This window comes from Sceloporus occidentalis, unplaced genomic scaffold (assembly GCF_023333645.1).
Source record: "Sceloporus occidentalis isolate IW3139 unplaced genomic scaffold, rSceOcc1.0.p SCAF_18, whole genome shotgun sequence".
NCBI lineage: Eukaryota > Metazoa > Chordata > Lepidosauria > Squamata > Phrynosomatidae > Sceloporus > Sceloporus occidentalis.
The window spans coordinates 10,523,601-10,667,779 of NW_028316998.1; the positions used below are offsets into that span (position 1 = coordinate 10,523,601).

Below are 144,179 nucleotides of genomic sequence, written 5' to 3' on the forward strand. Positions count from 1 at the left end.
ATATATCCCAGGCCAAGTTGCTCAGAGTGGTTGTCCGAGTCTGGATATCAAGCTTGAAGCAATGACAACAGCAATGGCAATGTAGCAATTGAACATGTCCCCCTTGCTAGCCCTCCCCTGATCACCACCTCTCCCATGTATGATATAAATAAGAAATACTTGTTAATGTATGCTAACACCAGTTGCAAGTGAACTTATCCAAGTCAGGCTTTTATCTATGAAGTGCATCATAAGGACAATGTGTTGACGTATTAAAGCAACTAGCATGTTCCATATAATCAAAGCTATAAAAAGATATTTGATATACATGTAAACTGATGATGCCCCTCGTGCATTCTGTGGTTTTGTTACATTTTAAAGCTTCAAATTACATTGTATTTCAGGTTCAATGAGATTTGAAGATTTAATATATTTCATTTCCTTTTGTTTATTAAAAAGAGATTATAGTGCACGCTATATGAACGTTACTTCCAAATTTTATAGATGTGGTTTGGATATATGGAAACATTTTTTGACATCAGGACCAGACAGAAACAAATTGTTAAAATAATAATTTCTAATATAACTACAGTTGGCAAAAAAAAAATTACACCGTCTATGCCCTGTCTGAAAAATACTATTAAAGGTTTCTTGTAGCATGCTGAAAAATGTTTTAATACAATTCTTCTTAGCTTTACTAAAGTGATACCAAAACCTTCTCCACTTTGCAAAACCATCAGCAGTTCTACTACTCTATCTCTACTTTGATCAATACTAACACCTCTGGATCTTACTAGCATATAAACTCAGCACTCTGTTTTTACATATTCAATATCACCATAATATCCTTCAAACCCATCTCTTCAAAGAGATCCATTCAACCAGCCACAACGACTATACTTTCCTCATGTGAACTGCCTACTTGTTGTTTGCATGGACCTCTTTATCATTTTTACTGCACATTTTCTGACTTTTATTTAAAAGACCTTTTCCTCATCTTCAAAAACTAATGAAAAAACCTGCTAAATAGATTCTAATATTTGTCCTGAGTATAGAAATATCCAATGTTTAAGTTACAGGACAATAAGTACAACTACCGTATTGCTATTTTATAGGGGTGTAAAATGCCCCTTACATTCTATACTATTTATTCTTATTTTGGGGGGTAGCAAAGGGTTTTTATGTATATTTCTTTCAGGAGGGGGCAAGTTGTTTGGGCACTTACCGTATTTGCTCGATTATATATGACCCTAATTATAAGACGACTCCCCAAAATTTGAATATTAATTTAGGGAAAAAATAAAAAGCCTGAATATAAGACTACCCTATTAGAAAAAAAGTTTTACTAGTAAATATTAAATCACATGTAAACTATTTTTTCATATTTAATAAAAACTATGAGAAAAATGCATTTTTTTGTTTTTATTTCCCTTTATTTGGCAACCTGTCCCCCACTTATGCACATCTGCCCCCCAGATATGCCACTCTTACCTGACTTACCAGTGCTTCCCTAAACTTGTCCCCCGTGCTTCAGATTCCTTGGTGTCTAGTGGGGCAGCCGGTGGAGGTCTGCGCGATGCACGCAGACAACCTCCGCTGCTGCTGCTGGCATTTCCTCTGGGGCTTCTATGAATGAGCACCGGAAGGTCATGTGATGCCGGCGCTCCATCATAGAAGCCCCAGAAGAAGTGCCAGCAGCAGCAGAGGTTGTCTGCAAGCATCACACAGACGGCCACTGGCTGCCAGAGAGGAGGATCCGGGTCCCCTGCAGCGCTGCGGGGGATCTGGATCTTAGTCTTGTAGTCAGACCTCTATTTGAGGTCTGATTAGAAGACGACCTCGAATATAAGATGAGGGGTATTTTTCAGAGCATTTGCTCTAAAAAAACCCAAAACCTTGTCTTATAATTAAGCAAATATGGTAGTTTTACTTATTTATTCGTTTAAATCTTTATTATTTTTCACATTTTGTTTTTTACATTTTCTGGAACTGGATGATTCCCTGTATAATGTAATGGTGACATCACTGGATTATTTATTGTTTTTATTTTTTATCATATTTTCATATATATATAGTATGTTTTTTATCTTTCATTGATTAAAAGCAGAGCTCTATTGCCCTGCATTGTTGATCGCAGTACCTGTGATTAGCCTACAAGGGGAGCTCAGAGGTCTGAAGAGGATATGGACAGACCCTCTTGGATCTTTTCTACCTTCGTTGTTGTTTCAACCTCTCTACTTTTATTGTTTCTGGACTGCAGAAGCGCTCCGCCGTCTTGTTAGAGTTATGTTATCTGGAGAGTGATCACACAACGCCCTGACTAGTACTCATGCACACTAACATGTCATGTCATCCTAACATGTACACACTCTTATACTATACACTTACACAAAAACATACTAATACCATACACTGACACATACACTCTTACTTGCATTAACACTTGAACAATTCTTGGGGTGGTAGTAGGACCAAAACAAATAGATTTTTTTTAAAAAATCAGAAAATTACAAGCAGCCACCATTTACAGAACAGATAATTGTCTGCATCAACCCTAGTGGCAATATTCTAGAGAGTCAGACTCTCTTGCTCATGTGATACTAGTGGCTTTGGTGTCATACATTGCACACCAGCACTCTGGCATACAGCAATGAAAAATGGCACTGATTATAGTACTCTTACTTGAGACTGCGTCCTCTTACATGCCTTGTCCCGTGTCCTGTGTTATGGGAGAAAAGTGGAAAGACAGAAATAATTTTAATTATTAAATGTTGCACGTTTCTTGTGATATTTCATGCAGGGTGTGCTTCTTCCTGTACTTGTGAGTGAATGTTTTCAATGAGTAATAATCTCAAATTACTGTGTTTTGAGCTATTTAATGTGGGTTGCAATAAGAAATCATATAGTAAACATTAACATGTCAAACATGTTCATTTACTTTTACTTCAACCTGAAAATACTTCCAGCTTTTAATTAACCTTTAGCCTCTAAATTAAAGTGCCTTAAACTGTAACAGACACAGAATATTAGTTAAAGATAACAGGCTTGATTCGATTACCTGTCTAAACCTTGGATGGATCAAGTGGAGATAAAAAATAAATGGTTAGTGGTTCAAAAATTGCCCATAAAATTGCTTTGGTCTGCTTACGCAAACAGTGATATTAACATAGCTTTGAGCAGCGCCGTCTTTAATATTGATTGGACCCTGGCAAGAATTTGCTGGGGGCCTTTCTCCCCCCACTCCCTGGCATACAATCACATCATCCACTCCAACACCAAAAACACCCCACATCATCCCCTTACCTCAACTGCAGATTTCTCCGTGGCGTTACCCAGTCTTCCGTACGGACTGGCAGCTTACCTCTGGGTTTCTCCCACTCTGTACGAACTTCTCTTTTTTTACGCCCAGAGGAAACAGGAACGCAGCAGAGTCCCGTGATCTCACATAATGCAATATCCTCCTGCTGCGTCTCTGCTTCTCCTGGGCGGTACAGAGAGAATGCTTGTAACGCATAGGTAAGCAGCGCCCTTAGAGTGGCGGGCCCATTAGCAGTTGCAACCTCTGAGACTGCGGTTGCTGTGGGCTCAGTCATTCCTGGGGGCAGGGCCGGCCCAAGGCAAAATGCCGCCTGGGGCGAATTTTAAAATGCTGCCCCCCCCTTATCTACCCTTCCTCTCCCTCCGTCCTTGCCGCCGCCCCCCTTATCTACCCTTCCTCTCCCTCCGTCCCTGCCGCCCCCCCCCTTCTTGTACTTACCTTTCAGCAGTCCTGCGGCGAGTCTCCCTGTTCGGTCTCGGTGCCGGCTTGTAATGCTGAGCGCCGGAAATATTCCGGCACTCAGCATTACAAGCCAGCACCGAGACCGAACAGGGAGACTCGCCGCAGAGGAGAGAGTGAGGGGCGCCGAGCGGTACTGACAGCGGCGCCCCTTTCTCTCTCTTTTCGCTTTTAAAAAAAAAAAAAAAGGGCTTGGGGCGGCAAAGTGCCGCCCCTTCAAAAGTGCCGCCTGGAGCGGTTGCCCCACTCGGCTCCATTGTCGGGCCGGCCCTGCCTGGGGGGCCGTAGCAGCTGGCCCTTTTGCCCCACATTAAAGATGGCCCTGACTTTGGTATAAATAAATTCTGTTTTAAGTTTTTGTAGGCGAGGTTGGTTAACACTTGTTGCTAGTAACCATAAGCAAGTTAAAAAGAAAAGTCTGTGTCTTTTAATGTGCCTTAGATATGAAAAGGGCAAGTGTCATGCAGAGGGTTTTGCATAGAAACAATTTGTAAGGCATAACAAAGCGGCTGACTAAGGAGCTTCAATTATTATAGTCAAGGAGCATTACAAATGAAACAAGACCGTGCATAGAACTTTGTACTACTGATACCCTGTCCAAGGTTACTTTGGGGCCCTTACGTAAAAGTGACAGCAATATAAATAACACAATTATGTCTTCTGTATACTGCTAAATCCGAATGTCTTCTGTTAGTGAGTTAGTGATTATTCATGACTTGGTGGCCAGACGACAGTGTTGCTTGGGTTACCTGATTTCAGCATATAGTCATAATGTTGTCTTACTTATTCTCTTAAACCCCAAATTGCTGTTTGTTTCATTCTTCCTGGTGGCTGCTGGTGTGTTGAGATATTGTGCATTATTCAGATATAAAAGATCTATATATGCCAATGTTGACAGAGCCACAGATATATCAAAAAGATGCACTGTAAAAAATATATATATTCAATTATTTTTAATGGAATTTCAGATATAGGGGAAATGGAACACTTATCATACTTAGATTAAAGTTCAGTAGAGAGGTCAGTAGCAGTAGTTGAGTTTGACCCACAATGGGATTGATTTCTTCATCCTCAGACCTCAAATCAAAAACCCAGATATATTCACCTCAATTACTTCTACTTGCTGTATGTATTGAAAGGTAAGATTTAGAAGATTTAGTGAAGATCTCAATGCCGTTCACACGTCTCTGCTTTTTATGTAGTTTACAACATCTCCAGATGTATAATTAGGTGTGAGATTTTGCAAGCTCTTCGCACATTATTACAAATATAAAACATCCTCTTGTGTCTTTGTCTAAAACATGATAGCAAAACTGAATGCACTCTTCCCCAGGATCAGTTGGCTGACACATTTGCAGTTCAATTAAAGCAATACAGGCTTCCATTGTTTTCAATGGGTTTAGGGACCGTCCATTGTCCTTAAGGGGTTAAAAAATGTGAAATATCTGTTGAAGCAATTGCTTAGATTCAGACATAGTAGAAAGAATATACAGTATCTCTGTATAACCTATGGCAATGGATGAGATCAAAGGCTAAAATTGGTATCAAGCCAGATGCTACATCGAAATGAGTTTGATGAAAGGAGAGAGTAAGCAGTTCCCAATTGGGAATTTGAGTTTGGCTTGTTCTCCAGAGCTGTGATGCAACCTCTGAAACTGATTATTATTACACTGATAAATGCTTGGGGAATACACTAACAACATGCAATAGAAAGTAATACAGCAATAAACATGCAAAGTTTATCATGTTGCATATATGTAGGTAGGACTTGTTAAGCATTATGGACTTTTTTCTAATGGGTAAACTTTCACATTTGCTTAAATACTTAGTTATCCAGGGTAACCTTGCTTGGTTACACCGTTTGTGAGAAAACACACATTGTTCTTTTACCACAAACTTTGAAAGATATTGGTGATGAAATGGATACATGAAGAGTGACATGACTCTACCTTTTTAAAATATCACAAACATGAATATATGGGGGACTAGATATGTTGTCGAGCACAAATTGTTTGGGATTTTTTTTTTTGCCACAAACTTTGAAACAAGATTGGTGGATAAATAAATACATGAAATATGACAAAATGACCTCAATAAAATACTCTGTACTGTTTACTTTTCAGAGGCCTATACTTTTGAAGTTAAAATGCCAGTCTATGAAATAATATGCAGCCTAAAAAGGCACCTTATGATGTTTGCCCTGTTATAGGTGAAAATGATATGCATATGAAGTATTTTTCAAGTCAGGACAAGCAAAGAAATGTACTTTTGGTTAATTTTCATCAACTACTTTAGTTGTGTGAACATTTTTTAGGCACAACTGTAAAAATTTAGATTTCTCAAATTTCTTAATTTTTTATGTTTTATTCAGTGTAAACGAGGAGTTACATATATTCATATGACATCAGAAGATAGCTGTACTTGTCTTGAAAACACCATATAATGCATACCTTCGAACAGTCCTTGATTTTGCTGGACAGTCTCGATTTTTGCGGTTCGGTAAATCCGATGATCGGTAGATCATCCCTGACTAGCCCAGAAAAGTGAAAAGGCTTGCATGAACACACCTTCCACCATTCCCACTTCTGGTGCAGACCCATACACTTCATTTGCTGGCCCTGCCACACTGCCAACATACTGTAGGTCTCTCAACTTGGACACCTGAAATCTCGGTAGGAGGTTGGTTGAATATTAAAGGTAAGAAAATCATGCTAGGTACAAAAAATGAGAATTGGGAAGAAAACAAAAAAACAACGAAGCTAAACTTTCAATATAGGGTTTATTCACTAAAGAGTCTGGCAGGTGAGCTGCTGTTTCAGCTCCCTCACTTTATTATTCATTATGAACAGCCAACGCTGGCAAATATCTCCGGTTAAAGGGATGAACTGGCCTTGTATAATGTGTAATTGAATGGGTAAGGAGATTTCAAAGAAATCTCACTTATTTTATTATACATTATACAGGGCTAGTCAGGCTCTTCCTGCAGCAGAAGTTCACTAGGGTTGGCCCTTTATAATCTACAGTAAAGTCAGGGATCTGTAACACAACTTTTCTGAAAAGTCTCCTGACTTTTCTCCTTTTACTGAATAAACCTCAGACAGAGCATTTCTATCATGTAAGTGTTGTTGTACAAGTTACTAAATTACCTATAGGTGATATATATTTCAGCCACACCCATCGCTAACAGGTGTATAAAATTGTAGATTACCAATTATTAAGGAGTTACACGAAAACTGTATGTCTGCTCATTTCCTCATATGGGATAGGCCAAATAACGACAACACATCATGGTTGGAGATTGAGAAGGTGGCAATTAACGTTCTCCGGCCTCATGATATTATCTGGACAAACTACGAAATAACAAACTATATTAAAAGTGACGATGTAGTTGTAAATGACATTTTAAAGACATTGGCTAGGCTAAAGAAGAGTATGAAATTGGATAGGAAGCTTCTTTTCTCATCACCAATTGAAATACTGAAGGATATGGATTTTAGTAAATTCAAAGATGTCGCAAATAAGACATGGGCACCAGATGCCAGAATTCCAAGTTAAAAAATGTGTCCTTTTAGCCCCAAAACAACCAACATTAGCTGTTGTGGAGGAGTAAAATATTTTTCAAATAAAATCAGAAAGTGTTTTTTTCCCAATTTTTCACCATATTTTATTTATTTTTTTTATAGTAAATTAGATGACATTATCAAAATAACGGTATATAAAGAAAGCTATTGTTGTCCTATATAGAAAAACATAATTGTTATGTGGGTTTACTAAATGAAAAAGAAGAAAATGACAGCTAAACAAGAGATGTTAAAACAGCCTCGGTCACGAAAGGCAAAAAAAAAAACCAGTCAAGTCCTTAAGGGGTTAAACCCAGTACTTTGTGTGCAATGTAATGAATACTCCTTGTCTCCTCACACCAGCTACACAGTGTGATTAATTAACAAAGTACACGGAATATAGCAGCGGGGGCATGAATAACCTGCGACAGTAACGAGGGCCAGGTATGACGTAAGCAGCGGTGATCCCCGGATCCAAGATCAAAATGCAACACCCTCTGATACGTCACAAGCGCCACTCCCCATCTGTTAGGGTTCGGTAGCAATGACGACGCACGCAGGACGCTGGCCCCGCCCAGGGGAGGAACGTAAGCGCCTGTGTCTGTAATTATGCGTGTGTGACGCGTTGCTAGGTCGGGTGGAGGTAGTTTGTTCTGTGGGGCTCTCCGTACGGGGGGGTTTACGGGAAGGAGCGGGGAGAACTCAGGAGGCTCAGTAACACGAAAGAGCCGGTGGTGTGTGTAAATATATATAACGTTATATATGTGTGTATTTTCCGTTCGTATGGACTTATTAATCTTCCCGTGTGGGTACTCGCATTGAGGAGATATAAATACTATGGCGAAACAGCGATGATAAAGTGACAGGTGAATTGGAGCGCGAAAACAAGGGCTACGGGGGTTACTGAAGTGACGTGTGCGAAGTAAGGGTAACAGTTCGGTAACGGACCATCGCAGCTTTCTATTGGTGCAGGTATGTCTCTCTTGTCACTATGTGCGTGTATGTGTTGTGTATACACACATGTGTTGTCTGTGTGTCCACAGCCGGTATAGACTTAACAGCGCAGAGCATGGGGGGCAAGAGACGTGCGTCCAGGGCTACTACATAAAGGCAGCTCTGTTACGGGCTATGCCTGCTGGTATTGCCCCACTAGCTGGTCTTACTGGTGAGGCTGTTGCCCCAGTAGTGCCTTGTGCCCAGATCCCAGTAATGCCTCTAGTAATTGTTGAGCCTGCCTACCCACGGTTCTCTTATTGCCCTAAAGATCCATTCCAGATGGCTGAGGGATGGATAATTCGTAGTCTATCAATCTTTGTGTTGGGTTGTGAGATTGGGTATCAGTTCTTTGCAGCAGAGCCTTGTGGATAATAGAAACTCAAAGAAAAACATTTATTAGTTAAAAAGTATATGTGATGATCTATCTTAATGGCGTGTTATGTTTGTATAGAGCGTTTTGAAAAGACTAACTAACACACGATAAACAAGCTTTTAGACTTATTTCTACATCCTGATGTGGCTTTATTAGGACATCTGGTGGTATCCTATAGTGACCTTTAGCTAAACTGACAGATCCTCAGTGTTCACTTACTCCCTGGATCCAACGGCTGCTGGGTCATAATGCATATTTCTGCTCTTCGTACAGAAGCAATATGAAATAATAGGTCACTTGAAAGTTATTGTCTTCTCCTAGCGGCCAGAACGAGGTCATTCTTGGAATTTATACTACAGCTCAGCATCGCTATTTACGTATCGCTTCAGAAAACATAAATTTTCATGGTATTTTCTGTCACATCTATTGAGGCCGACGATCAGAATAGCTAAGGAAAATGCACTCTGATTGCCCAGTTTTCATATGTATCGATGTTTAGGAACCCTGACACACATGCTATATAATGTTATTTCCTAGCAATAACAAATACTTATTTTATATTGGGCCATCAATAATATATTATTTAAAGAAAGCCAATTGTAAGAGAGGATTCGTTCCTGTGATACCCAGGCAATAAACAAGTATTTGGTTATTCAATCTTAATTATTTGATGCACACTTATCCTCATGTCTGTTGACCTAGGTCTGTGTAATATTAAGAAGACAAAGCAGTTTAATTTCATTAGGGTGTGGAATCAAGTTTAACTGCATTTCCCCTTCTATCTGAAATGTGTGATCACAGCTCATCACGACTCAGATAGCAATTATAAGATTTAAAAGAATATTGAATTGGCAAGGTTCCTAGGGTTTTGTTAATATTTATATTAATAGTTGAGATATTATATATATATATATATATGTGTGTGTGTGTGTGTGTTTGTATTGAGGATTGACTGACGTATTTGCTTTCTTGGTCCAAGTGTCACTAAAACAATGCAAAGAATGCATGTCTTGTTTTCTCATAGCAGCTTTCTTCTTCCTCTTGAAATGATTACGCTCGGTTGTAGAAGGAAGTTCTTTTGAGATGACTTTAATGTTTCGCAACCTTTAATAATTTCCTCTTTGCTAGTTTCTTCTGTGCAGCTCAAGAACCTGGCCTCTCGCCGGCACTTGATTTAGTCCCTATCGTTGTGCCGTGACAACCGACATAGAGCTTTCATAAAACTTTTTCTTTTTTTAAAAAGAAAAATTAATGATTTTCAAAGAGGGTGCCTTATTGCCCTGTAATGAACAGCAATCCATCATGAGTTATTCTAAGTATTGAAGTACCCTAAATTGTTTTTATAACCACCGATCTGAAAATTAACTCTTAAGGCCATGTTTTGGTGGATGTTGCTCTGAGAGACAAAAAAAAAATACTGTCCAGTTATGCTTATTGAATGTTGTGTAGTTGTATGGCAGATTTCCTCTTTGGAGACCATGTGAAATCTGGTGTATTTTCATCCTCTCCATGGAGGGTCTACAGAAACATTCTGATCGTTTTTTCTGAAGACGATACAACAAGTCTGCCCATAACTTCTGCTATAAAGACTCGAACGTTAATCAGTCCTTGGTCTGGTCCTGTATTTGGGATAACCAAATGTCTGCTCCATTCATGTTAATATTTTCTCACTATAATAAAGTCTGCCACTTATGCTGGGATTCTTTCCCAGTTTTCTACCACCCTCTCAGTAACGTAAAACTTATTTACATTACATCTAAGCTTCTGACCTTCTAGTTTTTGACCTCTTGTCCCTATGTTTCTTCCTGTATGTACGTACATGCTATCTGATGTCTTCCTTTGAAAGCTGGGACACACACACACACACACACACTATACTGAATAAGCCCACGTGTCGTTATTATGCTTAAATTGGAAGCATAGATAACATGGGAAGTGCTGTGTTAGTTGAGTAGCTGGGGTCAGCACACTTTTCCAAGCAGGAAATGTAAAGATCTGTTGTTCCCTGCCCCCAACTTCATGTTGCCATGGTATACATGCAAAGCTGCTGCTTTTCATCTGGACAGAAATTCCTTTGGTCCTGAGGTTCACACACATTTGATATAGAATGAAGGGCTTTACTGTGTTGGTGGGGGGTTGATGCGTAGGGTTTAAAACAAGTACAGAGCAGAACTCACTAGACCAACTTGCATTATTCGTTATGCATTTACCTTGTTACACGTCCATCAACATGCTGCTTTATAGAGGACTGCAGTACAGGGAAGACTTGGATGCCGTGTGTGAAACTACTGCAGCATAAAGACAAAGCTGCTTGGTTAAATATTCTGAAATGGTGCAGAGATCAGGACAAGACCAGGCTGGGCGATCTATTCATTTATTTTACTGCCAGAACCTAACTTTGCGTGCTATGAAATATTGATCTCCATAAACGCATCCTGCCCTGTCTCACAAAAGAAGCAGACATCAAACTTGGCTTCTGAGATCCACCTGGGTTTGTCTAGCCCTGAATTAGACCTCCCCTCATAACATACAGTGGGGGTTTCTTTGTATTGGATTTATTTTTTTCACAATAAATCAAGCACTTTTTCACACGCTGGAAGAGGTGCCTATGCCCTCTAGCTGCTGACACTGTTGCGGTTGAAATCAACGATTGCACAGTGTGATGTTAGGGAGTAATTGTTGGCTATGTGGACTGAATATGTCTACTGGAACAATTGTGGCAAAAAATATTTCTTTATTAATAAAAATACCAAGCCCCTCCATTCATACTGCAGTCCAGAGTTTGTATTGTGAGAGGCACAGTGGGGAGCTTCTAAGCCCCTTTATTCTCAGCGTTTCGTAGCAGCCTATATAACGATGGCAAGTTTAGACTCTGTTGGGATCAATCCTGAGTCCATCCCGGTGTGGGAATCACTGGGGCAAAAGACTTTGTGCTGCTTACAGTCTATGGAAAGGCTGCCGTGGAGTGAGCGATTAAGCAATGTTTCTCACTGAAAGACCGCTGTCATATCCGAGAGACAAGCATCAATGTGGCAGTCTTAAGAGGGGCTGTCACATTAATGCTTTTACCATAACTCAATTTAATTATCAACATACCTGTTACATGTCTATATGATATACAGTCTATATAATTGTTTTGCAGGTTTATAGTGTTTTCTAAAAGTGAACAAGAGGTCTGTGGCAAAACTAGGATATTTTTTTTCCTGTTCTCTTTTCTGACCTCTCACATAAACTCACAAGTGTGTGTGTGTGTATATATGTGTGTGTGTGTGTGTATATATATATATATATATATATATATATTATATTATATTATATTACACACGCAATGTGTGTGTGCATAGATAGTAATGTAGGAGCTGGGAATAACCATGACAATCCTGTGGCTCAAAAGTTAAGGCTGCCCTCAACTTCTAATCACGATTACCTAGCTTCGTCTCTTTTACAGAGCCATGACATGTAATATTTTAGAAAAGTGACAGATTTTCTTCATTAGAGCCACTGACGTCCGAAACATACAACTGACTACCTCTTCCCCTATTTCTTTTCTGCACCAGTTGTGAAGCAGGTACAAATAACTAAACACATCCAAACGAATTAGAGGTTTTTAATATACCGGGTTCTCTTTAAAATGTGTATATGTATGTAATACATGCATTCCTTTAATCACATTTATATAAATGGACCAACACTATGCTTGAAGGACAATGGCAGGGATTATGTTGCTTAATACGTGTCACATTGTATGTTTTACTTCTTCTAATGTTGTTTGCACTGCAAATATCCGTTTATATTGTCTTGAGGAAGTATTCGCCTTATGTTAGGCTGTACAATAACCTGGTTTGTGCTTTCCTCGATAGGAAGACCGTCCCCGTTCCCTTGTCTCCACCGAGAATATTTTGGGTCTTTACTATAGCACGTCTCCAAATCTGTGAACCATTTGCTCTGTGAATTTTATCATGAACAAAAATGTAAAACAACTGTACATCTGTTAACAATTTTCCCTAACCAGATGTACAGATACATTTTTATAGTCTACAGAAAAGGGGTAGTCCACACATTATTAGTTGATAGTGATGCAGCTTTTTTTGTGAAATGAATGAGTTAAGAATATATTGTTATGATTATATTAGAGGTTTGCCCCAAATTTGCCAAGTGTCATCGGAGTAACCTTTTTATTTATTTATTAGAAGCCCCAAGTTATCCATAATTATTGTTTAGATAAACAACCTTTAGGATGAAGGCTGAAAATTCTCTTTCCACGGATTGAATTCAAATGCTTTTTTCAGTGTTTTTTCCGGAAACTTGAGAGCAGTGCAGTAGCCACGATTTACTGATGAGCTCAACTGATCATTGCCAGGAGCCATCTACTCAATGATACGATTTGAGCAAACCCAATACCACTGCTAGATCCACCAATAACAAATTTACAGATTTCTGCATGGCATTCTTCTAATTTACTACTGATATTCTTTATAGTTTCATGCTTACAGACTATGAATGCACTATAAGATTATATTTTTTGTTCTCTGTTTTTGGCTGTCTAGACACAGATGTTAGTTGTTCCAGGATCAGTAACAGAGATGAGTCCTGCTTGTTCTCAGAGATCCTCTGGGATCTACTAAAGAGTTTAAAACGTTCCTTTGACAAGGGAGAGATGCTGTCTGTGTATGTTAGGTTAAATTGGCATGGTACAAATTTTTGCTGCACACACAATCTTGTGGTTACGGCAGACAAAAGGCTTCAGTTGGGTTTTTAATTAAAAGTGTCTGTACAGCGTAAAGTATGCTATGCAGACATGTAGTTATGTCACTAATCATTTTATGTGTAGATACGTAAATGGTGATTTCATTGCTTTACTCACTTTTATCTTATTTAAAGATTCCATAATTTTATGCATATTGTCATTTTATTTTTTTCTTCAGAAAAGTACATTATATGAAGTTATCTCGTCCCTATTTTTTATTATTTAACTATCCAATGAGGGTTGATGACGTGTAGTTAGAAAGGGGGGGGAGAGGACTTCAGGGCAGGAATTTCAGAAGTTTAGATCATTACGTTTAAATTTGGCAAAAGAAAACCGTGATGTGTGTCCACATTCCCACCATCAGTAGACTAGAATTTAACAAAAGAGAAGACACACTTGTCCATCTTCCCTAGCTTCTGTTGGTGTCTACACACTTGTGTTCATTCATGTAAATTCAGTGGAGAGGTAGAAAAGGTTAGTATGCTAATACAAAGGTAGACATGTTCATTCTTTAAAACCTAAACTTTTTATACTGGAGTGTGCACCTGCATCTCATGGAGGAATACATATCCCATGTGGAAGCTGCTTACATACAGTATCTCTTAATGGGAGCTTAACAAGGTGTGTAGCAAAATAATGTTCCAATAAAAATAGCATCAGTAGATTTATTAGTGGCTATTTTTTTCACTGTAACATAAACTATGACTTAAGTGTCCCTTTAATAACATTCCGTACAATTTGTATTCTGTGTATATGCTGCTTCCAAATACTCACTCTTTACATCTCTCTCAAGTAATCTGAATGTGCTGGCTGCGGTTTACCAATTTAAAGGGTGCGTTCCGTGGAAAAACTGTTTCTCGTTAAGCATTAAATTCAGTTCTTTATACAGCAAAGTAGTTAATCATTGGAGGGGGGGGGGCAGTTTTTATTTCATTTAGTTCCAATAAACTTTCTCTGCTCAACCATCACACTGAGGTGATCCTTTGTGGCAATGCTAATGAAGTCCGTTTCTACGTAGTATGGGTGATGGAGCCAAGCATGGGATGTCTGCGTTGTAGATTGGGCTAAGATAGCAGCTAAAACAAATGAATGACTAATATGCAGCTGTCTAAAAAAAAAAAAAAAAAAAATGACACTATGCAAAACAAGAACTTTTAAGAAAAGGAAACTGCACAATATTTTCCAACCTTATATTAATGTGGGTACTAGTAATAAAAACTAATTGTGGGAATTCCCTTTCAAGAATTAAAATAACTTATTGAACAATCTCAACATGAATAATTTTCATTTGCTTTGGTTTCAATGCATTTCCACACATACAGAAGAATACAAATAAATAATAAATCTAGTGTGAAATACTCACTTTCACTTACGCTTACAAAATTGTTTCATACTTTTTGGAACATTCCCGAGGTTTACCCCCATGCTCATGTTATATTGTTTACCGTTTATGACTGAATAAAGTATAGAATATGATACGATTGTGGTATCTTCATATTATATATAGTGTACGTTTTTTTTTTTTAACTTTTTCTTGATGTAATGGGTTTCTTGTGAAATCTTTCTTTCTTTCAATGACTGACAAGTTTTCCTGGGTGTTCAGAACACAGTTTTGCATGTAAATAATAATGAAATGTTCCAAAGGCACTTCTGCAAAGTGGTGAAAGCGGAGCAGTCAGCACGTAAAGAATTACTCTTTATCCAAAGCTCCCCATGTGTCATAGTATTTAAATCCTTCAAATTTTGGCAATTCTATTTCTATGATTTTTCTAGATTAGTGTATATAATTTGCTTTTGATTTAGTGCCCACTTTTAATTGTTTCTTTTCTCTTTACAGGACTTCAACTACTCGTAAAAGTGGATTACTGCTGCATTTCTGGTTTCTTTTTATTTTTATGACTTTTTAAAAATATTTTTCCTAAAATATTTTTTTTGCTGCCCTCCTATAGTTTTTTTTTTTTTGTTTGTTTTTAATTACTGCCATGAAGAAATTTGCGTACTGTAAGGTGGTCTTGGCCACCTCGTTGGTTTGGGTCTTTTTGGATATGTTTCTGCTGCTGTACTTCAGTGAGTGCAACAAATGTGATGACAAGAAGGAGCGAGGCTTGCCTGCTGGGGGTGGTGAGTTACGCCCCTTATGTTTTTTTTTTGCACACCCTTAATAACTCAGTGCTTTTATTTGTTTAGATTGCGTTGCTTTTTCATTTATTCGTTTGAATGTGCCAGTGAGTTTCCAGATGTGCCTGAAATGACTGCAGAATTAATCACTCCAGCACTTTTCCTAAAACTTGTTAAGCTATAATATTTCTTTGGGTTTAAAGACATGAAAGTAAGCAAATTCCATTCCCCTCTTACCTCAAGGCTCAGTGTATGCGCTTTATCATTTTGAGCCATTGCTTAGCTGTGAAATACAACATTATGCATCTTGTCTTGAAAAACTTGATTTTCCTTTTCTACTTTGAGGCAATTAGAGTACCTATGACACACTTTGATTACTCGGTACAGTTTCTGAGTACCCATGACGCTCTTAGAAACGTCCAGTCCACAGACTAGTTAAATAATGTTCTTGAACGGGGATTTGGAGGTTTCAAGTAAATTGTCCAAGCAAATACTAAGCTGTGTGTGTGTGTTTACATATCTATCTATCTATCTATCAGCCAGTTCAACTGATGGTCTTAAAAGAAACATATATATATATATATATATATATATATATATATATATATATATATATATTAGTGTGTGTGTGTGTAATACAAACCCCCCCCTTTGATATTTTTTTTTCTTTTGATTTATGTTCTTTGTATGCCTTTTTTTCCCCCATATGCCATAATATATGTTGTATACTAAAAGGAACCGTATTTAAATTTGGTAGACTTTAGATCCTGTTTTAACTTCCTATACTTTGTGTTAGGGAAGGTTAAAATGAATGTGTCCCAAGAGCTTGGTGCATTCTTGGAAGACCTTGTGTCCTAGACATTAGAAATTATGTCATAGGAAAATGAACACAGGGTGGATGTAGAACTTTCTCTTTCTACATTGTTATTGTACTCTTTGTGGACTGTACGCAATTTTTTTAATGTAGCTGATGAAGGTCTCAATATACCATATGGCAAAGGCCAGTGTACCGAATAAAGGATTTACAGCAGTATGTGATGATCCAAAATCAAACGGTTCTGAAGCCAGAAATTTGTGTGGTTTCTAGCCATGGAAGCCTACTGGCCACAGAAAATCTGAGTATTAAAAGTATTCCGTAATTTAAGATTCTAATCCGCTTTTACCTTTAGTAAAACATAATCTGGTTTATTATGGTTTATGACCCATGTATATAAGCTTATGTTTAACTATATTTATATTCTAAAGCACTTTGAACCTGTCATTCAGTTGAAAAACCTGTATCTCCAAAAAAAAATCAACACGGTGTTATTACTGTAGGGAGCAGCTGGTGTTCCATCCTTTGAAATGTGTTGAACAGCAGGTAGACAGGTATGCCACAACGTCTAATCAATTCAATTTCATATATATCTTACAAAAAAGATATTTTAGCAATATATTTTTTTTTTACCTATTCATCTTCCTTGTAAGAAATTGGTGGACGCTTCAGCCTTTTGTTGAAATAAAAGCATGACAAGTCTATGCATTGGTATCGGTGGCCAAAGTGGGTTTCTGTTGGCCACATCCACTCCAGTGTGTTATACCAGTGCCGCGGACTTCACCCCTGCCATCGGTGGCACAAATCTCCAGGAGTTACTTTAATGTTCAGTATCTTGTGGCTATGTAGGCTGTACTTAAGAAGATACCATCATACATGAAATAGCCGTCTGTCTTATTAACCGCTCTTTCATTAGCTACACTTACAGGAGGCATAATGCAAATGGTGTTCATTTTACTAAAACACCTCTAGTTAAAGGGGGGTTCCCACTGTTTTTTATTGGGTAGCTTTGAAAGTAGGGTGCACGCTTTGCTGCTTGTGTGGGCCGTTAGATGCTCAACATGCAAACACATTGCAGCCTACACTCTGGGTGGCATAATCAATGGCGTGTGCCAGTCGCCGAGACGTTTCACGTCGTGAGGGCTAACTTATCAAGTACTAGAGGATATTTTTAGGCATTTTACATTCTAGTAAAAGATTTGTGTGTATATTGCTTACAAAGTTATATATGAAACAAAAATGCTGGGAGTTCCCCCTCCTTAAAGTCTTGTTGCCCCCTAATCTGTAGCGTATTCTTTTTCCATCAATAGTAACATACCACTCTTTAATAATAAAATAAATAAAATAATAAAATAAATGCATCAAGCTAAAAAAACAGGCACATTACGATAATAACCTAGGACAGCAAAGACAAACTGAGGCAACTGTAATTTTCTTTTACCTATTCTGAAAAACTATAATTTCTGGGAAGCCGACTGTATTAACCGTAGCTGTGAATCAGACGTGTTTGTAATACTTTATCCCACAGTCATGCAAATGTTAGTTTAATTGAACATTTCCACAATGCCTGTTTTATCATTTTTATTTAAATACAGGTTTCCCTTACTAGCTGCTGTAAATATATTGTATTATATTTATATATATTTTTTTGTTGTTGAGCTGCGGGTATGTCCGTTTCTTTGGTTTCTGGAGATCTTCGTGCCGCTGCTGCTTTACCTTCCCTTGGGAGATGCTGTCATTGCTCTCTTCCCTCAGTCTGCGCTGCGGAGGAATTTCTGACAGGCTGCATCTGTCTCTCCAAGACTGAATAAAAAAAAAAACAAACACGTATATAAAGCAGAAACCCAAAACGCTGTAAAATCGGTGCCGTGCCAGTTTGCGTCTGCGATCTTTTGGAGCTCTTCTCCCCCCATCAGCCTGTTGCTTTTTGATCACCAGTAGTTTACAACATGTCATTTTTCACCTGTTATTACTCGTGTCGGAAACATCACAGGTTACCTTGGTAACCTGTTTTGGATTAATGATTTTGAAGGCTGGAAGTAAGTTTTAAAAAGCCCAGGGGGCAGTTTTGAAATGGCATCCGAATTATACAGTCGTGTTCCTGGAAGATCGCAATACAAGCTTTCACGGAAATGGAAATGGAAATGTTTTTTTTTTTTTTTTTTTATCTGTTTGCTTATTTTGAGTATATTTACATAGGAAGTGTGTGAATAAAGTAAGTGTATCACATGAAAACCTTTTCCTTTCAAAGCTTTAGAAATGTATCATAGAACATATGCTAATGATGAGGAAGAGGTCAATGGACAGTGTAAAGAGGAAACTTTACTAGCAGGTCCTAATTTCTATATTTGTACGTTATTTCCTTGCGGCGTTTATTTTGTTGTAGGTTAAAATCCTGCCCCTGGCGCTTGCTCATTACTCAAGTGAAGCCTCCTTTGCACAGGTGATGAAGCTTAGACAGCAAGGGCTTCTTGGGGGAATTCTGGCAACTGCTTCTGTACCGCAGCGTAGGACGGCAACGTCTCAAATGCATTGCAGTTCAGTAGCAAGGGAGTTAACAGAACTGTAGACATGCCTGCGTTCTCCAGTGTTATCAGCTGGCTCCATTCAGGCGTACCAAGAGAAGATGAGCAGCGAGCACCAGTCTGCCCTCGCTCCGCTCCGCTCATTGGCATTACCTGCTTGATTAACTCTTCACGTTGACGTACTCTCTAGCTGTCTGCACCCTTTTTTTATTTAGCTCTACGTAGTACTAGGATAAGAGTAACAAGGTAAAATGATTTGCTAGTTACTTGACTGAGGTATGCTCTTGAGGTCTAAATAAACGGGTTCCTTCTGAAATGTAACAGCTACTGTGTTTTTTTTTTAAAAATTGGGCTGAAGTGGTTTTTTTTGGTCTACCTCTTTTGATGAATATATACATTTGCATTTTAGCAGGATGGAAAGAATTCTTTTGCTGCAGGTTTAAAGAGTTGGCTGTGGGAAAAGATAGAAAAATGTGAATATTTTCTCTTGGCGTAAATTTCAGCCTGTTTATTTGGCTTGAGTACGGTTTGTATCCTAATCCATTCATTCATTGAGACAATGACATCAGATGTCAACAGAAGATACATTATTACAGCTTTTAGAGACGTTTATGTCCAACCAGAGTAGGTAGCCAAATGAAAGCATGACTGACACCAGTTACTTACTTCCACTTAACATGATGGTGTATATCCCTGCTGTCCTTGGTTCCACTTAGACCTGGCCTCCATGTAACCTGCTAACCTGCTAACTTCAACCGGATGCTTACCGACACTCATCTTAAAGCTTAATTACTGGAAACCTGCCTTTTTTTTGGAACATGACATTGATTAATGATGCAGCCAGAGCAGTTACGTTGTATATGTTAATGTTGTGTAAAAGGCCTCGTATGGTGATCGAAAAATCTCACTACAATATAAAAAAGGTAAATTACCTAAGGAAAAGAGGGAAAAAAAGTATTAGGGATGAATATACCTTTTTTGGAGACTTCTTAAGGTATAGAGAAATATGCGTGATCTTTACCCCCCTCTTTAAAGAGCGTGTTTGAGCTCTGGTAGTATATCCAATCTAATCTTCCTGTAATCACAGCAGGAGTCGCTTTTGTTATTTCTAATCCTTGGATATTTTCTTGGAATGATTTTCCATTTTACTTGGAGCCGTGTCCCTTCTTTTTTTAGAGGTTTGCATATTTTTACGGAATGCTTTATCTAGCAATACTAGTCCAATGAACATCCTCTTCAAGCTGATCATATAATTTATATCTAATTGATGACCTTATTAGTGATTTCTCTGTCCAAATGTTTGCTTCTAATCATTTTTGTGCTTTTCAAATATTAAAACCATTTATTTTTAAAACTAAATGCTTCAGGGGCTGTTAATTCCCTGTGATGTTACCACCCCTTAAGTGCACCACTTGGGACTACTTGACCTTTTACAGGCTGCACAGTCTAGAACAATCTGTTAAAATAAATAATTTTCTATCCTGACTGCATACAAAAGCTCAGCCGGGGGAAGGCAGAGTGTCTGCACATAATGTGCATATAAGTAGATTTGTGTCTTATATTTCCTGATCACTCCAGGGAAAATAAATGTTCTTTTTGTGAAACAGTACTTCAAGGGTGGAGGAGAGCTCAGTCCTTTTCCTTGAATTTTTGATTTCTAGAACTACAATATTTGTTTCATTGGGCAAAGCTTTTTCCTTAACTTGGTTTTTCTTCCTGTCCATGATAAAGTATACCTGCTAAGAGAATCACAACTTTACCCAGGCGAGGAACGTCTGCCTCCTGAAGGATTTTGGTTAATGATGGATTTGAGGTACTGTGTAATGGGTGGGTACGCCTTAGCCATATGTCCAGATGTTTTGCGGAAAATGCCACACACAGTTTATGGCAGTAACTTTATTGCAAAATCTCAAATTTTGCTAGTTCTAAGCACTTAAAGCACTTGGCAGTTTCCTTGGGTGGAACAAAATCTGAATTGTACTAGCCGTAGTTCATATATTTCAAAGAGTTTTGCCCCGTGAATAGCTGTCGTGTATTGTAGGCTTGCTAGCGGCGCATTCAGTTTGACCACTCATTTTTCTTCTAGAACAGCAATTTACGTGCATATATAACGTATATGTAAATCTAAAATATATGTCTATATATCTTATAGATGTATGCGTTTGCTAAGTATTTAACGCGATACAAAGATGAACAAAAAATGTATCTTACGCTTTACGTTCTATACATTTTGAAACTATAATCAGAAAAATCATAGTTATTGTTTTAAATTTCTTGACTTCCTAACGTATTTCAGCATTACACAGATCTTTCCCCCTTTAGCTAAACTCACCAGATACTACAATTAAATTCAAGGGGCATGAGTATAGTGTGTAGTCGGTGATCTTAGAAATGTTGGAAACAGGGATGTGTGGTCATTTTAATCTCTAATAGTAGCCATTTTTTTCTTTCCTACTTAATATAGTAGACTTCAAGCAGAACCTATGAACTTCTTGCTTTTCTGTATCCTCTTAATGTTTTTTTGGGGGGTGTCGCATCACTCCATGTTGGTTTTGTACTGTGAGTAGAAAGATGTATTTCAACCATAGCACTGTACAATGGGTAGATCGGACATAACAAGTAGTATATAACATACAATAACATACAAAAACAGGTGCAAGAGGGCCCTGCTCAAGTGGACTTACAATCTAGAATAGGAGATTCTGGGGTGTTATACAGTAGGCTCATTCATGTGTCTAAGTTCATTGGTGCTGAACGCCGTAAAACGCACAGTAGATTCGTACACTCTTGGCAGATAGAAACGAGTTTGTCTCCGTTTAATGTGTCCTCTGATATCGCTCACCTTTAAAACCAACAGGACCGTTAGGGCTTTGTCACTTCTGGGTAAACATCCTCCTTGTGCAAACTATATCAACATCTCTGGAGACGTGTGATCGCATGGAAGGCTGCAAATTAAACATTTTTTTCCCCTTTACTTTCTTGTCTGAGGTCACACTAATCCCTAGGAAAATGTTAATAAACCAATATTTGACCAGGTAACCTGAGAAGGTCTGTCTCAGCTTTGCTTCAGAATTCTAAAATGTGATCTTGCATGTTGGGGAAATGATGCAGCTGACGGCTGGTTCAGGTATAAGTTCTGAGGTTTAGAGTTACTGTAGATTTCTGTTGATAAAGGCTTTTACATTCGTTGGCGCTTTGCTCTTTATTAGACACTCATCCTTAAGTATTCATTTCATTTTTCATTTTTTTGCTGCCTCTGTCCTTAACCTTCCAATGTCAAGATGGAGCCATAACAGGCATATGATTTGTACCTCTGGCTACCTATTAAAGGGTGTGTGTTTTGTAATGATTTACAAGAGGCTTTACAATATTGATAACATTTCAACAAACACGTAACTTATTAAACATTAATATATACTATTGTGGCTCAGAGTACAAGTGTTATAAACCAGCATATAATATTCTGCAAGGAAATGCATAATCAGCTTTGTGATCAGTTTTCTAAAATGTGCTAGGGATCCCTGTTTGTTTTATTTTTTCGCACACCATGGTAGTTTTTAATGGTGAGATTTAATTTCAAAAAAATGCTCACCAGTTCTGCTAAATGTCCTTTGCATAACTCCAGCCCAGCTACAGTTACATAATTTCTGTTGACCTGGTGAACCACGAAAGCATTTTATGTGCCTAATTTTATTATGCTTATTATAAGATAGAACGGAAGAATGAGTTCAATGTGTTTGATAAGTTTATTAACTTATTAAACTAGTTCTGGTTTGACAGTTTCCACAAGCTGACAAGCATGCATAAATAATGCACATATTCACATGATCATACAAAGGTCCACTTTCAACAAGCTGATTCAACTATGCATTAAGAAGATCCAACTTCGGTCATGTTATTCCGATGGAAACATCTATAGAGTTCTTCCCATACTCTGCTCAGGGCCCTTTTATGATGCATGGTGAGTTGAAATGTTTAATGGCTAGTGCATTTCATAGTCCTCCGGGTTAAGGCTCCAGGCTATTACAAACAAAAATCTGATCAGCTCCAGAATCTGCGTTAATCGGTGTCTGCACTTAGGAGACCCCAGTGTACAGCCCTGCACGGGACTGTTTTCTTAATTCTGCTGCCGCTGAATTTCTGAGCATTGCTGCCAGTTCCCCGCAAAGTGTGTTCCCAATCCTGCCAGCTCCCCGCAACGTGTGTGTGCCCAATCCCGTCAGCTCCCCGCAACGTGTGTGTGCCCAATCCTGCCAGCTCCCGCAACGTGTGTGCCCAATCGTAGATCACTTTCTAAGGTTGTTTAATCAAGTGACCTGCCTGGCCCGTCATTGGATGTTAAGGGGTTAATGTATAAAAGTTTAAAAGTTTTCCTCATGGAAGATTGGTGGCAGCTTCATTGTTGTCTGATCAATTCTCTGTCCTTAAATCGTCTCCCTCCGCCACACCCTGACCTTACAAATGCTGCCTGATCAATAGCGATCAGCACTGAAGTCCCCTGAATATATACCCCTTGGTATATTTGTGTGAATCCCTGCTTAAACACCACACTGAGCTGACTCTTAATGGCAGTACTAATGAAGTCTGTTCCTCTATAGGCTTTCATCGGTCAGTGTGTGTCTGGCTGAATATGCAAAAATAACATAACAGATACAAAAGAACTGATTTAAAAAATCAATTTTTAAAAACATATTTTAATCTAATAATTGTAACAATAGTAAAATGGGAATTTTCTTTTAAGTATAAATGGAATAGGGTGAATACTCATGCAACGCTCTGGTTCTTGGAGTGAAGGTGCTCCTTCGAGGGGAAGAAAGGGTCTCCCAAAAAACTGTACCACCAGTCACGACACGGCACAACAGTCTGAACAAGAGAACACTTTATCGGTACTGGACATGCTTTGTTATAACCATTTTAGCACTGGAAAGGGAGCTTACTTAGAAAACAGCAAAGGATTAGCATAATTAACACACAACATACTAGCAAGGGATTGTGCAGACAACACCGGCACCAGATTTATCTCTTCGCACATTCAACAATGGTGAATACACAACAGAGGTAAAGGGATTAGGGAAGTAATACTTAAATGTAGACTAGACAGTGCATGAGTCTGAATACACACAGATTTAACGAAACTACAAAATGTTACAGTCCCAATAATAATCTTAGGACACATGTTCTAAACAAATACACAGTAAAGTATACATAAAAACATATCAACAAGGGTATAACTAGAATAGCTACATATTAACAGTACTATGTGCAGTTACAGATACCTTTCCCTTGTGGCATGCAAATATTACTTAATTACATCTGTCAACAACATCGCATCTTTTTTTTTTAATTTTTTTTTACTTTATAGAATTAAAAATGAGATTTGGGGAAATACAAAATTACAAAGCTGAAATCCAAATGTGACCCAAAACCAATTTTATTGCGTTCATTATTAGCTTGCTTGAACATTTTATTATTTTATTATTGACCTTTAGTAAGCACTAACATATCACTTAGCACTGTATAATTTAGTAGGGGACAGTTAACAAGTACATTAAAAATAAAGTCCCATTTTTAAATAGTTCTTTGTCTAGGAATATATTTCCAAGGGTTAAAAATTATCGAATTTTTGGATTAAAGCCTCTTTTTTATGTCTTTTAGCAATCCCTTGTTTTCTAATATGCAGTATTTTTTTTTTTTTTTGTGTCAAACTATATACTCCCACACATTTAACCCTTTACAATAATAGTGTATGTATTGCTACTATAATCAATTCTATTGCTCATCTTGGACCTATGACATATGTGTTAATTTCAAAGCATGTCTGATTAATGGCAGTTGAACAGCCCCATATCGTTATTAATCTGTAATTAAAAGCTCTGCAGCCTTTCATTAAATGTCAAAATAGATCACATCATATTTCTAAAATGGCATATCTGAAGGCAATTGATCAGCTATATACTCTGTAAGAGAGGTCTCCTGGGGGGGCTTTTAACATGGCTTTCATTGTTTTTTTTTTTTTTTGTTTTTTTTCCTATTTTATTTTTATTGAAGTGACCAGCAGTAGATTTTTAGATTTCTGAGGTTGATGTAATGCATAATAATACATTTAAGCCTTTACTATTTATAAATACTAGCATATTTAAAGCCGTCACTTTTCCCAAATCCTTAGTTTTCCAGTTCAATAAACTAAATACATGTAATGTTTTTTACAGATTTAAATAATTTCAACTTCTATATTTATGATAAGCATCTCAAGTTTTCTGTTCTTAGGCGCGTGATCATTTATTACATGCTATTAAGTTATTTGACCTATCCTGTTTGGTGGCATGTGATTGGTTCATACCTCCTTTGTAAGAGAGGTAACTTCAGGACAGTAAACAGACTAAGTACGCTAGATACCATTTGTGTTGGATCTGAGCTTCCCTCTGGTCAAATAATCTATTCCCCTTAAACCAAGCAGCTCTAAGTCAAATATCTTAATGGGAAACATGCAACATCTCTCTCAAATTCATTTTCCTTGCGCAAGACCCTACTAAAATACTGATCAATTTCCTTGTTTTCGCCCATCTGGATTATTGCTGGCCTCCCCATCTCCTGCCTTGCACAACTCCAATCCACTCTGAACACCTTTGCCACACTAATCTTCTTATCCCGTCACTCTCCATCTGCTGCTTCACTGTGCTTGTCTTTCTACTGTCTACCTATATCCCATCGGTTCTCCCCACCTTCAAGATCTCAGAAGACGTTCCACTCGACCCATGCAACCGTTGAGTCTTCTTCACCCAAACAGTCTCCTATCTTCCGTCTCATTCTCACAACCACCTAATAGATTGTAAGCTTGCAAGAGCAGTACCTTCTGATTTTGTAACAATGTCTTAACGTGTATATTGTCAATATTAATTTTATTCATTTGCCATAAGAATCTGTTGATTTTTAATGTAAAATGTAGTGTATTGGTAACAAAACTTTAACCTGTAAGCAGTTAAAAAAATAAATTAGATTTTTGCATTTTCTTGTCAATGGGAAATAAGTCTTATGATTTAACAAATTATGTAAGCTAACATATCAAAATAGGTTTAAAAAAGTGAATGTTTTAACATTTGTTTAAATTACACAGCATCTGATTGTGCGTACATTTAATATTTTTGGTTTAGCTTGAATGTTCTGTCGTTATACCCACCTGGTGTCAAAAGCCAAGTGGTCAATGTAATTGAATTCACTTAGATTGATTTCCTGCCCAGTTTGATGACCGTCACATCTTGAAAGTCCTTCATAGTCTATCAGCATTGATCTCTTGTTCACTTCTCTTGTTTTGTGGAAAATATATTTTGCTAGAAAAAAATACACATATATTAAGGGCCTAAAGCTAGAGTTGGAAGTCTTTTCCTGGTCAATATACTCACACTGAGCTTCAGCCTGTATGTGATGAAATGAAAATACAGTTCTTGTTGCGATTAGTTATTTCTCCCGTCACCCAATCTGTATTTTGAAAGCTACAATCATGAAGTCTACTGATTTGAGATCCTGCTGAAGTTTGCATGTGTGAGCACAAACAATGCACCCGTGATCATTTGTAGTTCCATTTAGTACCTTTATCCCCTGATAAATGTGTACCTGTGCGTAAGTAAGCTGTTCATTGTCGGGTATTTTGCCTGCGCCATGCTATTTCCAACTCCCTGAACCTGCATGTTGGCCAAAGCTGGTCTCTTCTGGATGGACAAGTTCTTGTGGACGTCCGGAAGTTGCAAAGACTACTGCTGAAGGGGTGGGGGAACTCAAGACGACCTTTGCTTCCATCAAGCTTAGTATTTGGTTCGATGCGGCAGTAGCATACTTGCCAATGGAATTCTGTTACAGTGTTTTGTTTTTTTAATGCATAACTATATTGTATACTTCTGGAATATGTATCCAATATTTACATAAAATAAATAAGTAGAGTAAGGAAAATTGTGAGGGTGGTAATGTCTTCTATCCCTTTTTTAAAAATATAAAAGGTTTAAACCTTAACTATACCACTGGCACAAAGGTGTTTCACATTGGCTCTCCATTTTAAAGGGTGGTCATGCCCTTTATTCTTTTCTTCAGTTACCACTGAGGGAGTCAACCTGAATGACCTCCATATGTCCTCTACCCAAGTGGCTGGATCCCATTAGTTTCACAGATAAATAGCGGATGCTTTATTTTTACAAAAGCAGCAGCAGCTCTGTGATAAAAAGAAACAGACATGGGTGTTCCTTTTTTCCAGGCTTTAATTATAACACCTTTATTTAGTACTGTTATTCGTCTGTTAGTTTACTCTCCGCCACAATACCTGCAGGGTGTGAAGTTGAAGCACAGACCTACACGTTTACTTTCTTCATCAAAATTGTATTTAAAGTTCGGTAATTTGCGTTATCAGACAAACACTCATTAATTGATTAAAACGTCCTTTTTAATCACATGATGTAATGCATGTTCAAGACCCGAGAATCACTTCACGATGCTGCTACTGATCTACATTTTAAATTATGCCTATATCCTCTACTAAAAAAAAATGTATATGTTTAGATACCATTTAGACTAGTATGCCAATTATGTATGCATACATTTATTTTAGGGCAATAAATACATTTTCTAGCTGCAGTGTATCTTAGCTACTTGCCAGGCACTAAAAAGTTTCACATTTTAAAAGGAAGCACAGATGGCAGGAAATACACTCACTGTATGTATGGGTCAATTTTCAGCATGATTTATATGACCGGATAGAGAAAGCAAGCTGCCAGTTTGGCTTTGACATTTATTTTCCAATTGTTTTTCTTTTATTTTTGCGTCACGGCATGCTAATAAGACAATTTGGCTGTGGACATCTTGGCTGAAGCACCGAGATAGACTACAATAGTTAAATATCAGTAGATGTTAGGACCTTGGTTCTACATTATCAAAAAGATTTTAATAAGCTAGTTTAGTAGTTTTTGTTTGATGCACAAAGTTTGTGTGAATTGTCTTCAAGGGGCAGGCATCAAATAGGTCTGAGAGTCTGCCAGAGGTGGCAACTTCTGAAGGTATTAGAAACGAGGACAACAGCAGGGCCCTCTCCACCTAATCGATTTGTCTTTTTCTGTCCTATTCTAGTCTTGTCATACCCCTTGAATATATGTATTGTATTAAGTGCAGCCTAAATTGTTGGCATTATATAAATAAAAGAATAATACAAATAGCAGCTTTGTTCTGCAGTGGGACGGCCAACCCACGACATTGAGTGTACTATAACATTTTGTAGAAATGATGTATATGTTCTTTGCGTTTAATTGCTAAAATATTTTTATTTTAATTTGAATGCAGTACTCAGATTATTAGTTTGGAATCAGGGCAGAGAGTGATGTTACCATGTCATGTCCCTTGTTGTGTTGCATACCAGCTGTTTTGTATGCGACGTCGCACATCTGGGGTGCCCCATTTGGCCATCCATGTGAGTGACGGTACTTGACTGCAGTCAGCACGGAACTGGAATGAAATATATTCAGGAAGCCTTAGGAACGTGTGTTTTAGAGCAAATGGAGTCATCAGTCATTTAAAAAAAAATGAGAACAGAACAACAAACACTAAACTCGGCAGGATGCTTCCCAGCCAAAGCTGTGTAGATGCAAAGACAAAAATAATGCAATAAAGCCTTATTTCTGATACAGTCAGAATAGTTCAATTTGCATCTGGTAATAAGGTAATTATTTAGCAAAATGCAAAATAAATAATGTGCATCATCTCAGAATGGCATTGGGCTCCTCCTGAGAGGATTGACCCCCCCCTCCATAGTTTCAGTGATTAATTAGTGTTAAAAGTCAAGTTTTACAATCGGTTTTTCTTTGGTGTTTTGATTCTTACTATACTATATTGTACACAACTCATCTCTGTTAGATTATTTAATTTGACAATGAAGTGAAGTGATATTTCACCTGCCAGGCTTGTAGTGATGCTCCAATACAGCCTTCTCTTTCTTATTGTAGGATCCTACTTTCCTAGGCTACAGTTTCACATGGTGTTTTATAGCTGACCTTTTAGACACCGAGTGTATAGCCTGTAGCACAACGTTAGCACAGTGACAGGGATGTGACTAACTGTACAGTTCTAGTCACTTTGTCATTACCTTAACACTTTGCTATAACTTTCTGCGTGTGACTGTACTCTCAACCTGTCCTGCATCCCAATATCCTGATTGATGGATTATTATTGTGCTATTGTTCCGATAACGTCTGCTGTTTCTTTGGACATTAGAATGACACGTTCATCTCCTGAAACAACAATGATTTCATTATAATCGCCCTAATTACATTCCTAACCCTGAAACCAGGACTACATTTTTTCATAGGCAACATTACAACTGGATTACACTCCTTCTCACGACACGAAAGGTAATTTTGGCTTATTCACTCACTGAGTATCCCACTGGAAATGAGTGTCTTACTGTGTGATGCCTCAGTCTGTCTATCTCCATTTACCCATCCTACCGCTGCTATCTGTTTAATAAACATTTAATTGGTTTTATATGTTAATACGTTCCTTGGCCTCTATTACTAACTCGCAGAAATCAGATCTTTGAAGTAAACCTGTATTTATTTGCTGCTTAGGTTAAATCAGGTGCATATGTGATTTGTTCCTCTCTACACAGTAAAATAGTGCCATCTTGCTAGGAAAGATACTGTCATGACTCTCGATATGCAATACATCCACGTAACCTATAGCATGAAGCTTGCACTTTGTAAATTACCCTATTTGCTCGCTTATAAGATGACTGATTATAAGACAACCCCCCAACATTTGAATATTAATTTAGGAAAAAGCCTGAATATAAGACTACCCTATAAAAGAAACAAGTTTTACTAGTAAATATTAATTCATATGTAAGCTATGAGAAAAATGCATTTTTTGTTCCCTTTTATTTGCCAACCTGCCCCCCAGATATGCCTTATACCCCCTTATATGCCACTCTGCCTCCCTGATATTCCTTTTAACCCCCTATATGCCACTCCAGGAAAGCCCATATACCCCCACATATGCCACTCTTACCGTCCCCTGATTTACCAGTGCTTCCCTAGACTTCTCCCCCGTGCTTCGGATTCCTTGGTGTGTAGTGGTGGCAGCCAGTGAAGGTCTGTGCGATGCGCACAGACAACCTATGCTGCTGCTGCCAACACGTCCGCCGGGGCTTCTATGAACAAGTACCGGAAGGTCATGTGATGCTGGAGCTCTGTCATAGAACAGAACTCCACCGGCTGCTGGAGAGGAGGATCCGGGTCTCCTGCAGCGCTGCGGGGGATCTGGATCTTAGTCTTGTAGTCTCGCCGGTATTTGACGTCTGATTAGAAGACCACCTTGAGTATGAGATGATGGTCTTATAATCGAGCAAATACGGTAATACCTTTTCTAGAGTTGGCGTAAGGAATAAATCTCTATAATGAGTTCTTATTTCTTATCGTTTACCAAGGAATGTGTGTGTATGATTATAAGAGCCATGGAAAATTTGCTGAGGAAATGTTTTAAAGCGTCAAAGAAAATTGATACTGCCTGTAAGAGGAAAAGGAAAGATCACATATTATAAATTCATGCTTTCCATACAGTTTGGGTATACATTCCCTTTAATGGCATGATAGAGGTTTGGTAACCTAGCTCATTGACTAAATGTCTATTGTTTTGTCATAATAAGATAATACAAGTTTTAACAACCTCTCATCTAGTACCCATGTCTCTGCTGGGCTGCCATCACAAGTCTTGGTGCCCATTACAGGCTTAAGGTCCCGGCCCCTATATCCCTCCCATTGCCTCACTCATCGCCCACCTTATGATCCTCCCATATCATGAGCCCACCTTATGAGAGCAAGTTAAAGCCTAAGGTTAGTGCCCCCCCCAATAACGTACAAACTCTCACTCGCAAATATGCATATTGTTTCTCCTCTCCATCTTATACACACACTTTAACATTATATTCTGCCATAGACATGCTCTAGCACAGACTAACCTTATACACAGAAACACACAGCTTCCTCCCCTCCGTACCTGATTCCACTAGAGCTCGCTTTGTGCAGTTGCCACTCAAGTGTCTCCCTACGGCTGTGGGGTCACGTAATGCATGTTACGTGACCCCACTGAGCACATTAGCTGCCATGCCCCCACAGCACCCCTTCTCAGCACTCTTCTGTGACCAAGCAGCGGGGCCTAGCCTCCCTGCTCTCTCACAGCCCCAAAACACGATTACCAGGTGTACCCTCCTGGTGGTGGCCCTGTATCTCTGCATGCTTCATTTTGCTTTGCTGTACTTTCCAACTGCATGTTCTTTGCCAGCAAGCTAATTAAGGTCTTAGTAACCCAAGTCATATCACCAGGTAAAAAATGTCAGCTGATTCTCAGTGACTTCATTGAAACCATTTTTTACACTGCTTCTAATCAAGAGAGTATCATCTGAAACTTGTTTAGAACAAAGGGCAAAAATATATACAAATCTGTAACCTGTTTAACTGTTCATTTGATTTGGCCTTTTGATTTCTCTCCTTAAAAAACGGAAACGCCTTTATTTATGTTCATCTTAGGATGTGAGAAGGGATCACTGAAGAACAAATCCTTTTTTCCCCCAGGCAACGAGAAGGTCTTAATAATTTATCCAGTATAATTCCAAAGCCCACAGCATGAAAGAACAGTTAAACGCTCGCACAAATCCTATCACATGATTTGTTTACTGAGCTACGGACAGCATTGAGAGGACCAAAAAATAACAGACTTCTACCTGCAATAATTTCCTCATGTGATATGCCTTTGCTTTAATTTCAATGAGATATGTGTAAATGTTATATATATTATATACATAGTGCTATGTTGCCCAAACATTGGAAGTTTTGGTTATAGAACAAGTGAATACATGTGTTTATATATGTGGTTTTTTTTTTTTGTTTTTTTTATTGACATTACTAACATACAGTTACTGTTACCATCACAGTTACAGAAACAACATTTTGGCCTTTTTTGCTGTTAGGAATCACACTTCTATCATACCAAGTCAGCCAGTACATGCTGGAATCTGGGTATCCCTGGGCATGATAGGAGTGTGATTTTTGGCCACTGATATATCGGTGCATCCCTAGGATTTGTAGTAAAAAATATACTGCTACAAAGGGAGAAGAGGGCCCAGCTCAATACCTTCAATTAGCTTTCAAGCTCTAAAACCTGAAGAACCTTGTTAGAAGATTTTAACATGCATTAAAAAAACAAAACTACATTTTTGTGTGCTAGTCTGTTCCTTTAAAACCAATGCAAATAGTCTGCATACTTTGCAGTGCTGCATACAGTAACAATGGTTAGCATTGACAAAATAAATACTAAACTGGGTATTCCCCTTTAAATTTAAGCTTGAGCACAGCAATGCTTGGGACATTCATGAACAATCGTGCCTGGGCAGCAGTAACCATATGGTAAGAGTAGAGCTGGTACTCTATGAATACTGTGCTTCATTGGGCTACATTTTTTCAGTATCCATAAGAGTGGGGTGCGCTGTGTAAGGGTCAGTATCAAGAATTAAGAGTCAAAACAGCTTTGTTCTTGTATTATATCAGATGAGAGATAGCATTTAGTTTTATAAATCCTTTGTGACTTAGCTGTCAGTTATACATTTTCTTGAGAAGCATCCATTAACACGACAATCCATCTCTGCACACAATACCCTTTGAAAAATAAATTATATAGAACCATTCCCAAATGAAATATCTATTCCTTTCAATGGTTGAAATCAAATATTGATCCCGAAACTCGTGGTGGCTTGCCAAGTCAACCTTCATTTTCTTGAAGTTTTTTTTTTTTTCTCATTTCACATTCAGAGTGTAGTGTTGTGGAACGTTTTGCGAGATGGCATTTATGACGCTATGCTTCGAAAGTGGTAGTTTAATTGATGTTACTACATAATTGACACAAAAGATCTGGAACCTTCTATTAGACTGTGCTTGTATTCAGAATAACTAGTCGATACGATAAAACAGACATTTATTTGCAAGACAAAGACCATGAAATTGACATTGAAGATATTAACTTGTGCTGATGCTTGAAAAAAATCCCAGTTTTTCTTTCTAAAACTGTGGGTTTTGGACAAAGTTGTTAGCAGGCAGCCACAAGTACATGTCTGTGTCTTCCATGTTATTGTTGAATGAAGAACTCAAGCTCTAAGACATACAGAGGTCACAGTGATTGAACTATGCATGTTGTCAAACAGCAATAGCTAGAGTGCTACCCGTTTCAATAAGGTTGCAATCCATCTGTGGAAAGGCTTGGTTGGGGGGGGGGCCCTAATTCTTCAAACTGTGCTGACCCACTTGCATAGAGTCATGTAACTTGATGTTGCATGCCTCTGCGGTAGTAGCGTGTCAGCTCTCACTATGGATCTGCGCGTTAGGAGGGTGTGTGGATGACTGAGTGAGTGTGTTGGAGTTTGTTAATTATGGGGGATAAAAATACATGTAATTTATACATGTGTATAAAATGCCCCCTCTCCCTGCTTTGTTTGTGATCGTAGGGATGACTATTATGCTCAAGAATAAAACAGATATTACTGGATTTCTTGGCCTTCTTTGCTGTCATCTAGTCATTTGTAAGGCCCCCTGATGAAGCCGGCTTGTACGCCGGTGGAGCGTGTTAGGTGTTTTATAGCTCCTAGCTGCACCAGTTTGTCCCTCGTACCTTCAGCTTGATTAAAATGTGATTGCAAGACCCGTAGGACTTTATTACCCTACTAAGTAGTGGGATAACATATGCTTTGGTGTCATGGTTTTTCCACTAGATAGCTAAGGTAATAGTATTGAAAAGGTTAATGCTATCCCCTCCCCCAACAACCACAATTAACATCAACTAGATGGGCTGAATGGTTCTTATCTGGTGACACATTCTGTCCTCTAATGAAACATAAAAGCATTACTTAAATAGGAACTATATTCATATGCACAAAATAATATAAACAATATTCCCTAAAAATATTTTTTTTCTTGTACGCTTATACATCCACAAACGAGAAATTATCATTTAGAGTTATACCTTGGAAAACAAAGCAGAGCTGCAGCACTGCTACAGAACAGTATCTTGCATATCTTAGTTTTGCCATACTGGGAGAATGATTCTTGATCAGGAAGGAAATGGCTACTAGTCTACATGGTGTTATCCTCCAGAGGAGCACTGCGATTTATACGTGTTGCCGATATCAATCATATGCAGTAATGGAGATGTCTATTACTGCGGCATAGGACATAAAAGCTTCCATGATTTACTCTTACAAGGTCTTAAAAACACACTGGTTCACTGCACTTATTAAAATGTTATATTTATATGTACATACACACACCTTCTCTATGTTGAGTTACCATCATAGAGCCTTACCGCGTTCTTCTTCAAAGAAATGTACAGGTCTCAGTGCCTATCCTCTTCTTTAGAAGCCATCCTATTGTCATTGTCTGTTTCGTATATGCCTGTATATTGGCCGTGAAAAGGCTAGGCAGATCCATTTTACAACCTTTACAGCACGGTTATGATATCCCACTCTCTTGCAAAATACTGTTTATTAGTTCAGGGGTCTTGAAACATATCTTTCAGGAGGGGAGCAGTGTCACGTCAGTGCTGTAAGAAATCTGCCATACGCTTTGTGTGCTACAATAATTTCCTTTAATGTAAACTAGCACATGGCCCCTTCAGCTGCCGAAGATAGCCTTTGCTGTTAACAAGGCACCTATTTAGTTCTTCACCTAGATACTATGGAGAAATGCTGCGTCCAGCAACATGGGATGGAGATCCCAAGTGATCCAGTAATACTCCAGGCTTGGCCAGTAATTTGTTCTGCATCTGTTGGACATCATCTGTCACAGTTCGGTCTCAGTTTGTCTATTGAGCTGATGGAGAATCCGAAGCTAGTTTCTGAGATTGTTTAGTTGAATAAATATTTCCATTTAAAGGGACACTTTAGTGTCTGTGTGCAGCTCCAGAAACAATTACCAATACACGTTAAAGTTCTTTTAATATGTGTTCGTTTTGTACTGGCTTTGGCCGCTTGAAGCTTATCACTAGATGGAACGCACTTCCGTTAAAAATCGGTGGGAATGCTTCTTGCATAGGTGTGAACAAGCACAGGAGCTGATGGAGAATCCGAAGCTAATTTCTGAGATTCATCTCCTCGGTTTCGTGTGACGTTCAGCCTCTGATGAAGCATTATTCTTGCACCAGCTAGCATGTTTTGCAAATGAAATTGCTATATTTGCCACTTAACATTTCAGGTTAGATGAAATAACCAATAGAAAAAGGGAAGGACTACTTTAAAATGTTAAGATGATTAATTGCGTGGATGAAAATGGGTACCATGTTCAGACGATTTGTGACACTCCTCTATTAGTCATTCTTGAAATGAGAGATTTCCATGGGCACACCTACAAGCAGCTGGCAAAAATAAAATGCCTGCTTCTGTCTCTGCTCACGATGGAAGTCATATAATTGCCCAACTCCTGATGTCTTTTAAGAGCCTCTTACGTTTCTCTATAAACATTCATTGCTCGACAGTGAGCAGAATGTTAATAAGAATTCTCCCAGCTTCAGAGCAGACATGGTCATTTGAAGGGTGGCATTTTAGTAGCGTATGATAACTGGGATTCTTTTTACGGATGTACAGTAAGCTCACTTTTTTCCTAATGATGGAGTATATTCGCTGGACTCCAGTGCTGTCGTCTTGACCTCCTGCATGGAAACTGTCACCTCTCCTTTACTGTTGATGTTCCTGCGCTGCTCTCCCGCAGAACTGAAAACAGCCAAAAAATACACTGTCAGTATTTGTGTTATTAATTCTTGGCACCCTGAGCGCTTAAGATCCACAGCTTTCACTTTTTTATTAAAAAAATTACTTTTTTGGCTTAATCTAATCCTCTTTAACCATCATAACATGCAGTCAAATGATTTACTCCAAGAGTATGTTTTCTTGTACAACTGTCTAGGCTTGGTATCATATCATCAGATGCATTCAACAAATGTTTATTTTGTAAAAAAGCTGACCAAAATAATGAGATGGGTATTTTCATCAAAACTTTCAGATGTATTTACATTCTTATAGTAATTTTGTCCAGTATGTTTGAAAGGGCTGTAGGTATAAAATATATTGAACATTTTAGAAATTTTAGACTATTACTTAAGAAAGCTTGCAAACTTGTAAGATGTCCTTTCAATGGCATGATTAACTAGGTGATATTTTTTATTCTGGATAATAGTTATACACATTACATGTAAAATAGTTCTACTTGACTTAATATGTATATTTAATGCCATACCCTGGCATTAATGGTAATGTAACATTTAGCTCAGAACAGAAATTACACCTACATATTAGAACCTATGTTTTTATGTATGTATGTGTACATAGTTACATAGTACATGAGGTTGAAAAAAGACCTAAGTCCATCCCTAGCTCCCTATTGATATAATGAAATCAAAGTCATTTGAAATTAGGTAAGTGCACCGTTTCTAAGAATTCCTCTTCTACCCCAGAAACGTAGAAATGGCAGAACATGGCTTTATAAACAACTGTAAATAACACATTACAAATGCCTTACTCTAATCACACAATTTGAAACAAAAGTGTCCTTTATTGGCCATTTTTAGGGAAATATGTTCTTCCCATCCATTTTTTTCTACCGTTGGCCTTCAAGTTCCAGGGCCCCAGTAATGTCCTATATCGTGTAGTCTGTAACAGAGACTTCCAGATAAAAGCTAGATGATTACCTTTTATGCCCATTTTAGTACCTACTGTGAGACTTCAAAACTTTACTTGGTATTTGGCCTTGTTTTATGTTTAGAATAGAGCACCATGCGGGTTTAAATTCTTATACTGGATTAAACTCTGCCACTTATTTGGAAAGCTAACCTACCAATCGACTACCATCTTATTGAACTACTCCATTACACTTAAGCCTCCGACGCCTTAGTTTTAGAGCGTACCCATTACCGTAACATTTCTCTCATGTGAAATATAGTTACTGAATCCTTTGAGGTATTTTGTATCATCGCTGATATTTTATTTCATTAGTTCCACCAAATTCTAGCTTTTCACATAATGTTATATTTCGAAATATTCCCGAAATATTGAAGCTGTGCGCGTGAGACGGTTGATTTTCTGTATGTATTTCATTTACGGTTTGTTTAGAGCTGGTGTATCATCACATAAGTAAATGCTGTCGTGTGCTAGTTTTACCCACCGGCATAGTGTCATTTAAATAGGTCATAGAGCACAAATAGGAAATTATAGGTAGAAGTACGCAAATACATCATTTTAAAATGGCGTCACCTCACTTGTCCATGCAGATTGCCACTTTGGGTTTGAGGAAAGTGTGATCGCAGCACACGGTTAAACAGGGATAAGAACTGTGCTAGGCAGAAATGAACTTACTGTGCTTATAATATTATTTCCGTCGTGATGAGGGTAGGCTTGCGTATGTGATGAATCTAGCCAGAGAAGAAATAAATCCATCTTTTTTTCTGCTATCATGGTAAATAGATTACTTTGTGTAATATATGTTATAAAGGTTTACCAAATGTGGCTTCAAAGTTCAAACCAAAACATAGATGAGGGCAAACCTATTCTATCATTGCCTTAAATTGAGGAAAAGGGAAGCTTTTTTTTTTTTAGTCGGTTTGCTGCAGAGCTACAGTTTGTCTCACATACGTTTTTCATTCCAGGTTCTGATATTATTCAAAAACCACACGAAGGCCCTGGAGAAATGGGGAAGCCTGTCGTCCTACCCAAAGAGGACCAAGAGAAGATGAAGGAAATGTTCAAAATCAATCAGTTCAATCTAATGGCAAGTGAAATGATAGCACTCAACAGATCTTTACCTGATGTCCGGTTAGAAGGGTAAGTAGGTTGCACTGTTTATTATGATAAAAGCTGTGTGTAATTGAAAAGGAAACTACTTTGAGTGAATGGCCTGCCAAGCACCCATTAGCGCTGGAGAGATATTACCCAAGAAGACATTAGGCTCTGCAGCCTGAAAAGTGGTTACATTTCAGTGAGTGCGGTATATTTTAAATGCTTCAGGAGCAAATAGAAATTGCAGTTTACACAGGAAACTTATGTTGACATTGTTATATTGAGACCTGGGCTTTAAAATGTATAATGGCTGTTTTAAACTTTGAATAGTTTGGAATAAAAACTACAGATTCTTCATTTAAAAATGAATCAAAGTAGTGAAATGAAGAAATCTTTTTGCATTGCGATACATTTCAGTTAACTAAATCCCCCAACGATATACTTACCAGAGAATCGATGGAGCAAACTTTCAGTACCAAATTCCTGGCTGGGATTTTAGATACACGTCTTTAATGAAAACAATTCAAATTGATCAAATCATTCAGAAATCCTTCCAGGTTCACATCCTGTAAGGTCCTTAGTAAACATATCGGTCAGTGTAGGATTCAGTACTGGACAGCCCTAATGTCTGTTAGCAATGAGATATTGGTGTTTATGGCACAGGCCTTTCTTCTCAATTTTATTCCTTGCCCATCAGAGACTGCATGGGAGCTCATTTGCTCTTTAGGTGAATTCCATGCTAATCAAAAGCAATTGACATAATATCTGGGGGAAACTTGTGTAATGACAGTAAATTCTTTACACTCCAGATGTTACTTTTGATTGCTATAGAAGGGTCACCTGGGTCAAGAAGTTACTTGGCAGTGAGAAGTTGTGTAATGCAGCAGGACAGTGACCCTAAACATCAAAGTTAATCTACTACAGAATGGTTTCAAAAAAGAAAATCCGCCTTTTGGAATGGTCCAGTCAGAGCTTAGACCTTAACACATTAGAGATGATGTGGCTGAGCTTAAGCAGTTCTGTAAGGAAGAGTGGTCTTAGATTCCCCTTAAAAGTGGTGCAGATCTGATCTGCAAATACCGTAAGGGCTTGTTTGAAGTTATTGCTGTCACAGAAGACTCCATCAGTTATTATATCAAATAACTCACTTTTCCCACCAACACACTGAATATTTAACCCCTTCACGGCATGTACCGGCACCGAATGCATTTGTGAAAATGCTCATACTTGTACAAGCTGCGTTTTCACAGTGATACGCAGCATTGCAACTTTCCTGGAAGCCTCACAAGTGAGGATATCCGGGAAAGTACTCACTAAAAAGCAAACAAGTTTCCTGAGAACTCTGAGCTCCTGCTGCAGGTTGAATATAGGTTAGTGGAGTCAAGATTACTGATCATGTGATAATGTAAACAAAAGAAAAATAGTTAAACTAAAAGAAGAAAGTCATGTAAAAACATGTAAAAAAAAAACCCCTATTTTCTAGTGATGTTATCATCAGGGGAACTATCCAGTCTAAACAAAATGTAAAAAAGTCAGATAAAATTTTAAAAAACAAAATGTTTTATTGAGCAAGTTCTAAAATCGGTGCTGTATCTTTCCAAAAGTCCCGGAATGGAAAAAGTTAAAATCCCAGCATTTAAAATACCATGGGGTATTTAATTTGCAGAAATATATGGTTCCAAATAAAAAATTACACAGCTCCTAAATCTGTCCAAACAACCCAGCAAACCTATGGATATATGGTATCACTGTACTCGGGGGATATTGCTGAACACATGGGTGGTGGTTTAAGGTGATACCAGGAGCTGTAAATTCACACGTAAAGTACAATGTGTTTGGGGGGAAAAAAAAAAAAAATATTTGACAATGACTGGTGGCAGAATTAGTGCATGGAAAGAGTTCAATTACTAAATTACAAATTGAATTGGCCGGCTTCAAATATTTTCCAGATATAACATGGGGGCAAGATGACCAGATTTCAAAAAATGGTTTTGAAATAGCAATATCCTACTTGTACGTATAGCCTCATAACTTGTTAAAAGAATTTAAAAAAACATTGAGTGTCTCTGAGCTCAGGACAAGTATTAAAATCTATTTAGCACGTTTTTTCATTAGCTTTTGTAGACGAGTACTTTTTCAAATAAGTATTTTTTTCCTCCATTTTATTAAATTTTTTATATGTATCGTGAAAATAATTCCTGGTTGTTCCCTGGATACACAGCTCTTTCTCCAACAAGTGAACACACTGGACAATAAAATGCCATTTACTTTCATTATGGTTGCTGTGTCCAAAGCAGCACCACATCTTATGACGGATGCTCAAAGCAGAGCAAAGATTATGTTAAAACGAGATAAAACTACAGTCACCATGTGCCTTTGGTACAGCTCCAAGGGACTGTGATTTTTCTTTAGCCTTTGATACAGACTAACTGAATGCTGATCAAAAGAGTTGCATGTTACATTGAGCATACTCATTTTTTGTGTTTATCTTTTATGTTTGACTTGTAGTTCAAATAAAAAATCATCCCAATAGGTTTGATGATTGTTTACCAGACAGCGCCTTTTATTGGGAAGCATGTAAAAAGTGCGTCACGCAGCACAGTACTGCTTTGTAATGCAGCCCTGCCACATACAATGTGTAAGGGATGGGACATTGTTCTGGTTTTTGCCGCCGGTGTAAAATGGTGCCTTGAAATTTAATCCAAGTGATTCCCAAAACAAATCCACTGATTAAAAAATAGCAAGGTAAAGATAATTATCATAAATTAACTAAAACCGGTGGACTCCCAAGTGCAGTAGGCGATGAATCATTTTTTTTTCTCTTTGTAGAATGCTTTTGCCTTTATAGTGAGAAATGCTAGGGAAAAGAAAACTATTTCTATAAAGCATGTTTTCTGGTGTTTAAATAACCAATAGTTATCTGCATTTTTTAATTAAAATTGATTCCAACCTAATGCAAGTAATTATAGTCCTCTGTCATCTCTGCCACAGAAGCAAACTACCACCGGCTTTAAAAAAAAGAGAGAACGTTGACTCATGGCAAATATATCATCAGGCTAGTTCAACAAGAACCACACCACCAGCTAATTATCGTTATAAAGGCAAACAGTTTAAATCTGGTGTTCTCCTTAATCAGTCTCTCTATTGTGTCAGTACAGGCGTGAAAGATTAAGCTTCTTAGGGAAACACAATGCAACCAGTCATTATCATATGGTCATATCTCTCCTACGATTAGCTTGTTGTGCCACATATACCGTGTATATATATATATATATATGTGTGTATATATATATATATATAATATACACACATAAACTGATAAACATTTTGCGCTTTAATATGAGGTTCTGCTAGTGCTCCTATTTTCTTCATGGATATATATTTCAAAACATATCCTTTTGAGCTTGAATAGTGTTTGATCACAGACACTTATTGTACCGCAGTGTTAGCCATAAGATGGGTAGTATGTCACACACACCATCAAATAGACACACTGGGTTTTGGGTTTCAATATTAGCCTGGATTTCATACAGAAGAATCCAAATGAAATAGAAATTCATGTTACTACTGAAAAAATTAGATGACCAAATACATTGTCCATCCTTGTACCTCAGTTCAGCAATTATCAGTGATTCACTGATTCCTGAGATATGATTGTCCATGTAAAACCCTTAACCACAAGTCCAAATCCAGGTTGGCTCCTAGCCGAACTTAAAGCAAGGATTTGTGTGGAAAAGTGAGCTTGTCCCTTAAGTTCTTACTCAAGTCCACCATCATATTTAGGGTCATTTAGGTTGTATATGTGCAGCAATGCTTTTATAAGCAATTAATTTACAGAATTACATTCTCAAGAAGTCTCCTTTTGAATCCCCTTAGACAGAATGTAACTATTGGTGCTCGGAATCATAAGGTTAGCCAGGAGATCTACATATTGTGTGATCTGCATCTGCCATCAAATTCAATTTTGCTCATACACAAATTGTTCATAAGATGTAATTGTTCTGCTAATGAGAAGTCTTATCCAGAGATCAATATAGATTTATTTTTTTATGCTCTCCCTGGTGTGTCATGTCTTTTAGCTGACGCTTATTGCTGGAATCCGTTGCCTTTAAAAGGAATAAAATTAAAGGAGCTCTTTGTCTTTGGACCTTTTTAAGCTCTTTCTAATATGCCCTTGAATATTTTTGTAGTCTATGCTCTATGATTTCTTGTTTTTAATGAATTGCCTTGAAAGCACAACATCGAAGGCCCCTGATTTCTTGCGGCCTTGGGTTGTTAAAGTATATTTTCAGCCTTGGTGTGTCTGTGTATATTTGGATATCCCACAAAGCTGACAGAAAAGTAGCTATATTTTAAAAAGCCCGGAGGTGTAAAACAGAATTTTCAAAAAGATTCAACCTTATACAGCTGTTGTGTTTTCCTTTGAAATGACTCCTGTGTTAATTACCCTGTGTAAATGTCCTAACTGTCACGCGCACACACTAAATAACAAACCTACTTATGAACTGTGTATATATGTATATATATAATATATATATATATGTGCGCTTGTGTACACTGCCTCACTTGATCTGTCATTTTATTAGTAATCTGTGCTTTTTACATTCACAGCATTTTAACAGAATGTCAACCCATGAGAAACTGAAGAGTTTAAGAAATGACAAAAAGTAATAACATTATATTGTTTGCTACATGTAGTAATTTCCTTGTTTTCCTATGAAAACAGCTAAGTGACCTCAAACTGGCAGTATGTGTGTGTTTGTATACAAACACAACACATGTTTTATATAAAAAAATTGTGAAATATGTGTGGCATAATTATTGGCAACCCTTTTTGTCATTTTGTGCTACCTAACTTTGCCATGATAACGGCGCCCTCCTTGACCTTTTCTTAAAAAAATACATAATAATGCTTTGCCCTTGTGGATATAAACACAGGTTTATCCAAAGAAACTGTAATATATTTATGGCTCAATTATTGGCACCCCTATGAATTCATATGAGAAAAATATATGTAAGTACATACCCATTGATATTTTACATTTTTAATAAATCTTGGTGACTAGGGACAGGTAATTGTTCAACCATGGCTTCCTGTTTCACAGGTATATCAATATTAGGTAACACATAGGCCAAATTCCTAGTCATTAATTAGAATTGGTAAGACCAAAGAATATAGCTATGATGTGTGGCAAAAGGTTGTTGAGCTTCACAAAATGGGAAATGGAAGAAAATAGCAAAAGCCTTGAAAATGCCCATTTCCATCATCAGGGCAATAATTATGAAGTTCCAGTCAACTGGAAATATTCTGTGAAGAGAATAGTTGGAGTGGCCATAAAATCTCTAAGGATAACAGCTGGAGAATTACTGAAGTTAGTTGCATCTTGTGCGCATAAAGTCTACAAAAATGCAATCTGACATCACCGCAAGTTTGTAGGGGTTTCAAAACAAAAAAGCCTCTACTCTCATCCAGAAACAAACTCAACTATCTTCAATTTGCAAGACACTGCTGCAACTTCAATTGGGATCAGGTTCTATGGTCGGAGCTTTTTTGGCAATAAACACCAAAGGTGGGTTGGTGCACACCGAGAGGTATATTTATTACTTGATGCCCACAGGTAAATATGGTGGGTGACTTTTTAATGTTTTGGGGCTGTTTTGGCAGAGGACCTGGAGATTTTGTTAGGATACATAGCATCATAAACTCTATCATGTATCAACAGATTGACTGCCTCTGCCAGAAAGCTTAAAATGGGCCATGTTTGGATCTTCCAGCAGGGCAATGATCCAAAAAATACAGCCAAATCAACATTAAAATGGTTTACTGACCATAAAATAAAGGTCCTACCATGACCACCCCAGTCCCCTGACTTGAACCCCATAGAAAATCTTTGGTACCATTTTTTATTCATGGCTGTGTTCTTATGCAAAATTGTGAGCGAGCCCACTACCTTGGCTGAGGAGCAACCACATACATGAATGGTCTCAGTATGCTTTACTGTTGGCATGACACAGGACTGATGGTACCGTTAACCTTGTCTTCTGTGGATACGCATTTTTCTGGATGCCCTAAACAATCGGAATGGGGACTCATCAAAGAAAATGACTTTACGCCAGTCCTCAGCAGTCCAATCCCTGTAATTTAAGAATTAGTCTGTCTCTGATGTTTTTCCTGGAGACAAGTGGCTTCTTTGCTGCCTTTCTTGACACCAGGCCATCCTTCAAAAGTCTTTGCCTCACTGTGTGAAGATGCACTCACACCTGCCTGCTGCCATTCCTGACCAAGCTCTGCACTGGTGGCACCCTGATACGGCAGCTGAATCAACTTTATGACATGGTCCCGGAGTTTGCTGGACTTTCTTGGGCGCCCTGAGACATTCTTCACAACAATTGAACCTCTCTCCTTGAGGTTCTTGATGATCCGGTAAATGGTTGATTTAGGTGCAATCTTACTAGCAGCAATATCCTTGCCTGTGAAGCCTTTTTTTCTGCAAAGCAATGATGACAACACGTGTATCCTTGCAGGTAGCCATGCACCACTCTCCTTTTAAAGATTCCAGTCTGTTATTCTACTCAATCAGCATAACAGAGTGATCTCCTGCCTTGTCCATGTCAACAATCTCACCTGTGTTAACGAGAGAATCACTGAGAGAATACCTGGGAACTCTCTCTCCGGGTTTGACCCGGAGATTGCCCTGGTATGCTGACATGTCAGCTGGTCCCTTTGGTGCAGGGCTGAAATGCAGTGGAAATGTATTTTTGGGATTAAGTTCATTTTCATGGCAAAGAGGGACTTTTCTGATCACTCTTCATAACATTCTGTAGTATATGCAAATTGTCATCATCTAAACCGAGGCAGCAGAGTTTGTGAAAAGTTAATATTTGTGTCTTTCTCAAATCTTTTGACCATGACTGTGTGTTTGTGTGTGTGTGTATCTATATGTATATGTGTGTATATATATATATATACCGTATTTGCTCGATTATAATCGGGGTCGTCTTCTAATCAGACCTCAAATAGGTCTGACTATGAGACGACTAAGATCCAGATCCCACGCAGCTGCAGGGGACCTGGATCCTCCTGTCTCCCCCCCCCCCCCGCCCCACTTACCGGTACAGTCCCCGGTGTGTAGCTGGGGCAACGTGTAGATGTCTACGCGATTCATGTAGATAACTTCCGCTGCAGCAGGGAGGAGGTGTGGCTAGCAGCGGGGGTTGTCTGCGTCCATCGCACAGACCTTCCTCGGCTGTCAGAGATCAGAGTTCGCCGCACCGGTGCGGGGAACTCTGATCTCTGACAGTCGGGGGAAGGTCTGCGCGATGGACGCATGGGGCACAGTGGCATATAGGGTTAAAAGACATATCATGGGGCACAGTGGCATTTAGAGGGTTAAAAGGCATATCATGGGGCACAGTGGCATATAGGGGGTATAAGGCATTTCTGGGGCAGATGTGCATAACTGTGGGGCAGGTTGGAAAATAGAAGGAAATAAAACCAAAATATTTTTCTCAATCAGCTTTTATTAAAAAAAAAAAAAATAGTTTAGATGAATTAACATGTACTGGTAAAACTTTTTTTCCTATAGGGTCATCTTATATTCAGGCTTTTTCTTTTTTTCCTACATTAATATTTGGGGGCTTGTCTTATTATCAGGGTCGTCTTATAATCGAGCAAATACGGTGAGTATATATATATATGTATATATATATATTAGTGTGTGTCTAAATAAACATTCTGTTGTAATAAATATACAATAAATGTTGTTGTAGTTGTGGAAAGAGCTCTTGAATTTGTTGGCCAGATGGCTGAGTTTTCTCCTGCCTGAGGCACGCAAACATCCACTGCTTGTGTGAGCCGACTGTGCGGTATTTTAAGCATCCTTTACCATGCTGTTTTACAGTGTGAGCAGACATCCGCAGCATACCGTTCAAAATGTTGGACGCAGCAGTAGACTTTAGGTGACTTAATATATTTTACATAAAGGCTTATTTGATATTTGTCATAAAAATAACAGATACATGTGTCTAATATATTCAAAACAGCAGCTACTTTTTGATTCTTTGACCTCTTCTTAAACACGTAGTCTTTCTATCTCATACTCTGAACTTTTAAGGATTGTTAGATGAATTTGCAGTGCATACTGAAACACAGGACCTAGTGTTGTGTAGTTGACTGTATTATATTGATGCATTTCTGTTCCTTTCCTCTTGGTAGAAAAATGTGCATGTCTTGGCATCAGCATCTCATTTGCATTATATACAGATAGGCCATTATTTGCATTCCAGGCTGTTATATATTTAATGTATATATCTCATACATACAAGTAGTATTTGGTGCCTCCAGCACTTATTGGACGGAATGTCTTAGTATGTATAGTTTTCTGTATTCCTTACAATTCATTGCTTAATCTGCAGGATCTGTCTCTGCGTTTATCTGTAGAGCATACATTTCTAATGCAGCTGTGGGCTACACTGGTCTATCACTGGTCTTAGTAAAATTTGTATACCACAAGCTAACCAGGCAATGTCACTTGCCTGGTTAACCAGGCAATGTCATCGATTCTTTGTACATGTTCTATTTTCGTGATCTGTATAGGAGGGGATATTTTATTTTTCTGTTTTATTACCTATATTTCTATATATAAAATCTAGACCAAGCACACCACTGTCCTATTTACCAAGTACTTCAATATGAGAACATAGCCCCCTTACTGCTGTGGAGGCTATTGACAGCCTTCATAGTGTAAATAGGCTGGTTGAGTAAGTCTTACAACAAGGACTGCGATGTCCCTGTTTTTAAGGTACTCAAGGAATTCTTAGTGGAGACACCGATAAACACACAATATGTGCTACTACATGTATGCTATACAGAGTTTCCTTAAAATGTTGATACCCTCTCACTCACTGTGAATGTCTCTCTTCCTTCTCTGCCAACCACTTCCATGTCCCTGTCTCCTTTCCTACAGCTTCATTTATGATCTTGTATGTCCTTGCTCTTCAGTCTTCTGTCTTGACCTGCTTTCACAGTGTCTTCTTTCTTGGCCCGTGTATCCGTGAATCAGGCTTCTCAGCGCACTTCCACGAGGGGGCAGAGCTTCTGGGTAAATCTCCCCCAGGTGGAAAAATGGGGAAGGAATGATGTTCCTTGAAGCTGTGCCCTTTTGCAGAAGTGCACCAGGAAGCCTGATTCACGGACGCAAGGGCCAAGAAAGAACACACTATGAAACATGGACAAACGGCAGAAAAAAACTGAAGAGCAAGAAGATGCAAAATCAGAAGTGGAGCTTTGGAAAAGCAGATTGGGACACGGAAGTGGTTGGCAGAGAAGGTAGAAAGACTTTAGAATTTTATTATACGTTTTTTCCCTTAGGTTCTTTGAACATGCGACTTTATCTGTGATGTTAGGGGAGGATTTATTGTATTGGTCTGGGTAATATTGAAGGCTTTTGATAATAAAAAAATGAAGTCCTGGCAAATACAGAATGCATTTCACATAAAAAGGGTTGCTGTAAAATCTACCTTTTAACTCGTAACAGCAGTATAAAAAAATGCACTGTAGCATAGATTGAGTTAATCATTTTAATCCATAAACTGCCAGGCTTCCTCGGGAGGAAATCTGGAATGAAAATGAACGCTAATTACATACAAATGGGAAAACTCCAACAGATTGGGTATTTAAAAACGATTCAGCATGCTAATGGGACAACCGCGTCCACATGCACAGTAAATGACCAGTAATTAGCAGCAATATCATATGTGTGGAAGAGGACAAATATGTTTTGGTCTTTGGTAGGAATTGGCTATATTTCTTTTTACCTGCATCATTCCATCTGATGTGTTTTATTAAACTACTCCACTATCTGTGATAGCGTATTCATCACAAACTTTTTAATTAATTTTCTATTCATGAGGGAAAAAAAATGTTTATTTTTAAGATCAAAGTCATCCATCCTTATAAAAAGCCCCAGCCAGCTCTGTACGTGCGTATACAACTGATTTAACCACGTAAATTTTATATAAATTATTTGTGGATGTTACATTTTCAAAGTAACCTGTAGATAAATGTTATAAAGATGTGTATTCTTCATTCTTGTGATTAAAAGCTTTACCAAACCTGATAATCTCTGCCAAGTATTTATCTTTCTCTACTCATTAAATTGCTTCCTTATGAATGTTATCCCACAATGGCAACATGATCTAATTGCTGAGATTAGTATAATTGGATAAACCTGTAATTGATGTTGTAGGTACCTTCAGAAGACCTTTTTAGAGTTAATTAGCTTGAGCTGTATAAAGCCAGACTCTACTTAATAAATCACCGCTTACAGGTAGGGCTGATTTGTGGTGTTCTGTATTCTGTACATCACCTTATCATCTGTGCTTGTTGTTTTTATTCATTCTGTACTATTTTATGTCCAACTTTTACAAGAATGTTTTAGGTGCATTTATGAAAACAGAATGCCTATACATACAGTAAGAATTAGATGTTGAATAAATTCCAACACGAGCAGTTGGGAGACAGGCTTGTTAAAGGTTTTATGTTGTTTTACATAATAATATTAGAATACTGAAATTACCGGTAAGTGTTAGGGTTCCTTTACCGACATAGCGGAGGTCTAAGTTGGCCTTGCCCAACTGCCCAAAAACAGGCTCCCTTAATGAGTTTAGTAGAAAGTGGCCAGATGTTGTCCTCTTTAGTGTTGTCACTGAAATGTGATCAAAATATGTTTCCACGGGATTGTTTCTGACAAAAAACGCCATGGTTTGAATGTTTGAAGTATTAGAGGAGATCTCAGGATTAAAAATAGAGTGTACAAAACTAATACATTTCATAGCATAATTAAGTTACTCTGCAAGATATACTTATAGGTGTATATATAATTTTTAATTTACAACCACGTCTGCTTTTTTAATTTGGTTAGGAAAGATTTGTTATAGCATGGTGAGCTTTGTCTGCCTGCCAGTAATTCAACAGAAGCTCTATGGGTGAGATGTACAAGCTATTCAAACGTGGACTGTTGGGTAAGCAAGCAGGAAGTGTGGAGGAAGTATTAGCGTGTGTCAGAGATTGCTGATATTTTTCCAGACTTCCTCACTACTGACAAAACAAATAAGCGTCCTTCATTGTAATGTGTTACCATATCATAACACTTGGCACTGTGTACATCCAGGGCCAGCTTCTGCCAACTCTTTTAATTGAAAACGATTCAGTAATGAATATAGCCTCTTTTCTTGGACGCAGGTTCATGTCTGCAAAGACATTGGCATTATCTAAGTGGGTCATTCCTTGAGAAATGTAAATTTAAATGATTTGAAAATCAGCTCTATGTATTGGTCTTAATGTTTTACAAAAAAAAACCATTTTCTTTAATTTACAGCAGACCATCTTGTTCTGGCTAGCGTTTTCTTTTTTCTTTTCTTTTTTTTTTTGTTTCCTATTCTGGTGTAGATCCCAAAATCTGTTGGTTGGATGATCACTTTTTCAATGTACATTACATTACATTACATTTATTTATAAAGCGCCGGCAGATTCCGCAGCGCTGTTACAGTCAATAGAACAATTTCACATACAAAAACACATACAGTAACAAACTGGTACAGAGGGAGAAGAGGGCCCTGCTCTTGCGAGCTTACAATCTAGTCGGTGGTTTAGGGGGAAGTGAGACAATAGGAGAGGACTGCTTGGATGGGGATGTGTTGATCTGGTTCCGATGGTGTTGTAGCCTCCTTCTGCAGTGGTACCTGGTATGTCGTTTCCCTTCCATTTAACTCCAGTGTAACTCTTACATAGCCACTTATAAGGAGGCCACTGGGGGAGAGGCCACAGTGTCAGGAGCTGGGTCCATACAGTCGACTGTAAAGACCCAGAGCGCCCAAAGATAATGTGCAGGAGTTACAGTGCAGTAGCGGAGTTGGACAGGGCCTGGTGCAGGGCGACCGCACTCACCCCGGGTGGGCATCCAGGGTTGTGCAGCCACATACCAGCGCCCTGACATAGCTGATGATGATGTCCAGAACAAGGCAGAACTAAACTTAGCTGGATGCGGAAATCCAAACTAAACTTGGATCTGACAAAGCATCAAAACTTGGAGATATCCTGCAGGCACCCTGGAGCAGGCATGACACGTAGCACTGGAATCAAGTGCAGGATGCTGCAGGCTGGGACCACGGAAGCTGGGCTGGGATCAACAGAAATGCAGCAAGCAAGGAGGACAGAGCATGGAACAGGGAGTATCTCCCTCCGAATGAGCGGCCTCCGGACGCGAACAGAAACATCAACAGAATGAAGGCCCGCTCTCTGACGGGAGAACTGTTTGAACAAGTCAACCCAGGAACCAGCATACTCAGGATTCTGGAATCTCTTCAGACCTTCGACGACCAGCACTACCGCTTAACAGACCAACCTCCTCCAAAACAGGAATCGGCATATCTGACAGGAATGAGGAAGCTGTCTCTAGCGAACTTTCAGGTTCAAGCGAAGGTAATCTCATAGTAAGGGAACCCATGCACACCAGAAGAAGAGACCACCAGATGACCGGAACACTGCTTAGCAGACCGACCTCCTCCAAGACAGGAATCAGGAACAGGACACCCCTCGGCCGGGGCTCAAGACAGGACACCCCTCGGCCGGGGCTCAAGACAGGAATCAGGTTCACTGAACAGGGATGAGGAAGCCGACTCTTGCAGACTCAGGTCCAGAAACAGGTATGCATCATAACAGGCAAGAAGAGCTGACAGAACACCGGAACCAGCATAGCACAGAAGCAGACGAGCTGAAAGCGCTGCAGACTCCACTCAGCAAACTCCTGGCCTTTTGCCTGCGGCCATATGTCAGGGACTGGGTCCATACAGACGACTGTAAAGACCCAGAGCGCCCAAAGATGGAGTTCAATGTGCAGTAGCGGAGTTGGACAGGGCCTGGTGCAGGGCGACCGCACTTACCCGGGTGTTGAGCACCTAGGGTTGTGCAGCCACATACCAGCGCCCTGACATAGCAGTGGATGTAGTCCAGAACAGAGCAGAACGAAACTTGGCTGGGTGTGGAAATCCGAACAAAACTTGGATCTGACAAAACGAAAAGAACTTGGAGATATCCTGCAGGCACCCTGGAGCAGGCATGAAACGTAGCACTGGAATCATGTGCAGGATGCTGCAGGCAGGGAGTATGGAAGCTAAGCAGAGTATCAACAGAAACGTAGCAAGCAAGGAGGACAGAGCATGGAACAGGGAGACCAAGCAAGGAACATAACCAGACAAGACATACAGGATACAGGGCACAACAAAGGACAGGGAACAAGGCAAGGAACACAGGGGAAGGAGTGAGGAGCCGGAATCCTCGGACGCTTCTCCTTTAAGCAAGGATAGGACATCTTAACTGGGACATGGGGAGAGGAGAGAGGAACCGAAATCCTCAGATGATTCAGGGAAGGATGGCAAAGGTACATAAGAGACAGACAAACCTGAATACAGGAACTAGCCTAGGACTATGAGATAACAATTGGATATTCCGTCACATCATATGACCATAGTATGCTTAGCCCACCACTACGCCAAAGTACTCCGATGACGGTGAGTCCTAACGCTAAGCCCTGCATACGAAAGTATGAGACAAACAGAACAAACGGGTAGGACACACCTTATGAAGGAAACAGGAGCTGAAGCAAAGAGCAGACTGGAATCAAGGAATCAGAGGTTCAGGACAGAGCATATGGAAATCCAGGAGTGGACCACAGCAAAACATGGGAACTGAGGCAAGGCAGGGAAAAACAGAGATATGCAGCTCCGCAGCCTGGATGGACCCTGACACACAGCAGCTACAACTTACATACATGTTTCTGCACAAGTTGGATTAATCTATCATTAAGTGTAAAGGGGAGAGACCTACATTTCATAGGAACGTGTGAAAAGGTTGGCTTGTATATTTGCTAACTAATGCAAAACACAACCTAATCCGTCATTGTAGGAGGCGGGTAAAACGTAGATGGTAAAAAAGTTTCTTAACTGGCCTAAATTGCCTTCAATGGGGAATATTACTTGATACTATCATCCTCTGAACTGTAAGTAAGCACAGTTCTGTTCCATTTGGGGGCATTTTATTAAGTTATTTTCTTGTTGTGGTGTTTTGTTCGTTGAAAGGTACATATTTACTTATGTATTTTAATTTCACATAAACATATTACTAGTCATTATATGTATTGTAAGTTTTAATCAACTCCATAATTTCACTCCGCAATAAAGGTACAGTCATATATGTTTCTTTTTTTAAATAGATCATTAGGGCAGGAGAAAGTAAAAATTAAGACTGCTTTTTTTCCTAATTATACCTTAAATCTTTTTTATGGACAAAATTATTTTACCAGTGTTGGATATAGAAAAACAAAATAACTTGGCTTGTTCTCAGTGTGGCAGGCTGTATTGAATTTAAGTCTTACGTAAGTTTATCTGCTTACAAAACAAACCACTTGTTTAAACACTTTAGTATTCATTTAATATTATTTTTTATGAGCAAATTCAGTTTTCCATTTTGCTAAATGCTCTTTTGCCTTCCTAACTGCAGCGGTACCATTTAATCAATTTTAAGTCCGAATAACGTAGACCAAGACACTCTTGTGATTCCTACACTATTGTGTCTAATGTGTTGGATTTATTTTCATTGTTGTAATAACATACCAGTGGTTAAATAAATTATGAGCGAGCGTTTATTAAATGTACGTTCTTCTTTTTTCCCAGTTGTAAAACAAAAGTATACCCGGATAACTTGCCCTCGACAAGTGTTGTGATAGTATTTCACAATGAAGCTTGGACCACGCTGCTAAGGACAGTACACAGTGTTATAAACCGGTCTCCGGGGCATTTACTGCAAGAAATTATTTTGGTAGATGATGCCAGTGAAAGAGGTATGTGCTTACTACAGGTCATCAAAGACCTCTAAGTGCCTTTTATTTTCTTCCTAATAATACAGTGTTTTAAAGTCCTTCACAGGCTTCGTGTTTTTGTCCAGCTAATAGAAAGATATAAATGTTTCTGTATATCCTAGCTAATCTGTGCGTACTCTACACAATTTCTCACCACCTCAACTGCGGGAGCTCCATCATGAATTTGCTGTAATTTGCATATTTTCTCTGCTTAATGTTCCTCTACATCCTCCTTTACCTTTTTATACCACATATCCCCTGGTTTGTTGCCACCGTATTGCAGTTGAATGCAGTGTAGTACCCATTCTTTTAAAATATTAGCATTCTTGAAACATGCGGCAACCTGCTTCACCACGGCCCCCGCAGGAAAGCATAGGTTCCGCAAAACCCTGGGTGCCAGGAAGAGGTTTCTAGTCGCCATGGCCACCTGCCGCCCGAGGTTTGTCAGGCTAAGTCTTAGTGTTTTCTTGAGATCTTGTAAACAGCTTGATATATTTTTAGTGATGTGTGTTCATAAATTATAGGTTTATTGAGATGGCCTCCCCCCTTATACATTGCTGCATATTTTATTGCAGATCTGGGAGCAAGTAAGGCAACCGATACTGCTATTACCAGGCTGACCAGGAACACATAGTTTAAAAAAATCTATAGATTTAATAACAGGAAGAGTATACTCTGACAACTGATGTAAATAATTAACCAGCGACCCTGCATCTTGCAGCATTAAAAAATTACTTCTCAGTCCTGTCTCCTCTGACAGTGCTGTAATTAAAGAAATTATTTTCTCAAGATAACAACATGCTATAAACTCGTTCGACACAAGTGTCTGATGTTCTTGTTAATGGTAGTGATCTAGATTTGCCTCCATGTGTTCCTGCTTGCAGGGCTTTATAGGTTAACAAGTGCTTGTTTTTTTTTGTTTGTTTTTTTATTAATTCCTGTTGAGTTTTAGTGTAAAGTTTTTTGAGCCACGAGAGAATGCCCAGAGATATAAAATATCAGTCGTGAGGCATTATAACACCTCCTGTTGATTGAGCCTTTGAAGTTATTGAAGAATTCTTGTGCCTGGAATAGGAAATATGTATTTTGCGTTGCATCACATCATGTATTTGCGTTATTGGATTTTATTTTCTTATTCTACTGCAGAGAAAAGGATGGTTTCGTTTAATTGAAATCATTTGCAGACTTTATTAGCTGTTTTAATGACCTAGTATATAGCCTATTATGTATCAGCTTGCTCTTTATATATGCTAGCCACACAGACAATGATTTAAGCACTTTGCCGTGCTTGGGAAATTTCTTTATTGATATTTCCGTATATGCCAACACACCCAACAGAGATGTATTTCCTGTCTCAGTGGCAACAGATCTCCAACCTATTGGTGATCTATCCCTGTGGAACAATAAACCCATTTGCGTCTTGAGTGTTTAGTTTTATTTCACCCCAAAAATGAACATTTTGAGATTATTGGGCCTGAGTGAGAAAACATTGTTGGAATTGGTGGTAAGATGTGTGCTGGGTTCACTCTGCGTCCCCCCCCCCCCCCGTGTTATCCATAGGAGATAATTTAAGACAATAAATGTAAACAAATTAAATAGTATATAGTTAATATTTGTAGTGTACCCAGACACACTACCATATATTAGGAATAAATATGCTTCTTGGTACACACAGCAAAACTATTAAGAATGCAACATAGGGTAGGAAAATGATTAAAGAAAAATTACATCATCAAATAGTAATATAATAAGTACTTAACTACGTGCCAAGGAATAGAGAAAGTTATGAGTAGTGATTGGGGCTTGAGAACCAGAAGTACAGTCTATTAAGGTGTAAATTAATCTCTAAACAATAAAATGGTCAAATCTTAAGTCCGTCCAGTTTAATAGGTATTGTTATGGGGGCAGAGAATTACCTTCCCAGACAGCAGTGAAGAACATCACATGCCGCCCATCAAAACAGTTGTGTGTGTCACACATGGTCATTTTAATAACAGTAATGTAAAAAAATACATTTTGCTTGTGAGGGGTTTCAGGTGTGTGGGGATGCTTAGTAGACTACAAATGCTTCATATTCCCACTGGAAGATGGTTTTCATGTCCATTTATTTACTGCATCTCAGTGACCTGATTGATATAACGCAGTCAAAAGAAGTCCAAATTCTGAGTATGATTAATATTGTGTTGTGTGCCTCGAAGCGCCACATAGAAAAGCAGTACTTGCTACAAAGATGTGTTTGTGAAGATGGAGCATTAGAAACAGTGACCCTATGACCTTTATTTGACATTCTCAGCTCAGCATGATAGAAAGCCGTCTACAGAATGGATATTGAAGAAGCATGTTTTCTCATTATCTTGGTGCAATGTAGAAATATATACATTTGTTTTACAAGATCAATAGCACTTGCTATTTGTTATTCAAATACATATTGGTGTCATTTTTTCCCTCTCGGGATTTTTTTTCCTGTATGAATCCTTTACTACCGATAAATCTTAATTTGAAACCCAGTAAGATTGATTGAACACTCGTTTGTAATCCAACACTGTGGATTTATATTTGAAGTACAATGATTAGCTGAGGATGAGTGATTTTGTATATTGGTAAACATCTAAAACATTGTTATCTTTTTATTAAAATTTTATTTTTATTTCCTAGAAATTTTACAAAAACCTTTTTTCTCCCCCCAGGACAGAATGCTTTTTACTTAAGATTCAGAAATTAGGGATTTTCTCTTAAATTTGAGACTTTTTACTTGCTTTTCCATAGGGGGCACGTATTAAAATAAATAAATTATTAAATGAGAAATGTGGAATACTGCATCATATAAAAATTCCATACAATTACGTAAATTATGATCTTTATAGAATGGTTTTCCTCTATTTTCTATATGAAAACTTCTGTTCACTCGATGCTTAATCTTGAATCTTTACATTCTCTTCGCATTTGGGCAGTTTTTTACTTTTTTAATTTATTTGAACCAAGATTGTAAAACTTTACACAAGAGCATTTTGTCAAGTACCAACCAAGCAATCAATCTACCCTTCCTTGACTACCTTAGTGTTGATGTTTTGTATGCATCATGTCATTATGATTGACAATTATATATTAGCATCTTATGGCAAAGGCAAATTTTGTCGTCTCTGTTTATTCTGTGCCATAATATGTTTTAAGCTCTAATTTGTTTTTGTTTTTTTTTGTTTTTTTGTTTTTTTAAAAAAGCTTGAATTTCTTTCCTGCAATAAAAATGACTTGACCTTAAGTCTCTGGTGCCTAATGTAACAGATGTGTCCATTATGTGACATAACTTACAAGAACAAATCTGATAGAACTCTGACCTGTGAACTCTGTTTCCTTTCTGTCTTCCTCTTGGTTTGTAGAACCCTTAAAAGATTGATGCAGTAAGGTGCAAATGTACATGTAAAGCTTAGTGAACACAATGACTAACTCATTCCTATAGAAATTTGGAACTGCTAATCAGAGTCTATTAGACATAGTGGGGTTTATTTACTCAGAGAACAGAAGGTTACTTAAGGTGAACCAAAACTTTTTGCTGGCTTTTGCATGCATATGTTGTGAAATGAGATGTCTCTATTTAACTATGCAAAGGGGCAGTTTGTGTCAGATTACTGAGAAAAGCAATTACCATATTGTCATGATTATATAAAGCCTGCACTTCTCCCCTAATTTAAATCTTTAAATTGAGGGTGCAGCCAATAATCTGGGTTTTAGATATTTTCTCTGTCCCCTTATGCGCAGACCGCTTTCGTGCCCCTGTATCCTTTTACTTGGCTCTGCTTCTTTTCATGTATGTCCTTGTTCTCTCTTTTTTTCTGTCTTCCACTTGTCCCCGTGTTCAGTTTTCACTCCCGGCGCACTTCAGCAAAAGGGTGGAACGGGAGAGAGGCTGTCCTCGTGACACCGCTCTTTTGCAGAAGTACCTACACGTCCGTCTTCAGATTGGGGCTTCTCTGTGTTCTTCCGCAAAAGAGCGCAGTCACAAGGACATCCTCTCCCTTGGAGCTCTGCACTTTTGAAGAAGTGCTCCGGGAGTGAAAACTGAACACGCGGTGACAAGCGGAAGGCAGTCGAAAAGGTAAGGTGAGAGTGTGAGAGCATGTGTGAGTGAGAGAATACTGTTATAGCTTTCTAGTCATGATTTTTTTTAAATTACATTTTCTTTAAATATCAAACTTAGTTTCGGTAAAAAGGACACTTGTCTAGGGGCTCCACTATAATACTTTTCACTCTATAAACCAGCTCCATGGTAGTATAAATGGGTGGCAGCTTCAGACAGAGCTGTTAAGGGTACTTACATATATACACAAGAATAATGTAGTTTATATATAAATACAAATAATGTGTTTTTATTTACAAATATAAATGTGTGTATTGAAGAAGATTAATTTTCCCAGGATTATTTTCTTAATCTGCCCCTATAAAAAAGAAAAATGAGATGGCCCCTTGACGTTTTGCAGTATACCCTAAAGCATGAAATATTCTATATATCCAAAGCACTGCTTCTACATTTGCCAAAACTGATGATGAATCTAAGCAGATTGCTTACAAGTTTCATTAACATATCTTACATTTAACAGTATAGCTTTTCAAATGCTCTTATTTAGACCACAAATCATTACTTTCAAACCGTTATATAAAAAAAAGCAGCAATTAAAACAAAACTTTTTATTATTAAAAAAAAAAATTAGGTCCATCCAAAAATTTGAATAGAAAAGATAAAAATGCACTAGTTGAATTGAACAATGACTTATACTTTATTATTGTTATTGTTACATATGTCATTGTCATTTGAGAGAGAATAATTTAATAGATTTTAGACTGCTCTAGTCCTGTATGTGTTTTTTCTCTTCTGTGCTTTAGAACTAACGGCAAAGTTGCGTAGGAAGGTGCCAGACAACAAAGTGAAACAGTGTGATCATTAGTTTGTGTGTGCTGGAGTATAGCTGGCAAGGCAACAGAAGCCCTGGCTCAGTAATTATTGTGCATTATTTGGTAATGTTGGCACAGTCATACTAAGATGTCTACACAGCTCTTTTTGAGATGTAAGTAAGACCGTTTACACTGTTAATTAGGAAGAGCTCTTCCCAAACAAATGCAAAATATGTACAGTACAGTAATGATACTTTATATACGACAGTGGTGGCTGTTTGATTAGTTTTTTTAATTGTATTTTGTCTCCATTTATTCAATATAAAGAAAGTTAATACAATAAACAAATTCGGTGGAAGGATAATATGCACAGTTATCGCGTATAGGATGCATAACACACAATTTAGGTAATTAGAATGAAGTTCATTGTCCGACGTCCACATTTACACTTACTCACACTCTTACTCAGGCTCTCTAAATGCCTCCCTTGTCTGCCGACCACTTCACCTCCATGTCTGTCATCTGCTTGTTCTTCTTTCTTCTTTCTTCTCTGTCCTTTTTCTACTTTCTACGTTGAATTCATAAACATATGGTAAACGACAGATTAGTAATGCATGCTTAAAAGTATCACATTATCTTAATAGACCAGGGGCGTCCAACGTGCGGCCCGCAGGCCAAATGAGGTGCGGCCCGCGTGAGTGAGAAGGACCGAACTGGCACACCGGTCCGTGGGCAGGCAGACCACATTCAAAGTGGCCGCCCGGCTGCGAAGTTCAAAGCAGCCGTCGTGTGGCTTTGAACACGTGGCAGTCGAGGGGGCGGGCCCACAGAACGTGTCCCTCGTTGCAAGGAGAGGGTCATCACATCGGGGGAGAGCAGGAAACCGGAACGGAGCGGAGTCACGCTAGGTGACGCGCATTCACTTGACTCCGTTGAGTTCCTGCTTTCCCTCGACGGAGCAAGAGATGCTGCTGAGCAACACAGAGGAAAGCGGATGATTTTTTTTTTTTTAGTTTCAGCGTTTTGCCGAAAATGCTATTTTCGGCGGATAAGTTTCAGCCTCCTATATATCGGTGCATCCCTACTATCTTGGTGTGTGTGTCTGGGTGTCGGTGTGGCAGAGCCTGTCCTGGTGTGTGTCTGGGTGTCGGTGTGGCAGAGCCTGTCCTGGTGTGTGTTTGGGTGCCGGTGTGGCAGAGCCTGTCCTGGTGTGTGTTTGGGTGCCGGTGTGGCAGAGCCTGTCCTGGTGTGTGTGTGTGTGTTTGGGCGTCTGTGTGGCAGGGCCATAAAATGGCCACCAAAATCCTCAGCACCAGGCCCATGATGCTCTTAATTCGGCCCTGCCTCCAGTGTGCATCAGCCAGCTTAAATCCAGCTTGTACCCACAGTGTGCTCAAGCCTTGTGCAGTTTTATTTGGCTAAACTTGTTTTAAATGGTCTGTGGGCTGACTTTGTTTTACTGTTTAAGTAATTTAGTATCGATAGAATGACATATAAAGGTTGCTCAAAAAACTGTTTGTCCACTGCTTTTTTTCTTTATCGCCAAAATAACCCTGTATTAATATGCATTATAAAGGTAAAAGGCCATATTTTCTCTCAGTAAAAATGAGTGCAGGCCCACGCACACATACATTTCTGATCAAGTGGCCCACTACAGGAAAAACTTGGACACCCCTGTAATAGACCATAGAGTTTGCTGATTAAGGCAGCACAAGCAGTAAGACAGACTGCAGCAATTTAAAGTGAAATGCAACATGCCTACAGTGGAACCAGAGTTCTTTATCGGTCTAGATCCCCTCATTGTCCCCATCCCTGGCCCATCTGGTTTTACATATTGTACAAGTCTCACACGATCTTGCATTTTTAAATTGTGTTAGATGTCTAGTAGGCTTGTTTTGTTAATTTTCCTTAAGCGTTGTCATTTTCTTAGCAGCTTCTCTGAAGCCATAGGGCTATAATGATATCATGTTTTCAATATAAAGGCAATACTCCAAAGTCACGTCTCTATAGAGACAACTGCGTCCCAGGGTACCAACGTTTGTAATGTTGGAGTCCCCAGGTAGATGTTTTCTGTCTGTACTCTTCTCACTGCTCCACCCCAAAACATTAAAATACATGAGACCACATGACTCCTTCCTATGAATGTAAGTGACATACATAAGTCATTTGGCTTTAACCACTGGTGTATTATGAGGTACTTATACATCACTCACCATTTTGTGTTTCATATACAAATTCCATATACATGTATGTAAATGCAATTTGTGTATATGATACAAAATGCTGAGTCATATACAGTATATACTTTATAATTTACCAGTGCTTAATGTCAAATGACGTGTATATATGTCACTCTGCATATTGTTTTGTGGTGTTGTGTTATTACATTTTGCATAGCAGCTTTATGACCAAATAACAAACTTGAATTGAAATAGCAATTTTTTTCTATGAAACAAATAAAATTAATATTTTACAGTCAAAATACTCCCTATTAAACATAATTTAATATGCCCTTATTTGCAGTCATTCCTGTTTGACTCTTACTTGGCTGTGAACTTTGCCTATGCTTTTGCCTCCGGAGAAACAGCAAACTGTACAAACTGCACAAAAGCTTACATAATGTCCTCTTGTGTCGTCAAGACTCTATCACAATGGATATGTCATTAGGGATATCTCATTCCTCTGGTTTCATTAGGGTTGTTGTACAAAGGTCACTTAGCGCTAATTCATGCAAGTTTCTTTGGCAGTACCACGGGGGGGGGGGGGGACTGCCTAATTTGAAATGACTTATAAAGAGGGACCATGTTATGTATGCATTTGCAAATTATTAGAACTCCTGCATTGTAGCCTTCTTTTAAAATTGTTTCTTTTATTGTCTCTTTATTGCATCTAGTTGTGGAATGCGTCTTTCTAATGTACTTGACCAAATCAAATTTTTCAAAATAAAGCATGTTATTATTTATTAAGCCGCTATTGTTAAAAACAGTTTTTCAGGGTTATTAGTAGGACGGAAGCTGTACTGTATTGCTTATAAACACACCAGGGAAATAATTAACACAGCAGCACATTAATGTCACACGCATTATCAAGATCTTGGAAAATGCATATAAATAGTTCCCACGTTTTTCCCTTCCGCTCATCTAGAAACTGGCATGTTGTCGGTCACATGCATTTTAGTTACTCATTTGTGATATATTTAAGAGGAACCAAGTTGTCCGGGAGGTTTCTGGCTATTGTCATCTTGCTCCTTAGATAGCTTCTCTGGGTAAAGTCTTCCAAAGAACCGTGCCACCAGTCACGACACAACACCATTCAGGATGCAAACTAATACTCACTCTATTAGGAAAAATATTAGGTTTTTATGGGCAACAAAACAATAAGTATCGGTAAGTACTTATCTAAGATCATTAGAAGGGGGAACACAGGGACCAACCAGAGAAGGGATGACATAACCAATGTAAAGAAGAGCAATACAGATGGCTTAACATGACTTACAGTTAAGTGGAGGGGAATTAGGCACCAGGAAGAATTCAGTGGAATGCGGAGAGGGTTATTTGGGCAGGAGACAGAGCATCAATGGGACTACAAAGCAAACAAAAATCATAAGCATAAGGAAGCATAGTAACAGTACCATCTCATGTTACAATATAACTTATATTTGTATCAGTTACTATATAGTATCATATTTACCTTCTGTTCTAGTAACTATTGTATTTCCTTAAAAAAAATGCAGTTTTAGGGAAAATCTCTTAGCACTGACTGATATACAGCTGATTTTGATTGCTGAGATAAAGTAAAATAGGATCACTTTAGGTCAGTCAGAAACCAAGTAAATATGGTATTTCAGTTCCTAAGGATCAGATGTGCAAACATGACTGGAACTGCTTCAATGCAATAAATAATGGCTGTGAAATCCAGCCTACACAACTTCTGGCATAATTGAACGTAATTAACTATAGCGTGTACTTTGTTTTCCCATCAGTTTAATTGTTTTGCAGATATTTGATTGAAAAGTAAGGGATTTTGTCACCAACAAAGCTGGAATCTTTAGCAAAAATGCAACAAAGCATTGATCACAGATGTTCCCAACCAGTGAAAAAATTAATTGTATGACACATTTTGACAACAGTTGAATGTGACTTCAGGACTGTTGGGAGTATTAAAACAAGTGATTCTGGTATATAGGTTGAAAAGTTTACTTATTACCATAGCAATCAAAGGATTTCTCCAGTGATTGCCAGAATCACTTTTTATACAAAACCAAATTGCCTTACGTACTAGGAGCAAGCTTCTAGGTTGTATAATGAGAGGCACAAGTGGTCATTTACAGTACTGGAAACCATCATAACCCATAAGGATAGATATCCTGCAGCAAGAATCATAGTCTAAAGTAAGCCCGAAACGTTTTGTTTTCTATTAATAGGAATCAAAATTAAAAGTAAACCAGCTGCTGGACAGTACAGGTGCCCTCAGTGTCCATACGCTTTGTACCACTGGAGGTATTTTGCTAGGTGTGGTATGTTACAGAAGAAAAAAAAAAAACCTTGTTTGGTTGCTAAATTTGCCCTTCGTCTTTAACTTAAGGGTTACTATTAAAGCATTCCATTTATGTCTAATAATGCATGTTTATGCAAAGCAACCGTGATAAGTGAAGAAATGTCCCTTTTTACTTGAAAATTGTATTGCGTTGTCATCCAACTCAAGTTGAATTTCATTGTTTCAGATTTATTCTGCATTAATACTTTCAGGGATTTCACATGCTTAAGAAAAAAAAGTGTTTATCACAAAAAAAATGATAGGCCACAACTGAAAAACAAGCAGATTCCCCCAGGGAGTTCACATTTTATCGATTGCATTAGCACAAAGGCCGTTATTCACAGTGAAGACATGACACTTTCTGGAGCTGCAGACAGGCATGTCTCAGCAGACGGCTTTGAAAGCGACAGATGCACAAATGAAGGGGATTCAAAAGATGAACCTCTTTAATCCATTCTTTAATGGAAAGCAACGTTTTCCTCTTATTAATCTAAAACTTTATTGACATTGCTGTGTTTTATGTCTCTGTACATTCACTTTTTTTTCAAGCTACTTTTTTTTTTATTTTGTCACTGAAATATGATCATCACTTTCTGAGGAAGTAAGCCATTAAACGTGTCTTTATAAAATATGCTGTAAACTTTATAAGATGTATATAAATCCTAGTATGTGCTATTTTGGGTGTCTACTTTATATAAGAGAAGACCTATAGATATGTTTATTTAAGTTACTGAATATCATGGCTAGAGTAATCTTCGTGGTTTATACTAAAGATGTCCACTAAGAAGCCAAATGATTTCGGCAGCTTTTATCTAGCCCCTCTTACACTAAACTGCCGTTTCTTTCCCATGAAGATTGATGACCTCAAAAATGCATAATGCTGACGAGTCCCATTAAGGACTAAACAGCTGTCCATGAGTGGTGATCTGGCTACTGCACCTCTTACCCAAGCTTTGTCTAAAGGCTGTTATAAGGCTGTACAGCAGGCAATTACCTTTAAGGGATCCATGTATAAAGTGGATATAGAGGCAAAAGGTGATCATTGTTGACCTTATTTGCATGCGCCTACCCAGAATCCCTTGTGGTTGTGGCAGCACCATAAGATTTCTGAGGAAAAAACAAGCCTTCTGGCTTGTCTGGTGTCTGTAGATGAGTGTTTAATAATGCTTCTACTACATTATTAGTATTTTGTGTACTGACCTGTGATTCTGACCATAACATTTTCTCCCCATTTTAGACTTTTTGAAGAGGCCACTGGAGAGTTACGTAAAAAAACTGCCGGTACCGGTGCATGTGCTTCGCATGGAGCAACGTTCTGGGTTGATCAGGGCCAGGCTGAGGGGTGCCGCGGCTTCCAAAGGGCAGGTTATTACATTTCTAGATGCACATTGTGAATGTACTGTTGGATGGCTGGAACCTCTGTTGGCTCGGATCAAACACGACAGGTAAATATCTTGACGGTGGTTGTAACCGATTATGTTATGGTGGATGTGTAGCATTTTGCATATTTCTTTTTTGTACTCCAGGTTCTATTCACCAACTGCAACATGTTAGCTCCCTGATATTGCTGCATTGTGAAGGTACAATTTCAGGAGACACTTGTTGACGCTGGAACTTAAATGGACAGTGATATCAAGGAGCTAATATTTTAATACTTATGCAAACTACCGTGAGTGTGAACACGCTACTTGTGGTGTTTTTTTCCCCCACTATATTGGATATATTCCTGTTGTGTATATTAAAATTGGCTTATTTTTTGGGTACAGCTGTGAAGTGTATGTATTTTAAGCCCCTATCTCTGCAACCATAGAAAATGTATTGCTCTATGACACAACCAAAAGACCTGCATTAATAGCGATTTGCATTTTATCCGGTTTATAGAGTGAATTAGGGAATTTTTATTTTATAAATAATACTATTACAGCTTTTCTAACTTTTGATGGTAGCTACTTGCTTGAATATAAAACAGGGACTACGCCTTTTTAGTTTCGGTTGATCCTCATTGGTATATAGAACAGACCTTGCTCTCTTTGATTGTAACACCTAAATTAATAAATAATGAAAAAGGAATGCCTTTTTAATGCACTCCTAAACCAGTCATGTATCACCAGCCAAAATAAAATCAATGATTAGTCCTGATAGAAGCACTTCATTACTAGCAATCAAACAATCATTTATTGTAATGTACAAATTTCAGCCAATTGAATAAATAATCTTTTAATCTTTGACATGTGTTTTAAGCAAATTCAACATTTGACACGCACCCTTTATGTCATTATTTTTCTAGTCTAATATCCCATACAGTCTCGCAAATGAAAAATTTGCATGTTAATGCTTTTTGTAAGAACTGTATTCTTTACTACATCATTCATTGGTACATATTATTCCTGTTTCTTTCCATTGGTCCTCGGTTAGCTGGATGGTAGTTGCTTTATTATATCTGTGGAATACATACATAAATTTCCTTGTAGTTTACGGCATATTTTTATATTATGCAACTTACTGATTTAATGCTAAAGCGGGCGATGTGGTAAAGTTCACGTAGTCCTTCAGTGTAAATTTATATTCTGCTAAAAAAAACATGCTTGCTCTTTCCATGTTCCCTCTCTTTAAGCTGGAGTCAATAGAACAAGATTAAATGAGTGGCCTCCGTGTCTGTAATTATCTTGGATTTATTAATCAGAGCGTAGCCATAGTGGTGGCAATCAATAGTACCATGGATTCCCCTCAAGTATATTGTCTTAGATCAGTTTCTGCGTGAAACTCCACCTTTCTGCACCACCTGCCTTGTATAAAAAGGCTTGTTTTTATTACACTTATTGGAATACAAGATTAACCCCTTAACGACAATTGCCGGTCCTGGCACGACACGGAAAAGCATGTGCTTTACGACAATTGACGTGCCAGGACCGGCACGTCTTTAAACGGGTGCAGAAAGCGATCTGTTTTCGCTTTCTGCACCCAAAAAACGTTGCTGAATGCCTCGACCTCGAGGCATTCAGCAACGCCGCGATCGGAACGAAGGGGCCATCTCTGGCCCCTCCACGGGGCGTCAACATCCGCCATACTTTGTATGGCGGCGGACGCCCGTTTTAAAAGCGTTTAGGAGGCGATCGACGATCGCCTCCTAAACTTAAATGGTGTCGCTGGAATGCCTCGATCAGGAGGCATCCAGCGACACCAAACACTTACCTTTCGATGGGCTGTGACCGCTCCGGAGAGCGGTCACAGCCGCAGCTGCCGATGATCTTCGCCATCAAGCAAGATGGCCGCTGCCCTGTAACAGGAACCAACAAATTTTAAAAGTTCGCTAGATGGTCCAGACCATCTAGAGAACTTTGGCTCCACTTGCAGGTTGAATACAGTTACTGCATTCACCATGCAAGTCAATGGAACCCAGCTTTCTAATCACAGTGTGATTAGTAAAAATAAATTAAAAAATAAGATAAAATTAATAATAATTAGAAAAAAATAGTAAAAAACTAGTAAAATGTAAAAATCATTTCCCACTGATGTCACTATCAGGGGAACCTCCAAGTTGAAAAAAAATGTTAAAATTTTTTTTTTTTTAAAAAACAAAAAAAATATATATATATATAAAAAATATATTTTTGTGAGCAAGTCCTAAAATTAGCATATTAGCTTAAAACAATTCTCGCATGGAAAGAGTTAAAATACTGGCATATTAAATGCCCGTGGGGTGTCTACTTTTAAAAAAGGTATGATTTGATGGGGTAAATTGAATTGGCCAGGTTCAACAACGTCCCAATTAACACCGGGGGAAGGATGGCCACACACCTAATTTCCAATTAGAAAAATGCACACGTACCAAATGTGGCCTTTTAGTTCCCACAAAAATGACACACCCATGCATGTGGGATATCACTGCACTCAGGAGATGTTGCTGAACACATTATGGGGTGTCGTGTGACAGCGGCATATACCAGGAGCTGTAAATTCATACATAAAGTAGGTGTGTGTGGGAAAAATACACACACAAAAATACTACTGCAAACTTTGAAAACGTGCTGGTGGTAAAATGTGTGCATGCAAAGAGTTAAAATACCAGCATTTAAAATACCCTGTGGTGTCTAGTTTTGAAAAATATATGGTTTTGTTGGGCACACTGAAATGGCCCGGCTCAAAGATGTACCAAATAGGGCATGGGCAGTGGATCCCCAAATGCCAAAGTTCAACATTGAAAAATGCGCATGCCCCAAATGTGGCCCTTTTGCCCCCAAACAGCCAGGCAAAATCATTCATGTGAGGTATCGCTGTACTCAGGAGATGTTGCTGAACACATATTGGGGTGTTTTGTGATAGTGACATATACCAGAACCTGTTTATTCATACCTAAAGTAAAATGTGTGTGACAAAACAAATGCAAAAAAATGACTACCACAAAGTTTGACAAAAACTGGTGGTAGATATGGTGCATGGAAATAGTTAAAATACTAGCATTTGGAATACCCTGGGCTGTCTAGTTTTCAAAAATATATGATTTGATGGGGTAAATTGCATTGGCCGGGTTCAAAGATACCCGAAATGGCACATGGTGGGAAGAATTACCAGATTTGGAAAAAATGGCTTTGAAATAGCAAAACGCTACCTGTACTTATTGCCCCATAATGGGTAGAAAAAAGCAAAAAAACATAAAAACATTGGGTATTTCTAAACTCAGGACAAATAGTAGAATCCATTTAGCATGTTTTTTCATTACCTTTTATAGATGAGTAAAAGATTTTTCAACTAAAAGTTAGAAACAGTCATTTTTTTCTAAATTTTTCACCATATTTTATACTTTTTTTAGTAGTAAATAATATGATACAATCAAAACAATGTCATCTAAAGAAAGCCCTTCTTGTCCTGAAAAAAACAATATCTAATGTGTGTGGGTTCAGTAAACGGGAAAGAAGAAAATTACAGCTAAACACAAGCAGCGCAGAAATGTTAAAAAGGCCATTGTCACGAAGGGTACAAAAAGTAAAATCAGCCTTTGTCACGAAGGGGTTAAAGGGACAGTCTAATGTCCCAGACACGTCCTCAAAAAGAAGTGCTCTGTTAGTACTTTTATATGCATTCTTCCAAAATAAAATTTTAAAAAAAGTTGCAGCCCTCCTCATCCATGGTCCAACATTTATTGGCTTTTTGAAGCAGCCTAATCAGAGGCAAGCATTCCCATTCAGATTGACCGCCACCTGCAGCGCTTGTCCAGCTAGCACTAAAACTGACTGGAGGCGATATATAATTGGCATTTAGGGGAAGAAATACTGCAGGGTCCTCCATTCATTTGCAAAACAGACCCCATAAAAATTTAATGGGGCCACACGGCTATCATATAAGTTAAAATGCGTGTGATGGATGGAGTGTCCCTTTAACTGCCATTAGTCTTCAAAAATGCTAGTTTTTGTTAAAGTAGCTATCATAATATTATATGAACTGAATGTTGGATTATGATTTTTATAGGAATAGCTTGTACAGTTTTTTTAGGCATTTTAATGTGGAAACACCCTGCAGTGATCATTTTTTCCCTTCATTAATTAGTGCAAAACATTCCTATTAGGTAATTTTTGGAAGAAAACTGTTTGGCATGCTAATAATAATGGTATTGAATTGGCGTATCCCAAAAGAACTATTCATATTATGCAAAGACTCTCTCACGCATAAAAGGACAATATTTCCTTGATAAAAAAAATATATTTTTTCTAAATATTTCAATTCGTAGGTTTAGATTGATTATTTATATATATATATATATATATATATATATATATATATACATACATACATACACACGCTACCATTCAACAGTTTGGGGTCACTTAGAAATTTACCTGTTTTCATCTATTATGATAACATCAAATGGATCAGAAATACTAGACATAATTTTTAATAGAAGATCTTCATAGGTGTATAGAGAACTTTTATCTTCAACCATCACCAATACGTTGTGTTCGCTAATCCAAGTTTAAAGGCTAATTGATCATTAGACAGCCGTTTTCCATTTATATTAGCACAGCTAGAAGTTTCATTGTGTTCCATGAAAACAGCTAAGTGACCTCACTGGGTAATCTCACTAGAAGAAAAAAAAAATGCAAAAGAGAGAAGCGATTATTGGAACATTGTGGTAAATATTATCCTCGGGCTCAATTAGACAGGTGTCTGTGTCTAATTAAACCTTATTTTTTCCTGCCCCAATATTATCTTCCTTCTATAGATTATTATTTGTTTTATATAGTATATTCCACAGTGCTGCACAAAGGGATTGACACAATTCTACAGTGACATAACTAAACCTTCTCAAACTATTGTTCAAATTAGTAGAAAATGGTAGGCAGGTATTTAAAGGAAACAGGTGTTTTATATATTTTGCGTCTGTGTGATGTCGTAGCCAATAATTAAATGAGCTACGTCCTCACATTTACAATAAAGTACATCTTCTGCACACCAAATTGGCACACTTCAGAAAGAGAAATCCATAGCTGGGTCAAGCTCTAATGATACCATTGTCTCATTAGCAGTCATTATTTTGTGTCTGACTCTATATACAGTATAACTTCTTGGATTACACTATCTGTATGCATTACAGCACTGTCTGTTGAATACATGATGGATTGATGCACTTACTTTGTAATGTTGGAAATGCTACTTTGCATATTTTTCCTACTTGGTAAGTACTTTAAAGGGACACCCCAGCCACTATATGCCCTTTAATCTATACAATAGACAATTGTCACTTTTTATTTTTAAAAGGAAGAGGCATGGAGTGATTCATCAGAAACTTCTATGCATGTTGCCCACAGAAGTTATGTTTGTGAAAGCATTCTGTGTTGGTAAAGCTGTAATGGGACTTTACACTCATCAATGGAAAAAATAATTACCCGCACCCACTATTGGAGGAATGGGGGAGAGGGTGTCCCCATGAGGCTTGCCATGGCTCTGTTCTTTTGGGGAAGTACTGCAGGAGGCAAGAATTAATGCAAACAGATCTGCGGAGAAAGACGTTTAGAAACGCCTCTCTTTATCGGCCAATCAGTCTGCATTATACTGGCATTTTATAGTACTTACCCAACAGGATGGAGCACTGGTGCTCACCCTCTCCCCCAATGAGGAATGGGGGAGTGGTTCCAATATGTTGAGCAAGTACAACACCTGGTCAGAATAATGTAAAGCATTTCTGCACCTCTCTTTCTCTGTGAATCTGTCTGCATTATTCTGGCTGCTTAGAGTACTTTTGCAAAAAGGCAGAGCCGCGGTGTTCCCCACGTGGACAGCCTATGCCCCATTCCTCCAATCATGGGAGAGGGTGTCAAGCGGGCTCTGCCGTTATGCGGAAGCGCTCCAGGAGGCCTGGACAGATATCAGGGAGAAATGGACCAAGAAAGAAGACAGAAGAAAGAATACAGAAGAAACGAAGAAAAGACAAGAAGCAAATTGAAAAAGCCCTCTGAGTTTCCTCCAAACTGAAAATGTAGGAAATAGTTTGTTAATGGACCAATAACAAAGAATTTGTTCGAATAGTTTTTGATCCATTTGCACGAGTCTAGCAGAGGATGTTGCAGTGTATCTTGTATTAACCATTTCAGAATTGTAAATATCCATTTTTTTTAGGGTTTTTTTTCAGTCTTTTATTTAGTTCTTTTTTAAATATATGTGATAGGTTGATCCCAGCTCACACAGGTTATTGTAAAAGTATGATTTCTGTAGTGCAATGAGGTACTCGCTTATTGTACATCAAAAAAAAAAAAAGAGAAATGCATGGTCGATAATTCTTACATTTATTGTAATAGCCAGCCTTGTTTACTCAACTGATGCTTTATCTGCTTTACCACGCTGGCCTCTGTCCACGCAATATGCTGTCTTCTGTATCTATATACCTTACAAACTCACTTTCAGAATTAAAAAACACCTTTTTTTCCAATGGATTGTCAAATAATTTAATTGCTGTCCCTTAGTGTAGATATATATAATATTTTTTTCACATTGTTTCCTGTTTTCCAAATTTAGGAGGACAGTGGTGTGCCCAATCATTGATGTCATAAGTGATGACACCTTTGAATATATGGCGGGTTCTGATATGACTTACGGTGGGTTCAATTGGAAATTAAACTTCCGATGGTATCCGGTTCCACAGCGTGAAATGGATCGTAGGAGAGGCGACAGAACGCTCCCTGTGAGGTAATTCTTTTATATTAAGGTAGTTCATGATAATAATAATAACAATAATAATAAATTGCACCAATTTAACACAAAAAACCCCCCAAAAAACAGCTAAAACATATATTGATTCCCTTCTTCTAGGACTCCTACTATGGCAGGAGGTCTCTTCTCAATAGACAGAGATTATTTTCAGGAAATTGGAACATATGATGCAGGAATGGATATATGGGGAGGAGAAAATTTAGAAATATCATTCCGTGTAAGTAACAACTACCATTTTGTTCCATGATGTGGCTTTTTTTTTGGCAATATCGTCCAGCCCTACTTTGTGAGGGTTGCGTGCATGTTTCAGCGCTTCTGCATTGCATACAGTGACATTTGAGAGTGTAAATCATTTTTGACAAGGTTATGCATAATCCAGAAATAAAAATAAGTTTATATGATGCTCCTGCATCAGCAACAGATCATACCACCTTCTGCTTGAAGATACAGATCAGGCAGTGTCTTCTTGTAGCTTCTGCTTAGACCGCGAGTTCTTGCAGCAATGGGGCCATTAACCTGTCTGCGAGTTTATTTCTTATAACATTTGTGTCACATAGAAACACAGCCTAATACAAACACTTGACAGATGAAGACACATGAATAGCTGGCAATTAAAAATTAATGTATATCCTTAAAACGTGGCTATAGTGAACATATATATTACAGAGCAGTAATTGACGATATTGTTTGTGTTTTGTTCAGATATGGCAGTGTGGTGGTACGCTAGAAATTGTGACGTGTTCTCATGTCGGACATGTATTTAGAAAGGCAACACCCTACACCTTTCCTGGTGGTACAGGGCAAATCATAAACAAGAATAACCGAAGACTTGCAGAAGTATGGATGGATGATTTTAAGAACTTCTTTTATATTATTTCACCCGGTAAGCAAGATCTCCTTTTACAACTTTGTATTCTGTGCTCTATTACAGACAAATTACAACTATAGTCAAATCACGTCGAATCATTTCTTAATATGTTCAGTTTAGGATGACAGATGGTCTATTTGTATAAGATGGATACTGCCATGCTTTTAATTAAATTCCTTTTCTCTACATTTTGTCATTTTACAGTTATGGGTAAGTACACGGTGACATCAGGAAATCTACAGCTATTAAAGCACTCTTAGTATATCTCGAGGTCGGCAAAATACCCATTAAATATGAATTTTAAAAAGTGTGAAGTTCTTGAGAATTTATCAAAATGACATTACAATTTGATTTGTGAGATTTAAATAACAGAGATTGTAAATAAAAGTGAAAGGAAGTCTGGTCTTGTGGAACTTAACTCTTCTTGAGGAAATATGAAGTAAAAAAAACCAAAAAACTCATAAACCTGTCCAAAGGTTTGTCCTTCTAACGTCTAGACTAATTATATTGACACATTTCACAACAGACCTACTTTTTACTTTGGAAATATGAGATTTTTTAAACCCAAACACATGCACCGCCTCCAATACTAAATGTTAGGGATATTAATGAGACAAAATAGGTAAAACCAATATTTTATCACATTAATATCCCTAACATACTTGGAGGCACTGCTGAGATATTTCACGTAAAGAATAATTCAAATTATTGGTATACGGTAGTTGTTGTGAGTTTCGGTTGTTTCACATAGTATATTTCTGGTACTGTGTATTGCATACTGATCAGTGCATAAAACATGTCTGTATCTAGCAAATCGAGTGCTGCTTCTGATGAAGATGTTTCGATGTATAAAGCACAAATGCTGGTACATGTTAATAACATTAAACAGGATATTATGAGAGGTTATCATAAAAATATGAAAATCAAAGGAGTATGTTAGGGATATTAATGAGACAAAATAGGTAAAACCAATATTTTATCACACACGCAAAATAACGACGCTACCAAAGATTGTAGTTCCACACCCACAATATTAATTTAAGGAGATACCCTATATTTTATCTCCGATCCTAAATCCTTTCAGATCGCCGAAAATTATAATTCAAATCAGATATATATCACAATAATAATCAATCAAAAATATTTATTTATTGTGAATACAATTTATAAAATCTATATATGAGTCAAACAGTGCATGATATAAAACACGAAATTCTTAAAACATGTCAAATTGGAGTATATCCAAATACGGTATATTATCGAAAGTTATCAATATGAATTAGTACTTTATGAGTCTAACACAGCATTAATTTCCATCCCACTCAGCAACCAAAAATGATAATCAGGGCGGTAATAAAAAGATCACTAACTCTATTATATTAGTTTAACTAATATGACAATTTAAAATAACTTAATAATGTCCAAGAGTATTCAGTGACATTCCTAATAGATGCAAATAATGTCAAACTTCATCTACAGGTAAAAGTACCTTTTCATTATTGTTATTATCACGGGTTATAAGCTGCAGTCTCACAAGCCGTCATATACAATAATGCAATATAGTACTTCCCAGAAACAGGGAATTCTATACGAAGAAGACAAAATTCACCTCTAGTGAGAATAATAAAACAATTATATTTACCACCACTTGTTGCTGTTGTCCAACTGGTCCTTGTAGAAGTTAATCCAGGTTCAGTGGCAAGAAATTAAGTGGAAAGAAATATAACTTACTAAAAGTTATATAGATTGGGACTCAAAGTAATTCTAAGAGTAAAATTATGGTGCCAGGATCTTAAGATTCCAATTCTCTGGGGTAAATTTAAATGAGTCCGTCAGGGTCTGTCTGTTTCAGGTCCGTCTCTTTTTTTAAGGTCCCCCCCTTAATTATTAAAAACATAAGCTTTTAAAGACAGGGCTTATTATCATAGCCTCCACCTCTTGATTGGAATTCTCCAATCATAATGGTGGGTTTTACCCATTATAATTAGGACTTTTACTCGTATTTACATCGTTGTAATTTCTTAATTTACCTGCGAGAGACGCTCTGGTCTAAGAAATAACTTAAGACCATTACATATGTGTTAGGAATTTATCCTTGGTCACCTTATCTTTAGATGTTACCTCCTATATAGTAAATCAGGTCTTTGTAGTCACTCATATCTCCAGACGTTGCCTCCTAGGTAGTAAATTAGGTTTTGGTGATTTTACGACGTATCCCCCATTCCAATTTACATTCCTAAGGATATGCAGTGTCTACTCCTTAACTTTCTCATGGAAGATAACATTAATTGGATCATATATACTGAATACTTCTTTGTTCTCAATTATTGAGGGAACAAAGACACACAGAAATAACCGTTATATGATTAAATAAAATAAAATGGCTCTGACTCCATTTTGTGCTCATGTAAAATACAGAATATATAGAATACATGTTTTCTAGCATAAAATATCTGACATAAAGTGCTGCTGTTCTAGACACCACAAAAAACAGGGATACCTGCAAGCACAAGTGAACTTCAAGATTAATATTCAAGGGTCATGTAAGAAGAAACAACACTAAGTAAAGCTGTCTGAGCGCATAACAGCTTTTAGGGTTTTGTTCTTTCTTTTGGGTTTATTCATCTCTTAAAATCTCCCAATCTTCTTGTTCTCTGATGTTTCTGGAGATAGAATTGAATTTTTCAGGTGTTGGCTGCTGTCCGTGAAAGCATTCATTATTTGTTGACACAACTAGCATCTCTAAAAATTAGTTAAATTGCTGTTGCCATAAACAATCACATTCACCTTGGCTCTCCTGGAGCGTTGAAATGCTGTTTGGCAGTATAGCAAGAGTTAGCTGGAAGGCACAGGTTGCCATGGAAACCAGGCCTCCGCCTGATACACCGACTTCAGCTGCCCCAATGAAACAAAAACTATCGGCGCACAGAGAAGAATATACTCCGGGGAGACTATTATCTCATTAGAACAAACTATGATGAAACATGTGCCTTAGATTTGAAGTGGAAAAATCTTTGTAGTTCTGGTTTCCATAAACCTGTTTAAGATATTGTGATTTACATTTCTTGTATAGGTAATTGGGGTATGCCGTTAAAAAATAAAAATAAAGTATATTAACTTAAATTACATTATTTCCATATACTGTTCATATGATTTAAAACTGACCATACTATTAATATATAATATATTTGGGTTAAAGTCAAGGAGTTATTAATTACCCTAGCAAAATGTAGGGAAAATAATTATTCTGCCGGAGACATACAAACCATACACTCTACAAGCACTGCATTTCAGATCCATGAAAATCTTTTAATTTTATCTCATAAAGAACGTTTTGGTGTATTATTCTTCAGACCAGCTTTGTAATGTATGCATGCTGGCAAACATGAAAGCAATGCCCACTGACAGATTCATTTAGACAGTGTTTTAGTTTACATTGTTCTCAGCCAGTGATAAATCCTGAGAATTATCTCAAGCTGTTTCGGCATATTTAATATGAACCTTAAGAAAAGCCCGCAATTGAAGCTTCCCTTTTGCCAAATGGGAATGGAGTAGCAGATGCACCCTTTCTTCAGATGTTAAAAGTGTGGGGTAATGCAACAGCTGAATTGAATCTGAGCACCACCCTCAAAAAATTACATCAATTTTTTTATATATATTTTGAGCCTTATTGGTTCAGGCCATGATAGCACCAACACAGCTATATATATTTTATATATATATATATATATATATATATATATATCTCCTTTGTTCTCACAAAGGATGTATCAAACAGTCAAGCATCCACAAAACGTTTGTTTCTATTTAATAAGAAGTAAAGTTAGACCTCAGTTTGACTCGCTAGACTTGGCTAAGGTCACATACCCTCTCATGCTAAAACACTTGAAAAACAACTTGTACAGTATATTCACTAGCAAAAGTCCCTGGGAATATGTTAAATGTTGCACGTTACTAGCAATGGTGTGCAGGTTTTAAGAAAACTTGTCCTCACCTGCAACCTACGCAATTTATTTAAAAAACAAACAAACAACTTATCGACTCGTATGGTCGAGGGCATGGAAGCTGAGTGTTTTTTTTGCGAGTGCGAAATACTAGTTAGCCATAGTGGGTTTTTTGTCCAACTTGTTGGGGTTTTCAGCTGCAAACACACATTTTTAGCCAACGCACATGTGTTTGAACATCTGCATACCGAGGGGCTTTGAAGTTCAGGTGAAATGGCAAATGTACGTAGGGGTGCGAATTCCCACCATGCATTTCCAAGAAGACTAAATGACAACTTGAAGGCAGGACACATCTCCTATATGGGTTAGATGTGCATTTGATCAAGTGTTAAATATGACATTGGAAAAAGATCCAAATTAGTAGGATTACAGGTTCTTGATAATACAGGTAGCTAGATTGCTTTGTAGTCATTTATTCCCCTTTTAACGCTTGTGTAATCTAAACACAACAAAAAATCTAATCTGCCCCTCTGTGATTTCAGAATTTGCTTGCTGTATTTCTAAAGTTGTGTAGTAAGTAAATGACGGGAATCTTTGGCACTTTCATTAGGTACTGTACAAAGAACTACACTTGTGGGAACCAAAGTGTGCAGTGGCATAAATGCAAAGGTTACCAAGCCTAGTAGTTATCATAAGTGAAAAAGAGTCATTTAAAAATCTGTTGACTGGGATGCAAAGAAATGCAATTTTACCTGTATTACATTGTAAAGAACCAGAAAAGATACATGCTTCGTATGCAGGTTTATAATGTTGTTTCTCTAACAATAGTGAGGCTACAAGTATGTGTCAAGAGGAATTTAAATCCTCACAACTGAGAAAATGAATGAGTTGGTGAAAGTTACCAAGAGATGATGTCTGGTTTCCCAGCCAAATCAATCTGCATGTAAATTTAAGTAGCTAGTACGTCTTCATAAATGTGCATCTGTGTCTATTTGCAAGGAAATTGGCATTAACTCATCTTGCCTACAAAACTGTCATTTTGTTCATAAATTGCATTGTCGCATTTTCCTTCGAGGTAGATATAAAATGCAATTTATTAATGCAAACAAGAATTAAGATCTCATAGACATTATACATGGTGAACCTAGTAAGATACAAGGTTCAACATCAAACTTATTTCAATATTTCACAAAGATAGTTAAATAGTTACATAGGCTGAAAAAAGACATGCGTCCATCAAGTTCAGCCTTTCCTATATCTGTTAATTTGTTGCTGTTGATCCAAAAGAAGGCAAAAAAAACCCAGTTTCGCTCTTTCCAATTTTGCACTAACCAGGGAAAAAAAATTCCTTCTTGACCCCAAGATAACCCAAGAAAGCACAAGTTAATTTAAATGACAATTTCATGCATAGAAGGAAAAAGTTATACAACAATACTAAAGTGAAGTAGGCTAAAAAGTCTCCAAGCAGTACATGATCCCACGATCTAAAGAAATTCAAGAACAGATGAGAATTAAAATTCGCGTCTATCAGTCTTGAAAGGGTCACAAAGCCATTTCTAACGCTCTGGGACTCCAGTGAACCACAGTGAGAGACATTATCTACAAACGGTCCACCAAATTCCCACAACAGCGCATAGATGACTCATCCAGGTGGTCGAAAAAGAACCCAGACTAAGATGTACAAGAACTTCAGACCTTGCTTACAGAGAGGCTGCAAAAATGGGCTCCATGGGACAGTTGCAAAGGGAAACCCACCACTAACCAATAAAGAATACACAGGCTAGTCTCGTAGTTGCCAATATAGTTTTGTTGCCATTAACATTTTGTTATGGAACCATGAATTCTGTTCTCTACCAGAATATCCTGAAGGCATAAGCACATCTCTGAATTGCTTAAAAGGAACAAAATAAAGGTTTTGGAGTGGCCTAGTTAAGATCCTTATTGAATCTGATTGAGATGCTGTGGCATGACTCTGGGGCAGTTCACACTCAAAACCCCTCCAATGTGGCTGGATTAAAATAATGGGCCTAAAATGACTGACGGTTATTAAACGTTTGATATGCAGTTGTGGCAGCCAAGCGTGGCACAACCAGTTACTAGGTTTACTTTTTCACATGGGTGATATAGGTTTTGATTAACTTCTTATCAATGGATGAAACGATCACTTAAAAGCTTCATTTTGTGTTTACTTACATTGTGTTTGTCTTATATGACAATTAGTTGGGTCCTCTGAAACATTTAACCGTGACAAAAAATGTAGAAATTGTGAAAGGCAAGGCCCTTTTTCACAGCTCTGTTAATACACCTTTGCCTCAATTTTCCATTATTACCATTTCTGGGTTACTGTCTAGAACTTTCTTTTCATCTCCAGTAATACTTATGGAATATATTATATATATTTTTCTCCTTGAGCATAACATACGCTACAAAAAATTAGTTTGCATTGTCAAATACCTGGTTTTATCACATTTTGTTCCAACATCCTTTATCTATAGACCTGGAGGCTGTCATTGTTCTCACGCATAGCAAGATGAGCAGTAAAGGGACCTCTTGCCATAACTGATTTCTTTAAAAATGGTCTATTAAACTTGTACATTAGAGCCACAGACTCTATGCTATATGTGACACTTTGTACCGTGATAAAGGCTGGAGGGTTGAAATGCATTGAGGGTTGCAAAAACTATATGCTTTGCTTTAAAGTGCATATTATGGAATAAGAGGCAGTGATGGGTTCATTGTTTGTTTGTTTTTTACCTCCATTTGAGTATTCTAGGACTGCTCTGCTGTTAAAGGTTATATGTTCTGTGATAATGATTGCAGTTACCTTTGTGTGTTCCGCAGTAAATAACATTGTCAAATATGTTACTTTAGTTATATGAATTGTAGTGCAGTAAACATAGAAGTGCATGTGTTCCTCTGTGAACTTTAAATTATGTATAGAGATTAACCAAATGGTTAAATTTAGGGCTGAAACAACGAATCGATAAAATCGATAATAATCGATAACGGAAATCGTTGTCGACGATTTCCGTTATCGATTAATCGAGTGATCGATTCGTTGTTGGAGCACTCGGCTCCTTTTACTTACCTCCGCGAGCGTTCCCCGCTTCCGCTACACGCGCTGCACTCTCCGCCTTCTTCTAGTTGCGTGTGGCTCCGTTCGCACAGAGCGGTTCGCTCTGTGCGAGTGGCTCCATTCGCACAGAGCGATTCGCGGGGGTGGGGGTGGGGTTTCAGGGGATGCAGGGCAGAGTGGGGGTGGGGGGGCAGGCCAGGGTAGGAGACTGAGTGCAGGGCAGAGTGGGGGTGGGGATGCAGGGCAGGAGACTGGGTGCAGGGCAGAGTGGGGGTGGGGGTGCAGGGCAGAGTTGGAGACTGGGTGCAGGGGCACAGTGCCAGGGCTGGGTGCAAAGTGCCAGGGCTGGGTGCAAAGTGCTGGGTGCAAAGTGCCAGGGCTGGGGCAAAGTGCTGAGTGCTGGGTGCAAAGTGCCAGGGCTGGGTGCAAAGTGCCAGGGCTGGGTGCAAAGTGCCAGGGCTGGGTGCAAAGTGCTGGGTGCAAAGTGCTGGGTGCAAAGTGCTGGGTGCAAAGTGCTGGGTGCAAAGTGCTGGGTGCAAAGTGCCGGGTGCAAAGTGCCGGGTGCAAAGTTTCTTGAACAGTAATAGTCCACCTCTTTTCAGAATGTTTGGGGTTATTTTGTTTCATAAATATTGTGTTTGGGTTTTTGTACTTTGAAAATATTGTTTTTTTATTACATCATAACAAAATAAGAATGTTAATGTAAATTTTAAGTTGTTTTTTAACATCCAGTTCATTAAATTATTTTAAATAAAAAAAAATTTGCATATTGTTTTTTTATCCGATTAATCGAAAAAATAATCGGCCAACTAATCGATTATTAAAATAATCGTTAGTTGCAGCCCTAGTTAAATTGGAGCTGGAATGTTCCAAACAGAATATATTTTGTAATAAAAATGTTTCTAAATTCCATAAAATGCCAAAGGGAATAAAATCAAATTTGGTTTACCCAGTTTATATTGTGTAATGAAACATGATCATCTTGACCCCAAAAATCTTTCTGCCCCAATAGTGATAATTATGCCTGTTTATAAAAACCTACGACCTGGCACTTGTGCGTTTCATGGAATCGTATTACCTTTGCAAGATACAGGCAGATTTTGTGTGCCTTTTTATGCCTCTTTGTTTTAAAGTTCACTCAGAGAAGTCAGGTTAATTTCCATAGCTGTTTTCAACTGATATTTGCATTATCCTATTACAAAGAGATAATCATACTCTAACTGCAATATTATTATTGCCAAAACCTTTGTGACATACAGGATAAGGAATAAAATACCGGTACATCAAGACAGCCGATGGCACATATATGTAGATTAGTATAGAGGACAAGAGTGATGACAATTTATTTAGCAAAGTGTACAAGGGAATCATGACTAAGTTAAAGTTCGTGTTTGGTGGTTAAACATTTAAAACTGCTGTTCCACTTAAGGTACTTCGTGAAATATTAATTATTAAGCACCATGTAAAGGGAAGAAAAAACCTTTCTGCCTTTTTTTTTCTCGTAAGTGTACCCTGTCATTCTTCCTAAGCCCAGTTGACCTACTACAATTAAACCATAAAAACACACAAGAAATGAGTCCTAGTATGTAAACAAAATATATAGTTCTGTGAGCTACAGAAATATGTATACACTAATATAACCTTTTTTTGCCATAAAGATTGCTGATTTGTGTCATTTCATGTTCAATGTTCTGTGATTTAGTCCAATAAACGTTATGTGATAATCACTTAAGAGCACGATGTGGAGTGTGTATTCCATAAAAAAGGCACCCGCTAGTAATAATGCCACTTAGTATTTTTGCTTGTGTTGTTGTTTTACAGGGGTGACTAAAGTGGACTATGGGGATATAGCAATGCGAACAGCCCTGAGGCATAAGCTTCAATGCAAACCGTTTTCTTGGTACTTGGAAAACGTATATCCTGATTCCCAGATACCACGCCATTATTTCTCTTTGGGAGAGGTAAGACATGATTAGAGTTTTTTTTCTTACTGTTAACTAACAAACTACACGTTTTTTTTTAATTTCCGTAATATTAGCCTCTTGTGTTATGTTAAGTAGGCCGTTCTAAGAAAGCTTCGTTTTAATAGAAGAGGGTTATCTCCCTTAAGAAATACCTATACAAGTATTTAACCTTTTAATGTTCCCACTCTTATTGAATTATTATTTAGACTTTGTGCACATGGACTAAACTATCCAGACAAATTTTTTGTTTAGTTTTGGTCCATTTGTTTTTGGACGACAAATATTGTTTTCCACCCTTTCGGTTCAGATGAAGTTCGGAGGGCTTTTTTCTTTTAGTAAAAAAAACTAAATGTGAATGAAAATGTGGAAGCTTTCTGCTTCTTTTTCATTTTGGTAGTGGTCATTCTTCATTTTTTGACATTTTTACAAATTAACAAAATTGGCAAGCTTCATTAAAATGTGTACAAATCCAAATGTATTTAGATGCTAACAGTTCTTTAAGGGGTTTGCCACAATCATTGACAAATGTTGTGAGTGCTTGGTCAGTGTTTGATCCCCTAATGCCAGAATCCATGATTCTGAATTTCTCTGTACCCAAGGCATGTATACCCTTCCATAATACTGTTCTATTAGCAAACTTCAACAAAAAGCCATTAGCTATATTTGCACTTAAACTTGATGGCTAATTTAAACTACATGGTTTACATTATCGTAGTATATGAATCTGTCCTACTTTATTATTTAATATTGATGTATGTTATTAGCAGAGCTACCTTTTCCCATTTAGCTGCTATAAACCCTTTTCATTTATTGAAGAGATGCCATGATCATTTAAATTCCAAAGATAATGAGAAAGCTTAGGTGTTTATCTTGACATGATTTAAACAATCCTAATATTATCATGGGTCGGCCTAATGTGTTTTCACACTTGCACCTACAGTATATATGGGGGGTCCATTTAACATTTCTAGACAGTCCATAAACAAATCTTGACAGGCTTAATGTGGTTCCAGAGCCTGTTTTCAATAATTGTGATTACTTTGGCCTTTTATGTATTTTGGCAGACCCATACTATTAGGGTCTCCATAAAAACAGTTTCAGAAAGTCACCGATCACTTGACACCTACTGCCTACTGACAGCTGGAGCTGCTGTTATCACTTTAACAGTTTAATGCATGTGTCGTTTGAGTGTTACCTTGTAACTAACAGTGAGCTTTCAGATGTCTTGTGTATACCTTTGGCATGTTTAGACACCTCAAGATCCTTTGTTACAGGAGATGGGTTCAACTAAATGTATGTCCGATAATGCAGTGAGTGTGAGGTACTCCTCTACAGCCAGTTCCTGGCTCACACAAGATTTCCAGGCGGCTAACGACAATTTTCACAAATTAAGAAATGGATATTCAAACACTTATTATGTACTTTGATACGCATTTGTGTTTTGTAATCCTTTTACAGACAGTAGGCAGTCCCTTTTAAACATTTGTTTTATTGGATCCTTAAATGTTTAAATGGATTTTTATCAAAGATCTGCTACATCGATTCAAGCCGTGAACCTTAGTTTGATGTTACTTGGTTTTAATTATAGGTTGTCACTTACTGCACTTTCTGGCATGGAACGTAGGAAAATGTACAACCTGCTGCACAACATCTAGTTTTAATTGTTTCGTTTTATTAAACTTTAGTTGCTTGATGTTTTTTTTTTTCTATAACTGAAAGCCCCTAGAGTTGTAATTATCCCACATTTTTCTCTTCCGATAGGTAATGTTAGAGATGCCTTAGGTTATTCCCCGCACAGCTTTACTATGGTAATTACGGCAGGCAGATCTTATGTTTTTCTTTATGTTCAAAGAGAGTGTTGTCTATTTACTATTTTGTATAGTTTAGTATTTGAATAGTTTTTTTCATGTGCCTGATACTGTTATGGGGTGTGGAGGTGTCTGGGTATGTTAAGCTTAGCCTCTGGGTGTGTGTTTGTATCTTTGTGCGTGAGTGTATGTTTTAGTGTGCATGGGTGTTTGTGTTAGCATGAGTGTCTGGGTGCAAGTTTCTAGGTGTGCTGGTGTGTGTTAGTATCTGTGTGTATTAGTGCGAATGTGTGGATGTTATGAGTTTCTAGGTGTTTGTTAGTGCGGGTGTCTGTGTGTTAGTGGATATGTCTGGGTTTGTGTAGACGTATGTGTCCGTGTGAGAGTCGTTGTACATATGTGTAGTTAGTACCCTTCCCAAGGTCAGACTTTGCATCTACCACTGGCAGGGAATCACTTTAATTTCCGCGTCTGCCCAGAAATCTTTGCATTTTTCCCAAGTTGCACTAATGTTATACTGATGTTGTATGATACATTAGCTGCATGAAAGGATGAAAATATGCTGGTAACGTCCAGTAGAAACTGCTCCAAGATTAGATGTAAGGGACTGTGGAGAGGGATGACTTGCTGTCTGTGGATGGGTATCTTGAGGGTTATGGAGAGGTGACTTGGGAGTTATGAAGGCTGTGGAGGGTGACATTTATTTGATTGCAAAGCAGAAGTGAGTGTGTATATGGGTAAAGGATAGTTTGTGTATATGTATGGGTATTTTTTATTTTTATTTTTTAAGAAACATGTACCAGCACCACATTTACAAAAAAAAAAGCACGGAAAGTTTCCAAATTTAAGTAACCATGAATTGAGTACGCTGAAGATTTACAAAAGCCAACTGGGTCTTTGAAATATTTTTAAAGGAATTGTGTGTATGTTCATTTTTCATTATGCATGACAGAGGTGCATAGAAATACTCACTCAGTTTGCCATGACAGGTGCTACCCACTACTGAATTTAACACTTCTGTAACAAATTTTAGTATTAGAGATTGAATTCCCAGAACCACAGAATGCTCAAGCCCTTCCTAGAAGTAAATCTTTAATCAAGTAAAATTTTCCTTGTTCATACTTTTCGTCGGAAACACTTATCATGTGACACAAAAGCAATGTTTCCTAAATGTTTGTGTGATTAAGTGTGCCTTAGTTGGCAAGAATAAAACAATAGATCTGCTAAGCTTTATTTGTTTATCATACTAGAAAGCTCAATAAATGCAGTAATTTATTAAGCGGTCATTTTACATCATGCCTTCTCTGACAAACTAAGCCCATTGTTTGTCTAGTGCAGTCAGACATGCATTATAGAGAGGCTTGCTCCATAGTTGTTTATTGTTTTTTTCCTTCCTGCAATTATATCTCTCTTATAATGGTACATATATAGGTGTCTGAGTGTGCCCTGTTTTTCCCTTATAGATTAGAAATGTCGAGACAAATCAATGCTTGGATAATATGGCCAGGAAAGAAAATGAAAAGGTTGGAATTTTCAATTGCCATGGAATGGGAGGAAACCAGGTAATGTAGCTTTTCTGTACTTAAGCACAGCATGCCTGATGGTTCAATGCTATAAATACTAATGATCTGGTGTGTATGGATTTCTCTTTAACAACTTTACTGTGCAGTGACTAAATAACACTTTCTAGATTTTCTAGATTTTTGGAGATCTGACAACTCACATTTCCTTCTTGATTTCAATCCATGCCTACATGGGTTTCTGGGTAATGTTAAATGTAGTGTAACTTGAGTCAGTGGTTCCCAACACAGTCATCGAGGTGCGCTAACAGGGCAGGATTTAGTAATTACCACATTCGGTTCCAATAGGGCAATTCATCAAGCACGCCCACTGACTTAACTGTGGGAATATAATAAAAATACTTCCTCAAAAATGACATATGGCATATTACAACATCATAGTTACAATGTTGGGTTTTAAATGTTATTTACCCAGAAAAATGTTTCCAAAATTAGAAAATCAACATTTGACCTCATTGTGTGGATGGCATTGCTTGAGATGGTACATCATTTAACCCCTTCAATCCCCTATAGACGTACCGGGACGTCCAAAAAACGCCCACAAAGAAACCCCTATGGACGTCCCGGTACGTCCAGCCCTTCGTGCAGCGTCAGGGACACATCCCTGCCGCTGCACGGGAGACCAGGCTGTCGTTTGACAGCCTGGACTCCCCACTGACAGCAGAAGCCGGCTTTGCCGGCTTTCTGCTGTCCGATCTCCCGTAACAGCTTCCGGCATGAAAGCCGGTAAGCTGTTACCAGTAAACTGCCCGATCGCGCAGTTGCAAACGCGCGATCGGGCATTCCCTTCCGGGTTACGTCCGATGAGGCACAGAGACGCTGCGATCTCTATGCAGGTCTGTGAGTACCTGCATAGAGATCACAGTGTGATCGGTGCAGGGGGATCGCGGGGAGGGGAGTGAGAAACCATCTCTCTCACTCCCCCTCCCAGCCTGTAACAGAAAAGCAGAAAAAAAAAAAAACGTTAGTCCATTTAAAAATATTAAAAAAATCATTAAAATAATAATATAAATAATACTAAAAAAAATTATAATATGAGCTGTGATGTCACTGTGACATCACTGGTATGTTCAGGAGGTCCCTAGGAGGACCTCTAACCATTACTGTTTAAAAAAAATATATAAAAAATAAAAAAAATGTAAAAAAAATTAAAATAAAATAAAAATATATAAAAAAAGATAATAAAAAAAATTCTTAAAAAAACCTTACATCCCATTGCCCTAGCATAACATCTAGCCAGTATAACCCTCCTGCCCCCGTTCACAACCCCCAAACCCGTTAAGCCATAGGCATAAAAATTATACAAAATTGTACACCTAATAGTATGCTCCCTGGTGCTGGGAAAGTCTGGAAAATCTATATAAATTAGGTATTTCTGAAATCAGGACACCTGAATTGATAAACTTGGAGGGGATTTTCCATCACTTTACCTAATTTTGTGAGGATTCAGAGGGAAAATGTAAAAAAAAATTAGTTTATTTTTCTAATCTTCGCTAGTTTTTACTAAATTTGGGTACATGGGTACACTATTCACAGGAAAAGAGAATCATTTCTAAACCGACATACCCCAAAAATGGCAAAATTGCTCTGGGCTTTGAGGTACCAAAAACCCCTGGGATTGAAGGGGTTAAGATGGTCATGAAAAATGTTTGTTAGTGTGTGTGTATGTACTGTATATATACATCTGTGTGTGTGTGTGTGTTATATATACACACAAATTATATACATGCAATCTTTTTCTTTGTGTAATGTGGTCTATTTCACTCTCTCATTTTGTTTTGTGTTAAGGTATTCTCATACACTGCTAGCAAAGAGATCCGAACAGACGATTTATGTTTAGATGTGTCGAAGCTTAATGGCCCAGTCATAATGCTTAAGTGCCACCATTTAAGAGGCAATCAGCTGTGGGAGTACGACCAAGTGGTAGGTATTTTTTTATTTGTGTACAGGAATCGCTACTTCACTGGCGTCCTTCATTCAGGGGAATGAGTGTTTTGCCCTCATAAAAACAGCTTGTCGAGTTACCTTGGGGGCTCTTGCACGCCTTCTGTAAGATAGCACAGCCAGGTGTACTGTGCCCGCATGCACCATCACACTGTAAGTTAACCAAAGCCATATTGCAGATCATAGTTCACAGTCACCAATACCGACATGAATAACGCATGCTGTTTTTGTAATCCAGTTTTCAAAAGCAAAATATTAATTTTGAAACAGGGCAATTAATCACTTTTTTTGCCCTTGTAGGCAAATGGCTTTATAATAGTTCATTATGAAGATGTTTACTGCCACAGTGGGTTAAGTCATATAATCATACATATGATGTGCAAAAGAAAAAAAAAATCCAGTTCTAGTCACCCTTTATTTAATTATTTTTTTTAAAAAAAAATGGTTGGAAACAATTATTGATATTGGGGGGAATATACATTATAGACACTTACAGAAAATTATTTAAACGTTACTCGAGTAACCACTCATTGTAACATGGTCATGATCTTAAGTCTGATTGCATGAGAAATTCAATAGAATGTAAATTGATTTAACATGTCGAATGGAGAAGCTACTATTTATGAGCTGGTAATGTTTCTTGTATTTCTATCATTTAAGGAATCTTATCATTCTGTACCATATCAAAACAGAGAGTTCACTGAATGAACCTAATTATTCAAAAGAGCGCATTTACTGCACCAGCAGTTGGCAGAGATCAGCACAGAGCTCATCAGTACCTAGTCTGTATCATCTACTGTCACCACAATGCCCTATAGTAGCCTGGTGCCAATGGAAATGAATCAAAAGTTGGTTCCTCTTTTTTATTAAAAGAAAGCAAAAGCCTTCCTTACTGAACGTTAAGTATGTCTTTGTTGTAGTTGGAAAGATGCTTTGTACTCAACACATTGAAGTGTATTAGCCTTTTATTATACACCAGCTTTGGTTACTGTTGAGACAGTGTCAAGACGAGGGTCAGAAAATGATCCACGTGACATCAGTGGCAGTCTAAAAGACTTGCTGCCGGCTGTTTCAGATAACTGTGTCTGATTCAGTTGAAGTGTTGGTCACAGAGGTGTGTGATGCTGTGAAGATAAAAGAAATGTCATCCCTATTGCTGTGCTTTGCAAATATGTTTTTCTGCAGTAATTTTGCACATAAATATATTTTTTTACATTAATCAATCCCCAAATGAAAACAAATATTTGGAGCTAAATATTCAGAAACAGGTTCTGGAATAGCGCTTTCCTTCCTGTGTGAGCTGTCTTGGCATGCGCATGATTAGGACTGCTATAATTGGATATATGAATGAGAGAAAAGTGACATGAGAACGTTTGGATACATTAGATGTGTGCAGGCATATTATCCTACTTTTAGGCTAGGTTTCCACTTGTTTTTTTTTTTTTTTGCTAAAAACGCCCATAAAAACGCCAATTCAGCCACACTGCGTTTTTTTAGTGAAAAAACACTGCAGCCAGGTGTTAGCTGTTCTTCAATAGGAAATCGCACAATGCCATATCCACTTGGCGTTTTTCTGTTTGCTGTTTTTTCAGTCCTCTTTGGCGTTTTTCTGCTTGTTTGGGGCTCTGTGGCAGTTTTTCAAAATCGCATAATGTTGACACTCTGGCGTTTTTTGCAATGAAATCTTGGCGTAAAAAACCCACATGGCTTTTTCATGAAAAAGCCATGTGGGTTTTTTCCTTGGCGTTTTTTATGGCGTTTTTTTCCACAGTTACAATGCAGAGGATGGACCCAGTATCTGTGTGTCCTACGAGAAATGGCTGGAAACAAACAGTTTCACACAAAACAAAGTTCATATTGAATTTTACACCATGGGGAACAAACAAACATACCCAACGTATCAACTGGATCCTGCGTGCCAAAAGCAACAGCAAACAATTTGCACCATCATTTGGGGCCAATCTTCCTAGAGGAGCAGACATTCGGAATAAAGCATGCCTTACAAACCACAGAAAAGACACAAAATGGTCCGCCGGGGCGTGTTTAAGTAGAACTCTACCAAGGAAATGACATCAGGAGAGGGCAGATACTTGCCATTTATCCTAATCCCTTTTAGCTGGGTGAAACATCTAACTTGTAAAGGCTGGAAAAACTGCCCAAGGTCAAAAAAAGCAATTTCCACAGAAAGGCTAAAACGCCAGAAAAAACTCCAAAACGCAGGTAAATGCAGTGGCAGTTTTCTTGGCTTTTTTCCTGGCGTTTTCCATCAAGAAAATAACGCTGGACAAAAACCCAAGTGGAAACCTAGCCTTAGCCTTATTTTAGGAACCCAATACTAATGTAGCACTTGTGTATCATACAGTCCTATGGGTTTAAACTAGTTTACTACTTATTATCCTCCCAATCCAATTAAGAGAGAGATGCGTGAACAGCCTCTTAAAAGTTTGTTAGGCGCTCACTTGTCTGTACTTGTTATTATAAAGTGTATAGTCATGTAAGCCTGCTATACAAGAGAGCTACAGTCTGTTAGGGGACCACATACATGAAGCACATTGAGAATATTGTGTAGAACAGCTGAACGAACTTGAATTGTATTAAAAATAAGTAACAATAGGCTACAGCATGCTGCGATATGATAATGCTTCAAACCAGGCACCGGCAACCACTTTGGCTTGACAGAGTTGCTGTTGTTCCTGAATGTCTTTGTAATAAGCTTTCTGCCATGTCGAAGCCAGAAGGGAGAGGTGACATCAGGCTGGTTTCCCGTTCAAGCTCCAGTAGGGCACTCGTCCCAAGTATTTTATTTTTTAAATAGTTCCTGAAATACTAACCGCATGCATTTGAATTTAATATGTTGAAGTGTATTTTCAGCCAAGCTGATACAATGCAGCAGGGATCACTGTGTCTTAATCATCAAAGTCATGCTGAAAATGAAAAATGGTTTAGCAAGAATGTCTATTTAAGGAGATGGAAGCTAGGATTTGCTGTGTTTGTCTGCATAATGGCAGATACTACCTTCCTCAGTGGATCTTGATGAAATGGCCATTTCTAATTACTATTTCTCTCAATAATCACAGTTTCCAAAAACTCTGCCTGCCAGTGAATATGTTGAAAGTTTTTTGCTTGAATTACTGAGATAATTCTAGCAATATTAAAACATCAATATTAGCAACACAGTATTTTTGAATTCAGGGTCCATAAGGCTGCTTGCCATTAAATATGATATACAGTATCTGGTATGTGTCACATGGGTTTGAGTGGGACCATGTACTGGTGGCAGTGCTTCTGATTGCCCATCAGCACAATGACGGTTTTCTTGTAATTGTTTTTTTTTTAATACTAACAAGTATTTGTTGAGAAAAGTCTTATTCATAACTAGCATTTGTTTGAAGCACCCCAGAAGTCAAAATGCTTTAGTGGCAGTATTAATAAATTGAGTGATGTCTAGTGCAAAAGCTTTTTTTTTTTATAAGGATTATCCCTTCTTTTACCCTCTTAAAAGAGGCTAGATGTTTAACTACACACTCGCAATAATTTGGGCCAGTCCCAGCTTCAGGGCTCATATGATTGTAGTTATACAGTAGCAATAGTTAAGATGCAACTCTTTATGCTACAAAATTACACCAACAGAGACTTTTATGACATTGCAGTACAAACTACATAGACATTAATATGTAGTTGGCAACCCTAACAGCTTCTACTCTTCTAGGAAGGCTTTCCACAAGAAGGGAACATTAAGGCATTTTGGGCAATGCTAGGCTTCCTACTTTGTGGAAGCAGTTTAGAAAAAGGCTTTTTCTATTCCAACATGACTGTGCCCCGGTGCACAAAGCAAGGTCCATAAAGACATGGTTGGAGGAGTTTGGTGTGGAAGAACTTGACTGACCCGCACAGAGCAGTGACCTCAACCCCATCAAACATCTTCACTGTGAACTGGAATGGAGATTGCAAGTCAGGCCTTCTCTTCCAACATTAGTGCCTGAGCTCACTGTACTGAGCGAATAGACAGGAATTCCCACAGAATTCCCACAGAAACAATGAAATATTGTGGAAAGCCTTCCCATAAGAGTGGAAACTGTTATAGATGTTATCCACCTACATATTAATGTATATGTATTTAGAATACAAGTCCCTGTTGGTGTAATGGTTAGTTGTCCCAATACTTTTGTCCTTATAGTATATTTCAAGACAATAGTCTAAACCGGTCATTCTACAGTAATAGGTCTGTGAGGTCCGCTTAAGTGATGCAAGTTGTATAATATTAACCATATGTCCTTTACATTCAATGTAAATACTGTAACTTGAACAAGCGTTATTTAACCCTTCATTTTTCATGTTGGCTAACTGCATTTTGTTCTGCTCTTTAAAGAAGACAAGGCTGTGTGATAAATAATATACAGTTATGACCACTTAGGTCACTTGTAATTTCACTCACATACATTGGTGTCCTCTTGCAAAGTAGCTGTTTTGTTTGTTTTTTGGGCAGTGGTACACACAGATAAACAACTCTCTTTCCTAATTTTCATTTCAGTTTTTTTTCTTGCCAAAATGTGATAACTTACACAACTTTAATATGTCCTCTTTAATTATGAAGGTGGTGTGTTGCTGCCAAGTTATGTCAGGCTGAGTGCTAGCATGGCACATTGCCCAACTCTGTGATATACTGTAGTGCCTGCCGAGCAGCACCTTTTTACAAATGTGAACAGATGCTTTCAACATTTTTTTTCTTTCATTCTGGCTCAATCAAAATGTATAGTCTATCCAGATTAATTTTTTTAAAGGTGCAGATTCCCATTTATATACTGAATCATTCCATTTGTGGATGCCAAGTAGATTAAATGTGCCTAATTCAGCTCTCCATCCATTTCGGTATAGGCTTATTATGACATTGTAAACAGCTGCATGACCTTATCATCCCTAGTTCTATTGACTTCCTAGACCAATCCCAGACATCTGGATATTCTATATAACACAACTAAGTCTGAATTGATCTGAGCTCCTTAATTTTTATAGTTTTTTTGTGTTCTCTTATGATCAGTTATAAGGATTAGTAGCTGGCTGTTCCAGTTCAGTAGGGGACTTAATTATTGATAAAATTGACACTATACATGTTCTTACAGCTAGTGTTCATAAGATCATTTATAGATATAGTGGGGTGTAATGTATAAAAATGTATATCAAAATTTTAAATCTGCACAAAACATAAATTGAATTGTAAAAATGTATTGAAAAGTTGCAAAAGTAGGGTAATCGTTATCATCATGGCAAACGGAGATGCTCCTGCTGGTTTTGTCACTTTGACCAATATTCCCTATAGTTAAGTAATTCTCAATGCAGAAGTCTTTCTTTTGGGAGCATTGGCAGGAGAGTTGTGGTTTCAACTCACTCATAAGATTCTACTATTGCATATTTAAATTAAGATTTCTTGAAAGTCTCCTCGTACATTGATGGAGAATCTTGCCAGCATTTGTCCTATATAACGAATGGTAAAATGAAGGAGCGGGGGGGCACTCCCCCTTTAGCAAATAGCATTTGAGTATCTGGCAAAACTCACAAGTTAGTAGTAAAACATAAATTTTACTTTAGACAAAGTTGGCAAGTTTCCCACAGTACAGATTTCTATTGCCTTTTAGGAGGCACTGTAGCCAAATTAAATCAACAAAGAAGTAATTACTTATGCATGTAATGATTTTTAAATTTTGACCAGAGATGGATTTTCGTTAATGAGAAAATAAGCGGCCTGTCTAAATGCTTTTCAGAGCCGCCTAACCTTTTGTTTTTTGTTCTGACTTATGAGGATGGTAGAGCTGGCCTGGGCAGTGTGTACTTTCATCACATGAAAAAAAGTGGTTGAGAACGGTAGTGAAAATTACCGTATTTCCTCGAAAATAGGGCAAAGTGTTTTTCAGAGCAGTCAGAGGTAGTTTTACAATCGGACCCTTAGTCGAACTATAACACTAAGATCCCATGCAACGCTACAGGGGAGCTGGATCCTCCTCTCTGGCAGCTGGTGAACGGCAGCTGCTGCCAGGACTTCCTCTGGGGCTTCTATGACTGAGCGCCTGCGTGACATGACCTTTCGGTTCTCCACCATAGAAACACCAGTGGACCTTGGACTTTGGTGAAGGGAAACATTGTGGGAAGAACAATATACTGTTCTCTGTGCTTGTGGACATTAGGAGCAATTTCTGGCGGGAGGATAAGACAATGTTTGGTGTTCACTAATCCTTTTTGCTGGTGGCAAATAGGCCACTTTCAATGACTGGGGACTGTCAACGCCTCAAGTGAAAGAAAATTAAGTCTGAAGAAGAAATTAAGATCCCAGGGGACCATCTTCACCATTGGGTGAGGTCTAATCTGTACAATGACTTTAAAAACATGTCTAAACATTAGAAAATAAGCCAGTTCCAAATCTTAGAGTGATAACTGACATTTGAACTTTAACCTTAGAGTTCTGCAGCCTGCAATCAAAGCCTTCCTGCTAAAAGTCCAGAAGGACAAGAAGATGCAGCACATCCTTTCAGTTTATACCAGCAACAGAACTTTTTTCCAGGTCTTCAAATATGTAAGGGAGGTCACACAATGCTGAGAAGAAGAGTGGCTGCAGGTGAAAACCTTTTCCTGAGTTGGGATGGAATGGGGGTCCTTTACAAAGCTGATCTTCCTGCATTGGCAGCCTTAGAGGAGCTTTGGAGCTGGCATGGACAAAATCTGTGTACCATATCATCCATGGCCTATCCAGAACAACAAGGATTACTGATGCTTGTTCCCTTCTGATTTTCTGAATAATCCTGGAGATGAGAGGGAAGGAAGGAAAACTATATGCACGCTGTAAATTCAATTTTTGAGAGAAAGCAACTAACTGTTGGTGTCACAAAGAAGGGTTATGAGCCACCAACAAGACTTTATATCTGGGCATCTTAGGTTACTCCAAACAAACCAGAATTACAGTATAAAAGAAATTGCCTTAATAATGAGATTTAATTAACCCCTTTGTAATGTATTCTACCTGAACTTTCTTCAGAGCAGTGAGTTCATTTAGAGAACCAGACCAGAACTGATTATTGAACATTTAGTCCCGAAAACGTTTCGCAGTGCTGTTACAAAAATATAGGAATACATGACATACAGAAATAAAGGGTACAAACTGGCCAAACAGCCCGTAGAATACAAACAGGTGAATGGGAGAACAGAAGAAATCCCTACAAACAATCTCCACACTCACATTCCTCATATTCTTGTGAATATCTGGACATCAACTATGTTGAGTTTAATTGCTTTCAAAGTAGGCATTATCATAACTAATTACAGGAACACATCTCACAGGGCATGTTTGATATCCACCAGATACAACCAGGTATTCTAAATATATATTGAACCTTGTAACAATACATATACATATTCTCCACATTTCATGTTATGTTGCTGTCTCCTGGATTACCTACCTAAGAAGCACAGTACATTTTATGACACATGGTTCTGGTGGTGATATCCACTCTTTTGATTTATGGCCTAGGACTGGTAGCAACACTTTAATGCCTGATGATTAAAGAACATACTGTATGCTCCTGGATCAAGGACTATATAAAAATATACATACTGGGCTTCACCCTTGAGTATAGAGTGTGGAGGCCATCATATCTATTTTGGGCATATCCCATCTTTGGAAGATTAGGCAAAAATATTGTGGCTCCCAATTACCTTAAATTTAAGATCCTGGTACTGACATATAAGGCCATCCATAATACTGCTCCTCCGTACATTTCTGACCTCATTAGCAAATACTCTCCTACTCGATCCCTACGTTCCTCCCATGGGCTAAGGCTCTCCTCCTCACTCATCACCTCTTCCTTTTCCCGTCTACAAGATTTCACTCGAGCTGCCCCATATCTCTGGAATCTACTCCCAAGGAACCTTGCATTCACCCTCCCTCCCGACATTCAAGAAACATCTAAAAACCCACTTCTTCAGAGAAGCATACCATCTTAGCTGCTAGAACTTCCTTGTCATCGATACAACCACCACACTACCTCTCACCCATCACTGATACCGCCACACTACCTCTCACCCTTTCTCTATGCCTTATGTTTGTCACCCCATTTGCCTCTAGATTGTAAGCTTGCGAGCAGGGCTCTCTCCACCAAATGTATCGGTTTGTCTTAGTCTGTCAATTCTTGTCTTGTCATATCCCTTGAATTTATGTATTGTATTAAGCGCTGCGTAAACTGTTGGCGCTATATAAATAAAGGATAATAATAATAATAATAATGGTGAGGTGACCATTCCCCCTGGATGTAGAGATTTTCTGCTTAGAAAATCTGCCTGGCGTTTCTGGATTCCACTGATGTGAACAGCGGACAGTGAAACAGAATGCACTTCTGTCCATATACATATGCTCAAGGAGATTTAATGAAAAAGGGGATTTCCCATACCACCCTGCTTATTGATATAGGCCACAATTCGTGCCAGCTAGATACGTCAGCCTAAGGAGGAGAGCCAATGACCAATTATCAACCAAAAGACCAAAATTTGCCTACTGAGAGGAGGTTGCGCTGAAGCCACCAGTTGGGGGATTTCCTGACGTAGGAAAGAATCTGGATATAATGGTCTAGAGAGTAAAGTATTCTGTCCCACTTTTGGAGCGCCAAGGCCCAGAGAACCTTGTATCTTGTGGCCACCATTTTCCCAATGAGAGACATGCAACTCCTTCTTGGGAAAAGAACCTGATTTGTGAGGAAAATAAGGTTTTCTACCTTAGCGGGAGGAATAACAACTTTCCCTGAAGATGACTCCATTAGCAGACCCAGAAAAGTGTTCTGACGTGAGTGTAGGAAATGGAAGTCTTAATCATAGACTGAGAATTTGTTCTCCTTGTAGTGAGTGGAGACCGTCTTGCTGCACTCAGTGGATAAATGCTGATCTTTTAATGGACACTTTATATCCAGAGATGCTACTGTAATTCTGCCTGCGTTTTGTTTTTGCCTCCAATTTTTATCCCATGTAGTTCTTTCAAGCAGAGATTCTAGCTCCTCACCGAACAAGACGTTGCCATGAAATAGGTTATTAAGAAGTCTATTCTTAGATGCTTTTTCAACAGCCCAAGCTTTGAACCACAGGGGTCCTCTGACAGCCACAGAGAAAGCAGAGGCTCTAGCAGTGATACGACCAGATTCAATAGAGGCGTCAAACAGCTTACCGCCAGCTTCACCGCAGCTATATTTTTCAAAAGATCTTCTCTTGAAGCTATATGTACTCTGAGATAGCCAAGCCTTCACCGCTCTGCAAACCGAAGCTATATCTGACCTAAAAGCTGAAGCTTCAAAAGATTAAAGCCTTGGGGTATTCCATGGCTCAGTCAGCTCTTTATCAAATGGGAAGAGACGTCTGAATAGGTTGATTCCCTTTTCCGGGATGATTTCATTCTTGTTAAATAATGTTGGATAAGACATGTTGAAATGGAAAGGAGGAATGTTTCTTTGCAAATACAGAAAAAAGGGAATGTATTTTCTTTGGCTTACCATCCTCCCCTAAATGCATGACTGATCTAACTACAGAAATCAAGGTATCCACCTCTTGTACTGGAAGAAGTTGTTAGTCACCAATTTCACCTTTGCCATAGGAGATGTCTCGATCCAGATAATCAAATTCTAAATCAGAGGCTAGAGGAGCTTGATGTATCATAAAAGCCCGGTCCAGGAGTGAGGCAGAAGAGCAAGAGTAATCCACCGCAGTGAAGACAGACTGTTGCTTAAAATGTTCTTTAACCAGAAGGGGGAGTTCCCTTCCCCAGAGGGTTTGAAATCTGCAGCTGATCTTAAACAAGGAGATAATAATTATCTTCTTGAATGCTGAAGTGCCTTCTGATACCCTGGACACTGGGCATATTTGGTTTTCATAATTTTTAATGCTTATCCTCAAGAGAAGGAGCCTTAGCATTGTTATACCTAAAGTATGCATAAATCACATACACAGCATAACATAAAAAAGAGCAGATAACCAGAGATAGTATGCTCTAAATTAATTCAGCAGGGTGCAACATCACTAGCATAGAGCTTACCCTGACCAGAGCTGATGGGTTAATGGTACGCCAAACAACAGGAGCAGCTGAAGAGTCTGTTTCCGGGTTGTGGCAGTAGAGCTCACCTGCTCATTACCTTTACAATACATGTGGCGACCAAACAAGGCCTCTGGAAGTGCCTGCCAAATGCCGCAGCTCTACTGAAGACCCAACAGAGGGTCCTGGATATAATGCTTACACCACCAATGGACACCATCAGCAAAAAAAAAAAAAAACAGGCATAAAAAACTGAAGGTAACCCTGAGGGGAGGGAGGGGTTTTATTCTGTCCTGCTCTATCTTAGGAAAATTCTCCTGCAGTAATAGAATGTATAACTCTTCTGCAATGAATTAACCTGTCAGTTGTCTAGTGTAATAACATTCTGAAGGAGGAAGGGTTTATCATAAAAACATTTGCCACTTTAGTTCATTTCCAATTATCATAACAATATTTGTAATAGCTGTGAAGTATTGAGTTTATTGTTGACTACGTTTTGGCTACGGATGCAAAGGCCTGGAAATCTATATATTAGAATTTGTTGGGTTTTTTTTGCAATGATTATTTAACATTTTTGGAAAACCTGTATTTATTATTGTTGTTTGTTCTTTGTTTTAGAAACTAACTTTGGTTCATGTGAATAGCAACCAATGTCTTGACAAAGCTGCAGAAGAGGACAGTCAAGTGCCCAGCATCAAAGACTGCAACGGCAGCCGATCTCAGCAGTGGCTCCTGCGCAATGTCACTCTGCCTGAAAGCTTTTAAAAGAATCACCATTGACAAGTACATGGTGAATGAATACATAAAAAAAAAGATTTAAAAAAATTTGACTGCGCTACCTCTGCACACGTGACTTGCACATCCTTGGGGATCAAGAAAAATAAATGCTTTGCACCTGTAAGATTGGGGGGCACACATATCAGCTCAGACTACCTTGTGGTTTTTCAGTAGCTGTGTAAGAGCCCTCCTCTATGAGGATGTGAAATGGCATACTTTGTATCATAAATGTGCACATTGAAGTTTACAAGAAACAGTCTCCCTCATCAAGAAGTCTGGTTAGAGAACATTTGAAGGCGATGCAAAACCATTAACATGGACCCTTGGGGGAGATGCATATCCATACAGTTTGTGTGAACATAAGTACCCTCTTTTGGACATGTTTTGTTAGGGAAGATAGATTCGAGGCAAAGCAGGTTCTCTGCTGATGATTTCGTCCACAACCATCTTTGTTCCAAGACCAGGATGTCCAGATAAGAAACGAGCAGTGATGCAGATTTGCGCAAATATTTCCTGAGTGAAAAAACAGGGTTTAAAAAGGAGTTTAAAATCACATATATCAAAAGTACAATTTGTTATAGCGAAATATCAGATTTATATGTAGATTTTATACCTCTGGTGGGAAAATAAACTGAAGAAAAGAAAAAAAATCTCCTTTCAGTTGTGTCATAGCGAGAATAGAGTATATTTTTCATGATGGGAATGTTAATTTTTAAAAGCAAAGAAAAATTGAAATGACAAATTTCGTTATTTTTTTTAATCATTCTTCTTTGGGGTGATAAGTAAATTTACATTGTGATGTATGTTCATATTCCACACAAGGAAGAGGCTTGATTGTTAAGTGGCAACGTCTGCCAGTGCCACACCTAGCCCTTTCTGGAATTAGTGAAGAATAAATGAAGCGTTGAAATCACATTTCCAACTGCAGTTAAATGAGACTGATAATTTGTGGTGCCCAAAATACATACTACTGTACTTACCATTTTTTTTTTTTTTATAAAGCAATAAATTTAGTTTGTCCTTGCCAATGAAATTCTTGTCTCTTAAAATGAGAAATGCACATTTTTTTCATTATTAGTTTTATTATTATTTGTAATCTCCATTCAAAGACATCTTGCTGATTTGCTGGCAAAATCATATTTTGTTAAATGTCAATACTTAACTCTACTTTGCATAATGCATTTAGATCAGTTCTGTTGAAAAAAATGCTTGCTTTTTACAGTTAGTTTTTAATATTTGTCTATGTTTCTCTCCCTTTGTGTGTATACACGTACTTTCTCATAGTTAAGATATTTGCACTATTTTTCCATGCCTAGATCATTGTACAAATGAAGCCTGACTTATAGATCAAAGTATGAAGGCATGTTGTTTGCAATACAGACTGTTCTCTTCTAGTGCCTGTGTGTAAAGTACATTATTTTTCATTTAACCCTGTCATTTTAATATGGCAGCTTTTGTATTTTATTTCCCATATTTCTTCAAACATAGTTAATCAGGTGGTGTAATCAATAGTCATAATCAATCTTTTTTTCTTTAGAGCTGATAAACACAAGGCCTTATCTTTCCAGATGTTGAAAGAATAATGGATTGCCTGGTTGTGTCTGCTTTGCAGCTGGAGCAATCTCTATGGATGTAAATTTGAAGCCCACTGTTATTCTGTGTCTGGTGTGTGTGTATATATATATGTGTGTGTATATATATATATATATATATATATGTGTGTATATATATATATATATATGTGTGTGTATATATATATATGTATGTGTGTGTGTGTATATATATATGTATATATGTATATATATATATATATATATATATATATATATATATATATATATGCCTAGCTGAGGGCTACAGGCTTTAAAAGTTTTTCTTTTTGTGCTGAATTGGGGTCACGGATAATCCTTGACAGTATACAGCACACTGCATTCATTAGTGTTATAAATGAACTGACGTAAAGCATTCTGTCACAACAGTTTGAGTCATTATGAAGGGCCAGACCCTAGGGGTTTCTACTTAATGCAAACGGGCCAAGTTGATCCATAATTCATAGCTAAGTAATATTTAAACCTATGCGATTCCCTCAAAGATCTAACATTGCACCATGTGGGGCCTGCTCTGTCATTCTTACTCTTTTTATTTAGCCTTTTGGAAGGCGTAATTAATGAGAACAGATAAAACGTTTTAACACCTTCACAACTCGCCCTTCAGTTACTAAATCCCACTTTATAACGAGTCCTTTTAATATCATGTGCATGGAATTATTCATCCTGGTTCAATGTAGCTTTTGTACGGGTGGGGGTCAATAGAACCATCAAAACCAAATGATGTGACAATATTCAGTAATGGGTGTAACCTTTAAAGACGCTAGGTCCGGGTAATACTCGCAACTAGCTGCATACTCTCCTTGCACGCTGTGTCTGACTGATCCAGCGGGCAGGAAGTGACTTCCTGCATGCCGAATCGGTCTGCACAGAGGAAGAGAGACATACCAATCCTGCAGGTAAGTGGTGTGAGAAGCGGCACAACCAGACTGGTGGCAAAGGTTGCACAGGCCAGCTGGGGGCACGGACAAGCAGTTTATGGAGAAAGCGCAGACAACCTGTTTTGGGGCACTGGCAAGCTGGGGACTAATTTAGAGGCACCAACCAGCTGTTTGGAAGGGGTGGCACAGACAAGCTATTTGGAGGCACTGACCAGATGTTTGGGGACAAAGATGGGATAGACAAGCTGTTAGAGTGCACAGGCAAACTGGTGGTAAAGTTTGGCATAGGTAGAGTGTTTGGGGACGCTGACAAGCTTTGTGGGGGTGCTGACAAACTGGGCAAAGATGGCACAGGCAGGCTGCTTGGTAGCAACTATGGCACTGATAAGCTGTTTGGGGACAATGGTGGCACTGTGGCTTGGTAAAGTTGGACCCCAGGGCAATTGTCACACCATGGCCTTGTGATTTCTAGTTACACTCCTAGTCAGTAATAAAAAGTAATCTTTATTTCAGATTTATTAAAATTATACTACAGGACAAAACTGCCACTTAATACCAAAAGACAATTCCGTATACTGCTGAAATAATAGTGGAAAGAAGAAATATGTGCTGTAAATGCTGTGCACACAATACATGGATTCGGTAATAGCGGAAGCTGCAAGGAAACTACAAGTTCTAGATTTTAGTTGACCATAGGTTGGCTTGTCTTGTTAGTAGGGGTTGGCATACATGAGTCATGACTACCTCACCCTTCTCTTTTATTTATTTGTTAAAGGGATACTGGTAGGTTTCTTGGTTCCGTTTTAGTATTTACTGGATGATGAAATTATTTCTTGAATAATCATATTACCAAGCATCCCTTGGTAGAAATCTGTATATATCTGTCACTATATCTGTTAGGTAAAACATGGTTTCAGCGAGAATTTTCAACAAGTACACTTTTGGGCACTGTAGGCTATATACACACACACACATTCTGGGTTTTTTCACTATTGATAGTATATAGAATTTACCTCTCGATATTAAGTGGCCATTTTGCCCCTTTTTATTTATATATTTAAAATACATTTTATGTTTTGTTGCTATTGCAACTATAGTGAGTCACATCATTTTGTTAAGAGTTAAGACAGAAGGAGCAAAAGCAACAAATACAAATATTTTAAATGGGTTTCTCAGCTTTTTTGTAACCTTATACTATCACCAATCCATGCCAAATAGTGGCAACCTTTTTTTTCTGCTTTTTATAAACGCCCCATAGAAACTTAAGAAACTTTCTATTATCTAGTATATTTAGCAGTTTTTTTTTTTGTTAACGGTACTTGAATGGCCGAGCATCGCTATTGCATTACATTTGAGCATTTCCCAGTAAAATGTTAGTATGTTTGTCCCAGACTCTTTCTGTAGTTTGGCTTTTTTTTACAGTATTTTGTCAGTAATACCAAGTGTTTAACGCTGTGTTTCTTCACATCTGTGTTCACAACTTTCTCTACTTAACAGAAAGGGGTTTATTCATTAAAGCAGGGGTTGGCAGAAGAGTTGTGGATTAAACGCTCTAAATTCACTAAGGGTCATCTCTGGCTAATTTCTCTACAAGAAGGGTTGACTGAGTCCTGCATAATTTTGATTTTATTCTGCTTTATGCAGGGCCATCTAGACTCCACTTGAAACTGACCTTCAGTGGATTCAGCCCTTCATAATGCCAAATCCCTCTTTCGTAAACCCCAGGAAATGATGAATATTATCTGTTTTGAAAGACTGTTTTACCAAATGTATACGTCCTTTTAACTCAGTGTAACACAAGTTCATTAGTAGGATTTTAACAACATTTGTGTGCTTATGTTTCATTTAATAAACCTCAAATCATTATTTGTTTTCACATGTTTAAAGGGCAACCAATCAAAAAGAAAAGACAAAGTTTAAGATAAGACTAAGGAAAATGTAATATAGCATTGAGACAAAGTATTTGTTGCTTGCTATTTTTTTTGTATAACTTTATACAAGTTTATCTTGTTTTCCTTTTGTGGCTGCATTTACATAGCAACACATAGATTGAGGATGATGTCTATGTTAAGCGGGAGCTCTCCTATTGCTTTCTCATTCTTTGTCAGCGTTATACCTCTTTTCTACTAGGGATGTGTACAGCAAGTGCAGTGCAATGCCTCGTTAGCCCCTACGGCAGAAAAAGTGGTACGTGTTAATATATTCTTATCTTAAATTGTTTTTTTTTTGCTTTTAGGTGAAATTTATTATTGAGAATGGTTTAATTGTTGGAAAATATTATTTTTTGGCATAATGAAATTACCTTCACTCTGACATACACATTCAAATGAAATTGGCTAAACATTTTTTAATAATAAAAATAAATCCCCTCCTGAAAATATTCTGAATACCTATTTTATTTTGTACCTTTAAATATTGTTATTAAGATTAACTAATTCTGAATCTTCTGAGGTGAGGTTTGATGACAGGGTGACAGGATGTGGCCTTAAGCAACTGGCGAGAGAGGCGAAAACCACAAAAACTTCAAACATACTTATTACAATAGAAACGTAGTATAATAGGAACCATGGCTGCTAGGTCAGATCCTGGCTGCTGTCATAATATCCCTCCTCCACCACGCACCACTAACCACAGCCCTGAGGCACACGCACATATGTTAACACTGTACACTAACAGAGGCACACTCATGCGAACACCATACAGTAACATGAATGAATTTTGGGTGGGGGTGGTAAGTTTCAAAAAAAAAATGTACTCTCCTTTTTAAGGGCCCATCCAGAGATGATCCCCGTTCTATGGCATTGAGCACAATAAAAATTTTTTTTATTTATTTTGCTCCTACTGCCCCTCCGAAATTCTAAGGTTCTCTTTAATTCTTCTTTAATTTCATAGCAAAAAATATCCTGACTGGGACAAGGTTAAAAAGATTGTTGGGACACTATGCATGTTCTGCAATTGCCAAGAAAAAAAATCACTTGTGTATGATATGCCTATATAAAATCTGAAGATATAACAGAATTCATTTTGTGCTATCTGCATTTGAATAATGTACACAGTTGATAAAAATAAAGTGGTTCTTTTGTCTGTAGAAGCATTGCCCTAAGCAGATGGCTATTGGCCATAGTTAGGTACATATCTAGAGGAAACACATAAAAAAAATATATATCTTTAGTATAAACATTCTATGATATTTATAGTGTCTGAAAATAGTTTAGTAATGTGCATACTGAGACAAATTACTCTGTGGTTGCAAAAATCTCTTTGTGGTCTGGTACAGGCTCCAAGTTCCTCCTCACGTGTCATCAACCTTCTAGAAGCAGCATAAATGAAGCAGATTCTTAAATAGCATTTGCAATGATCCATAAATATACCACAGCTTCAAATGAAAACAAGGAAGCTTTTGCAAAAAAGAAGAGAGCCCTGTTTCAGGATGAAAAGAACAATGTACCCATTTGTTTACTCTGTCCAAAATCTGAGACTTGAATGGACCATATTGGCTGCGATGTTTGGAGTCAAAGAAGAAACAGATTGTGCTGGTTTTAACAGGTGATATTGCTATGCTGAGACAAAGCAGGCAAAGATACAGACGACAGTAGTCCTTAAATAGTAGTTACCGGTTTCCTGCCTCACCATATACATGCCATTGTGACATTTTGCACATCACTGTGATACAGATATATATGGACATATAGGATATATACATATCCTCCTGCTAAGTGGCACGCAGGGTTTTTGTTTGGATGCAGTGTGAAGCACGTGCATGAACCTACCTAGAGTAGAACTGCTGGGATTGCAGTACTGGCGTAGTGGCCCTCACCATCCTAATTGGCCCTCACCCATACTCTTTTCCTTGGTCATCAATAGTTTCAAGTGTCTAAAATGAGAGGGGTGTTCTCACTGTCATTAACCAGCCCCCCCATGGCCCACATTAAAGTAAAATAATTGTTCCATAACGACCGTATTTGCTCGATTATAAGACGACCCCCCCCAATCTGAATATTAATTTAGGAAAAAAAGAGCCTGAATATAAGACGACCCTATAGGAAAAAAGTTTTACCAGTAAATGTTAATTCATCTAAACTATTTTTTTTTTTTAATAAAAGCTATGATTGAGAAAAATATTTTTTTTATTTCCTTCTATTTTCCAACCTGCCCCCCAGTTATGCACATCTGCTCCAGAAATGCCTTATACCCCCTGTATGCCACTGTGCCCCATGATGTGCCTTTTAACCCTCTAAATGCCACTGTGCCCCATGATATGCCTTTTAGCCCTCTAAATGCCACTGTTCCCCATGATATGCCTTTTGACCCCCTATGTGCCACTCTGCCTACAGAAATGCCTTACACCCCCCATTTAACACTCCCCCGCCCCCCCCAACTTACCGGTGCTTCTGACTTCCCTGTCATGTAGCCAAGGCAGCTTGTAGATCCCACGCGCTTACGCTGCAGCCGGAAGGAGGTGTGGCTAGCAGCTGGGGTTGTCTGCGTCCATCGCAGACCTTCCCCGACTGTCAGAGAGAATTCCCCGCACCGGTGCGGGGAACTCTGATCTCTGACAGTCAGGGAAGGTCTGCGCGATGGACGCAGACAACCCCCGCTGCTAGCCACACCTCCTTCCTGCTGCAGCAGAAGTTGTCTACGGGAATCTACACGCTGCCCCATCTACCCACCGGGGACTCAGAAGTACCGGTAAGTGGGGTGGGGGGGGGGTACAGGAGGATCCAGGTCCCCTGCAGCTGCGGGGGATCTGGATTTTAGTCGTCTCATAGTCAGACCTATTTGAGGTCTGATTATAAGACGACCTCGATTATAAGACGAGGGGTATTTTTCAGAGCATTTGCTCTGGAAAAAACCTTGTCTTATAACCGAGCAAATACGGTACTTGTGAGGCTGAAAGCATTAATTTCAGTTAAATAACTTTAAAGGTAAAGACCTAAGCGCCAAGATGTTTAAAATACACCATTACCATACTTCACTTACTGATCATTCTAATTATTCTGAATATACTGTTACATTGTATAATTATCTGCTCAGAATGTTTCTTGGGTGTAAGTGTATCAGTGTTCTGCAGGCCTAATAGTATATGTAACCCATATAGAAGCCACAGGAAATGTGTTTATAAAGCAAGTAGTGTAAATAAAATAGATTTGTATTATACTAAATGCCCTGCAAAATCTTGTAAATTCCTATCAAACTGTCATAAAATTCTCAGTACTGCTGTCTCCTAGGTACACTTTCTGCAATCCGTAACAAACAAAAGTGCTCCTCTCTAGCCTTATGAAATGTTGGGAGCTATATGAATATGTAATTATTTTAATGCACCAATGTAAATGAGACCATATGCTAAAATATTAATCTACTGGTGTTATATCCAAAAAACTTTTTTGGCATTTTATAACAATTATGGGTTCTTCATTTAGGATTGTCTTTAGTTCTCAAAATAGCTGAATTATCAAGGGGTTTGCTAGTGTTATGTACACAAATAATATACTGTCCAGGAGGGCAAATGATTATGCTAATGGTAATACTCTTTTTGTAGTACACGAGGAGATGCAAAATATCACAGAATGGGAGAGAAATTTGCTATTCTACAGGCTAGTGGCAAACATTTTTTGGAGACAATGATGCGTAGGCTAGGAACAGGAAGCAGAAACTATAGACAGGAAAGTAAAGTCACATGTAGCAGTGCAACATAACTATTGAGTAAGGATTCTGAGTACGAAGGACATGTTGAGACATCATCCATATGTGTCTTCTTCTGGGATATCCATGCCAAAAGACCATTGGTTGTAAACAACAATACCGCATGTAATCCAAAACTGCTACATCCATGTGTATAAAATATAAGGTGGACAAAGTCTTGTAAAAACTAACGAACTACCAATGCATTTCAGAGCAAGAGTTTAAAACAAGCGGAGCACAATATTCATAAACCTGAAAATATCAGTACAACTTCAATTACTGGAACACAGGTTCTATATTATATTCATAACTTGACGTGGTCATGATGTACCCTGAATGGGGCCTTGCCAAAATGGGTGCTAAGGTCAATGGGATCTCTCAGCTCGTCGAAACCTAGAAAGCCCTCAAAGGCTCATTGTATTGTCTGGTTAAATGAAAATGAGCTGCCAACTCAGGTCTGAAAACATTACCCTGGTATTAGTTCCTGAGCCAAGTGCCTAATTACTTAACTGGGATCCACCTTAGCAGAGCTAAAAGAGCATAAGAAAACAGGAAATAAATAAAAGAGTAAAAGAGAAGTTATGTGTACTGCTGAATAGTGTGAATAATTAAAGGTGTGGCAAAGAAAGTACAAGATGGGCTGGCAAAGAACACAGTTACTTCATGCAATTCCACATTTGAGGACTACTGCTGCCATCTGCATCAAATTATATACGCATCATTATTAGCCATACCAGATCATTATAGTCTTCTTGTGCTGCTGTGTACTAATGTGCCCGGGCCAAGTCTTGCTTACAATTAATAACCTGTTGGGCTATTTTGTAAGCAAATGGACGGGTTTACTCTTATATGAGTCATGTGATTGAGCTTGCTAGTGTGAAAGCTTTTAGGTTGCCCTGGGTTTTTGGTGAAAACTAACCAAGACATTGTCTTTTAGCACAAGAGATGACAGCCCTTTTGCCTGCCCAATGTGTAGAGAGGTTTAGAAAGTAATCAATATAAGGATATTCTGCACATAAAACAATGTCAACGGAAACAGGAGTGATTTATTTTATATAACTCTATTACTAGCCAGTAAGCAGATGCATTTATAGTACCTGTTTAAATGTTAGTACTTATTGAAAAATGTTTTTCGGACACGCAAACTGTAGTACTGACTTCACTCTAAAGTTTTTTTGAGTCTCTAGAACCACTGAAGTTGGCTAAGAAACTGAATACACACCAACTTCATTACCCATATTTTTCACAGTGCCCATTGCTGGTACTACTACTGCTGCTGTGGCTTAAGGATGTCCCTTGTGAAGAGGTCTAGACAGTCATAAAGAGTTTATCACTCAAAGTCCTTCCAAACAACAATGTATGTTACAGCTGGCTGCATGCCCTTGGGTGTGCAGTGTATCATTATGTGGTCTGGCATTGAGGATAGCCGCTTCATAAAGCTGATCAACACAGACTCAAAATCAAACCTTTACTTTTTGTAGATTAGTCATCCCTCAACTATAATTTGACATAAACGATGACATAATGATTATAATTGATTTTTCTTTCTTTTTTTAATCCAGGCGAAAGGCGAAAATTGAGATATACAATCCCCATGGCTTAAACAAAGTTTGCGAATTGAAAATCGACACTCAGAGTTAACAAATTCAAATAAATTAGATCATGGTCAGACATATTTATATAAAAAAAACCCTTCCTTTTAACAGAGCTAGAATTGTGAATTAACCCCCCCAAAAATCAACCAGAGCAATTTTCATGTTTTTGCTATATCTTTAACGAACTGCCGTTTTGATTTAAGGACACGTAGGACTTTCCTTTGAACTAGTAATTATATATATAAATCATTATTTAGTATGATTTAAAAAAAAAATCATGGTTTCACCTATAAAACACTATTTATTTTACTAGGGGCATTTTAACGATTTTAGCACCAATCTATGCCAAACATTTAGCTTTTTCCATTTTACCAAACGCATTATATACGAAGTACCGTATTTGCTTGAGTATAAGACAAGGATTTTTCAGAGCAAATGCTATGAAAAATACCCCTCATCTTATATTCAAGGTAATTTTATAATCCGACCTCAAATAGAGGTCTGACTATAAGATTAAGAACCACATCCTCCTCTCTGGCAGCCGGTGAACGTCTGCACGATGCTGGCAGACAGTCTATGTTGCTGCCTGGCTGTGACAGAGTGTCAGCCTGACATGACCTTCCTGTGCTCAGTCATAGAAGCCCCAGCGGAAGTAGCAGCAGGAGTGGGCAAAAGTATTGAGAATGAAAAAGTATCGGTCTTCACAAAGCATGAATATCTTAGATTTTTTTTTCTGGATGCCCCAAACAATTGGAAAGAGGATTCATCAGTTAAAATGACTTTACCCCAATCCTCAGCAGTCCAATCCCTGTACCTTTTGCAGAAAATCAGTCTCTCCTTTTTTCCTGGAGAGAAGTGGCTTCTTTGCTGCCCTTCTTGACACCAGGCCATCCTCTAAAAGTCTTCGCCTCACTGTGCATGCTGCCATTTCTGAGCAAGCTCTGCAATGGTGGCACCCTGATCTAGCAGCTGAATCAACTTAAGGAGACGGTCCTGGCGCTTGTTGGACTATCTTGAATAACCTGATTCACAACAATTGAACCTCTCTCCTTGAAGTTCTTGATTATCCAACAAATGGTTGGTTTAGGTGCAATCTTACTAGCAGCAATATCCTTGCCTGTGTAGCCCTTTTTGTGCAAAGCGATGATGACAGCACATGTTTCCTTGCAGGTAACCATGGTTAACAGAGGAAAAACCATCCTCCTTTTAAAGGATCGGCATAACAGAGCGATCTCCAGCCTTGTCCACGTCAACACACTCACCTGTGTTAACAAAAGAATCACTGACATGATGTCAGCAAAGAGGGACTTTGCAATTGATCACTCTTCATAACATTCTGGATTATGTGCAAATTTCTCAATCTGAACTGAGGCAGCAGACTTTGTGAAAATGAATATTTGTGTCATTCTCAAAACTTTTGGCCACAACTGTATACACAATATAGCAGCCAGACACATCTGCTGAATTAGTTTGTTTACTATTTTTTACTATTGAACCAGGAAAGTGCACATCATTCTTTTGGTGGGTAAAACTACACATCAACATCACAATAACTCCATAAGCTTTGTTTTCCATGAAAACAGAGAAGCAAAGGACCTTAAAGACACCCCAGTTTAACTCTCTAAGTGGACAACTGCCACAATCATGAATCTAATGAGAACACAGGATATTGAGTTTTTGTCTTCTACCTTTTCACATTTCTTGCACGTATCAGGATGAATATCAAGATTTCCTTTTGTTTTCTTTTACACATGGGATGGTATTTGCTGAAGTTCCTTTCCTGGGTTTTGGGGCAATTAAAATGTTTTGGTGTCTCTCATTCCATGGTGTCTCAGAACAGTTTCACTAACAGCTTAATGGATATGCCTAGCGATTATGTTAGTGGATAGATTAAAGGGAAGCAATGTGGTCCTGTTAATGAATAAAGGTTATAGGCTATTGATTGGTAAAAGTGATTTGATCATCATCAGCCAATTTTTGATTGATTAACTGACAGCAAGGCTCAACTCTTTTGAGGAAGTTCACAGGAGGCCATGTCCACCGAGAAGCGAATAAAGAAAGAAGACAGAAGAACAAGAAAGAGCAAGAGAAGAAGGTGACAGAGATACGAATGCAAAGAAGGTGGGGAGACATTCACAGAGTGTGAGAGAACGTGAATGACCATGTTAGAGAGTGGATGAGCGTGTAAAAGCTAGACTGGTGCATTTGTATTCGGGCGAACATGAAAACGAACGCGAAGGGTGCGTTTTCGTTGTTCAGCCCGAATACCAAAAATCCAAACATGGTGGCGGCAAAACGTATACGAAGACGAATCTTCATGTTCGTCTACTAATCTCCCTGGTCTCTTCCCCATCTAGCCTATCTTGATGGTTGATGCTAGAGGAGGCCCCTGACAGCGACCAATAAAGTCGTTCCTATTGCTCTTTAACTCCTGATGGCGAACCTAAGGATTTCCGCTCCCGTTAACCCCTGCAATCCTGCGCAGGTTTAAATAGTCTATGAAACAGGTACCCGGTGCAGGTGATCAGAACTCAGTGATTGCAGATGGAAGTACCCTGAGTGCAGATAACAAAGCAGCAGAGCAGGTAGTTAAGTGCAGCAAGAATAGAGAGCCTCCTTGAAGATTTGAGGTCCACAGTTCAAGTCCTGTGCCAGGCATGGCCCAGCTGAGTCACCTGTCTACTTTTGATATGGGCTGCAACATAACCCTGACAGTTACAATTTAAACTTGGGTTGAATCACTACCTTTTTAAAAAGAAGAGTCAGTTCCTTTCTTTCTTAGAATTGGGAAGCAGCTCTTAGCCATGCCCCCCACAGCCCAACCACCTTTTTCCCACTGTCTTCCCACTCCCCACACACTGAAGTCTTCAAGGGGCTTTACCCACAAATACAAATGAATAGCACCACTCGTTCAAGAAGCTACTCCCCAGTGAAGGAGGTGCTCTAGCCTACATTGAGAAGTTCCCAGGAATGATTCATGGGTAATAATTTGAGGAATATACATTAACTAGTGTAATTATTATTCTGTATCACAATTGTGAATGTTAAGTTTCTGTATTTGCAGATATATATGAAAATTACCATATTTGTTATCCTTATCTCTTACCTACTTATCTCTCTCTCTCTTCCTGCACATTTTATAATGCAATCTAATGAACTGATAATTTAACATAAATGGTGACCCACTACCCTGACAGCTCTGGAGTATTTCACTTCCAAACTGGAATCAGGAGGTTCATCTGATAGTGTCAGGACTCGGGTGATCAGGTCGGGTAGGAGCCCATGCGCAGGGGATGCAAAGACACCACAAGCAGAATTCCAGGTAATGTAGTGTATTTTATGTATAACAGGACCAGCAAATAAGGGTAATACAGTCAAAGCAAGAAACCGGACGTATGGCAAAATAAATACCGGTAATAAGTCTTTTGACAGGGAGCCCGCTTGGAAGGGCACGGAAAGGCACACAGCCCACTTGGAAGGACACAAAGCAGGGAGTCCACTTGGAAGGACACAAAGCAGGGAGTCCACTTGGAAGGACGCAAAGCAGGGAGTCCACTTGGAAGGACGCAATAGCAGGGAGTCCACTTGGAGGGACGCAATAGCAGGGAGTCCACTTGGAAGGACACAATAGCAGGGAGTCCACTTGGAAGGACACAAAAGCAGGGAGTCCACTTGGAAGGACACAATAGCAGGGAACCAGGAACAGTACAGGTGCAGAGCCACAGCAGGAAGGTCCATAGACTACAATACAAAGGCCCTGCGCAAAGGGCAGGTTCATAAAGGCAGGGTCCTCCAGGTAACAAGGCCCAGCTGGATGTATGGACTAGGGCTCAACCCAGGTAACAAGGCACACCTGAGTTCTGAGTGCTCCAGAGGGCGGAGGGTGGCCACTAGTGGTCGCAGATGTAAACGCCACAGGTATTAAAAAAGCCATGGTTCAGGCAGTGAAAAATTGGTTCCTGACAGATAGCTGCACCAGTCTGCCTCATGGACCTTCTCCAAAACCTGGCCCATACCATAAAAACCAGTGATTGCAGTTGAGAGCTCTTCATTCATAGCAGTCCAGTACTTAGGGAAAATGCTGCCCACCCTTTCACAGTATATATATTTTGAATACTGTTGTCTCCAAGTTTTCCAATTCTTAAAATAATGTCTAGTCTTCACTATGTTAAACATCATAAACATGCTGACAAAGATGATAGCTTTTATACTTCCAGGATGAATTGCTGTGTCCTATTTTTGATGTTCTTACTGTACCTGGTATTGTTTTATAGCTATTCAGATACTGTTAGAAATATGTCTTCATGTGGTAATAAATGTGGTATCATCTCAACAGCACCCGAGGGAGGAATCCTATAAAGAAGGATGACAGTTCAACTCGTTCTAAAATATTATATCTTGTAAAGGAGAAATAAAAGTTGTTTTAGGTTCTAAAGATTTTTGTTCAATGATCATTTTTAAATACATTCTAAAATACATGACTCTATGACTTTTATGACTATGCAACTGACTTTTTCTTGGAAAAAAAACATGCATTTATAAAATCAAGAGCAATTAGCATTGACTGGGTTAACCATGTGCACCAGTGAAATGAGCAATAAATTGTATTTATCCATAAGATGCGTGTCATTGATGAGGAAAATCAACTGGGTCACTGAAATTTTGATTTTTTTTGGATAACTTATTTTTAGTACATGGTTTTTCACCATGATTTTCTGGGCAGTTTGATTGGGAAAGAAATATATATATAATTACTTTTTGTCACTGAGAAAAAGTGTAGAGCGTGAAAAAGGGTGAAACCAAGTGTCAAAAAGCAAGAATAAAAGAAAAAAGGTAAAAGTACTTTCCTTTTCTTTGATCGGGTTTATAGCTGCAACCCTATAAACACTCTCCACGGAATGTTGAAAAGGGATACAAAAATAGACTTCCGTCTAGGGGCGCTTCAAAACACACGATCGCAAATCACTCATAAAAAATAAAGTAAATAGAAAAAGAAAAAAGAAAATAGTGTGATACAGTAAAAAATGTTCTGGAATTTTAGCACAAGTCTTCAACAGTTGCGCTCACAATGTACATCAATCTTTAGCGCGTGTATCGAACCACCCTTCGGTATGTTTGTTGGTTCCTTAATCTCACGTGCATGGAAGAAAAGAAATAACCAATAGGGTGATATCTTTAAAATATGTACGCGGTGAAGTAATACACTCACGTTTAGATGAAGAATGTCAAGCACATCTGGTTAATTATCTTGAATTGGTGGTGGTCTCTGGATGGAGTTCCTGGTGCAGCTTTGCTGGACTCCAGGTTCCGCTGAGTTCCAAAAAGTTGTTGCTTTAATGTTCCAGTGTGGATTTCTTGTGAAGTGCAAGTGCTTGTGTAAATCAAATTTCCATTAAATAGTATTATTGAGAATGTAGTAGGTGATATATGTTCAGCAACTTATAAGCTGATTCTATGTATTATACAGTGATCAATATCAAAGACCAATAGATATATGAAAAAATAAATAAATAATTTAATCCGGGATTTAGCCCTTACAGTACACTAATCGGCAAACTACACTATATAAGTGTTTTACAAAGTTTGTCCGAAATAAATAGATAAAAACAGTTAAAAGTATATTCCAAGGTAAGAAATGTATAAAAACAGTCAAATAAAGTCCAAGGTAAACAATCCTCTACGCGTTTCGCCGGTCAAGGGCTTCCTCAGGAGGTATAATCATGACCCAGTGGTGTTCGTCCTTTTATGTTCCCCCGAACGCGTCATCCGCGTGATTTTCGTTCCGTGTGTTTTTTTGTTCAATGCGTCTGCTCCCGGTACGTCATCGCGTATTCCTTCCTACCGCGTGCGTGTGGTGTGACCTATTGGTCCGTTCGGTCTTTCGTTCTTTATGATCGAGTGGATGATCAGATGTGCAAGTCTTCTTTCGTTCTTTATGACCGAGTGGATTATCTGGTGTGTAAGTCTTCTTTTGTCTACACAAAATAGGGGATCACATATCCCGGGAAATAAAATAAAGATTCAATATGTGGACATCGTGGTGTCTGTTTTCTTATGAATCGCGGGGAGACGATATATCAGGGGATCCTTTCTGTATAAAGTATATATATATATTGTGTTGAGATGGTATGTGTTGGAATCATTGTTGTGTTCAAATGGTATATGTATTAAACGATTTGTTTAGGGATTAATCTCAGGAATGAAAAATTCTTTTTAAGAAGGCAAATAAGATTTTAAAATAATTTATATGGTTATAGGTATATGATTTCACAGGGGACATCTGTATATATATAATAATAATTCATATAGAGAGAAGCAGGAGGAGGATAGATCTAGCTCCAATAGATCCTATTAGGAAGAGTATGTTAGAAGATGAAAATATATATATATGTAAAATGAATCAGTAGTGCTCACACCATGGAAAGGTAAGTGAAACCTTCTTATACTATAGCATCATGGGAAAAGTAAGTGGAGTCTTTTTATGCTATGTACCCATGGGGGGGGTAAGTAAGGTATTTTCATGTCCTCTAACGTGTCAAAATTCATCATGAGTGTTGCATGATTGATTTTGAATGAGGGTATGTATGAACAATTGTGAATGGGCAAAACATCTATATTAAGTTGAAAAAGAAGTGGAACAGGGGCAAAGGATGGGGGCCACTATATAAACGATAAAATGTCTAAGTTTAGGCCACCTTTTTTAAAAGTTTTTAATATAAAAATCCATTCGGTTTCTCTCCTGGAGAGATGTTCTACGTTATTACCCCCTCTCCAGTTAGGAGGTACCCAGTCTATGCCGATGATTTTAAGTGTTTCTGGGGAGAAACGTGGACAAGAATTGCAATGTTTGGGTACACTATGTGTTGTGTTGAGGTTTCTAATATTCCCTATATGTTCCAGGATGCGTTCCTTCAAAGGTCGAATGGTTCTTCCGACATATTGTAACCCGCAAGGGCATTCAAGAAGATATACAACATTTTTTGAATTGCAATTAATGAAGTGTTTGATACTATATGTTGTACCTGTATTGTTACCTAAAAAACTGTCAGTTTTTTTGGGTAGACGTGTGCACATTTTACAATGTCCACATGTAAAAAAGCCTTTAGGTTTTATGCCTAGAAAGTTGCCGGTATTCTGTGGCTTGGTATTCTTTGGGAGTACACTTTGGGCCAGCATTGTTTTTAGAGTGTCTGCTCTTTTATAGATTATCTGGGGTTTGTCTGGAAGTATTTTGCCAAGGACACAATCGTTTTTCAGTATGTGCCAATGGCTTCCTATTATCTTTTTTATTTAATGTGCTTGTGAGTTATATTTTGTGAAAAAAGAAAGACTAAAATCTTTCTTGTCCTCTTCATTTTTATCTTGAACAAAAAAACACACGGAACGAAAATCACATGGATGACGCGTTCGGGGGAACATAAAAGGACGAGCACCACTGGGTCATGATTATACCTCCTGAGGAAGCCCTTGACCGGCGAAACGCGTAGAGGATTGTTTACCTTGGACTTTATTTGACTGTTTTTTATACATTTCTTACCTTGGAATATACTTTTAACTGTTTTTATCTATTTATTTCGGACAAACTTTGTAAAACACTTATATAGTGTAGTTTGCCGATTAGTGTACTGTAAGGGCTAAATCCCGGATTAAATTATTTATTTATTTTTTCATATATCTATTGGTCTTTGATATTGATCACTGTATAATACATATAATCATCTTATAAATTGCTGAACATATATCACCTACTACATTCTCAATAATACTATTTAATGGAAATTTGATTTACACAAGCACTTGCACTTCACAAGAAATCCACACTGGAACATTAAAGCAACAACTTTTTGGAACTCAGCGGAACCTGGAGTCCAGCAAAGCTGCACCAGGAACTCCATCCAGAGACCACCACCACTTCAGAATAATTAACCAGATGTGCTTGACATTCTTCATCTAAACGTGAGTGTATTACTTCACCGCGTACATATTTTAAAGATATTACCCTATTGGTTATTTCTTTTCTTCCATGCACGTGAGATTAAGGAACCAACAAACATACCGAAGGGTGGTTCGATACACGCGCTAAAGATTGATGTACATTGTGAGTGCAACTGTTGAAGCCTTGTGCTAAAATTCCAGAACATTTTTTACTGTATCACACTATTTTCTTTTTTCTTTTTCTATTTACTTTATTTTTTATGAGTGATTTGCGATCGTGTGTTTTGAAGCGCCCCTAGACGGAAGTCTATTTTTGTGTCACTGAGAAAAAACATGTTATGCAAAGTTATAGCTGGTTTTAGCCATTCAAAAATTAAGATTAAGGTATTGATGTATATCAAAATATTAACTCACTGCATATGGCCCCTTCTGCAAGCTTTGTCCCACACAAACCATATATGTTTGCTTGCCTCTGGCATAAAAGGACACAAACAGATTTGGGATGGGGGCTGTACCGTACCTTGCTATGAATTTGTTTTGTGTATCTTTGTCACCATTATAATTCTGAAATAGTATTAAATTGTGATTTACAATCATCGGATATTATGTGTCATTAATTAATCCAACTTGAGCTGGATACAGAGTTTCCTTGTGCTGCTTGTGAACTTGGATCACTGACAGTATGAACAACAATTCCTGGAGGACTCCTATATTAATGTGTCTCTTCCAGTGCTTGAATTGGGAGATTACACAACATGCAAATTTAATATAATGCTGGTGTCAACACCTACAACTATTGATTGATACAATTTTCTTATTATACTTCTTACAATTATTATATTATTATTTGTCAAACCATGTCTTTATGGATCTTGTTTTTTGCACAAGGGGACAGCCACGCTAGAAAGGGCTTTCCCCAAGCTGGTGGCACAAATTTGGAAACGTACAATTGTCTAAAAGGGTTTTGTATGGTATCATTAACATCACCCTTCACTAGAACTAAGGAGCCTAGCCCAAATGCTCAAAAACAGCCCCAGACCAATATCCTTCACCAATCTTTACAGCAGTCCCTATGCATTCTAGTAGGTAGTGTTTTCCTGTCATCCACCAAGCCCAGATTCCTCCATACAAACTTCCTGACTCCAGGTGACGCTTTGCATTGTTCATATTGATCTTCAGGTTGGTGCAGCTGATTGGCTATTGAAACCCGTTTTATGAAGCTCCTGATGCACAGTGATTGTGCTCATGTTGCTTCCAGAGGAAGTTTGGAACTCTGTGGTGAGTAAAACGGAAGAGGACAAATGATTTTTACATGCTTCGTGGCAGAGCTGTTACTCCTAGACGCTTTCTCTTTCACAATAACACAGTGGACTGGAGCGGATCTTACAGGACAGAAAAATCACAAGCTAACTTATGGCAATGGTTACATCCTATGACAGTGCCATGTTTAAAGTCACTTAGCTCTTCAGCATGACAAAGTCTACTGCCAATGTTTGTCTATGGAGATCACATGCATACGGGTTTGATTTTATATACCTGTTAGCAATGGCTATGACTAAAACACATAAACTCAATAATTAGAAGGGATGTCCACATATTTTTGTCATATAGTGTATGTTAGGTGATCTCTAACTCACATTATGCCATTGAGGTCTTTGTCATCACAGTTTGATGAAGTGAGAACGAAATATCTATCTGTATATGCGAATGGTTTGGTTCAGTGCAGAGAACAGTTAACAAAGAAAACAGAATTGGGCAATGTATACTAACTGCACCTGTTTCCTTTCTCATCATGACACCAATTTGTCCTGCTGTGTTTGTACATTGGATTACAATGTTGAAATGTCAGCCTGCCTTTCCTACTCATATTATTATACAGAATTGAACTTGAACTCGAGACTAAAAAAGCCTGTGTCTTGCTGGGGCTTAAAAATCTAAACAGTTCTGAACAGTGTGCTTTGATTTCATTATGTTTTTAATGTTATGTTTTTCATTCCAAATATAAAATAAACACATTCCCAAAATGAAAGGTCATCCATTTGGAGAGCTTGTTCCTCCTGTTTAAAGCCTCAGCTAGTATAACGCAAAGTAATTGTATCATTATTACTCTTGGCAAAGATTTTAGGCAGGGTTGAATAAACTTTGTTTGCATGGCGCTCTGTATGCCAAATACCAAATCAACCTATTTGTATGCATAGAGAGAGTGCATGCTGCAAATAAGATGATGCTCAAAGAAGGGGAAATTCACAGTAGGTTTGTTGTTTGTTGAAGTGAATTCAATGAAGATTCTCTGGAGCAAATGCATGCATTAGATAAGCACATTCTACAGATGCAAGCTAATTCTACTTAAAGGGATAATAAATGTTATTTTTACATATGTATGGCAAAGAACAGGAATTATTAGGGCTAAGACTTCAAAGCATTCCCATTTGTTCTTGCATTGATTACAGGTGTTAGAAACAAGTTGCTTAAATAATTAAAAGTGTTTTGGAAAAGCCTGCAGGAATAAAAGGCAGGCTTTATGGTTATTAAATTAAATTGTTCCTTTTGTAACACAATAATAACACTGGCTGGAGATTTTCCAGCTTATATGGTAGTGCAGTGCCACCTAGGTTAGAACGCACCATAGACAAAGTACATGTCCAGTACCCCTGCCTTTCCAGCATAACTGCATCTACTTTCATCCCACCCAGTTCTTTTCTACTCATTCCCTTGCCCACACCACTAATATATTTGCTTCTATTTCTTGACTGTTACAAAAAAATGCAAAAAGCAAACTCAACCAATGGCATTAAGATGTATAATTGGTGAGATAGTTTGTGGCTACAACATAGAAAAACATAGAATACGGATGTATTCAGCTTAATCAGTCTTCATTTTTAATGTTTTATGTCTCAGTAAAAATCCTGTTCTTTCTAGAACATTCTGTGAGAAGGTTACAAATGGAGACAGAGAATGTTACCACACTTTCACTGGCTTCTATAATGGTTTCAAACTGTGTTTACATTTCAGCTTCATTCTATCCAAAAGGGCAGCTCAGAATTAAAACGTAAGTCGAATTTCCTCTTCACAGGAGAACTGATGTGCCCGGCTTCATTGGGATATTTTTGGGGTATATGTGCACATGAGCAATAAAGTCCACATCTGGACTCACTATTACACCTAGGGTGAATCCCAAGAAATTCTAAAAGGGAAAAATTTCTTACAATAAGGTATAAGACCAACTTAACCTACACTGTCAGGTATTAAATCACTGTGCATTCTCAGTTGAGCTGGTCTAATGCCTTTTTGTCCAATATTTCTCCCGTTGAGATCTCTTTGAGTTCACCGCGATTGTAATGGTGAGTACATAGTATACCTAGAAGGATACCAACTGCATCTTACTGATGAAGCCCTTGAAGTAGAAGTCAAATAAACATCCAAGCAAGCATACACACCAAAGTATTGGAGTTGTTGGGGAAATTATCCCTTGCAATACAACTGCCCTTGTGGTTGGGATCAGGCTGATGACCACGAAGACCAAACTATATGTACAGGAAATGTGCCTTGCATTTCAGCTCTAGAGAGCCTTCATGGGTAGGATTGATATATCAATGGAGACATACCGTAGGGCAGTCTATCAAATTGTCTGTCCTTGATAAAGTTGGTCTCATACCTTTTAGCATAACATGACAGGTTTCTTTAGAAATTGTTAAGAAGATTGGTCTCCTAAACTGTATGTGAGTTTCATTAGCACAACACACGCTATTTACAAACACTGCAAAAAAAGTTTTTTAATCAATGCCTTTAAAAAGCACATTGAACATTAATAGAACAGGAATAGCATATATAGCAAGATAACATTAAAATAACAATAACTTGTAGTTTTGATGTTCGAAGTTCCAGACCGTAAACAGTAATTCCAATGAACATTACTTTTGATTGGACTACTCCACTTGTTGTTAGGGTGGTACACCTGCATGATTATAATGAAAATAATCTAATAATGAGAGTATCCATGAAACATATATAACAAATAATATATTGTTAATACCTGAATTGCTGTAAAATATTCAAGTTCAAGTTCGTAGTAACTGCATAAATATAGTGTTCTTTCAGCACAATAAATAACATTTTGATAAAGATCAAAAAAAAAATCTGTAAACTGCAAAAAAGCTTCATATTTATAAAACCTGACATACTTCCCACTGATTTTTGTGACCTAAGGACAGTCCTTGTTGGGAAATAAGATATTGACCTTGATTGATGCAGAATTTGAAATGTTGTGCTCAGAAGAAAACAAATGTTTTAACAGGCATGAAATGTGTCTAAACGCTGCTGGGATGAATTAAGTTAATAGAGATTTCACATTTATCGGTCACGCTAAGAATTTATAATGTATTTTAATTTTAAAGAACTTAGAAGAGCATTATCTCCTTTGCTTGAAAATAAAATTATACAAAAATGAAAAACTGACATAGAAAGTAAGAGAACAAAACTACCATAAAGGTTAATTCTTGGAAGGGTGATGTTAGGCTGACTTTCATGGACCGTCTGACAAAGGTTACTGGTGAAGGAGAGTACTGTCCTTTTCTACAGCCTTATTGAAGATTCTTGTGTGCATCAGTATGCCTTATGCCTTAGTGGATTTGGGACTTCAATGACCAAGCAGAAGGGCACAAGTTTTGGTACTACTAGGTGCCTACACAATCTGGGACATGAACCAATTTGGTCTATACTCTAAACATGTGCAAATGGGCCAAAAAGCATTCAGACAAATTTTTCGGTTAGTTTTTGGCCCATTCTTTATAATGTATTGTAAGGCTTATCTAGCCTTTCCCTATAACTAAGGTGTTCTGTTTATTTACAGGAAGGCTCTTTCAGGAGCAGGGGTGGGCCAGGCAGGCTGTTTAGGGGTCAGAGATGGTGGGGTCCGAGATGGCACAGGCAGGCTGTTTAGGAGGCAGAGATGACTGGGGCAGAGATGAGACAGGGAAGCTGCTAAGGGCAGAGGTGGCACATGTAGGCTGTTTCAGGGGCAGAGGTGGCACAGGCAGGCTGTTTAGGGGGCAAAGATGGAGGGGACAGAAGTGGCACAGGTAAGCTATTTCAGGGGCAGAGATGGCACAAGCAGACTGTTTAGGAGGCAGAGATGACAGGGGCAGAGATGAGACTTCTAAGGGGGCAGAGGTGGCACAGGCAAGCTGTTAAGGGGAAGAGGTGGCACTGGCAGGGTGCTTTAGAGGCAGTGGTGGAACAGGGAGGCTGCTTAGGGGACAGAGATGGTGGGGGCCAAGATGGCACAGACAAGCTGCTTGGGAAAAAGATGACACAGGCAAGCTGCTTGGGGCAAAGAGGGCACAGACATGTTTGAGGAATAGATGGTACAAATAAGCTGTTTAGGTGCAAAGTTGGCACAGACAAGCTATTCGGGGGCAAATGTGGCACTGGGATATGCTGCTTGTAAAGCTGGGATGCCCCAGTGCCCTGTGGTTTCTAGTTATATCCTTGGTGTGGCGTATGGGCACATGCGCTTGACCATGCAAAAACCATGGTTTTTATTCAAAAGTCTGGCCCTGTCCTTGCTTGTAACTCGAAAAATTAGTCACCAGCACATGCATTGACTTTCTGGATGTTTTTTTTTTCTTTTCTTCAAAACAATTTATTGAAAGAGGAGATTGTACAAGAAAAGTAAATAAAAAGGAAAAGAGGGCAAATCAGAATACAAGAATACAAGATACAAATACACCAAGTATGTAATAGTATCATAGAAGGTATACAAGGCACATATCGGCAGTGAGTAAAAGACACGTACAAGAATGGCAAAAAAGGATCCACCACAGAAGGCATATAACATAAACAACCTGGACGGTAGAGGGAGCACAATATATAGGTAGTTCCAATATAGAAGGTGCAAAAGTACGGGTATAAAAAGTTATGACATAAACTGCAGCAATACATTAAGACTCCAGCCCAACCGTAGACAGAGGCAAAACCAACCAGTGGAACGAAAAGCGTTAAAGAGAGAGAGTTTGATGGAATCGTCCATAACAACAATAAAGGAAGACCATTTTTGGAAAAAGGATTTAGCCTTTACCTCCCTATGCAGGGCAGCTTCCAGCCAATCCAGACGAAAAATACAGCGTAATCGGCCCACAGCCATGTCAAGAAGTGGTGGGTCAGGCTGTATCCATTGGGCTAGTATAGCCTTTTTTGGGACTCTGCCACGAACAGAATAATAATGTATAAAAATTCTTTAAAGAAATGAAAAGAAACGAAATCATTACATGGTTGCATTACAGTGACTGAGTCTCACCCATACTTTAGCAGCTGCTTGTACTGCATATAGGGTATCTTAATCCCTACATATATAGTACTGTGCAAATGTTTTAAGGCTGATGCAGGCTGTGTCTTGTTGCTGTGCTTGGTCTATGACTTTTGACATTAAACTGTTTTCAGCAACCTAACCTTGTAAGTGAGTTTGACTGTTCCTCAACCAGTTTTATTCCTCCTACACAGCTGTTTTTGTTTCAGTTAATAATTGTGTTTCAACCTACATATTAAAATATCATTAGCACCTGTTTGGTATAATTGTTTAATCATACACCTAACTATATCCCTGTTTTTTGTGCAAGTGAACCTAGAAGAATTGATTCTGCTTTGAAGGCAATCATTTATGTGATTTTAATTGTTCTTCTGTTCACCCACTTGGCATTTTGTTAAATGATACAAATAAACTATAAACATGTCTATTTTGGGGATCATTCTAATTTTACATCATTTTTTCACATGGCCAAGCATAAGGATCTGAAAGACTTTGACAAGGCCAAATTGTGATGGCTAGATGACTAGGTCAGAGCATCTTTAAAACTGCAGCTCTTGTGGGGTGTTCCTGGTCTGCAGTAGTCAGTACCTATCAAAAGTGGTCCAAGGAAGGAAAACATGGTTATGAGTGGCCAAGGCTCATTAATGCACGTGGGGGCAAATCCAAGAGACAACCTAAAATTGCTGAAAACGTTAATGCTGGTTCTGATAGAAAGGTGTTAGAACACACAGTGCATCACAGTTTGTAGCATATGGGGTTGAGTCAGGGTGCCCATGTTGACCCCTGTCCACTGCCGAAAGCACCTACAATTGGCACGTGAGCATGAGAACTGCACCACGGAGCAATGGAAGGAGGTGGCCTGGCCTGTTGAATCGCATTTATTTAACATCATGTGAATGGACAGGTGTGTGCGCATTGCTAACCTGGAGAACACATCCCACCAGGATGCATACGTGGAAGCCCCACCTCGCAGCTTACAGGACTTAAAGAATCTTCTGTTAACGTCTTGGTGCCAGATCCCACAGTACACCTTCCCACATATAATGGAGTCCATGCCTCGATGGGTCAGGGCTGTTTTGCAGGCAAAAGGGGACCTACAGAATATTATGCAGGTGGCAAAATCTTATGGCTGATCGGTGTATGTAAATAAATATATATATACATATGTGTGTGTGTGTTAAGATCATGAAGTGGGAAATGCATTAATAAATTAAAATCTTGAAAATATGACGAACATGCAATTCAACATTCAGAAAGTTATATATACAGGAAAGATATATATATATAGTTTCCAGATTTTGTAAAATTCTGCTTTAAACAAAGCTGTGACTAATATTTCACACTGGTAAAATCTGATTTACTTCAAACAGCATCCTGTAAAAAAGACAAAATCAATGTAACTTGTCATCTATATTGATGTTAATGAAATAAAGACTTATAAATTTGAGTAGCTTTTCAAAAGACAGAGAACATTTCCGTCATTAAGTCCTTTAGCATTTCTTAATTGTCCACTAACAGATGGGCAATTTAATCCAGTCAATATGAAAAAACACAATGCAATATGCTACAAACACTGACAAGGACACATATTTAGACATTTGATGTTTGTTTTTAATAAAATGAAAATTATATGAGCTATATAATTTTATCTAAAAAAACCACAAAAAATTGCTCTTATTGGAGAGTGGATTTTAAGACAAAAGAAGGGGTTTAGGTAACAGATATATGCACACAATAAAATGTTTCTATCATCTACAAAGTGTATTACCTAGGGAAACATTTAAATTCACTGACTTTATTTTTAATCCAGTCCAGACTGTATGAACCATAGCTAATTCTGACACACAACATGCAGGAGATCGCCCTGCGTAAAGTATACATGATGTAGGGCCGGATCAGACCTTCTTGCAATGACCCTTCATAATGCATAGTAAATGTGATCAATTGTACTATTCTAGGCTTTCTTACAACTGCCTGATTTAATGAATAAATCCCTTAACAAAAAAAAAAATAAAAATCTACCAATCATGTCAAGAACAATAAAGCCTTCATGTGCTTCACAAAAAGAGAACTATTTTGCTATTCAATTCCTATTCCTAGAGCATAAAAATCATAGAAAAACATGGATTTGAGATATTTGTCTCACAGGGGAGATTTGATTGTGAAAGCTAATTTATAGAAATACGTAAGTCTGCATTTCAGCCAATCTAAGTGCAGTGGCAGATGATCAATATTAAGTGTCATGACAAACTTAACACATCTATGACAGTGAGAGCACAACCTGCCAGCACATTGCATCTGCTCTTTTATGCATGCTTTCTAAACTGGTTGAAGTGTTATGCTCAGTATATTTTTTTAATATATTCTAACCAATTTAATTAACTGATTTGACATTAATCTACATTATACAATGACAAGGAACCACTGGTATATTAACACCTTTATGACAGAGCTGTTTTTTTTATTTTTGTACCCTGTGTTACAATGGCTGTTCTAACACTTCTGCGGTGCTCATGTTTAGCTGTAGTTTTTGTCACTCTCATTTAGTCTACTTAGAAAAATTATATATGTTTTTTCAGGACAAGAAGGGCTTTCTTTAGGTACATTATTTTGACCATATCACTTAATTTACTAATTAAGTGAAATGGTCACAAAATTAAAAGAAACACTTTTATTAGAAAAATATTTTACTCATCTACAAAAGCTAATGAACAAACCTGCTATAGCCTACAAAAATACATAAAAACATTGGGTCATAAGTACAAGTAGCAACATCTAGCTATGGTGCTTGTGGCAGCTCTCCTGAGCGGTCACAGTGCGACCCAGGTTGGGTTTTCGGTGTCACCGAATGCCTCAATATTGTAAAATTTTCAGCAACACATTTTGCGCTTAGGAGGTGAATGTTGATTGTCTCCTAACATCTTTTAAAACAGGTGGCCGGCATGTTGTGTTGTTGCTGAATGGCTCTATATCGAGGCATCATAGCAACATTTTTTGGGAGAAGAAAGCGATCTTAAACCAGTTAACCAGTTAAACCAGTTTAACTAGTTTAACGACATATTGACTTTTGAATTTCTCCTGAGGAAGCCGACATTGAAGTCGGCGAAACGCGTTGAGAGACTTTATAATCATCGATATTTGGACTTTATAAGGACTGGCTGAGTACCATTTCCACTTTTGTGAAGGACATCCTTCACAATCCTTCACAAAAATTGGAAACACCAATTTTTACTGCACTATTTCGTTTCCTATCTTCATCACAGAAATTCCAAGACAGAAAAGAGTCTGGTTTTTCGATGAGCAATCACTTTCAAGTACACTTGTGAGTGCAATTAATATTAAAATTTTCATTTTCTGTTAAAATTTATTACACTATATTTGTTTTATTTTTTTCCCACATATCTATGCGCCCCGGTTGTTTGTCTATATACCGTTTCTAATAACACTTGTGAGGAGTGTTAATCTACGGGAGCAGCAAGATCTGTAGGGTATTGTATACTATTTATATATTTTTGAAGATTCACCCATTTGTGGAGTGTTCCTATTTCGTTCTATATTGCCCCTATACTCTAGGCAGCTTACGGCCATCCAAAAACATCAGATAATGTAAGGAGTGCCTGAATCGTGGTCCCATGAACCATCCCTCCCCTTTTCAAAAATGCCTATATAAAAAAGCAGCACTATGTAACCCCCAGAGATAACAACATTCAGCATGCACAGGGACTAGCTGGCAAATAATTGGAATTGTTATTAAGCTTTATGGGCGAAGCCAGCCTCCATCCATTAAGACTGCTTTTCTATGAGCTGCAACTGATGGGGGAGCTGGGTGAAGGGGTGAGAGCTGGGAAGAATGTGAGGAGATCTCTTGAGGTCTGCTTTGATGAAACCAGACTTTAAAGCCTGCAGTAAAGTCTGACTGAATGCCCCAATCATGAAAAGAGTTACAGAGACTGGAGAAAAAGCATAAATGCTGTCTCTATCTAAAGACTTAATGAATTAGAGGAGACAGCACTCCAATTTTCCTCCGTGCACCAACAGCTAGAAAGGTATGATCCAGTCTCAGCTTGAACAAAGTCACAAATGAGAGAGGCTGCTTTACTGGTAGAGAAGTAACGGTAAGATCCAGCAGCAGCGTCTCCTTGAAAGGTCACTGACTGAAACAGCAGAAGAAAAAGAAATAGTGCTACTCCATCATCCTGGGCCCTGTGAAGTGCACCACCGCTTACCTAGGGGATACATTGGTATTTGTTATCCAGGTTGTTTATCCTTTGAGTAGGGAGATACATTTAGTTTGAGTGGATATAATTGGGGGTGGGTAGGAGCTTTGCCACAGCACCAGTTACTAAACTTTGATATGATATTCATTTAAGTAAATTAATTAAAGAGACACTCTAGCTATCATATACACTATAATGCATATGTAGCTGTGTCATCTCTTTTACATCAGTGTGTGCCCTCTTGCAAATGCTATGTAATGACCTCATAAAGTGCTATAATATGCATTTTTCTTTAGGTCGGGGTGTGGGGGACAGTAAACTATCCCTTTAATACACAGATAACACACACTCTCTTGATGTCTATTAAATAAAATGTAATTTCTGACAGTAGATTTTAAAGATTATATATATATATATATATATATATATATATATATATATATATATATAGTGAATTAGAAACTTTTGTTAAAAGTCTTTTTATTGAGTTTGCATGAATAAAAAATACCAGCTCATGTGGTTATACAATACATATAATATGTAGCCCTTATTGTTAAACTCTTCAGGATACCATTCATGTGGACAATATAATTATATAAAGTGTTGACAGGATACATTTACAATGACTGTTTGAAATAAGACCCTGAACTGGACTACAAGGCAACACATTGAATTATGCCTATTAACAAAAAAAATCAAAACCCTATTTTCATAAAAAAAAAATACAAAGTTAGGATGGAGAAGCAGTATTGTTTGTTGTTTAAGCCATGCAACCGCTGAAAAAAAAAGACATGCTGTGATAGTAAAAGTTATTGTTAAAGGTGGCCCTTTCTAAAGAACACTATGGTGCTAAAAATAACAAAACATGATCATGAAATGTGATATTAAACAGAAGCAGATGCAAGGGAATTAAAGATTCAGGTGAATAGGGTAGTGAAAATAAAATAGGCTCAGTAAAGCCTTAGATGGTAAAAGAAAGTCATATTTAATACAAATATCACACTGATAGGATATCATTTCGTTGGTAAAATCAAATCAAATGGTTTTACCTTTTATAATTGGAAAAAAACATATCATTCTCAAAAAGGTACTTAATGAGGGAATAAGAGATAGTTTGAATACGAAATTCATGTTTGTAATCAATACTGAATTTGTGTTGGTTCCTGGTGTTCTCATATAGAAGAATATAACAACAATTGAAATCATGACCACTGACCTGAATTACAGAGATGAGTTGAAACCAGTGGTAGCCCCATTGTGTTCCATTAGTGGAGCATTTCAAACTAAAATTAGTGAGCACAGATTAAATTTGTGAACTTTATTCCATCAAAATTGGCAAGCATCATCAGAATAAAGCAGAACACTTACTTCTATAGACTAAAGTAACCCTTGTAACCCTTTTTTTTTCTTTATCCTTTCTGCTGCTGTATTATTTACTATTAATGTATTATGCATGCATTTTGCTTTTTTCTTCTTTTTGTTATGTATTTAAAAAACAAAGGGAACATTTAATAAAATAAAAACAAAATAGTAACCAGTTTAACAGAATCAGTTAATCAGGCTAGTTTTAAGCAATTTATTGCAACTCACATTATATATTAAACAATGCTGGTGGTGACAGTCTCCTTTGGAAGTCTAAAGATTTATATTTTATTTTGCCCACCCACCCATACCTTGACATTTAGGGGTTTTCTGTCTTCAGGTCCAGCAAATGTAGTCCTAGTCCTGATCATTTTATATACCCGGAGATATAGCAATGAGACAAATGATAACAACCATGACCTTGGTGCGAACTTAAGATATATCCTGTTTTGGCTATTATATTAGTGTTAGTAAATATGTGATTCTCATTTAATGCAAATATTTATGCAATTACCAGTTGTGTAATCATGTTGTTACTAGTATACGTTTCTTTAATGTTATTAAATGTAAATGCTAGTGTAAAATGTTGCAACGTGTTTAATGAAAACATAAGCCAATAATAAAAAATAATTACCAATTTCCCTTTACATTTATTTTAGCTGTCTTTATAAATGAACACATCACTGAGCACAAATGTAATATCATAAGATACTATTTAGCAACAGTATTTGGAACAAATAGAACATTGGCAAACATTGTTTACTTTGTGAACAATCGTGACATGTGAGCTAGATTATGCTTGACAGATTAAGTAATGATCTATGTCTCACATTTATTATTTTGAAAAATCATTTTATAAAGAGGAGTGGAACTAGGGGTAGGCGAAAAGTGATTTTTTTGGGGAGAAAAAATTAGTTTTAGCACCAGGATTTAAGGTCTGTAACAGTGACTCTATTGGTCGCCGGCAGGGAGCTCGTCTGGCATCAACCAATGAAGAGCTGCCCTTTTCCATTCATTCTTTAGTGTGAATGCAGTTATGTCAATACTGCTGCTGTTACATAGTTATACATTTGTTTGATTCATAGGATCTTTCTGGCGATTTATATGTATGATCCATCCCTGTCCCTCATTCATAAAATGAACCTATGAATGAAACAAATGTATAACACTGTAACAGTTAGCAGTAGCATTGACAAAGCTGCATTCATTTCACACAAAAGAATGAATGGGAAAGGGCAGCTGCTCAGACTTTTCATTGGTTGATGCCAGATGAGCCCCCTGCCGGCGACCAATAGAGTCGATCTTACGGACTTTAATTCCTGGCACCAAAGCCTGGTTTTCCCACCCTGATGAAGCCGACACTTCGGCTAAATAAGCATCGGGTTAGAGTGTTAGAGATATATATTTCTCACACTATTAGTGTTTTCGGGTTAGAGTGCTAAGGATAAGTTATTTCCCTTGTGGATTTCTGTATTAAACCCTGCCATACTACGGAAGACTTAAAATAGGCCAGAGGCAGTGACTTGTATGGGGGGGGCAGAGGCCAGGGAGATTAGCTAGGAGATATTTAGAGATTTTGTCTTAACTAATAGGCTAGCCTAGTATATATATATATGAACACAAGCACGTACGTGTTGTATGTCTTCTTCTTCATGTATGTTTATCCACCGCCATATTTGTTTGTTTGTTATTTGGTCTGATGAATGACAATTCAACATTCGTTTTCATGTTCTCCTGAATACGAATGCACAAGTCTAATTATTACAGGTTTAAAACAGCAGGGATGTGTAAATAAATATTGCTCACAGAGAGACTACCAAATTCCAACTGCCTCAACTGAAACTGATATGGTAAATCAGTTGAATTATATAAAACCAGTTGAACTATAATGTAAAATATAGTGAAATACATAAATGAAAGGCTTAAATAAGGCTCATGATTGCATTAAATGAGAATAGATATGATGATCCATAGCGTAGGAAATGTATATTATAAAATTGCACATTGAAGTAAATGAATTCATGATTATGTGTAGAGGGGGAAAGTATAGATGGTGAAATATGCATGACACACAAAGAATATAATGTTAAATAAATGGAGAGACCATACAGAGTTTAATGCAATATTTGAACAAGGTACACTTTTTATTTAAAAGGGCTTGAATTTTATATCTTTATCTTTAAACAATCATAAGTTTACTGCAAGATGTAAAACAGGTATATATTAGATATAATGTTATAATGTATTGTGTAAAGATATGTAAATGAAACGTTGTTACTTCATGAAAAAAATTAACAATCAGCTGAGATCTCTCCATCGGAACCAATCGGATATCTGAAGGGAAGTTTAAAATATGACGCTTCCTGTTACCTGATGAAACTCAAAGCGGGGAAAAATGCGTGAGAGCAGTCACCACGAGCTGATGTAAGTAATATGTAAGACAGTCACCTAGTTTTAAAAGAAAAGCTAAAGTAGTTTTAATAAACAGTTACGATTCCTTGATTGAGAATACATTTTTGCCTCCTACTAAGACTGCTTGTGTCATGCCTACTTTAAGCAGCTTGCTGACACAATCCCTTCAGTCCATGCACTGCCCTGTGCGAAGGGAAGATCTTCTCTTGCATTGTATGGCAGCTTTTAGGTGCTTTTAATTGCTCTACAGAGCATCAGATCTGCTCTCTGTCCCAAGAGGGTTAAAATCAATATGATCAGATCACTCAATAACCCTAGCTTTCTCTCCCACTATTACTATGGCTACTAAAAAGAGCCTGGCTAGGAAAAAAACACACGCATTTAAGGAAATTATTTTTTATTTTATTATTTTTATATGTACATTATAAACAAGTCAGTAATTTGTCACAATAAACATGTCATTTCTATTGGTCAGATTTTTTATTGTTATTTTATGCTATTTTTTTAACATTTAGTTTTTAAAATTTTATTACATCTTACATATTTATACCTTATATATTTGATTACTGTTAAGTGACACTTTTTGGTGATTACAAATTGTTTTTAATACTTGACAATATTTTTTATTTTTACGGTGATCACTGAACACCTAATACTATGCCTAACCTCTATACATAACAACACTAAAACTTTACATTGTCACTATCCCCAACATCTAACAGGATACAATAAAAAAACTATGGAGTCTAGTAGAGTGGATAGGCATGGTGGAACTAAGGTGGATAAACTTATTGAAGTTGATGGACCAACACAGTACCCTTACAGAAGAGGCTCAAAAGCTCACAGCAAATATGATCGACTTATAAAATCACGTGGGCAAAATAACATTTTGATCTGCGGAAGCCCTGGGGATATCTCTGCGGCAGACCTATCTATCTTCATGCAAAGTTTGCTTCTATCTTACAAGATTAGGCCCTAGAAGATCCTATCCTAGAATGTACCCATAGATTGCCTTTGCCTAGGGGGCTGAAGCAATAAGCTTATTTAATGCACTGACGTGCCAGGCACATCATTGGTCATTAACTGGCCGTTTTTTTCCGTGATGGGCCTGGCACGTCATTGGTCGTTAAGGGGTTAAATAATGAGAAGTTAAGGCTTCCATGAGGATTAGAGTCATTTAGGTAATACATTTGGTGAGTCACTATGTAGCATATGTACAATCGGCTAGTAAAGGGTTAATATTTTAGGGTCAGCTCTTTAAGGTCACCTATCAGGATCTTCCCCTATCTGTTGTCTTTTGTTTTTCATGATATTCTGGACTAACTCAATTCTCTAGAACATGACATAAACACCAGACTATTCTTATTTAATTAAGCTAGTCAGAATTGCTTATACATTATTCCCTTTGCATTACAAAGATTTATTCATTTTTTTCTTGTCTATCACCGGATTTGCTGAGCCATTCGTTTACAGCCAGGCTATAATATATAATAGTAATTTTTTTAATGAATTACTAACAAACCATGAATGTTAAGATTTACTTTCTGTATTTTCTACCAGTTATTCCTTATCTAAATTGCTAAAAAGATGAATTGCGGCATATAAGTGTTTCAGCCAAATCACTAGCTTCTGTGCAAAACATCAAACAAACATGCACAGGTCCAACATTTAGAGAAATAAAAAAGAACAGTATAAAATAAATATTATAAATACTTAAACTACAATATGTTATAGATTTATATGTAAAATAAGAAAAAAGGTTTGCATGTTGCACAATCCTTCTTTAACATATTTCTTAAACTTTTTTCTAAAACAGGGCGCTAAAATACAAATTCTACAGCACAAATACAAGTACAAGCTATACTTCTTATGATATCATACATTTTTATGAATATAGTGACTCATGATCTGTGCTCTGCAGTCAGTGGTACTGGATTTCTCCTAACTAAATTAAATTGTAGAGAGGTTAAAACATTTACATGATAATAACTTTCAAGGTGTGAAAGTAACTAGAGACTGGAAACAGCAATGCCTCTGATTTATCATAATAAACCCGACATCAGCTTGATTTGTCATTCCATTTTGCCTTGAAAACATACCACGGTTAATACTCCACCCCCGCTATGAAAATGCTTGAGCAAAGTATGATAAATTGTCACTTTTTTCAAATTGATTCAGGTCAGGAGCATATTGAAATGACAATAGAGCATCACATACAAATCAAATTGTTTATTTTCTTTTAAAAACAGTGGCTTTAAGGTAAACAAACTATAATAATAATCAATACATTTTAGTTCATAATGTGTAAATAACATAATAATTAATCTTCCACCCTAGAAAGATAACTGCTGTATTCTGTATAAAGCTAATTCGTATGTAAATACCATTATTATGCTAATGATACTCTTCTTTAAGTTTTCCAGTGTTGTATGCTTTTATGTTAACAATACAACAATAACAGGTGAAAATGTGTTAAATAAATATAAAAAATCATAAGATAAGATCTGCGCTGATGCAAGCCTCAGGGATCCCCTCCAGTGATTCTCATCTTGACCTGAAACAAATTTATGTAGCAGATTTATCCAAATGATTCCTGCTCACAAAATAAGCTCCAAACGATCACGCCATAAATATTGTGGGTGTAGTCGTAACCGAGAAACCTGGAAGTCATGGAATGTTGACGATACCAAATGGAGAGGCGACAATGAATTGGTATCGACTTGGCTATTTCCATCTTAAATTTGTTAGCGGTTTGAGATGTTAGCTATGATGGATTGTATTAATTAAAACTCCTTTTTTCATAAGATCATTGCATCATGTCCTCTGTTTATCTTACATGGATCGTTTGACCTGGAAGTTGTTCTAAAGTGTTTATGCGGAGCCCCACGTTTCTGTTTAGAGCTTGGTCTGTGAGTGGAACCATCAATCGTAAAAAAAGTCATCTTTACTTTTTTACACTATTTCCATTTTTTTTTATATTTCTATTTCTTAGTATCTTCTCTAAGAAGGAATTCCCTATTTATACATAATTTGTATGTAAAGGTGCCTTCTGTCATACAGTATGCTTTATGTTTATTGTCACGCAACCTTTTCTCACTACTTCCATCAGTTTATGCCTATTTACCATTTGTGAAGGTATACTTAGAAGACTTCTATATTAACTAATATTTCATGTAGCTGGGTAATACTTTTGGTTTGAAATTTATGTAACTATTCAAAATGGCCTCTCCCACCCTCCCAACATATTCCACAAAATGACAAATAAAGACCAACAGGGCCGGCCAAAGACATAATGCCGCCTGGGGCGAAGTTTAAAATGCCACCCCCCCTGACGACGCCAAGGGGGGGCCGCATTTTAAACTTCGCCAACGCCATTATCTACCCTCCCTCCTTATTATCCTCCCCCCCTTTGTACTTACCTTTAAACAGTCCTGCGGCGAGTCTCCCTGCTCTGCCACGGTGCCGGCTTGTAATGGTGAGCACCGGAAATTGACGTCACTTCCTGCGCCCAGCATTACAAGCCGGCACCGAGACCGAGCTAGAGGGGGTGCAGAGGAGCGAGAGGGGCGCCGAGCAGGTACTGACAACTTGATAAGCGAAAACCACTCGGCGCCCCTCTCTCCTCCACTAAAAAAAAAAAAAAAAAAGCGCTTGGGGCGGCACTCTGCTCCATTTTAGGGCCGGCCCCGATGACCAAGCTTGGTTATAAATTAAAATCAATCAACTATCAACCAGCGAGGCAACATTAGTTTTCTTATCAAGCCACTGTTTTTTAATTTTGGGGAATCTTGTGCTGCTCCTACAGCAGGAGTTCAGACTTAAGTTTTCAAGTGATCTGAGGTATAGATACTGTTAGGTCCGGAAATATTTAGACACAGACACAAGTTACAGTGATATAATGAATATAGGCTTAAAGTGCACTGTCTCAGATTTAATACGAGGGTATTCACATCCAAATTGGAGGAAGAATTTAGGAATTACAACTCTTTAATATATAGCCCCCTCTTCTTCAAGGGTTCCAGAAGTAATTGAACAGTTGACTCAAAAGCTGTTTAATGGACAAGTGTGAGCTATTTCTTTGTTATTTCTTAAAAAAATATGCAGGTAAAATGTGTGGAGTTGATTTGAGGTGTGACATTCGCAAGCTGTTGCTGTGAACCCACAACATGCGGTCAAAGGAGCTCTCGATGCAAGTTAGGCAGCATTCTGAGAAAAAAAGAACGCACTCGTGAGCTCTGCAACACAAAAAGACCTGGACATCCATGAAAGACAAGAGTGGTAGATAAAGAACACTCTCCAGGAGGTAGGCATATCACTATCCAAATGTACCTTAAAGAGAAAACTTCACAAGAGCAAATACAGAAGGTTCAGCCTAATTCAGTAAAGTTGATTAGAGGACGCTTTACTTTTCAGATGGACAATGACCCAAAACAAGAAGTGGAATATTCTGCAATGGTCGTGTCAATCACATGATCTCAACAGATCAAGCATGCGTTTCACTTGCTGAAGACGTTTTGTAATGTCCATGCGTTCCAGACTTCAAGAAGTCATTGCCTGAAAATGGTAACACTTATTGTGTTATTTTTTTGATTACCTGTTGCAGGTGTTTGAAACAATATGTGGGGCGCACATGTTGACTCTTGAAAAACAGAATAAGAGAACACTTAAATTTCAGGTTTTTGGGTGTATAGGGGTATCATGGGTAATGCAGTTCACCTATGATTAAGTCAACTAGTTGGACGAAACACCTCAGGTGACATACCAGCATGGAAATTATCATTCCCATTTAATATTTTTTGTCTTTTCACATGTAATATTAAAGAAGATTTTCATATTTTTCATATATTTAGGTCTGGCTTTTTTGTATATTGGTTTAGTCCTGAAGGATTGGTGAGTTTTGCATTCACCACAGGAAGCAAATTTTTTGTAGAGAGCGTGGACGTGGGCTTAAGATCTGTTGTTCTGTTCTTTATGTCTTTTACGCTAAACAGCTGAAATAAAAAACTTGTGTCAGTGTCCAAATAATTCCAGAAATATATAAACTTTTATTTTTTTATTGAATTTGGCCAATTTCTTTAGTTTGAACGAATGCCTGAGAACAAGGAAGGGGCACCAACAAAACAAACAAAAATTAGGCAGAAAGCTCTTAATTTTGATTTGAATTTTGTTGTTTTTCTCTCACTCACTCTCTCTTTCCTTTTCTCCCCTCTGTCACAGTCTTGTTAAAAATCTCCCTACTCCAGCTCTGCTTCTTGGTGTTTTCTTGCCTTTTATTGCTCCTGACTCTCCTCTGCATTATTCTGACCTCTTTTGTGTACTTCTGCAACAAGGCAGAGCCTCTGTGTACAACCTCTCCCATTGGAAGAATGCCCTGTGGTATCCGGTTCTCCTGTTGCAGAAATTCCTATAGAGGCCAGAATAATGCGGTAATTAGTGAAGTTGGCCCTTCATATTGAATGTTAAAGATGCCGAGCTGAATAGTTGCAACTCCTCTACTAGCTGCCAATAATTTTTAATAAAGCATTGCAATTGCAAGTATATAGCCATGGCCCGGCCCAGTTTATAGGTATCCTTAAAATGGAGCTATGTTATACTTTGTCCCAGGTTTCAAGTTTGGTGGCTGCTACCCTGCTTATATGTTCATCTGTGAACCAAGTACAGCAAGTATAATGGAACTATATCATGCTCAGGCTCCAAGTCTGCTGGATGTTACCTTGTTTTTCTGTTAACTATATTTTCATTTGGATATCCTGCTGAATATTGGTGGATTGAGGACTTTGAGATAGATATTTGTCTCAACAGTGTGTGAGTGTCCTGGTCTTATTGACAGTTCCTTTGCAAGTGGGATACTCATATTTTTCACTGGTGAAAAGTGAATTTTACTTGTGAGTTAAATTCTGACTATTGTCGCACCTTCTCCCACTTACCGTATTTGCTCGATTATAAGACGAGGTTTTTTCCAGAGCAAATGCTCTGAGAAATACCCCTCGTCTTATAATCGGGGTCGTCTTATAATCAGACCTCAAATAGGTCTGACTATGAGACTAAGATCCAGATCCCCCTCCCCCCGCCCAACTTACCGGTGCTTCTGAGTCTCTGGTGTGTAGCCGGGGCAGCGGGTATCATGGGGCACAGTGGCATATAGGGGGTATAAGGCATTTCTGGGGCAGAGTGGCAAGCCTGGGGGCAGATGTGCATTACTGGGGGGGCAGGTTGGAAAATAAAAGGAAATTAAAAAAAATAGCTTACATAGTTTACATGAATTAACATTTACTTTTAAAACTTTTTTCCTAAAAAAAGAGAAAAATTTATACCAATAAATAATCAACATAATAGTCTTATGTAATAGTTTTGTAAATTTGTTTATTCATAAAATTCTAAATTAAAATACTCTGAGCTTAAAAACTTTAGCATACATCTAAAATATTAGAAGATGACATCATACTAAAATTGCAGTCTGTAATCTATTAAAAACTACATCCTAATTTTACAGGTTAATAATTTATTTAAGAAGCGCTTCCAGCTCAAAATCTATATTAAGGCCACCTGGTTGTAATGTCTGAAGTTTAAAATACTTTTGAGCACAAATTCTCCCCCCTCAGCAGTCATTGTGCACTGATTCAGTTGCTAATTTTAGACCACTAGTGCCAATATGTTTTTTGATGTTATTGACATGTCCCCATAACCTTCTTTGGAAGGGTCTTTTAGTTTTCCAAATATACTGTAAATTACAAGGGCAATTTAGAGTTCCATGAGATAAAACTTCTCATGTCATACTCTTCCTGAGTAGCTGAACTTTTAAAATAACCAATATGCTTAGAATTGTTTGGGTTATTTTTGCAGCCTGCACACTGGCCACATTTAAAAAAACCAAAAACAAACTACAGTCTTATTCTGTGTCACAGTATATATTCTTTTAATTCTATCCTTATTCATTATTGTGGGGCCCAGAAAAGTTTGCATAGTACTTTGCATCTAATATATTACCTAGGATCGGGTCACCTTTCCATGTACCCCAGTGTTTAGGTAGAATATGTCTTAGATAATTAGTCTCTTGGTTTAATTGGGTATTAAACTGAAGATGGAAGTCATGATTTGTGTTGGTTGAGAAATATGAGTTTTGTCATGAAGCAGCTCATTCCTATCTAATTTTTTACTTTCTCCAATTGGAAATCTAGAAGGAATTCCACATTTTGATCAGAACTCTTGTGTGTGAATTGTAAATAATAGGGGTTCCGATTAAAAACCACATTAAAGTCCAAGAGTTCCTCTTTCTTTACACCTCCAAGTGATTGTGAGGAGTAAATCTGCCATACGCCAGTATACAAACATTTTTTTATCTGAAACAAGAAGGAGAACATCTTGTAATGTTTTATATATTGAGTATCGTCTGTTTTTAACTGAAGAAAACTCGGACTGAACGGTTTGACCCAATCAAACATTATTGTTGCTGAACATGTCATTTAGATATTAAGTGATTCATTTTTGTTATTTTATATTTAGGTTTATGTACTTTATTGAATTATTAATTTTTGATATCTATTTTATTGGCTTATGGATTGTGTCATTTAATTGTTATGTATATTTATTTATTGTGTGGTTTCATGATTGATATTTATAGTGTATATTTATTTTAGTGCCAGGTTACTAGGATGTCCTATTTTCCTATATTTTTTATTCTATTTATTGTGATGGTTGTAGACACCATCAGAGGATGTACAGCTATTTTCTAATATCCACTCTTTTCTTGGTTCTATATTTTGTTGTTTTTTAGCTTGATGAGTTGAGTTTGGGTACTTTTATTATATTGTGAAATTGTTATTTTGTGACACTGTTGTAACATAATAGAGGTCAATTGTTGTATGTTTATATAAATGGAGTTATTTACCAATAAAACCCTCTTGATTATATCTATAAATATATATCTCCGCTGTTCAACTGATCTTCTGTCTCTGCTTTCTTTACTGGTTGGAATTTGGATCCCTGTTGTTTTTTTTAGTAACGAGATTATAATTACATATTGTCAAGCCATGTTTGTCAGCTGCATTTAAATAGTATTATTAAAGATGTTGATCTGAAAAGTTGCAACTTCTCTACCAACTGACAAATATTTTTTTTAATAAAACATTGTAATCGCAAGTATTTAAGCATCATATGATTACAGTGACAGTACTACAATTGTTTAAATTTACTTAACTTTATGTTTCACCAGAGTACACATCTACCCATGCCACCCTCCCACCTTAGCCCATGTGAACTCAAAGTCTCCTGGAATTCTGAGCACAGCAGCAGGTATGTTGTACACACAAATTATTGCAATCACATAAATACTAAGGCTGTACATGGGGTCCTAGCAACTGTTGCTACATCTCTAATAATCCTCTGCCAGGCTCTTAGCTGGAAGAGCACTATGTGGGATGTAGTCCTACAACACTTTTGAGATCCCTGGTCTATAGAGAAGCTGCATATTGCTGAAAAGGCTGCAAAATGGAGCCTTATTTTAATCAATATGTGGTTTTACACATGGAGCATCTTGCATCAGTGGGGAATAGCATACTTACCAACTGTCCCGACTTATGAGTGTCTCGCTTTTCTTCACTGAGCCACGGAGACTCAGTAAAGCTTATTGGAGGGCCACTGCCACTAAAAAGATTGTCGGTGGTAGCCCTCTGTCAAGCTTTACTGAGTTTCTCCATTAGTGAGTGAATGTGAGAGGGTAACAGAGCATGGGAGCTAGAGAGCATGAGTGAGAGTGTGAGACAGTAAGAGTGTGAGACAGTATTTATAAGACTGAGAGTGTGAAACAATCAGAGAGGAGGGAGGCTGAGTCCCCTGCTTGGCCATAGTGTCTCCCCCACTGATGTAAAGGTGACCCCAGCGGGCCCCTAGTAACAGCTTCTCCAACCCCTAGACCTACCGCTAGTCCAGCGATTCCTAAGGCCCAACACGCTGACTCTGAGCATAGGAATCTGACGTTATTTTCCGGCGCTCAGACATAACATGTAAGGACCTTGAGGGAGCACTGTGTATGTATGTGTACTGTACTTCTGTGTTAGAGTCACTGTGTGCATTGTACTGTATGTGTTAGTATTTGGTGTTAGCATGTGTGTATTACAGTGAGTGTTTGTGTCAGTGTATGGTGTTGGAGTATCAGGAGTGAGCTTAGAGTTAGTGGTGCCTGGGAGGGGGAGAGAAGAAAGAATGTGTGTGTATGTAAGTATAAGGTGGTAGAGTCAATAGGTGTTAAAGCTAGTTTGTGTGTTAGTATGTATACATGTTAGTTATAGGGGGACCTTAAAGAAATACTGCACCAAGGTCTAATCATAGGCTTGCCCCTGTTACCATAACCTGTGCTTATGGGAGGATCTTAAGGCAGAGTGATGGTTAGAGCAATGGATGGGGCACTGAAAGGACATGGGTAGGCGGATGGGAGGGGTATGGGGGCCTAGGTGTTAAGCATGTACAAGATTTCTGATGGCTGCTTTGGTTGGTGAAAAGTCGGTGAAATTATCTGTACAATAGTAACAAGGCAGAGCAACATTATGCTAATTATATGGGTTGGGTAGATTGGGCGGAGCTTTGGGGGTAGTGGGCGTCATAAATGTTCAAGCTGTACTGCAAAGTGTCCCTGGAAATTGTTTTCAAATGTTGCCAACTATGGACCCGAAGTATGGCTAGGAGATGTGATAAAGAAAAAAAAACCAAGGTAACCAAAGGCTGTGCACATAGAGGGACCTAGGAAGTTAGAATAGACATGAAAAAATACGTTTTCCAGCACACTGCTTCACCTAACGTCTACCTACTAAGGACACAGTACTACATAACTATAGCATCAGCGAAAACAAAATGTTTTATCTTGCATTGAGTGTGCACAGATTTCTCATCCTGGCATAATGTTACCTTGCTGTCCTTTACTCTGCTTCAAAAACGTAATAAAAGCAATTTGGAAAAAACGTACTTACTTAATATTAGATCTCCATGCATTTTCTCAATTCATATAGAAGAATATTGTACTCTTAAAGAACAAAAATCTATTGATAGCTAGAAATGAAGTGCTAGATATATCTTCTAAATAAAATTATCTTGTAGAGGAGAATCATTAATGTGCATAAAGTGACTAGTTCGCAGAGCTGTCAGCTTCAATTAGACCTTGATCTTAGATATTACTGACAAAGATTAATGCCTGTGTAAATCTGTACAACTCTCAGCGAATTATGAGGCTATGTCTGACTTTTTTCCTCTTTCAATAGGTTAGCTCCCTTTTATAAAGCTCACCTTCTGTTTTAACCCAGGACTGCACACTGCATTGACAGGCAGTGGTTAACAGATCCGAGGATTCAGAGATGACATTTTCACTCAATGGATAAAATCATGCATATAGTTTATTAACCAAATTAAAATACCTGAATAATATGCAGCAACACAAGAGGAATGAAACACATCATTATTCGTCCATTCGTCACTACATGTAGCCATGGCCATTACAAGACATTTTGGCACCATTACTAGCTGTTTTGAACTGCAAAATGCAATATTGTATGCAACAAGACCATGAATGCATGCATACAGTTAGAGCTATGATTAACCTGATGCTGTATGGCATTGAGAAAGCAATAATATTGGTGACTATAATGGACAGTCAGCATGAAGTCATTTTAATGGGACACTGAGTAGAGTGCTCAGATTACATACATTAGTGATGTTGTCCCTTAATACTTTTAATTTCAAAATAGTTATCTGTAATGATATCTAGACTGTGGAAACTGTCCTAGGATGTTGCATTTTTATTAGGTATCGATTTATTAAGCACACAAGTCATGCACACAGACAATAAAAAGAAGAATGTGATATAACATAGTATTGCATTGAACATTTGACTGCTAAGTGAAATAAATAGTTGGTCAAAAACAATGTCCACTATATTTATTTCATTTGAAGAACTAAATAATATCTAACTATAATTGTGTAATAAACTTCTGCTTCTGTATTGAAAAATCATCTGAGCAGGGTCTTCTCAGCTTTTTTTCTGTAAATCCATTATTTATTATTAAAATAATTCATCTATTATTTGATGCACTACTTGTTCTGTTTTTGTGTGTACAAAGGAATGCATGAACTATGTAAATTAATAATAAATACATATAATTTACAATACTTACACTTGTAAAAAAAAAGATCTTTACAAGTCCACTAGTAAACATTTCTAAATATGGTAAGTAACTTATATGGAGTTATTTAAGAAAAAAAAATCAAATTTAAAGTCTTAAAAGTGGTTTTACTATCATAGAATTATCCAATCAGAAAGAAAAGCCCTGGAGCCACATTGATAGACCTCATGGGCATTACTTGAACTCAGGGCAATATGGCAGTGCTTTCATTAAAGTCCTCTCTCTCGATTGGAGGATTGTGGAGAGGATGTCATTGCAAGCACCACTATTTTGGCAGAAGTTCCTGCCGGGTTATGTTCGCAGAGATGCGGATCAAGATAGAAGATCGCAGAATGAAGATAGAAGATAAAAGGATGCCAGGTTTGTACACAGCCAGGATTGGCTCACTAAAAGCAAGCCATAGTCTTTACACTGATCAGGTAGACAGCCAGGCCAAGTATAGTGAGTGCACAAGTCAGGATAGCTACGTACAGAATCACTAGGCAGGAGAGTAGTCAGGCAAGCCAAGAGTCAACATCAAAATAATCAGAAATCACTTCAGCAAAATGCACAAAAGCAGGACCACACTAGGGTTGAATAAAAGGTTTTTTTGGGGGGATAAACTTGATATACTTCAAGTCTTGTTTTCAAATTTTCCCCCTTTGTGGCTGTAACAACTTCTACTGCTCTGAGAAGGCAATCTGAAACTCTGGTACAAAGGACAGATGATTTTTACACCCTGTGCTTCAGCCCACTGTGTGTGGTCTACTACTTTGTGGCTGAGCTTTTGTTACTCATAGACATTTCCACTTCACAATAATAGCACTTATAGTGGACCAGGTCAGAAACTTCAGAAACTGCTTTGTGGTAAAGGTGGCATTGTATGACTGTGCGAGGTTGGAAGTCACTGACCTCTTCAGTATGACCCATTCTACTGCCAATTTTTGTCTATGCAGATGGCACTGTATGCCTATATGCTTTCGCAACGGGTGTGGCTGACGTACCTAAATCCAATAATTAGGTGATGAGGCTTTACTGTTGCTTTAATGAAAGAACATGATAATTTTATACACCAATGATCTTATTCCCCTTGGATTCACGCATTTATACATACAAGGAAGAAATAATTATGAAAATGTGTTATTTGTAATATAACATTTTTGCAAAAGCTAATTAAAATTGAGCTAAACTCACAGATTCGATTTCCTATACCCACAAGCATAAACAAATTTTAATAACTATTGCAGATTTTGAATAAATAAATTAATAAATACATGAGAATGACTAATTAACCACAACAAAATAAAGTTAGGAAGGTTACAAGCAGACTTCGGGATTAATAGTCATTACATTTTACTACAGGGGTGTCCAACCTGTGGCCCTCCAGCTGCTGCAAGACTACATCTCCCATAATACAGCAGCTGGAGGGCCACAAGTTGGACACCCCTGTTCCACTACATCATAGGAGGCTCTGTCCACCGAATGTGATATCTTATCCTTTAATGGTTGTTCAGTGCCTGTATCTTAAGCTCCCAACATTCCAGATACATACATGACATAGCTGTGATTGTATGCATGTAGATGTGTGTGGCAAGTTCTGCACAGAGAAAGGCAGTTATCCCAGTACCAGTACAACTTATATAATACAGAAATTGGTATTGCCGATTATTAGTATCCACTATGCTGTGAACTTATGTGCATTTTATGATGTTAACAAATAATTACAGCATCAGTAATACAAACATATGTCTTCACCCATGAATGCATAGCAAGCTATAAATGACCTTTCATTAATTTAGTATTTTTGTATGTATTCAGTATGCATTTGTTGATTGTCTAAAGAATCACTTTAATAAATGAATCAACAAAACGTGATTGATCATCTTTAGATTTAATTGAGTCATTGATATATTTGACACACCGACACCCAGACACACAAACCAGGAAAGGCTCTACCACACCGACACCAAAACACACACACCAGGACAGGCTCTGCCACACAGACACCCAAATACACACCTGGACAAGCTCTGCCACACAGACACCCAAATACACACCAGAAAAAGACTCTGCCACACCGACCCCCAAACACACACACCAGGACAGGCTCTACCACACTGACACATCCAAACTCACACACACCAGGACAGGCTCTACCACACCGACACCCCCCCCCCCACACACCAGGACAGGCTCTACCACACAGACACACCCAAACACACACCAGGACAGGCTCTGCCACACTGACACCCAGACACACACACCAGGAAAGGCTCTACCACACCAACACCAAAACACACACACCAGGACAGGTTCTGCCACACAGACACTCAAATACACACCAGGGCAAGCTCTGCCACACAGACACCCAAATAAACAACAGGAAAGGATCTGCCACACCGACACCCAAACACACACACCAGGGCAGGCTCTACCACACCGACACACTCAAACACACACCAGGACAGGCTCTACCACACTGACTCACCCAAACACACATACACACCAGGACAGGCTCTACCACACCGACACACCCAAACGCACACCAGGACAGGCTCTGCCACACCGACACATCCAAACACACACTCACCGGGACAGGCTCTGCCACAACCAGACACACACACCAGGACAGGCTCTGCCACACCGACACCCAAATACACACACACCAGGACAGGCTGTGCCCCACAGATGACCGCCCAAAATCTGAATATTGATTTAGGAAAAAAGAAAAAGACTGAATATTTGCCAACCTGCCCCCCCAGTTATGCACATTTGCCCCCCGGCTTGCCACTCTGCCCCAGAAATGCCTTATACCCCCCTTTATGCCACCCTGCCTCCCTGATATGCCTTATACCCTCCTATATGCTACTCTGCCCCATGATATGCCTTTTAACCCCCTATATGCTACTCTGCCCCATGATAAGCCTTATACCCCCTATATGCCACTCTACCTCCAGAAGTGCCTCATAGTGGCAAATAGGGGGTTAAAAGGGATTTCTGGAGGCAGACTGGCATATAGGGGGTTAAAAGGCATTTCTGGAGGCAGAGCGACATAAAGAAAAGCATTATGCCCCCCATATAACACTCCCCCTCAACTTACCACTGCTTTTGACTCCCTGGTGTCTGGTGGGGCAGCGGGTGGAGGCCAGCATTCATGAAATTAAAGGGACTGGCGTGAACGCACCACGCCGCCCAATGGCAGTGACTCAGCTCTTCATCCCACCCCTTTTAAGACGTGGGACGAAGTGCTGAGGCACGGCCATTGGGCGGCATGGTGCGTGCCCGCTGCCCGCTTTAATTTCATTAGGCGCCGGCAGCCGTAAGGAGGCGGCTTGATGGCTACACGACGTCCGCGTTCAATTCCGCTCAGCGGCTGATTTGAACTTTGCACGCACAGTTTGGTCTGCTGGAATCCGGTGGGCCAGTCCGGCCCAGGACATTATGAGAAAGGGGAGAGAAAATGTGTTTGTGTTTTGATATGTGCTTGTATGCTTGGGCAAGAATGTCTAAGGGCAAGTAAATATATGGATGCAAGGGCGAGTGTAAGCTAGGATGTTTATGTGTAGGTACAAGTGTGAATGTGCATGTGAATGAATGTGTTTATGGGTAGAGTATATGTGTGTATTCTGACAGACTATGCATTACTGCTACTGTTTTGGGCCTAAAGAGTATAGAATGAGTTAAGGGTACACATGAGCCAGACTGAGAGGAGTCCTGACTGACGCCAGGTGTGGAGGGTAGCACACAGGGTGCCTGAACACCTAAAGCAGGCCCTGCTGGTGCCTGCTGTGTCCTAAGACGGAGGAGAGCACCCTGAAAGACTCCTGCCGTTGGGTGAGGATCTTAAGAATAAATCCCACTGATTTCACTTTGTTTTATAGAGAAAAGGCCAAGCTCCTGCAGGAGAGTTTCATAAGGATTGGCCTTTGAACATGTATAGTAAAGTCAAGGAGTTTAAACCATAAACCTACAAACTCTCCCTTTAGTACACAGACCCCATCGACTGCAAAGGAAATGCTACAACACATATGCAGGAAGTTACTGAAGTACCTGCTTTCAGTAAAGGCAGCGAAGATGAGGAAAATAAAACATGCTAAATAAATACTTATAAAGAATACAGGCACTTATTTGCATGCAGCTAAATGCAAAATGGAATCCAATATGCATTTTACATGAGACTAGGGCTCAATGTAATTTTAATTATGTCAAATGATGTGTAGGTGGCAGTTATTCTATAAAAATCATTTTAAAAGGTTGTCCATTTATATTTAGCATGTATATTCAGTTAAAATGAATGCTGGTTCAATAGTTCTGCATTAATGTAAGCTATTTTGTCATAACCATACCTAGGCTACCCAAAGCAGAATGCTAGGGCTAGGGCTACCCACTGATGTCAGTAGGTAGTCCCGCTACTGTCCGGGGGCGTTCCCACTGACATTGCTGGGAATGCAATGTGAAAATCGAATGAATAAGCAACATGGTCAGAGCTTTGCTTTATGTTAGAACAGCGTGATGTTCACCTGCATAATTTGTAGGGTATACAAATAGTGAAATATGCAAAAAAAAATAAAGCATCTTTGGACGGGTACTTTCATAGACTAGTTGATGGATTTTTTTTTTAAAGGATAGATAAAACCAGTATGTTAAATTCTATGGAAACTGTGCATTTACTGCCCTCTGATGTTTTTTTAAGTATTACATAATCTTTATTATATCCATCACTGTTACTTCTTGTAATCTCATACTTTAACATTTGG

At 38.1% G+C, this 144,179-nt stretch overlaps 1 protein-coding gene across 1 annotated transcript; it reads left to right on the forward strand.

The window, feature by feature from the left end:
• The first annotated feature begins 15,415 nt into the window (after positions 1–15,415).
• Positions 15,416–96,268, forward strand: LOC149302656 (polypeptide N-acetylgalactosaminyltransferase 1-like). Its single transcript, XM_089482214.1, has 11 exons — positions 15,416–15,554; positions 37,596–37,770; positions 52,456–52,622; positions 63,301–63,508; positions 70,071–70,241; positions 70,365–70,482; positions 70,968–71,148; positions 79,975–80,114; positions 83,389–83,487; positions 85,294–85,428; positions 96,122–96,268. Exons 1-11 carry the CDS (start codon positions 15,416–15,418, stop codon positions 96,266–96,268), a joined length of 1,680 nt encoding a protein of 559 aa, XP_089338340.1.
• Positions 96,269–144,179: the final 47,911 nt, after the last annotated feature.

Excerpts from the sequence above, each read along its gene's own strand:
- LOC149302656 (XM_089482214.1), top strand. The coding sequence starts at position 15,416 with ATGAAGAAATTTGCGTACTGTAAGGTGGTCTTGGCCACCTCGTTGGTT. Across the intron at positions 37,771-52,455 it reads CCTGATGTCCGGTTAGAAGG|TTGTAAAACAAAAGTATACC; the intron begins GTAAGTAGGTTG and ends CTTTTTTCCCAG. Across the intron at positions 80,115-83,388 it reads ATTATTTCTCTTTGGGAGAG|ATTAGAAATGTCGAGACAAA; the intron begins GTAAGACATGAT and ends TTTCCCTTATAG.